The following is a 121896-nucleotide window of genomic DNA, read 5'->3' on the forward strand; positions in this document are numbered from 1 at the left end:
AAGATGAAACAGGAGTTAGGCTCACTCTACTCGTGTCCCTTCTTTATTATTTTATTACTTTACTCTAATTTCCCGTGGAAAATGCTTCTAATCTTAGTTTAGGAGTGCTAATAAGTATTCGACTTCACGTGCTCATTCTTTCATTATCATCATTTGATGAAATAACAAATAAAACATGAAGCATTACGTGTTTTTACTACCACATTAAAAAGTAAGTACTTGAAAATGAACACTTTAAAGTATGTATAACATTTCTCATCCTAGTTTGACTTAAAAAATTCAAAATGACTCTATTTATATATGTTATAATATATTTAGAATATATTCTAAATATATTTTGATATTACCATAATTGCTAATTTGATCTTTTTTCCTTGTATATATATTGATATTATTTTGCAATATTGTACATTAATTTCATAATTGTATTTCCTAGTTTATCTAGCCTTATTTAACTATAAATAGGCCCCATTTGTATACAGTTCAATACACATAGAAATACAATATTCAGTTTATCCCTATATTTTCTAGTATTCTTTAGTTATTTTAACATGGTATCAAAACCAAGTTTTAGTATTGTCTAGAGAATTAGGAAGTCAGTATGTTCTTCACACGATTCAAATGCATTTTCGATCTTGTTTTGGTATAACTATTATATCAACAGGCTCAAAAAGGTCTGATCTCTTCTTTGGTGTTCTCAGAACGTTGTTCCAAGGTTCAATGCGCTCTCACGCGCTATCGGAAGTTTCTGTATCCCTATTCACGTGCCACCGTCTTCAGCCGTTTGTAGAAACAAATCTCGGATTTTGAATCGAAGGCTGCCGAACTACCAGACTGTGTCAAGCACACGCACCCTGGAGCCACCATGCGCCGCCTCTCTTTGTAAGTTGTTTTGAGCTCACCTCTTTACACTATACTCGGTCACACCTGATTATTTTTGTATTTGAGCTCATAGCCCTATAGTGAACCTTGCTACACCGTATCTCAGCCCTTTAAACAAGCCTATATTCCTTACCATACACTTAACCTCACCAGATCCTAACCCTTAAAACCAAGCTCACAGCTCCTATAGTGCACTCTGCTACACCGTATCTCAGCCCTTTTAAACAAACCTATATTCCTTACCATACACTCGGCCTTACCAGATGCACACCTGCTAGGCTCACAGAACCTATTCTACACTCAACCACACCAGATTATACCCTGAAAAAAAAAATGGCCGTTTCTCCTACTACCACTCTTCTAAACACCAAAGATATTACCCAACCTATTCTCGTCATTCTCGATGGCTCCAATTACTCGGCTAGGTCTCAAAATATGAGTAGGTGGCTCAAAGGACATTGTCTTTGGGAGTATGTTTCTGGAAAAGAACATACACTTGTTGCTGGAAAAGAGGAACCCGCTGTAGCTTTCTCTACCCGCCTTCGAACATGGAGAAGCATCCATTACAAGATTATCTCTTGGTTCTCCAACACTTGTGTTGTCTCCATCAACATGACCTTTGGCAATCTTGACAATGCCAAAGACGTTTGGGACAAATTAGCTCAATGCTACAACACTACCAATCTTGCTCAGCAGTTTCAGATTGTGACCAAGCTTCATTGCGTGCGCTAGAAACCAGGTCAGAGTATTATTGATTTGGGAAAAATTCACTTTACCTCTCTGAAGTTACAGAGATTTTTCAATTTGAACCCCAAAGTTTAAAAATTGGCAATGTACCCTCCTAATGTTCCAAAAATTTTCAATTTAAACCTTCTGTTACTAATTTCTGTCAAATTAGACGGAAATCTCTAAAATTACATAATTACCCTCAGGGTTTTTTAAAAAAATTTCCGTCCAATTTAACGGGAATTAGTAATGAAAGGTTTAAATTGAAAATTTTTGAAACATTGGGGGGGTACATTGCCAATTTTTAAATTTTGGGGTTCAAATTAAAAAACCTTTAAAACTTCAGGGGGGGTAAAGTGGATTTTCCTCTATTGATTTTTATTCACAAATGACTCATTTTTGGAATCAATTGTCATTATGTGAGCCAGAGTGGAGGAATAAGAAAGATGCCTTTGATTACATCGCTTTTCACGATAGCATGCGCTTCGCCAAGTTTCTTGCGGCAATTCAAGATGAATTTGAGCATACTCGGGCTTCTTTTCTTCATCGCTCACTGCTGCCATCCTTGGAAAGTGCTCTTAGTGAACTCGTTTCAGAAGAGACCCGATTCTCCACTATGAAGTTGCACACCTCTAAGATGGTCATGGCCTCTGCATCACACAATACGCGTGCCCCTAATTCTATTCATGTCGAGTCTTCTTCGTTCAATCGGAATATCCAGTGCCACTATTGTCAAAAATATGGCCACAGGTACAGTGAATGCAGAAAAAAGCTTTCTCGTGGGAATCACCGAACTCCTAGTCATAAGGCTGCTGTGGTCACTCATACTGATACATCAGATATGTCTTACACCGATGTTTTACCCCAACCCAGTACTCTTTTTCCTGCAAAAATTGAAGCTCTTATTCATCAGGTTTTATCTAAGTCTAATCTTAATACTGCCACGTCCACAACACCAGGTAATTCCTCTTGGTATATTGATTATGCTTGCTGTAATCACATGACACCAAATTCTTCCATATTTTCTGCAAAATCTATGTTACATAGACCTACTACCATTTACACTGCTAATGGTTCCCATCTTGATGTTAGTCACGTCGGATCTATTTTTACTCATCAACTATCTATGTCTGATACATACTTAGTGCCTAATCTCTCGTTAAATCTTTTATCTATTGGTCAACTTTGTGAACTTGGCTTAGAACTGCACTTTTCTAACCGAGGTTGTAATGTGCAAGATCCACAGGCGGGATAGCTAATTGGGACTGCCCGTAAGATTGGATGTCTGTTCGAGCTTTCATCACTCCATCTTCCTCATGCTGTGTCTGCTACCACTCCCACTCGGTCTCCATCTATCACCCTCAGTTTATGGCACTCTCGTTTAGAACATGCATCTACTTCTCGTATTTGTTCTTTAGCTACAAGTGGCCAGTTAGGGTCTGATGTGGTATTTTTGTGACCAAAAATATCAATAATAAAAATAACCACTCGCAATAGGACGAATCTTTGTAGGATACGGCTATAGAGAGGGTATCGAACCTCAAGGACTGCAGGGGTTTTATTGTCAAAATTCGAAATATTAAAATTAACTTAATTAAAAAGATATTTGATTTGATTTTCTTTAAAACTAAAGTGTATGAAAATAAAAGAGATTTAAAATAAGAGAGAGAGAGTGTAGGGTATTGATTTGACCTCTATCCGCACAACAATGGCTAATCATAATTAATCCCAGAAATTCATTCTATTCATGTTATAAATAAACAAGAAACTACCTTATTAGAGAATAAGTATAATCTATCTTTGGTTGGCACGGATTGTCCACCGAACCACTAAGATGCGGTACGACTCGTCTTTCCTAAGTATAAATTATCAAATTCTTTTACAGGATACATACAACCAATGAATAAGTGTAACCCATCTTCGGTTGGCACGGACTGTCTACCTAAATTATACTAAACTAGGGTGTAGTACAATTCGTCTTCCCTAGGCATGGCCTATCAAATCATATTGATCATATGTCAATTAAACCCATTGTATAACCATCATCCTCATAATCACAGAAAAGAAGAATGATTTGATTTCAATAAAAGTAAAATACTTTCTAAGACAAGAGAAGAATTTCACAAATATTGATTTTGGAATTGAAGAACAATTGCATTTAATATGAAGAACAAAAATCAATTGTAGCAATCCTCATAGTTATTCAATCAACATGCATAAATTGAAAATCTAGAAATTAAATACAATCAAACCATTGTGCTTGGATAGGGTTACATCAACACCCCACGAAGGGATTTAGCCGCTCATGATCTTCTAAGCTCGAAAGACAATTTTATGATTTCTAGCTCTTGGAAGCGGTGTGTCCTTTTTTTTTTCAATGCTTAGAGGCCTATTTATAGGGCTTAGGATAGTCCTAGAAGCCCTAGGAATCCCAGAAAAATCGGCTTTCAATCTCCTAGTCGGATTGAGAGATCTAGAAAAACTTTCCTGCTCAATTTCGGATTCCTTTTTGTCTCTGTCGCGCGTGTGCGCTCGAGCGCACTGTAGCTACGCTCGAGCGTACTGTAGCTACAGTAACGTGCTACAGTAACTCCGCTACAGTAAAATTACTGCAATGAATCCGCTACAGTAAAACTGCATTTTGAGCCCAAAATCAATGATTTTCTTGTATCTTTATTAAACACCTGAAAACACAAAAAAAAAAAAAAAAAATCAAACAAATAACAATGCTAAGGAATTACCATATACAAATTAAGGGGCTTGAATGTGCAACATTCGGCGCTTATCAGGGTCTGTTGAGTTTGAGTTCTTTGATTGTGTTGTATGGCAACTTGGAAAACAAAGTGCTTTACATTTTAATAATAGTACCTTTATTTCTTTTGCTCCTTTTGATTTGGTGCATTATGATGTATGGGGCCCTGCGCCTATTCCGACCAAGGGGGGATCCCGTTATTTTGTTATTTTTGTGGATAATTATTCTCGATACACATGACTTTACATTTTACAAAATCGGTCTGAAATTCCAAAAATTTATTCTGAATTTCAACGGATAGTTCAAACCCAATTTTCCCGAAACATAAAATTTTTTCGTTATGATAATGCCATGGAATTTCTTGAATCTACCTTCCTTACTACCCTCAAACAAAATGGCACTCTTCCCCATCGTTCATGCACAATTACTTCTCAGCAAAATGGTCATGCTGAATGTAAACATAGGCACATCTTAGACACTGTTAGGGCTTTGCTCCTTTCTGCTTCTATCCTTAAACACTTATGGGGAGAAGCCACTCTTACCGCTGTTTATACCATTAATAGGGTCCCGTCACCCACTGCCTTAAATAGGTCCCCCTATGAACTTCTGTATGGTTCTCCTCCTGATTAACAATCCTTCCGCATCTTTGGTTGTGTCTGTTTCGTGCTTCTTCCACCCCATGAATGCACAAAATTAGAACCTCATTCTCGCCTATGTTGTTTTCTTAAGTATGACATTGAACACAAAGGATATTGTTGTTATAATCTTATTTCCAAACGGCTCTGCATCTTACGGCACATCACTTTTTGGGAACATAGGTTCTTTAGTGATATGGAGTTTTTTCCTCCTAGTCCCTCTAGTTCTTCTCCTATCTTCTCTAATGTCTCGTTTGATTTGCTTATCGACATTACTAATCTTGATGTAGGGATGACAAGCTCTTCAGACGACATTCCAACGGTCGACCACAATGACTCTGCCCCGTCTGTTGATCCATCTACTCTTGAGCCAGCTCCCTCTGTCCCTCATCGTTCCACTCGGGTAACAGCTCTTCCTTCTTATCTCCATGACTATCACTGTTATTTTGCTCTTGCTACTTTACATGAACCTCACTCCTTCCGGTAGGCTTATACTAACTCTTTTTGGCAGAATGCTATGTCTGAAGAACTTAATGCCCTTTTCAAAACCCATACCTGAGACTTAACTAATTTACCTCCAAGCAAAATTGTGGTAAGGTGCAGTTGGGTATACAAGATTAAGACAAAATCTGATGGGTCTGTTGAGCGATACAAGGCACGTCTTGTGGCAAAGGGGTTTAATCAGGAGTATGATATTGATATGATGAGACTTTTGCGCTGGTGGCTCACCTTACTTCTGTTTGATCCCTCATTGCTGTGGCTTCTGTGCGTCATTGGGATCTTTTACAAATAGATGTGAAAAACGCATTTCTCAATGGTGATATTAGTGAAGAAGTATATATGCAGCCTCCTCCTGGGTACGATCATCCACCCCACAAGGTTTGCCGTCTTCGCCGAGCATTGTATGGTCTGAAACAGGCAAGCTCCACGGGCTTGGTTTGCCAAATTCAGTTCCGCTATTGCGCAAATTGGGTTTGTTTCTAACCCCTATAACTCTGCTCTTTTTATCCGGCGATCTGATGCTGGTCTCATTCTACTCTTACTATATGTTGATGATATGATTATTACTAAAGATGATACTGTCGGTATTCGTAACCTTCAACAGTTTTTGAGTCAACAATTTGAGATGAAGGATTTGGGTTTTCTCAGCTACTTTCTTGGATTGGAAGTGTCTTTTGATCCAAATGGCTACTATCTCTCTCAAGCTAAATATGCTTCAGATTTCCTTTCACGAGCTAGCCTTACCGATTGCAAAATTGTTGATAGCCCTCTTGAGACCAATGTCAAACTTCGTCCCACTGATGGTGAGTTACTTTCTGATGCCACTCTTTATCAACAGTTAGTTGAAAGTCTCATCTATCATATTATGACACGACCGGATCTTGCCTATGTGGTTCATCTTGTTAACCAGTTTATGACCGCACCATGTTCAGTTCATTATGCGGCTGTTCTAAGCGTTCTTCACATCCTTCGCTACGTGAAGGGCACTTTGTTTCATGGTTTGCATTTCTCTTCTCACTCATCATTAGACATACATGTATATTCAGATGCTGATTGGGCAGGTAATCCCACTAATCGTCGTTCCACCACGGGTTATTGTTTCTTACTTGGTGATTCTCTCATTTCTTGGCGTACCAATAAACAATCTGTTGTTGCCCGCTTTAGCACTGAAGCTGAGTATCGTGCTCTTGCTGACACCACCGCTAAGCTCTTCTGGCTCCATTGGCTCCTACATGATATGAGTGTTTCTCAGACCTCCAGTTCTCCAATCTTTTGTGACAATTGAAGTGCGATTCAGATTGCACATAATGATGTATTTCATGAACGGACTAAGCAAATTGAGATCGACTGTCATTTTGTGCACCATCATCTTTTACAGGGAACTCTCCGTCTCTGTCTAATTGCTTTCGCTGATTAGTTGGCCGATGTGTTCACCAAAGCACATCCACCTGGACGGTTTCGTGATCTTGTTTCCAAACTCAAGTTGGCGTCTACATTACCACTTTGAGTTTGAGAGGGGATGTTAGCATATATTCTGAATATATTTTGATATCAGCATAATTGCTTATTTGATCTATTTTCCTTATATATATATATATTGATATTATTCAGCAATATTGTACATTAATTCAGTGATTGTATTTCCTATTTTATTTGGCCTTATTCAACTATAAATATATCCCCTTTGTATACAATTCAATACACACACAAATACAATATTCAGTTTATCCCTATATTCTCTAGTATTCTTTAGTTATTTTAACAATATATATTAAAAAAAAAAAAAAATCACGCTTGTTTGGATGAGATCTTGTCTCCTTCAAGCAAGACGTTGCAGTCAATAAAACCCATGTTTCCAACTCAGCTTTTTATTTTTTATTTTTTGTTCATTTAAATCTTTCAACATGTGTCTTGTTCGAAGGAGCCTTAATTTCATTCGAACATGATCATTTATGGGTCATTAACCAACGAGTGCCATGTGGCATTGGACATAGCTTTTGCCCCGACATGTGGCTCGTTCGGATGAGCCTCAATCTTGATCGAATAAGATTATCTTAATTATTAAGAAATCTTTTTGTGTGTAGCTTGTTTGAACCTCACTTTCTCGTTTGGACGACTTGCATCGCGTCCGAACGCCATTTCTCTCATCAGAACAAGATATGTAATTTTTTTTAGAATGTTTACATTTTTAATTACTTTGTGCATGTAGCCGTAAATTTAGCATAACTTTTGTTGCAAATATCAAAATAACGTACATGACCCAATCCGAAAAGCTCTCTTCGGTGTGTATGTCGTGGCCATTAAACTATGCTCGATACGAGTTGTTTTTGGGCCCAAAATACACTGCTTTGACCTTCAAATCCCTATTTTAGTATTTTAAGCTATTTTGTACCCCTCTTTATAAAATATTTGTTTTCTTTGGGGTAGTTAATTTTTTTTTTTCCCCTAATCGCAAATATTTTTCATTTCATAGACTTCGTTTGACCCTAAATCTTAAATTTCTACCCACTGTCATACGGTGTGAGAACATCCTTTAGTCCCGCACAATTGCAATATTAATCAATATTTTAAGTTATTATTTTCAAATTTTTTATTTCTTTTTAGCTTTTATTTTTTCTGGGTTTTACGCGGGTTCCTTGTCTGGTCTGTTAAAAAATATAACATTAGAGTTTGAAAGATATGCAACAATTAATAAAAAAACATCAATATGACTTTTTAAATCGATTTTCAACTGAACTTCTACAATACACTTAAAGTATCAATATAAGCCCTTTATATATATATATACACACATTTTTGTGTAGATGTGTAGATCGAACAAAAATCAAACCACTAGTAATTCATATAAAGAGTACAACAAAAATGCTGAAAAGTACTTGGCCATTATTTTTGAAAGCTGCCCTCGCCCCTGGGTGTTGGTTGGCTTGTGCAACAAAAAATATATATATATATATATATATATATATAGTTTTCTCTTATGATTGATAGACTGATATATATATATATATATATATATATATATATATATATATAGCAAGCTAGGTTGTAACTCTTCTGCTTTACAAGTTATTGATTACAATTTGCAATGTATCAGTCTATCAATCATTAGAGAAAACTATATATATATATATATATAGAAAACTATATATATATATAGTTTTCTCTTATGATTGATAGACTGATACATTGCAAATTGTAATCAATAACTTGTAAAGCAGAAGAGTTACAACCTAGCTTGCTAATGTCGTTTTAAGACATTATAAAAAGGTTTTTTTTTTGTTGAAAAAAATATGAACTTTGTTTGCTTCCATTGGCTTTACTCTCTCCCCCACACGAATCTGCACTGCTACACACGTGGTAACATTAGACAAAGTAAAAAAGAAGCACCAAAAACAAAGAAAGTCAAACATGCTAAGGAAAGAAAAAGTCAGTCACACATACACAAAGACCTGTATACACATATTATACAAGCATCTCCTTGCTACACAGTCAAATATTACTAACATTGATACAATAAAAACATGCACACATGCATACACAACAAGCTCTGAAAAGAAAAGAAAAATGGACACACATACATAAGACAAATATTATGTATACTTTTTTTGTGATTAAATATTATGTATACTTATACATATAAACAAACAAGCATACGTACGTAGGAATGATATCAATCGGTATTCAGTCACCCAAAAATCTGATTTAGATTGTCATGAACTTTTGAAAAGTATTTCAAATTTGTTTTTCAAAGGCAAGGACTAGGTATCTCTTATTCCTTTTAAAATTGAGGAACTTTTTTCTCTATCCGCTTGTTTGTTCAATAATTGTGGTGACTTTTATTTTATTTTATTTTAATCTTTTTCTTCTTCTACACCCTTTTTGTTTCTAATGGTTGTCTCTGCACTGGCCACCCTTTAGTCCATCTTTTTCTTGAGATTTGGGCGGAGCTTTACACCTAGGCAGTACAATAGGTGGCGTTTTTATTGGTTTTTTTGTAACACCCTGCTTTGGACACTTGGGAGAATTTTCTGTGTAAACAGTCGATGGTACTCTTGGAACGATGGAACGGGGCTGGTCAGTTCAGACCGATCAATCGTTTAACGCTCGATTGATAGAACCTTGAGCACAATGATTGATCATTACTTTTAACGATCGAACGGTGACAATTTACATGGGAATAAGAATTGGTTATTTCAGCATGAACTCATGGAAAGGAGTTTATTTAAAAGTCTATGTCAAAACCTAAACCCCATTTTGTCACTTTTCAGCCACTAAGCCCTTGAGAGAGAGAGAGAGAGAGAGAGAGAATGATCTTTGAAGGTTTTTTGGTCTCTACCTTCAAGACAGATAAGCCATGCATCCAATCTTGGTTCTTTTCATGCTATATACTTGTTTAAATCTAGTTTAGTTTCGGTTAGTGTAGGGTTTCATGTGGGTAGTTGTTGCTAAAGAATCTTAGACTGACTTTTAAAGGTTTGATTATGATTCTAAGGCTAGAAAGTTGGAGTATTTGGAGAGACTTGGACCATTTTGTTTACCTTATCTCATATGGTTCGATCAAGGTGTTATCATGTAAATCCTTGTGTTTTTTTTTTTTTTGGAAGAAAATGTTGGATTTTTTGTGAGAAATGTTTGAACTTTGGTGTTAGGTTCTTGTTTTGAGGTCTTGTTTGTGCTTAGTATGGTGTTAGTAAGTCTACATAGGCTTTGGAACGCGCTAAGTAGGTTAAAGGTGGGACTTTTTTGGAAGTTTAGAGTTTCTGCCCATATAACAATCGAAAGGCCCGAGAAACAATCAATTTTTGCCAGGAAAGCAGGAATGATCAAGTGTTCCCTACAACGATCAAATGTTCAACTAGCAGAATGTCTAAAAGTCCTATGTTAGAGTTTTTTGGTGTGTTTTAGCCTAAACGTATGACTAATAGTATAACCTTTTGTAGGAGACTATATTGGAGGGTTTGAGGACTTTTACGACTATTAAAAGAGCTATTAGGGTTAGTAAGTCATTAGAGTTTGTGTAATACCTTGACTTTTTAAATCGTTTTAAAAAGTGTTATAACTTTTTACTCAACAAGTTATTAGCCATCTAAATCAGCCCTAAACAAAAAACCCCAAGCCACCTCAGCAGAATCAAGCCCTAAGCAACTTTTAGAAGCAAAAAGCCCAAAACACCCTCACTAGACGAGCACTCGTCCAAGGGACCACACGAGCGCTCGTCTGAACCTCACGCCACCCTCGTGAAATCATACGCTTGAAAATTATTTTTGGCCTATTGTGAACAGTACACGAGCGCTCAACCGGGGACCACACCAGCACTCACACCTTTTTAGAAATCGCCTGACAAAAGCTATGAATAGTACACGAGCGCTCACCCCTTTTCAGAAATTTTTCCATTTTACCCCCAACTTCTTCCCCTATAAATACCCCATACCCCCATTCGGCCCTAACCCTCATTAAGCCTCTAAAGCCTTAGAAAAATCCCGTTGCCTTGATTCTTGCATGTGTGAGAGGTTGTGAGTATATATCCTTGGAGAAGGAGGAGGAATTCTTGAAAAGCTTGCTTGTTGAGGTAACCCCTACACCCTCTTTGTATGTTGTTACTAGCTTCTTGATTTTCAATAGCTTAGTTGTTGATATCTAGAAGTTTTAAGCTTTCCCAAGTGTTGTTTTTACTCTCTTAATGGTACGATTTTAAAGATGTTATTATACCCACTCTTTTAGAACGTTTTTGAAAAGCTTTCAATCCAACTTTGTTTTCTTTGAAGTTGTTTGACAATATATTTTGCACTTGAATGTGCCTATTTCTTAAAAAGAAAGAAAAATGCTCTCAAAGGCTTTTAAGCACGTCTTTGATTCTTTGTGTTGAGTTTTCTTGTGGTACTTGTGTTTATTTTGAGCCTAGGAAGAGAAGTACAAACCCATAGCCATAGATAGAAACCTAGCACACATTTTTGGGATTTTTGGGCTGAACCTTACTCCTTGGCCGAACGCTCACCCAGAGAGCGGGTCACATGCCCCCTTAGCCCAAAATGTGATCCAATGGTTTTTGCAACCCCTTTTTCATTAAATGGACCTCGTAGAGTTCTCTGGTACTGCCTTAATTATAGCAAGAATTCGTGATGTTAGAGGACTCAAGTAAGCATACAAGGTAAGTAACCACTCACGAACACTTTCTATTAAAATGTGGGATATGTTAATTGATTGACCACGCGTATGATATGAGCATGTCTATTTTTTGTAATAACTTGGTAGCTGCTTTAATAACTAGTTGATAAAATGCATCGTATGACATAGTACACCGGTACGTGCAGAATAATGGTCATGGCTTACTATATATTCATTCTATGGTCAAGTGTGTGTATGTGTGGGCATTGGATCTAATGGTTTTCGTGACCGGCGCAGCCATTGCCAAATGGTTGGTCATTAATCTACGTACATCACTAGTAGTGTAGGCCACCCGAGGTCGGACTCGGTCAAGCTGTTAGTGGTGGACGGTAGCGTATAATGGCCAGGGTACTGACTTTGTATTATGGGTCCCTTGGAACATTGCCAACCCTGCTGAGAATGGGTAATATCTCGGGTAACCATACATGAGAGTTATGACCTATAAAGCATTAGTTTTTATGCATCAAAATACTTAGGTGTTTGCCGCCGAGAGTACACCAGCCTTTATCAAACCAAACGATATTTTCAAGGTATATTAACGAAGACAACACCTCTTTTAAATGTTTATCAAAATTGCACGTTCATTTTTGCTTAGTAACAATGAGTTCATGTCATACCCAATTGTAAAGTTTACTTTCTAAGTCGTTAGACTTACACTGTTATTACCCTTATAGGAAGCTTGTTTCAAGAACTCAAGAGTGGTGTGGTTGCCACTATAGACTTTGCTGTAAGATATCCATATTGTTTTCAGATTTGCCTTTTCTTATTAATAGTTTCTTAGATTTAATTCACCGTCTTATGCATAAACTCTGATAGTGCGTAGAAGGGTGGTTCCCAGTTTAGTCACCGGTTGGTTAAAATCGGGTAACTTCCAGTAATTCTGCCATGCTAGCCAAGGTTAGTTTTGAGGGCATTACAGTTTGAGGGTAGCTTGGTCATTGTGATATTTCCCAAATCCTATATATTATAATGTTTGTATTAGGTTTAGAACAAGCTAAATAATATAAGAGCCTCCTCTTCTCCCTCTAATCCTCTTATTACAAACCTTTTAATATGGTATTAGAACCTTAAGGTTTAGATCATTGTTCCTTTGTTTGTAGTCTTAGTTTTCCACTGTTTTTTTGTTTGGTTTTGTTTTGTGTTTTGTGTTTTTTGTTTTTTGTGAGTGTTCTTCTGGTGGCAGCACTGCCCATTTGGGATTTTAGAGCCCACACGAGCAGTGCCTTGAAAGATGTTGTCCATGGTAGAGTTTGAAAGAAAAAAAAAAAAAAAAAGGTTTGTCTTGTGCTTTCACGTTGGTTTTTGTGGTACTTCCTACTAGTTTTCTAAGTTTTTGGTATTTTATGTGATGTTTGGTGCTGTATGTGCTGGCTAGCATGGTCTGCGGTGGTTGGTGTAAGGCGGCCAGCGTGTTGTAGTGATCATCAAAAAAAAAAAAAATCTGTTAGTGTCAGCGTGGACTGTTTTGTTGAAAAGTTGCTATGTGGTGGTCAATTGATTCTGTGGCTGCTATGTTTGGAGTCACCGGCGTGTTCTATCTGTCTCCGGCAAAGTTTCGGAAAGCTCCGGTGAATCTCCGACAAAGGTTCTTGTTTGATTTTTCAGCAGTATTTTGACTTGGTTTTGATGTCTTCAACATGTACTACCTGTATCCTGCCAGTTTTGGCGAGACTTGTTGTTTGATCACACGTGAAATGTGATTGTTGTTAGTTATCGAGATCTGATCGGCCTTGGTGTTTTGCATTGAGATCCCACCGGCCATGATGTTTTGCGGTGGTTTTCGACCGATTGTTGTCGTCCGGCGAGATTCTACTGGCCTTGGTGTTTTGCGGTGAGATCCGACCAGCCTTGGTGTCGTGTAATGAAATCTGATCTACCCTTGGTGTTTTGCAGCGAGATTCAACCGGCCTTGGTGTTTTGCGATGGGTTTTGACCGATCCTTGTTGTTTTCCTGCAAGATCCTATCGGCCTTGGTGTTTTTGGCGAGATCAGACTCCTGTTGCAATTTTCAATGAGTTTTTGACCAGAATTGAGAATTGAAGTTTTAGCAAATTTTTTTGTAATTTTTATGGGTTTTTGTATTGTGTGTTCTAAGCCATTCCAGATTGAGGGGGAGTGTTAGATTATGTTTTTATATTTGTTTTTCGTTCACTTGTTTCTTCCGAGTTGAGTTTATATGATTTAGATGACCCAGCTTGAGGGGAAGTTGTAACACCCCACCCCAATGACACAATATTGTCCGTTTTTTGCTCTCCCGGACTAGACTTCCTAGGAGGTCATCCATCCTGGTATTACTTTTGCAGAAGCACGCTTAACTGTAGAGTTCTGATGGGATCATGACCATCACAGCTTTAAAACGTGTTGTTGTCATTAAGGGTTGAAGTATACATTTAAGTACATTCCTATCTCCATACTCAGGCGATGTGAGACGCCACAATCATCCCTTTTTAGGACCTAGCGTCCTCGCTGGAGACCCTCATGAGATTAGCCCATTCTTGGTGTCCCAGCGATTGGCCGCTAGTTACCTTCATGAGCTTGTGCACACTCCTCCCATCTCAGGCTAGAAAATGACTTTGATACCATTTATAACACCTCACCCAATGACACGCAAAATTGTCCGCTTTTGGCTCCCTCGGACCATACTTCCCAAGAGATCACCCATCCTGGTATTACTCTTGCAGTAGCACACTTAATTGCAGAGTTCTGATTGGATCATGACCATCACAACTTTAAAACGCATTGTTGTCATTAAGGGTGGAAGTATATATTTAAATACATCAACATCTCCATACTCAGGCGATGTGGGATGCCATAGGAATGTTGAAAGAGTTATTAGGGTTAGTAAGTCATTAGGGTTTGAGGGTAGTTTGGTCATTGTGATAGTTTCTTAATCCTATATATATATTAGGATGTTTGCATTAGGTTAACAACAAGCTAAATAATATAGCAGCCTCCTCTTCTCCCTCTAATCTTTTTACTACAAACCTTTTAAAAACGACCAAGGTGAGGGAAAGCCATTTTAATTTTTTTTATCAAGCATGAGTACTTTATACTCACATAAAATATTTTGTATAATTACATGAGTAGAGGTGACATAGGTTAATTACTAGTTAACTAATTTGGAGGCACTATATATAGATGGCACTTTGAGTTAATTACTTGTTAATTTATTGTTGAGGGCATTAATTATAGTAAGACTTGGTTTTCAAGTTTTTCCTAGCTAGGGTTCACGTGTCTATTTAAAAGGGACTTGTGTATGAGAGCCCACATTCTTTAGTTACATAATCATTGAGAAGATAATCCAATACGTTCTGAGAGCAAACTCTACCTCTAAATAATCGAGAGAGCTAGAGAAGTAGTTACATACCTTTCACCTTCCTCAGAACTCATTGATTCTAGATATAAACATTTAAAGCTTCTCGATGTGCTCTTCATAGCAACCTAATAAACACGGAAGAATATGGATGCCTTCAAGTTTTGATTCCTCAAAACAAAAAATGTATGCAAATTTTCGTAATAGGGTAAAGTTTGCTTATAGGAATTTCAAGATGTTCAGGGTTTTTAAAAAGGCAATAAAAAAGATAATGAGTAATACAATCCTCGAAATCAGATTTTTCCTGCATTTTTTCACATTTTTCAAGTGTGCTTTCAAGGCATTGATGATTATAGCTCTTTTCAAATTCGAAGGCATGAAAGCTGGTAGGTATTAGAGTAGGATCAGTAGAGAAAAGGCTAGAGTCATCTCCATGCGCTTCGATTATTATGAGAATAATCCATCATCACCAACATAAGTTTTTTGATGCATTTCGAGGTCATCAAATTTTAACTCATGCTCTAGAAATTCTCTTATTTGGATGTCAAATACAAAAATTATTTACTAAGAATAAATACTTTATCAATATCGTAGTTGAATCGCTTGAATAGTTGGTACGTTGAATTATTCTAAACATACTTATTAAAAATTAATTATGTAAGAATTATAGCTTTTGAAAATATGATAATATTATTCCAGTTAAATAATTTTTCATTTAAGTAATGTCTTTGGCTAAGACCATAAGGTTTTACAAGAGTTTTTAACGCATTTAACATGCGACTCCTTGCAAATTCAACTATACTGGAAAAAGTAACTTAAAAGTATAAGTGAAGAGTTATCAATTATCATCCAATATTCATAACATATTAGATCGTAGCCACCATTAAAACAATATTTTGGAAAAAATTATTAGTTTAAAATAAGTTATAAGCATACAATATTGGAGTGTATAGACCGTAAATAATCACAATATTCATTTATGCCAAAGGGCTGTAAATGGTGAAAATTACATGTCCAAGTGACATGTAAAAACAACATCAATTGTAAAAGAGAACAAATAAAAAGAACAAACAAAATAATTCGTATATATTACGAATTAATAACATAAAAAATAAATAAATAAATAAAATAAAATGAAAAGGGGTTGAAGATAAAAGTTAGTAGTAATTTGCTAAAATAATTAGCAAATGTAATCAAAATTTTATTTACTCAAAATAAATTTAATCATTTTCACTTAAATTGTCAAAATGCCTTAATAGCCTCTCTTCATTTGAATTCCCCCATGATCACAATATATATATATATATATATATATATATATATATATATATAACCTTTTGTGAAAAAGTAGCAATTTTAGAACAGTTTTTGACACGGTGTAGACTGTGCGTCCTTCTAGAGATGTACATCATTAGTTGGAAGTGAAACTTTCTCTTGGAATCTTAAGAGAATGGATTTGTGGATTGTGAAGATTGATAAATATTTGTTTACGTAATTCGTTTTTCAGCTTGATATAGTGAATGCTGTTTTTTGTATGGAAATTTGGACTTTCATCTTCTACTGCAATCATCTTCGTAATTGAGGTGAACCGGTGTTCTAGGAATCATTACGTTTAGATGGAGTTGCAGGACTTGAGAGTGAGGTTGCTTCTTACGGATGATGGGTTGCAGGTGGCCCGTGGCGTCCGATGGTGAAGATGGTGGGCGGCGCTTTCATCTGTCAGTGGTTGAGTCGCTGGTGAGCCGGTCGAATGGTAGAACATTCCTATCAATCTCATCAAATTTTACTCACCACACTTTTAGTTATTCAAAAAAAAAAAAAAAATTGGATCTGTAGCATTTCTCTTATTATATATATATATATCAAATAGAGTTATTCTCTTTTCTCTTCAATTTTAGATTTTAGAAGTAGTTTTTTTTACAACGCCCAAGCCAAATCTCACTTTATATATCAATGTATTTGGCCAATTTACTTCTTAATTCTTATATTAATTTAAGTATTAGAGGTAGTTGCACCGTTATTCTCATTGTGTGAAGGCGGAGCCAAAATTTCAGCAAAATTTTTACTGCAAAAAAAAAAAAAAAAAACAAAAAAAGGCCAATGTCTTTGCTAATAAATGCCAGCATTTTTACTCTAAACACTGACATAATGTACGAATTGGAAATTAATTAATTAGGACAGACAAAAACGCATTAATAATACTGCAACTTCTGCCAATTGCCGTTAATTCTCAACCAGTCGTTTTTTTTCTCTCTCTCTGTTTTTTACCCGAAAAAATAAGAAAGAAGGACAAGGGGTTGTGATTGCTATCCATTATTGGGTGTCTTTGCCATCAGAACATGTCGTTACTGTAACTAAAATAGTACTGTTTTAGCTATAGTAAAGGTCAAAATAATAGTACCCTAAATTTGAAAAGTAATTTCCTTTTTTTTTTTTTTTGAAAAAAATCATATTTCACTTCTTTTCAATAACTATGTAGTAAAATAAATTCATTTAACCTAATCGCTCCCTAATTCCACTTATTTTTGAACAAAAAAATAATAATTTTAAGCTTCTTCTTCATGGCTTTTCCCATATGGGTTTGTGAAGTTAGGGGATGGTTAGTTTAGATGAGTTTGTTTTACTGCAGCGTTATTGGAAAAAGAGGGGAATGTAATTTTTGTCGAAAAGAGGGAAATTGCTTTTCATGTCTAGTGTACTATTTTCTAACCATTACTGTAGCTAGAATAACTACAGTAACGGCCTGTTCTGTTGGCAAATTAGAAGAAAAGACCCTCAATGCAAATTACGTTGCCAAAAATTACAAGAAATTAATTTTTTTATAGGCAAAATAATCCTTTCGTAAGGAAACTAGGATTTACTATAAAGAAATTAATTTATTTTGGCCTTTTTTTCTGCATAAATATCCATCTAGAATGGTAGATGGTCCATTTACATAATCTTCTATCTTTTATTACTATCCATTAGTTGCAAGCTCGAACCTGCCTGCACATGCGATGATGCTAAGCGGGTGGGTGGATCATGGCGAAGTTGTCATCATTGCAAGAAACTTGGATTTCAGTGACGACCACAGGTTGTCACTTATTTTTATTTTCATTTTTTTCTTTCTTTCTTTCTTTCTCTCTCTCTCAAAAAATAGAAACAAAAGGCAAAAGTTATACATGCCGGATCGTTTCCACTATTAATTCTAATAGAAGATAATATAGAAGAAGAATTAAGAATGTTTCCAGACACAAAGTTAATAGCTGCCCAAATAATAATTACAAGTTATTACTTAAAAGTATAAAAGATCGATTTGTCATTAATAGTTCGTTGTTGATTCGTCAACAAAGGTCATCGGCGGCACCTAATGCATGTTAAAGGTTGTCGTTGATAATGAGTTATTTGCTATGATGCATAGTGGCATTTTTCTTGCTTCTTTTTCGTTGATATTTTTCTTGCTTCTTTGTTGATATACAGTAAGCTATCAGCGATGTCCCAGAGAGCATAAGAAGTTGACGATGTTGGCAATCTTTCCCAAACTAAATTAAATTTTTGTCTTGATTCTTGATTCTTCTTTTTCTTTCTCGATATATTTTTTTTGTTCACGTTGCTGTGAATTCTAATAATGGTATCAAAGCTTAAGGTTGTATTGTCGCTTGTCACACAACAAAAATATCTTTTATCTTTAATTTGCATATATAGGAGGTACTTAATACTTTTGTTCAATGGTTTCAATTATACAATGTGGAAGTTGATGAACTTTTTTGTTCAGTTGTTCTTTAAACTAAGCATAAAATAATCATTAATAAAGATCTCATAAAGCTAATTCCCTCCTCCCTTCCCCAATTTTGGTCGAAAAATTAAAAAATAAACTCTTAAACGAACCGACACTCCCTCTCTTTTTTATGATGAACCTTATCTTGTAGGCTGCAATAAAAGAAAGGTTGTTTCTTAATTTATTTATTTTCTTTCTTTCTTTTTTATGTGAGCATGTGATGAGTCCCTCGCAAACAGTTAGTCTCACCATCTGCAACGATTTGTACGAGCGGCTGTCGTAGAGTTGGTTTGATAAACGATTTTGTTTTGATTTTAGTTTGATACTTTAATAAAAATTGATTGATGTGAAAAAAAAAAAAAAAAAAAGTAAGAATTTTTTTTAAAAAAAAAAAGTAAAAAAGTAAAAATGTTTGGTATGGAAAAATAAAAAAATAAAAAAAAATTATTTTGTAGTAATTTTTTTATTTGAATAATAATAAAAAAAAATGATTGATGTGATGTAAAAAATAAGAAAATGTTAAAAAAATTAAAAAGTGGGATGAATGATTGGTATTTTTAGGTGCTTCTGAAAAGTTGGTGTCATAAACATACAAGTCAGAGAATTCAATGTTACCGTTAGCACAATTTACAATTACAAATTTGTAATATATATAGTTGAATAACTATATATGCTTGTCTGCATACTGCACTCACCTGGTCAGCCATTAAAGCATTTTTTCAGCAGTTTTTTAAAGCCTCTTTCTCTCACTAAATATGGCGAAAAATGTAATTTTCTCAAAATTCAAAGTGTGATTTTAATTTTTACTAAGATCGACCTTCTAGTAGTAACTAGTAAGCTAGAGCTTATATATATTAATCATCATATTTATTGGAACCCTTCAAAGCTCTAAACATGACCGAAAATCAAAACCCAATTTGTACCAAAGGGAGGTGTAATTGATGCAAAAATTTCCCTAAACCCCTAAGAAAACAAAAGTAGAGATGTTGAATCCAGTTTGCCATAAAAAAAAAGGCAGGTAATATACATCAACTCCCACTCCGAAGTTACGAGAATCTGAATTGAGTGGCGGATGCAGATCTAGAATTTATCTTAATAGGGGGATAAATAAAATAATAAAATATAATGAAGTTACAGCCTGTGGAAGATGACTCATTGTTCAGACAAGAGAACTTTAATCACAAGCTTCACAGAATAGAATCTTATGGTATCGTAGCAGCGATGAACAAGCACAAAAGAAAAATTTTATGATAGCGTAGTAGATAAAAAAAGTAGTGTAAAATACTCTCTCTTTCAGTTTACTCTCGTTTTTTGGCTAAAATTTAGGCTAGGCTGAGTTTTATAGGGGCTAAAGTGTCAAGGACATAAAATTTGGGTTTATTTTATAGGGGCTAATAGAAAATTTGGACATAAAAATATATATATTTTTTTAAGTAAAAAAATAAAAATAAAAAAAAATTACCAGGGGCAGGCGGGGAATCTGCCACTGCTGGATTTTGTCCGGTTCCTTATATTTGTTATTTTATTGTTTGGAACAAAAATACTTTTTAAATATAAAAAATTGAATAGTTACGATGAAATTTATTTACTCATTTGAGCAAGATGAATGTTAGGCTTACAAACAAATTTTACAGAAAAATTCTTACAAACTGATGTGGCACAACATGATTGAATATAAAATAAGTTTAAATTTTGAAAAACATAATCATATTGTGCAACATCAGTTTGTAAACATTTTTCTTTAAAATTTGTTTATAACCTAATACTCTTCTTTGAGCAAATATATCATCCCCTAGAGCACTACTCCATATATTAATATATATACCCATTTTAAATTTTACGAGACAAATTTATGACGTGTCATGACGATTTTTTTTTTTTTTTCTTTCAAATAATTACCTTATCCATGTCACTCATGTGTGGAAGAATAATAAAATTGATTTGTCCGCCGCTCATTTAATGAACATTTGTTTACTCTTTTCTGGGATTTCCTTGGGATCTAAGATTTATATATGCGCTTTTTTTTTCTTTTTTTTTTTTTTTTGGGCCTTCAACCACATAGGTTTATTGATTTTACATGTTATACTATAATTAACTTATGAGTTCAGGAAGAGTTGTTACTTTTATCATTGAATTGCCTCCAATTCTTTGGTATGTAATAATTAGACCGGATTCTCCTTAAATGTTTTGTCCATATCGGATGAGGTTTTGTCTGAATTTTAAATAATTTAGATAGAAAATAAAAGAAAATTGTAGAAATCTTGTGGTGTTTGAACAAGTTACCAGGATATTATTACTTATTCGTATATCCCATATTTGCACTTTCCTCTCTGATTCACTGCCTAAATTCTTTGAAATTTGGTCACGAAATTCCAACAAATTTGAATCCACAATATTAATTTCACTCGAAATCTCTTATGCCGAAAACATATATATTAACCATGATACTTAAGAGACCTTAATTAATAGTCAGTAATAGTTTTCAAGGGATAGCGCAATCAGTTGTGAATCACGTCTCATGAAGTAAAGTTTACTAGTTCGAATCTCCACTCCCCCTTCTCTTGAGTGAACATATCAAAATAATAATAATAATAATAATAGTTAGTAATAGTTAATGATCTGGTATATCATAAGTAAAATCTATCATCTATGTTTGCATGTGAGAGACGTACGGACTTTGAATTTCCAACGTCTACAAATTGAAGGTTGGAGTTTTGAGAACAGAACAAAGCTTCCTTTTAAGCTGAGTTAAAAGAAATTTCAAATCCAATCTATTAAACTAAGTTGGCAACAACCTCATGCATGACGAATTATCAAATATCAACAGCCAACGGTTTTGGCTCGTGTTGTGCTTAATTTAAGAATATATATTTTTTATAGGGTTAAATACTTAATACCCCCCTGACGTTTGGAAACTTTATTTTTACCCCCCTGAGGTTTCATTTTCATCACTGGACCCCCTGGGGTTTAGATAAAGGACCAAGTTAGTCCATCCGTTAGTTGACCGTTAGAAGTGACACGTGGACCAATCAGATGTTGACACGTGGCACCTATTTAATTTTTTTAAATTTTGAGAACAGAACAAAGCTTTCTTTTAAGCTGAGTTAAAAGAAATTTCAAATCCAATCTATTAAACTGAGTTGGCAACAACCTCATGCATGATGAATTATCAAATATCAACGGCCAACGGTTTTGGCTCGTGTTGTGCTTAATTTAAGAATATATATTTTTTATAGGGTTAAATACTTAATACCCCCTGGCGTTTGGAAACTTTAGTTTTACCCCACTGAGGTTTCATTTTTATCACAGGACCCCCTGGGGTTTAGATAAATAACCAAGTTAGTCCATCCGTTAGTTGACCGTTAGAAGTAACACGTGGACCAATCAGATGTTGACACGTGACACATATTTAATTTTTAAAATTTTTTTTAAAAAAATGTATTTAAAAAAAAAAAAAAAAAAAAAATTTGGGGGTGGCCGAAACCACCCCCAATCACCATTGGGGGTGGTTTTGGCCACCCCCTGGTGCCAGGGGGTGGCTTGGCCACCCCCATCCAGCCAGATGGGGGTGACCAAGCCACCACCACAGCCAAAGGGGGTGGCTCCCAATTTTTTTCCTTTTCTTTTTTTTCTTTTTTTTTTTTTTTAATTTTAAAAAATTAAATAGGTGCCACATGTCAACATCTGATTGGTCCACGTGTCAGTCCTAACGGTCAACTAACGAATGGACTAACTTAGTCCTTTATCAAAACCCTAGGGGGGTCCTGTGATAAAAATGAAACTCCAAGGGGGGAGTAAAAATAAAGTTTTCAAACCCCAAGAAAGTATTAAGTATTTAACCATTTTTTATATATTTAAGATCGTTAAATATTCTTAAATTAAGCATATATAGATCAACCGTCTAATATATAAAAAATTTCAAACTAAAGCACAATCTACCTTTTTTTTTTATATATATATTTCTTTTTTCTCCTCCTTTCTTTCGTCACTTTCAATATTTTCCTTCTTGGTTCTCTCGTTCTTTCTTTCTTTATTTTATTGATATTTTAATTTAGGGTAAATATATCTAAAGTTCTTTGGTCAATATGTCAAAATTTTGATCTCCTTAAGTTTTTTTATTCAAAAATTTACTTACTGGGACAATCGAAATTTCAATAAAATCTCTACCATCAAATTTTTTTAATTGCGGTTATATTCTTTGAAAAGCATTGTTTTGCTACATCAGCATAATAATTTTTTATTAATTTAATTTAAAAAATTAAATAAGAACTAATAATTTTTTTTAAAAAAAAAATTGAAGGGGCGGCTGAAAGCCCCCCTAGCCACCCCAACAATTATGGGGTGGTTTGACCACCCTGGGGTGGCTTCCGGCCACCCCAAGGAACTGCATGTAGTCTGCGGGCCACCTCAAACCACCTAGGGGTGGCTCACAGTCACCCCTTGGGTTTAAGGTGGCCTACGAGCCACCCCCTGGGTGGTCTGGGCCACAACTAAACCCTAGGGGTGGCTCGCAGCCACCCCTTAACCCTAAACCTAAGGGGTGGTCGCGAGCCACCCCCGGGGTGGTTTTGGGTGGCTCACAAGCTACCCCTAGGTGGTTTTCGGTGGCCCGTAGGCCACCCTCAGGGTGGTTCGCCCAACCTTGGGGTGGCTTCTGGCCACCCAATAGTGGTTGGAGTGGCCAGGGGTGGCTTTTGACCACCCCTTCAATTTTTTTTTTTTTTTTTTTTTTTTTAAATTTTATTAAATTTTTTTAAATTAAATTAATAAAAAATTATTATATTGACGTGGCAAAATGGTGTGTTTCAACCAATTTAACTGCAGTTAAAAAAAAAAAAAATTGATGATAGGGATTTTCTTGGCATTTTGATTAACTCATGGAGTAAATTGTCGAAAAAAAAAAACTTAAAGGAGATAAAAATTTTTGCGTATTGACCCAATGACTTTAGATATATTTACCCTTTAATTTATATGTTACACTTACTATCAAATGAGTACATGTTAAATCTTACTTAAAATTGAATATCTTACAAGAAAATCTTGAACTTAAAATTAAAATTTTTAAATGCCACATTTTAACTGTTCATCTTTGACCTCAATTTTTATTGAGCCCTTTAAGGGAAAGTCCAGTATTTTGGGATAAATGCAATTTTTGTCGCAATGGTTTAAAGTTTTGACAAATAGTTCCATTAGTTTTAAAAAGTGTCTAATTATTTTTTAGGGCAAGTAAAAAATATAAAGTAGCCTATACAGTCAGAAAATTTGACAAAATCTGTTAATGTATTAAATTGTAGTGGCTAAACCACTCTCATATCCTTAGTTGTGGTTTGGCCACCCCCTCTAATAGGATGGCCAAACCACTCCCATGCTTAATGGATATGGTTTAACCATCCAAAAAATGGTAAAAAAAAAAAAAATGACGGAGTAGCATAACCTCCCCAATAGCCATGAGTGGTTTTGCCAATCCTTATGGCCAACCCGATTCTTGTAGAAACTCGAAAAGGTTGGGACCAAAAATATATTTATTACCAGTATTTTTACTTTGAGGTACGATAAAGGCATAACTTTTTGGCACAACTTTGGTCAAACTTTTTTCTTATGTGGTCATTTCTTAAAAAATTAAAAAAAAAATTTTTTTTTTAAAAATATATATGAAGCAACAATAACATCGTACATTGTCCTTTTATTATTTGGTACTTTTTGTTATAAAAAAAAAAAAAAAATGGTATTTTTCTTCATACAAATGATCATTTTTTTTTATAAAATAATGACCATTTTTATGAAGAAAAATACCATTTTTTTTTTTGTTTTTTAAAAAAATACCAAATAAAAAAGGACTACTGCTTCAAATTTTTATTTTATTTTAAAAATAAATAAAAAACAAGAGAAAAGAACTTTAACACATACTGTCAGAAATGGGACATAATTTAAGGACCACTTTTGGTTTTTTATATGCGTACCACAACACATTAATAATAATGACCCTACTTGTAATTAATTCAGTCGATTTTGAGATAATCCAATGTAGACACGATTTGTCAGGAAAAATGGGAGACGGAAAGCTTATTCAGATTCACACTGCGGCTACGTACGTTTGGCATCGAGTAGAATTAGATTTAGAATTTCTAATCTTGGGGAGTTCTTGGAAAAAAGGAAGCTCTTACAATATATATTTATTTTGTGACGGCTATGAAGTGTGAACTATAAATTAGCAGAAAATTACTTAATTCAAATTATGTTGGCAAAAATTACAAGAAATTAATATTAAAATTGCAATTTGCAAAGAAATTGAAACGAAATGAAGAAGATATGTTTGGTAATTTTGAGGGGATCAACAAAATGCATAAATGGCCCTAACCCTAATAAAGTGGTGTACTCGAGCTTGGACCCCTTAATTTTCAGACAATTAATTAATGTGTCGAAAAAACTACTCAGAAATGTCCTAAGATGTACATATGCCTATCACCTATTTCATATACCTAACAGTAAGTTGCAGGATGACAGGACAACACATAAACAAAAATGGCCCCATTTGCTATTAAGTGAGTAGTGATTTAGTGAACACCGATGTATATGAGCAACATGTACGCCAGTGTTATATATATATATATATATATATATATATATAATAAAGTGGTGAACTCGAGCTTGGACCCCTTAATTTTCAAATAATTAATTAATGTGTCAAAAAAGCTACTTAGAAATGTCCTAAGATGTACATATGCCTATCACCTATTTCATGTACCTAATAGCCGGTTGCAGGATGACAGGACAACACATCAACAAAAATGGCCCCATTTGCTATTAAGTGAATAGTGATTTAATGAACACCGATGTATATGAACAGTGTGTATGCCAGTGTTATATATATATCATTTAATTATAAATAAATAAATAAAAAGGCCAATGAAAAACTCTTTTTTGATTTTGTTTTTGGCCATCCTACAATTACTCCCTTAAAAACGAAATGATGGTAAATCCACAGCTGTACTCCCAAGTCATCAATTATACCCTTCAGAGTACGTAGGTGCCATTGATGATTATAGCTCTTTTCAAATTCGAAGGCATGAAAGCTGGTAGGAAGTAAAGTAGGATCAGGAGAGAAAAGGGTATAGTCATCTCCATGAGCTTCGATTATTATTACGAGAATAATCAATTCCATCATCACCAACATAACTTTTTTGATACATTTTGTAACCATCAAATCTTAACTCATACTCTAGAAATTCTCTTATTTGGATGTCAAATACAAAAATTATTTACTAAGAATAAATACTTTATCAATATCGTAGTTGAATAGCTTGAATAGTTGGTACGTTGAATTATTCTGAACATACTTATTAAAAATTAATTATGTAAGAATTGTAGTTTTTAAAAATATGATAATATTCCAGTTAAATAATTTTTCATTTGAGTAATGTCTTTGCCTATGACCATAAGGTTTTAGAAGAGTTTTTAACACATTTAATATGCGACTCCTTACCACTAAGGTGGTAGTTGAGTTGGTAAAGCAGTAAGGGAAAAGTCCCCCCCTTCCTTTCATCCTAACGGTCATATGTTCGAATCCGCTTACGGTAGTAGATACGTGAACCAGATGTTACTATGAAGGAGCTTTATTGGCTTACACCTTGGTAGGGTTGTGGTGACGGGCTCGCCTTCCCAAGCAGTAACTATGGCTCAAACTAGACATTCCACAGCGAGTGAGAACCCCGATTGTAACGCCCAAGGAGAAAAATTACATTGGTTGCCCATTCCCACCTTTTCAATTAGGAAAAAAAAAAAAATGTGAGTCCTTGCAAATATTGGAAAAAGTAATGTAAAAGTATAAGTGAAGATTATCATCCAATATTCGTAACATATTAGATCGTAGCCACCATTAAAACAATATTTTGGAAGAAATTATTAGTTTAAAATAAGTTATAAGCATACAATATTGGAGTGTATAGACCGTAAATAATCACAATATTCATTTATGCCAAAGGGCTGTAAATGGTGAAAATTACATGTCCAAGTGACATGTAAAAACAACATCAATTGTAAAAGAGAACAAATAAAAAGAACAAACAAAATAATTCGTATATATTACGAATTAATAACATAAAAAAGAAAAGTGGTTAAAGATAAAAGTTAGTAGTAATTTGCTAAAATAATTAGCAAAAGTAATCAAAATTTTATTTACTCAAAATAAATTTAATCACTTAAATTGTCAAAATGCCTTAATAGCCTCTCTTCATTTGAATTCTCCCATGGTCACAATATATGTATATATAATCTTTTATGAAAAAGTAGCAATGTTAGAACAGTTTTCAACACGGTGTGGGGTGCGCGCTCTTCAGGAGATGTACATCAATAGTTGGAAGTGAAACTTTCTCTTGGAATCTTAAGAGAATATGGTCTCACGGGAATGGATTTGTGGATTGTGAAGATTGATGAATATTTTTTACGTAATTCGTTTTTCGATCAGCTTGATATTGTGAATGCTGTTTTTTGTATGGAAATTTGGACTTTCATCTTCTACTGCAGTCATCATCGTAATTGAGGTGAACCGGTGTTCTAGGAATCATTACGTTTAGATGGAGTTGCAGGACTTGAGGGTGAGGTTGCTTCTTACAGATGATGGGTTGCAGGTGGCCGGTGGCGTCCGGTGGTGAAGATGGTGGTCAGCGCTCTCATCTGCCGGTGGTGGAGTCGCTGGTGGGCCGGTCGAATGCTAGAGCATTCCTATCAGCGGTTGATGAGTTATCAACGGCCCAAAGTTTTGGCTCGTGTTGTGCTTAATTTGAGAGTATATATATATTGAAGTCGTGGCCAGAAGCCACCTCTGGCCACTCCAACCACTATGGGGTGGCCGAAAGCCACCCCAAGGTTGGGCAAACCACCCTGGGGGTGGCAATATAAAAGATCGTTATATATTCTTAAATTAAGTATATATAGATCGACCGTTAAATATATAAAAAATTTCAAACTAAAGCACGATCTACCTTTTTTTTTTTTAATATTTCTTTTTTCTCTTCTTTTCTTTAGTCACTTTTAATATTGCCACCCCCAGGGTGGTTTGCCCAACCTTGGGGTGGCTTCCGGCCACCGCATAGTGGTTGGAGTGGCCAGGGGTGGGTTCCGGCCACCACTTCAATTTTTTTCTTTTTTAAAAAAAAACATTATTAAATTTTATTTAATTTTTTAAATTAAATTAATAAAAAATTATTATACTGGTGTGGCAAAACGGTGCGTTTCAACCAATCTAACTGCAGTTAAAAAAATTTGATTGTAAGAATTTTCTTGGCATTTCGATTGACCCATTGAGTAAATTGTCGGAAAAAAAAACTTAGGGAGATAAAAAATTTTGCATGTTGACCCAATGACGTTAGATATATTTACCCTTTAATTTATATGTTACACTTACTATCAAATGAGTACATGTTAAATCTTACTTATAATTGAATATCTTACAAGAAAATCCTGAACATAAAATTTAAAATTTAAAACAATGATTTTTAAATTAAATATTTAAAACTTAAAATGCCACATTTTAACTGTTCATCTTTGACCTCATTTTTTATTGAGCCCCTACGGGGAAAGTCCAGTATTTTGGGATAAATGCAATTTTTGTCGCAATGGTTTAAAGTTTTGACAAATAGTTCCATTAGTTTTAAAAAGTGTCTAATTATTTTTTAGGGCAAGTAAAAAATATAAAGTAGTCTATACAGGTAGAAAATTTGACAAAATCCGTTAATGTATTAAATTGTAGTGGCTAAACCACTCTCATACCCTTAGTCGTGGTTTGGCCACCCCTCTAATAGGATGGCCAAACCACTATCATGCTTAGGGGTGCAAACGAGCCGAGCTTGAGCGAGCTTTCTTTGTTTGAGTTCGGCTTGTTTAAATTTTACTCGAGCTCGAGCTCATAATAAATCGAGCCGAGCCGAACCAGTTCACGAGCTAGCTCTTATATTTAATTTAATTTATTAATTTATTTTTTTATTATAAATTTAAACTTCAAGTACTCTTAAACGGCTCAAGAAGCCAGCTTGCATATGAGCATTTGCTTAGTCTGGCTGGCGAAGTATGGAGCTTGAGTCAATACAACAAGGCACTTGGTTTCGAAGATAAAAATGATGATATTAGAAAAGAAAAAAAAATCATCAATTTTTAATATTAATATGATGAATTATGTGAATAACTACCAATTCAAGCCTTATATGAGCTGTTTACGAGCTTAGCCGAGTCGAGCCGAGCTAGTTTCATTTAATATTCGAGCTAGGATTCGTGTTCACGAAACGCTTTATTTAATATTCGAGTCGAGCACGAGCCGAGTCCGAGCTTACTCGCGAGACGCTTCGTTTACTTAACAGCCCTAATTCATGCTCAGTGGATATGGTTTAACCATCCAAAAAATGGTAAAAAAAATAAAAATAAAAATAAAAGAAAAAAATGACGGAGTAGTAGAACCACCCCAATAGCCATAAGTGGTTTGGCCAATCCTTATGGCCAACCCGGTTCTTGTGGAAACTCAAAAAGGTTGGGACCAAAAATATATTTATTACTAGTATTTTTACTTTGAGGCATGATAAAGGCATAACTTTTTAGCACAACTTTAGTCAAATTTTTCTCTTATGCGGTCATTTCTTAAAAAAAAAAAAAAAAAAAAAGGTTATGAAGCAACAATAACATTGTATGTAGTCCTTTTTTTATTTGGTATTTTAAAAAAAAAATGGTATTTTTCTTCATAAAAATGATCATTTTTTTATATAAAATAATGAGCATTTTTATGAAGAAAAATACCATTTTTTTTTTTTAAAAAAAATACCAAATAAAAAATGAACTACGTACAATGTTACTGCTTCAATTTTTTTGTTTTAAAAAAATAAAATAAAAAACAAGAGAAAAGAACTTTAACACATACTGTCAGAAATGGGACATAATTTAAGGTCCCACTTTTGTTTTTTATATCCGTACCACAACACATTTATAATAATGACCCTACTTGTAATTAATTCAGTCGATTTTGAGATAAACCACTGTAGTCACGATTTGTCAGGAAAAATGGCAGACAGAAAGCTGATTCAGATTCACACTGCGGCTACGTACGTTTGGCATTGACTAGAATTTGATTTGGAATTTCTAATCTTGGGGAGTTCTTGGAAAAAATGAAGTACTGTATTACGTCAATATTTACATTATTCAGCTTAACACGCTTATATCTATAAAAATAAATACAGAAATAACCACGAAAAATTTAAGATGAAAATGTGAAGCACAAAGAATAGTAACTAAGGAAAAAAAAAAAAAAAAAAAAATCACTCAAATACCAAAGTCCTGACACACCCAAATTTTACTCCCACCCAAAAGAGAATGAATGATAAAAGAGAAAATGATTTCTCTAATTCTCTACACCTTAGTGCATTACAAAACTTTTCAAAGCTAATAATTAAGAGTGTGTTTGGTATTGTAATTTTGCAGATTAAAAGTGTAATTTTAAATGTTTGGGAGGGTTTTTTTAAAAAATTGTAATTTGAAAATACAAAAAATATGTTTTTTCAAATCGCCTGTAAAAGTTAAACTGCAATTTTACTAAATACTTCAACTATGGTTTTTTAAATCATGTTTTCTTATCCCATATTTTTAATTCATACGTTTTAAAATCGCAATTCCTAATAAGTGATAAACCTTTTAGGAGAAAAAAAAAAAGGGGGGGAGGGGGGTAAGATTAATGAATACTAAAATTGTGATTTAACTTTTAAAATAGTTATTTAACCATAAAATCATGCATTTTTTAAAAATGTATTCTCTTGTCTAAGATCTTTTTATGTTTTGAAACTAGAATAAAAAATAAAAAAAATAAAAAAAGTACTTTTAAGCATTGCATTTTTTTACAATCATATTTAAAATGACACTTTTTACATGCTAAATCACAAGGTTGGAAAATGAGTTGGGGTGTAGGCTGAAATTTGAAAAGAGGACCAAGTAGAGATAGGGTTGGGCCCACGTGCGATTGACGTGAGGAAATAAAGTCATATTGGTCTTGGCTGATACTATCGGCTTTAAATTGCGTGAGTGACCGATTTATTTTATAATATAATTTTTTTAATATTATTGTTCATAAGTTTTTTTAATAATATTTTTTATTATAATAAGGGAAAACTTCACTAAGGACCCCCAAACTTTTATCCGTTTTGAAATACCCCATCTGAACTTCAAAATCTCTCAATTTAGTCTCCTGAACTTTCAATTGCTCTCAATTTGGACCCTTCCGTTAATTTTAGCCGTTAAAAATAAAAAAAAAAGACTAAAATATCCCTGATTTTTGTTTTTTTTAAAATAAAAAAAAAACGTTTTAGAAGTTGGAATTTTATACAAAAGTCAGGGGTATAAACGTCATGTGACGTTTAAAATCTGACGGAGGGGTCCAAATTGAAAGCAATTGAAAGTTCAAGAGACTAAATTGAGAAATTTTAAAGTTTAAAGGGGGTATTTCAAAACGAGTGGAAATTTGAAAGTTCTTAGTGAAGTTTCCCCTTATAATAAATCAGTGTGAGTGATTATTTACTCACGCTGACATTTCCATTATCACTACTTGGTTCAAGCTACTTTGAGGGGAGTACGATAACCATCATAAACTTAGGGCAGAAGTTAGGTCAACTACCATTTTTTGAATGCATGACATTCATTCAATCAATCGCAATGGCCCCAAAACCACATAATCGGCTATTCAAACGCCCGTAGAACTATAATATATATAGTCAATTTCATATTTTGACACAACAGGTCACATGAACTCTTAACGGTTTTATGAAACCGAAAAAAAAAAAAAAAAAAAAAAAAAAAAAAAAAAAAAAAATTTAAATGTGAAGACTATATATATGTGTGTGTGAGTGAGAAATGTTTTTATTTATTTATTTTTTATTTTGACGTATCTCCATTAAATTAAGATACTTCGTCTACTTTTAGGGTTTGTTTAGACCCTCGAGACTTCTTAAGTGGTCACTCATCCTAGTATTATTTTCGCAAAAGTACGCTTAACTGTGGAGTTCTGATAGGATCATGACCATCACGGCTTTAAAACGCATTATTGTCATTAAAGGTGGAAGTATACATTTAAGTACATCTCCATCTCCATACTCAAGCGATGTGGGACGCCTTAGGAGTGTTAAAAGACTTATTAGGGTTAGTAAGTCATTAGGGTTTGAGGGTAGTTTGGTCATTGTGATATTTTCCTAATCCTATATATTAGGAAGTTTGTATAATTGTATTAGGTTAAGAACAAGCTGAATAATATAGCAGCATCCTCTTCTCCCTCTAATCTTCTTACTACAAACCTTTCGACCAAGGTGAGTGAAAGCCATTTGAATTTTTTTATCAAGCTTTACAGCATGTCAATTTTACTATCAAGCATGAGTACTTTATACTCACATAAAATATTTTGTATGATTACATGAGTAGAGGCGACATAGGTGGCACTCTGAGTTAATTATTTGTTAATTTATTGTTGAGGGCATTAATTATAGTAAGACTTGGTTTCCAAGTTTTTCCTAGCTAGGGTTCATGTGTCTATTTAAAAGAGACTTGTGTATGAGACCCCACATTCTTTAGTTACAAAATCATTGAGAAGATTATCCAATATGTTTTGAGAGCAAACCCTACCTCTAAATAATAGAGAGAGAAGTACTTACATACCTTTCACCTTCCACATAACTCATAGATTCTAGATATAAACATAAAGCTTCTCGATGTGCTCTTCATAGCAACCTAATAAACACGGTAGGATATAGATGCCTTCAAGTTTTGATTCCTCAAAACAAAAATGTATGCAAATTTTCGTAATAGGGTAAAGTTTGGTTATAGGAATTTCAAGATGTTTATGGTTTTTAAAAAGGCAATAAAAAAGATAATGAGTAATACAATCCTAGAAATTAGATTTTTCTAGCATTTGTTTACATTTTTCAAGTTTGCTTTCAAGGCATTGATGATTATAGCTCTTTTCAAATTCGAAGGCATGAAAGCTGGTAGGAAGTAAAGTAGGATCAGGAGAGAAAAGGGTATAGTCATCTCCATGCGCTTCGATTATTATGAGAATAATCAACTCCATCATCACCAACATAAGTTTTTTGATACATTTTGTAACCATCAAATTTTAACTCATACTCTAGAAATTCTCTTATTTGGATGTCAAATACAAAAATTATTTGCTAAGAATAAATACTTTATCAATATCGTAGTTGAATAGCTTGAATAGTTGGTACGTTGAATTATTCTTAACATACTTATTAAAAACTAATTATGTAAGAATTGTAGCTTTTAAAAATATGATAATATTCCAGTTAAATAATTTTTCATTTAAGCAATGTCTTTGCCTATGACCATAAGGTTTTACAAGAGTTTTTAACACATTAATATGCGACTCCTTGCAAATATTGGAAAAAGTAATGTAAAAGTATAAGTGAAGAGTTATCATCCAATATTCATAACATATTAGATCGTAGCCACCATTAAAACAATATTTTGGAAGAAATTATTAGTTTAAAATAAGTTATAAGCATACAATATGTCAATATTGGAGTGTATAGACCGTAAATAATCACAATATTCATTTATGCGAAAGGGCTGTAAAAGGTGAAAAATTACATGTTCAAGTGACATGTAAAAACAACATCAATTGTAAAAGAGAACAAATAAAAAGAACAAACAAAGTAATTCGTATATATTACGAATTAATAACATAAAAAAAGAAAAGGGGTTGAAGATAAAAGTTAGTACTAATTTGTTAAAATAATTAGCAAATGTAATCAAAATTTTATTTACTCAAAATAAATTTAATCATTTTCACTTAAATTGTCAAAATGCCTCAATTAATAGCCGCCTCTCTTCATTTGAATTCCCCCATGATCACAATATATATATAAACTTTTATGAAAAATTATCAATCTTAGAACAGTTTTTGACAGATGTGGAATGTGCGTTCTTCGAGAGATGTACATCATTAGTTGGAAGTGAAACTTTCTTTTGGAATCTTAAGAGAATATGGTCTCACGAGAATGGATTTGTGGATTGTGAAGATTGAAAAATATTTTTTACGTAATTCGTTTTTCAGCTTGATATAGTAAATGCTGTTTTTTGTATGGAAATTTGGACTTTCATCTTCTACCGCAGTCATCTTCGTAATTGAGGTGAATCGGTGTTCTAGGAATCATTACGTTTAGATGGAGTTGCAGGACTTGAGGGTGAGGTTGCTTCTTACAGATGATGGGTTGCAGGTGGCCGGTGGCGTCCGGTGGTGAAGATGGTGGGCGGCGCTCTCATCTGCTAGTGGTTGAGTCGCTGGTGGGCCGGTCGAATGCTAAAACATTTTTATCAGTCTCATCAAATTTTACTCACCACACTTTTGATTATTTGGAAAAATCTGTCTGAATCTGTAGCATTTCTCTTGCTCATATATATATATATATATATATATATATATACATCTGCCCATACGTACAATGGCCACATCCAGGGACGGAGGAAGGGGGGACTAGCAGGGGCTAGGGCCCCCCAAATGACAAATTTTTTTTTTTTTTAAAGTAAAAATAATTTTTTTATGGTTAATTTTTTTTTTTTTTTTTTTATTAATGGGCCCCTGCCTATTAAATTTTTTCAGCCATGGCCCCTGCCCATTCTCAAGGCTGGCTCCGTCCCTAGCCACATCTACTCTCAACCATTCATAAAAGTGTAATTTCTTTTATTTTCTCCCAAATAGAGTTATTCTCTTTCCTCTTCAATTTTAGATTTTAGAAAGTAGGTTTTTTTAACAACGCCCAAGCCAAATCTCACTTTATATATCAATGTATTTGGCTAATTTACTTCTTAATTCTTATATTAACTTAAGTATTAGAGGTCGTTGCACCGCTATTCTCATTGTGCGAAGAGGAAGCCAAAATTTCAGCAAAATTTTTACCCAAAAAAAAAAAAAGGGAGTCAATGTCTTTGCTAAAAAATGCCTGCGTTTTTACTCTAAACACTGACATAATGTACGAATTGGAAATAAATTAATTAGGACAGACAAAAACGCATTAATAATACTGCAACTTCGGCCAATTTCCATTTGCCGTTAAGTCTCAATCAGTCTTTTTTTTTTTTTTCTTTCTCTCTCTGTTTTTTACCCAAAAAAAGTAAGAGAGAAGGACAAGGGGGCTGTGATGGCTATCCATAATAGGGTGTGTTTGCTATTAGAACAGGTTGTTACCGTACCTGAAATGGTAGTAACGGTTAAAAAATAGTATACTAAATTTAAAGACTAATCTCCTTCTCTTCGACAAAAATTACATTTTTCTCTCTTTCTAATAACTCTGCAGTAAAATAAACCCATTTAGCCTAACCACTTCCTAACTCCACTTATTTTCAACGAAAAAAAAAAAAATTTAAGCTTCTTCTTCTTGGCCTCTCCCAGATGGGTTTGTGGAGTTAAGGAGTTGTTAGGTTAGATGAGTTTGTTTTACTGCAGGGTTATTGGGAAGAGAGGGAATGTGATTTTTGTCGAAGAAAAAGGGATTACTTTTTAGATCTAGTGTACTATTTTCTAATCGTTACTGTAGCTGGAACAATACCGTTTTAGTTACAGTAACGGCCCGTTTTGTTGGCAAATTAAAAGAAAAGACCCTCAATGCAAATTACGTTGCCAAAAATTACAAGAAATTAATTTTTTTATAGGCAAACATAATCCTTTCCTAAGGAAACTAGGATTTACTATAAAGAAATTAATTTATTTTGGTCTTTTTTTCTGCATAAATATCCATCTAGAATGGTAGGTAGTCCATTTACATAATCCTCTATCTTTTATTACTATCCATTAGTTGCAAGCTCGAACCTGCCTGCACATGCGATGATGGGTGGATCATGGTGAAGTTGTCATCACTGCAAGAAACTTGGATTTCAGTGAGGATCACAAGTTGTCACTTATTTTTATTTTTATTTTCTCACACTCTCTCTCTCTCTCTCTCTCTCTCACTCAGAAAATAGAAACAAAAGGCAAGAGTTATACAGGAGATAAAAGGGAAGAAGAATCAAGAATGCTTTCAAACACAAAGTTAGTAGCTGCCCAAATGATAACTACAAGTTATCACTTAAAAGTATAAAAGATCGATTTGTCATTAATAGATCGTCGTTGTTGATTCGTCGACGAAGGTTATCGGCGGCAACTAATGCATGTTAAAGGTCGTAGTTGATAATGAGTTATTTGCTATGATGCATAGTGGTATTTTTCTTGCTGCTTTTTTGTTGATATTTTTCTTTCTTCTTTGTTGATATATTGTAAGCTATCAGCAATGTCCCAGAGAGCTAAGAAGTTGACGATGTTGGCAATCTTTCCCAAACTAAATTAAATTCTTGTGTCTTAATTTTTTATTCTTCTTTTTCTTTCTCGATATTTTTTTTTAGTTCACGTTGCTGTGAATTCTAATAATGGTAGCAAAGCTTGAGGTTGTATTGTCGATTGTCACACGAGAAAAATATAGGAGGTACTTAATACTTTTGTTCAATGGTTTCAATTATACAATGTACGTGTGGAAGTTGACGAACTTTTTTGTTCAATGGTTCTTTAAACTAAGCTTAAAATAATCATTAATAAAGATCTCATAAAGCTAATTCCCTCCTCCCTTCCCCAATCTTGGTCGAAAAAAAAAAAAAAAAAAAAAACTCGTAAACGAACCGACACTCCCTCTCTTTTTTATGATGAACCTTATCTTGTAGGCCGCAATAAAAGAAAGGTCGTTTATTATTATTTTTTTTTTCTTTCTTTCTTTTTTATGTGAGCATGTGATGAGTCCATAGCAAACAGTGAGTCTCATCATCTGTAACGATTTGTAGGAGCAGCTGTCATAGAGTTGGTTTGGTAAATGATTTTATTTCGATTTTAATTTGATACTGTAATAAAAATTGATTGATGTGAAAACAAAATAAAAATTTTTTATTTAAGAAAAAAATAAAAAAGTAAGAATTTTAGGTATGAAAAAATGAAAAAATTTTATTTTGTAGTAATTTTTTATTTAAATAATAATAAAAAAAATGATTGATGTGATTTAAAAAATAAGAAAAATGTTGAAAAAATAAAAAAGTGGAATGAATGATTGGTATTTTTAGGTGCTTCTGAAAAGTTGGTGTCATAATCATACAAGCCAGAGAATTCAATGTTACCGTTAGCACAATTTACAATTACAAATTTGTAATATATGCGGTTGAATATATGCTTGTCTGCATACTGCACTCACCTGGTCAGCGCTTAAAGCATTTTTTCAGCAGTTTTTTAAAGCCTCTTTCTCTCACTAAATATGGCGAAAAATGTAATTTTCTCAAAATTCAAAGTGTGATTTTAAGTTTTACTAAGATCGACCTTGTAGTAGTAACTAGTAAGCTAGAGCTTATATATATTAATCATCATATTTATTGGAACCCTTCAAAGCTCTAAACATGACCGAAAATCAAAACCCAATTTGTACCAAAGGAAGGTGTAATTGGTGCAAAAATTTCCCTAAACCCCTAAGAAAACAAAAGTAGAGATGTTGAATCCAGTTTGCCATAAAAAAAGGCAGGTAATATACATCAACTCCAACTCCGAAGTTTCGAGAATATGGATTGAGTGGCAGATCTAAGAATTTATCTTAATAGGAGCATAAATAAAATAACAAAATATAATGAAGTTACGGTCTGTGGAAGACGGCTCATTATTCAGACAAGAGAACTTTCATCACAAGCTTCACATAATAGAATCTTATAGTGTCGTAGCAGCCAGCAGCGATGAACAAGCACAAAAGAAAATTTTTGTGGTAGCCAAGTAGATAAAAAGTAGTGTAAAACACCCTCTCTTTCAGTTTAGTCTCGTTTTTTGGCTGAAATTTAGGCTAGGCTGAGTTTTATAGGGGCTAAAGTGTCAAGGATATGAAATTTGGGTTTATTTTATAGGGGCTAATAGAAAATTTGGGCATAAAAATATATATATTTTTTTAAGTAAAAAAAAAAAAAAAATTTACCAAGGGCAGGCGGGGAATCCGCCACTGCTGGATTCTCTCCGGTTCCTTATATTTGTTATTTTATTGTTTGGAACAAAAATACTTTTTAATAGAAAAAATTGAATAGTTAAGCTGAAATTTATTTACTCTTATTTGAGCAAGAGAAATGTTAGGCTTACAAACAAATTTTATAGAAAAACTTTTACAAACTGATGCGGCACAACATGATTGAATATAAGATAAGTTCAAATTTTAAAAAACCTAATCATATTGTGCCACATCAATTTATAAAAATTTTTCTGTAAAATTTGTTTGTAACCTATCACTCCTCTTTGAGCACATATGTCATCCCCTAGAGCACTACTCCATATACCCATTTTAAATTTTACGAGACAAATTTATGACGTGTCATGATGATTTTTATTTTTTTTATTTTTTTCAAATAATTACCTTATCCATGTTACTCATGTGAGTGCATGTGAGGAAGAATAATAAAATTGATTTGCCCTCCGCTCATTTAATGAACATTTGTTTACTCTTTTATGGGATTTCCTTGGGATCTAAAACTTCCTAAGATTTATATATGCTCTTTTTTTTCTTTTTTTATTTTTTATTTTTTGGGCCTTCAACCACATATGCTTATTGATTTTACAAGTTATACTATAATTAACTTATGAGTTCAGGAAGAGTTCGCTACTTTTATCATTTAATTGCCTCCAATTCTTTGGTATGTAATAATTGGACCGGATTCTCCTTAAATGTTTTGTCCATATCGGATGAGGTTTTGTCTGAATTTTAAATAATTTAGACAGAAAATAAAAGAAAAGTGTAGGAATCTTGTGGTGTTCGAACAAGTTACCAGGATATTATTACTTATTCGTATAGCCCATATTTGCACTTTCCTCTCCGATTCACTGCCTAAATTCTTTGAAATTTGGTCACGAAATTCCAACAAATTTGAATCCACAATATTAATTTCACTCGAAATCTCTTATGCCAATAACATATATATTAACCATGATACTTAAGAGATCTTAATTAATAGTTAGCAATAGTTTCCAAGGGGTAGCGCAATCAACTGTGAACCACGCCTCATAAAGTGGAAGTCACTAGTTCGAATCTTCTCATTTTCTTGAGTGGACATGTCAAAAAATAATAATAATAATAATAATAATAATAATAGTTAGTAATAGTTAATGATCTAGTGTATCATAAGTAAAATCTGCCATCTATGTTTGCATGCGAGAGACGTACGGACTTTGAATTTCCATCGTCTACAAATTGAAGGTTGGAGTTTTGTGAACAGAACAAAGCTTTCTTTTTAGCTGAGTTAAAAGAAATTTCAAACTTAATCTATTAAACTGAGTTGGCAACAACCTCATGCATGACGAGTTATCAACGGCCAACGGTTTTGGCTCGCGTCGTGCTTAATTTAAGAATATATATTTTTTATATATTTAAGATCGTTATATATTCTTAAATTAAGCATATATAGATCAACCGTTTAATATACAAAAAATTTTAAACTAAAGCACGATCTACCTTTTTTTTATATATATATTTCTTTTTTCTCCTCCTTTCTTTCGTCACTTTTAATATTTTCTTTCTTGGTTCTCTCTTTCTTTATTTATTTATTTTATTGATATTTTAATTTAGGGTAAATATATCTAAAGTACTTGGGTTAAGATGCCAAAATTTTTATCTCCATAAGTTTTTTTGATTCAAAAATTTACTCCTTGGTCAATCGAAATTTCAATAAAATTTGTACCATCAAATTTTTTTAACTGCGGTTATATTCTTTGAAACTGACTGTTTTGCCACGCCAGCATAATAAATTTTTATTAATTTAATTTTAAAAAAATTAAATAAAAACTAATAAATTTTTTTAAAAAAAAAATTGAAGAAGCGGCCGAAAGCCACCCTGGCCACCCCAACCACCCTGGGGTGGCTTCCGGCCACCCCAGGGGCTGGGGGTGACCTACGGGCCATCCCAAACCACCTAGGGGTGGCTGTGAGTCATCCCTTGGGTTTAGGGGTGGCCTGCGAGCCACCCCATGAGTGGTTAGGGGTGGCCCGAAGCCACCCCTTGGGTTTTGCCAAGGGGTGGTCGCGAGCCACCCCTAGGTGGTTTTCGGTGGCCTGCAGGCCACCCGCAAGGTGTTTTGCCCACCCTTAGGTGGCTTCCGGCCACCCCTTCAATTTTTTTTTTTTAAAAAAAAATTTATTAAATTTTTTTTAATTTTTTAAATTAAATTAATAAAAAATGATTATACTGAAGTAGCAAAACGATGCGTTTCAACCAATTTAACTGCAGTTAAAAAAATTTGATCGTAGGAATTTTTTTGGCATTTTGATTTACTCCGGGAGTATATTGTCGGAAAAAAAAAAAACTTAGGGAGATAAAAAATTTTGCGTGTTGACCCAATGACTTTAGCTATATTTACCCTTTAATTTATATGTTACACTTACTATCAAATGAGTACATGTTAAATCTTACTTAAAATTGAATATCTTACAAGAAAATCTTGAACATAAAATTTAAAACAATGATTTTTAAATTAAATATTTAAAATTTAAAATGCCACATTTTAACTGTTCATCTTTGACTTCAATTTTTATTGAGCCCTTGCAGGGAAAGTCCAGTATTTTGGGATAAATGCAATTTTTGTCGCAATGGTTTAAAGTTTTGACAAATAGTTCCATTAGTTTTAAAAAGTGTCGAATTATTTTTCAGAGCTAGTAAAAAATATAAAGTAGTCTATACAGTTAAAAAATTTGACAAAATCCGTTAATGCATTAAATTGTATTGGCTAAACCACTCTCATACCCTTGGTCGTGGTTTGGCCACCACCTCTATCCTCTAAGTGGATATGGTTTAACTGTCCAAAAAATGGTAAAAAAAAATAAAAAAATAAAAATTGACGGAGTAGAGGACCACCCCAATAATAGCCATAAGTGGTTTGGCCAATCTTTATGGCCAACCCCATTCTTGTAGAAACTCGAAAAGGTTGGGACCAAAAATATATTTATTACCAGTATTTTTACTTTGAGGCACGATAAAGGCACAACTTTGGTCAAACTTTTCTCTTATGTGGTCATGTCTTAAAAAAACAAAAGATAAAAAAAATTTATGAAGCAACAATAACATCGTACGTAGTCCTTTTTTTATTTGGTATATTTTTTTTTAAAAAAAAAAATGGTATTTTTTTCATAAAAATGATCATTTTTTTTTATAAAATAATTACCATTTTTATGAAGAAAAATACATTTTTTTTTTTTTTAAATACCAAGTAAAAAAAGGACTATGTACGATGTTACAGCTTCAATTTTTTTTTTTTAATTTAAAAATAAATAAAAAACAAGAGAAAAGAACTTTAACACATACTGTCAGAAATTGGACATAATTTAAGGACCACTTTTTTATCTCTTGGAAAAAAGGAAGCTCTTAATTACAATATATATTTATTTTGTGACGGCTATGAAGTATGAACTATAAATTAGCAGAAAATAATTTAATTCAAATTATGTTGGCAAAAATTACAAGAAATTAATATTAAAATTGTAATTTGCTAAGAAATTGAAACGAAATGTAGAAGATATGTTTGGTAATTTTGAGGGGATCAACAAAATGCATAAATGGCCCTAACCCTAATAAAGTGGTGTACTCGAGCTTGAACCCCTTAATTTTCAGAGAATTAATTAATGTGTCGAAAAAACTACTTAAAAATCTCCTAAGATGTATATATGCATATCTCCTATTTCATGTACCTAACAGCAGGATGACTGGATAGCACATCAATAAAAAAGGCCCCATTGCTATTAAGTGAGTAGCGATTTAGTAAACATGGGCGTGCATGAACAGTATGCACGCCAGTGTTATATATATATACTATTTAAATATTATTTTAATTATATTTTATAATATTATAACACCGGCGTGTACACTATTCATGCACGCTAGTGTTCACTAAATCACTACTCCTATTAAGTTTATCAATTTTGGGAAATACTGTTATATTCAAAATTTATGAGGTAGTAGAATGCATGATATCAACATCAAAACATTTTCATTTTTCTATCACATTATTCACTTTTTATATTATATCATTTACTTTTTACTATTATTCAAATAAAAAAAATTGTTTACAATTTTTTTTTTCATTTTTCAATATTACTTTTTTACTTTTCTATACTAATTATTATATTCATTTTTTTCTCACTAAACATAAACAATGCAGTGTTGATTGCCGAACACACTCTAATTATCACAGGTAGTAGTCGGCCAAGAAATGAGAGTTTTGATTATTTGTCGGAAATCATTATGTTAAGAAATGAAATGAGAGATGTATATATATTAGAATGATATCACCACTATAAATGATTAATATAATAATCTAATGTTATGTTTCTTTCGACGTAAAATATTTTTAGCCGAAATAATTTTCTTGAAAAATGATTTCTTAAAAACATTTTTCGACTTTAATGCGTAGTGAAAATCACAAATATATTTATTCATTCAATCATATTAAACTGTAAATTACGTTAATATCATGACCGGGTCCCAGCAGGGGCCTAATCAGGTCCTATATGCATCACAACGGAGTCACAATGGCGATGTCCCGACAGTTCCCCAACTAGGTCGTAACGGGGTCTATAGTGAGAGTAATAAGATTATCACACAAAGATTTTAGACCATAAACCTTGCAATCTATAAGTTAATGTTTACAGTAAGTAATGGAATTGGGCATTCCATTTGATAAGGTTATAACACATCAGTTATGATGATCTATCTTGATTATGTGAAGGGTGATTTCGAATCACCAAAGTGGTTATTCCTTAAAATGACAATTCGAAATCACTTAGGACACCTCCAGAACCTCACCGGGACTCGGTTAAGACATCGTCAGGACTCGATTAGGACACTGTCGAAACCTAGTCGGAATATTTTTGTAATTTAAAGTTTAATATATATATATATATATATATATATATATATATATATATATATATATATATATATATATATATATATATATATATTCAAGCTTATATAATTTGACTATGATAACATGCTTTTATTTATTTATTTGTGTCATATTTTATTTTAAAACATAGACAACGGTGGGATAGTGATATGAGCTTGTGTGAGACGGGTCATAATTTGGCACGTGACATGCATCATTTTTCCAATATCCATTTTAATGCCAACATTTAAAAAGGACCAAATCGTAATAAAATGATAGTACGAGCGAGGGAATAAATATCAATAGAAGCTTGAGGATGTTACGGAAAAAGAGAGTAATAATTTCTACCTATATTTATATTTGCAGACTTGCATCTGTGTTTTAGGATGAATCTGTCCTTTACAATTTACATTTACATGCATGAGAGGATTATTATTTGCTTCTCTCTTCTAATTAAGGTAGATAGAGGTTTTGAGTTCATGCATGCAGACTGCAGTTGTCTGTGTGTATATATATATATATATATATCATTTTATTAAAAATAAATAAATAAAAAGGCCAGTGGAAAACTCTTCTTTTTTTTTTGGCCATCCTACAATTACTCCCTTAAAAACGAAATGATGGTAAATCCACAGCTGTACTCCCAAGTCATCAATTATACCCTTCAGAGTACGTAGGTGCCATTGATGATTATAGCTCTTTTCAAATTCGAACGTATGAAAGCTGCTAGGAAGTAAAGTAGGACGAGGAGAGAAAAGGGTATAGTCATCTCCATGCGCTTCGATTATTATTATAAGAATAATCAACTCCATCATTACCAACATAAGTTTTTTGATACATTTCGTAACCATCAAATTTTAACTCATACTCTAGAAATTCTCTTATTTGGATGTCAAATACAAAAATTATTTACTAAGAATAAATACTTTATCAATATCGTGGTTGAATAGCTTGAATAGTTGGTACGTTGAATTATTCTTAACATACTTATTAAAAATTAATTATGTAAGAATTGTAGCTTTTAAAAATATAATAATACTCCAGTTAAATAATTTTTCATTTAAGTAATGTCTTTGCCTATGACCATAAGGTTTTACAAGAGTTTTTAACACATTTAATATGCGACTCATTGCAAATATTGGAAAAAGTAATGTAAAAGTGTAAGTGAAGATTATCATCCAATATTCATAACATATTAGATCGTAGCCACCATTAAAACAATATTTTGGAAGAAATTATTAGTTTAAAATAAGTTATAAGCATACAATATTGGAGTGTATATACCGTAAATAATCACAATATTCATTTATGCGAAAGGGCTGTAAATGGTGAAAAATTACATGTTCAAGTGACATGTAAAAACAACATTAATTGTAAAAGAGAACAAATAAAAAGAACAAACAAAATAATTCGTATATATTACGAATTAATAACATAAAAAAGAAAAGGGGTTTAAGATAAAAGTTAGTAGTAATTTGCTAAAATAATTAGCAAAATTAATCAAAATTTTATTTACTCAAAATAAATTTAATTACTTAATTAGTTGTCAAAATGCCGTAATAGCCTCTCTTCATTTGAATTCTCCCATGATCACAATATATATATAATCTTTTATGAAAAAGTATCAATGTTAGAAGAGTTTTCGACACGGTGTGGGGTGCGCGCTCTTCGGGAGATGTACATCATTAGTTGGAAGTGAAACTTTCTCTTGCAATCTTAAGAGAATATGGTCTCACGGGAATGGATTTGTGGATTGTGAAGATTGATGAATATTTTTTACGTAATTCGTTTTTCGATCAACAAGCCACCCCTTGGGTTTAGGGGTGTTTGGGTGGCTGCGAGCCACCCCTAACCACCCAAGGGGTGGCTGCAAGCCACCCCTAGGTGGTTTGGGGTGGCTTCCGACCACCCCATAATGGTTGGGGTGGCCATGGGTGGCTTCCAGCCGCCCATTCATCTTTTAAAATTTTTTTAAATTTTTTTTTTAAATTTTTGAAATTAAATTAATAAAAAATTATGATACTGACGTGAGTAAACGATGCGTTTCAACCAATCTAACGACAGTTAAAAATATTTGACGGTAAGAATTTTCTTGACATTTCGATTAACCTTAGGAGTAAATTGTCGGAAAAAAAAAACTTAGAGAAATAAAAATTTTGGCGTGTTGACCCAAGGACTTTAAATATATTTACCTTTTTATTTATATGTTACACTTACTATCAAATGAGTACATGTTAAATCTTACTTAAAATTGAATATCTTAAAAGAAAATCTTGAACTTAAAATTTAAAATTTAAAACAATGATTTTTAAACTAAATATTTAAAATTTAAAATGCCACATTTTAACTGTTCATCTTTGAACTCAATTTTTATTGAGCCCTTGCAGGGAAAGTCCAGTATTTTGGGATAAATGCAATTTTTGTCGCAATGGTTTAAAGTTTTGACAAATAGTTCAATTAGTTTTAAAAAGTGTCTAATTATTTTTTAGGGCAAGTAAAAAATATAAAGTAGTTTATATAGTTAGAAAATTTGACAAAATCCGTTAATGCATTAAATTGTAGTGGCTAAACCACTCTCATACCCTTGGTCGTGGTTTGGCAACCCCCTCTAATAGGATGGCCAAACCACTCCCATGCCCCGTGGATATGGTTTAACTATCCAAAAAATGGTAAAAAAAAATAAAATAAAATAAAATTGACGGAGTATCAGGACCACCCCACTAGCCATAAGTGGTTCGGCCACTCCTTATGGCCAACCCGATTCCTGTAGAAACTCGAAAAGGTTGGGACCAAAAATATATTTATTACCAATATTTTTACTTTGAGGCACGATAAAGTCACAACTTTAGCGAAACTTTTCTCTTATGTAGTCATTTAAAAAAAAAATAAAATAAAATTATGAAGCTACAATAACATTGTACGTAGTCCTTTTTTTATTTGGTATTCTTTTTTTTTTTTTTTAATATCAAATAAAAAAAGGACCATGTACAATGTTACTGCTTCAGAATTTTTTTTTATTTTTTATTTTATTTTTTAAAAACATAAAAATTAAAAAAAAAAAAAAAAAACTTTAACACATACGGTAAGAAATGGGACATAATTTAAGGACCCCTTCTGTTTTTTATATGCGGACTACAACACATTAATAATAATGGCACTACTTGTAATTATTTCAGTCGATTTTGAGATAATCCAGTGTAGTCACGACTTGTCAGGAAAAATGGCAGACGGAAAGTTGATTCAGATTCACACTGCGGCTACGTAGGTTTGGCATTGAATAGAATTAGATTTAGAATTTCTAATCTTGGGGAGTTCTTGGAAAAATGGAAGCTCTTGCAATATCTATTTATTTTGTGACGGCTATGAAGTACGAACTATAAATTAGCAGAAAATAACTTCATTCAAATTATGTTGGCAAAAATTACAAGAAATTAATATTAAAATTGCAATTTTCAAAGAAATTGAAACGAAATGAAGAAGATATGTTTAGTAATTTTGAGGGGATCAACAAAATGCATAAATGGCCCTAACCCCAATAAAGTGGTGCACTAGAGTTTGGACAACTTTTCAGAATATTATTGTCTCAGAAACTTGCCTATTTTGTACATACATATAACATATGCCTACTGTCACGTACCAAATGGCCCTAACCCCAATAAAGTGGTGCACTCAAGTTTGGACACCTTTTCAGAATATTATGTCTCAGAAATTTGCCTATTTTGTACATACATATAACATAAGCCTACTGTCACGTACCAAATAGGCAAACAGCAGGATAACAGGACAACACATCAACAAAAATGGCCTCATTTACTATTAAGTTTATCAATTTTGGAAAATACTGTTATATTCAAAATTTATGAGGGAGTAGAATGTTATCAAAGTCAAAACATTTTTATTTTTATATCACATTATTCATTTTTTATATTACATTATTTACTTTTTACTATTATTCAAATAAAAAAAATCACTACAAAACATTTTTTTTTTTTTTTCATTTTTCAATATTACCTTTTTACTTTTCTATACTAATTATTACACTCATTTTTTTCCTCACTAAACATAAACAATGCAGAATTGTTTGTTGAACACACTCTAATTATCACAGGTAACAGTCAGCCAAGAAATGAGAGTTTGGATTATTTGTCGGAAATCATTATGTTAAGAAATGAAATGAGAGCTGTATATATATTAGAATGATATCACCACTATAAATGATTAATATAATAATCTAATGCTATGTTTGTTTCAACATAAAATATTTTTAGCCGAAATATTTTTCTTGAAAAATGATTTTCTTAAAAATGTTTTTCGACTTTAATGCGTAGTGAAAATCACAAATATATTTCTTCATTCAATTATATTAAACTGTAAATTACGTTAATATCATGACCAGGTCCCAGCAGGGGCCCAATCGGGTCCTATATGTGTCACGACAAAGTCACAATCGGGTTGGTAATGTCCCGACAGTTCCCCAACTAGGTCGTAGCTGGGTCTATTGTGAGAGTAATAAGATTATCACACAAAGATTTTAGACCATAAACCTTGCAATCTATAAGTTAATGTTTACAATAAGTAATGGAATTGGGCATTCCATTTGATAAGGTTATAACACATTAGTCATGATGATCTATCTTGATTATGTGAAGGGTGATTTCGAATCACTATAATTGTTATTCCTTAAAATGACAATCCGAAACCACCCATGACACCTTCAGAACCCCACTGAGACTCGGTTAGGACATCGTCGGGACTCGATTAAGACACCTGATCGAGATATTTTCGTAATTTAAAGTTTTATATATATATATATATATATATATATATATATATTGTGATTTTTCGTACATTTAGGTCCCTCTTCGAGCTTATATAATTTGACTATGGTAACATGCTTTTATTTATTTATTTGTGTCATATTTTATTTTAAAACATAGACAACTGTGGGATAGTGATATGACCTTGTGTGAGACGGTCATAATTTGGCAGTACGTGCATGTCACATGCATCATTTTTTCCAATATCCATTTTAATGCCAACATTTAAAGAGGACCAAATCGTAATAAAATGATAGTACAAGGGAATAAATATCAATAAAAGCTTAAGGATGTTTTTGAAAAAGAGAGTAATAATTTCCACCTATATTTATATATATTTGCAGACTTGCAGCTGTGTTTTAGGATGAATCTGTCCTTTACAATTTACATTTACAAAAAGAACCCAATTATAGAGTACATCAATATTTATATTATTCAGCTTAACAAGTTTACATTCATAAAGAAAATGACCATGAAAAATTTAAGATCAAAATATGAATCGCACAAAGAGTAGTAACTAAGGAAAAAATAAAAAATAAAAAATTACTCAAACACCAAAGTCCTGATACACTCAAATCTTACTCTCACACAAAAGAGAAAGAATGATAAAAGAGAAAATGCTTTCTCTAATTCTCTACACCTTAGTGCATTACAAAACTTTTTAAAGCTAATAATTAAGAGTGTGTTGGCATTGTAATTTTCCAGATTAAAAGTGTAATTTAAAACGTTTGGGAGGATTTTTTTAAAAATTGTAATTTGAAAATTAAAATAAATATGCTTTTTCAAATCGCATGTAAAAGTTAAACTGCAATTTTACTATATACTTCAATTATGTTTTTTAAAATCACGTTTTCCTATCCCATATTTTTAAATCATACGTTTTAAAATCACAACTCTTAATAAGTGATAAACCTTTTAGGAGAAAAAAAAAATAAGGGGGCCAAGATTAATGAATACTAAATTAAATTGTGATTTAACTTTTAAAATTGTTGTTTAACCATAAAATCATGGCTTTTTCAAAAATATATTCTCTTGTTTAACCATAAGATCTTTTTATGTTTTGAGACTAGAATTTTTTAAAAAACAAAAGAAAAGAAAAAATGTACTTTTAAGCAATGCATTTTTTTACATGCAAAATCACAAGGTTGGAAAATGAGTTGGGGTGTAGGCTGAAATTTGAAAAGAGGACCAAGTAGAGGTAGGGTTGGGCCCACGTGTGATTGACGTGAGGAAATAAAGCATATTGGTCTTGGCTGATTCTATCGGCTTTAAGTTACATGTGGTTCAAGTTAATTTGAGGGGAGTACGTTAGTAGGAAGATAATCATCATAAACTTAGGGCAGAAGTTAGGTCAACCACCATTTTTTGAATGCATGACATTCATTCAATCAATCGCAGTGGCCCCAAAACCACATAATCGGCTATTCAAACGCCCGTAGAACGTACTATAATATATATAGTCAATATATATATATATATATATAATCGAACCTAATATCACTACTTCATATTTTGACACAACAGGTCACATGAACTCTTAACGGTTTTATGAAACCGGAGAAAAAGAAAAAAAAAACATGTCAAGGCTATATATATATATATATATATATATATATATGTGTGTGTGTAAGAAATGCTTTTTTATTCTATTTTAATTTTTTATTTTGACGTATCTCCATTAAATTAACATACTTCATCTACTATTAGGGTTCGTTTGGACCCTCGAGATGCTCCGGGAGTGGTGCGACCACCTTCGGTGGATTTGGGGGCCACCTTCGTTGCCATCGACGGTGGTGCGACCACCTCCAGGACCTACAACGGTTGGCCGGCCACCCCTGCAATTCTAAGTTTTTTAATTTGAGTTTTTTTTTTTTTTTTTTTTTTTGAAGGGTGGAGTTTTTGATAATTTAGTTCAGCTCTAGTTAGAATACATATTTTGTTTTTTGTTTTTTTTTTCATCTTAATTAATTATAATGAAGCATGCTAACTCAAAAAAATGAAGGCGAGATAGACCGAAAAATGCAAAAAAAAAAAAAAAAAAAAAAATTTCTTTATATATACATATATAAAGCTTAATTTAGCTTTTAAAAAATTATGTTTAAAAAAAAAAAGACCATTTTGTCTAGGATTTGAAATCCCAGATATTTTTACATTTTCAAATTGTACTTTTTTAAAAAATGCATTTCTAAATGATAAATGGGTTAACAACCTCTTGACGTCATGGCCACTAGAAGCATCTTTCTAGAAGTTGCACTACCCAGAATAATAAGAATACAAAGACTCAAAGAGCAAACAATATTCTTTCTTTAAATATAGGGAAGAAAATATAAGATTCTGTCTCGCTGCAGACAAGATGAGGAAATTAAAGAAAAATGAAAATTCACAATCTAGTTTTATATATGAAAACGTATATTAATTAATCCTACAAAGTTGTGCGAACCCAAAATCATTTCTTCTGTTTATTTCCTTCATCTGAAAGGCCACCAAAATTCCCAAAAGAACAACAACATTAGAGAGAGAGGGAGAGAGAGAGAGAGAGTGAAAAGAGGCTAGGCAAAGGCCAAATGATCAAGCAAGCTAGCATCGAGAATTAATTAAGCAGTTCCTCAATCCTCCATGAAGAACAAAGAGTAGTCCTCGATCAGTTCCTTGTCTTGTTGGTGTTTGTGTTTTCTTCTTTGAGGAAATCCAGCAGGACGGTGCTCTTGCATTTCGGGCATTTTGGATCTACGTGGGATAACATGACGTACATGAGGCATCGAGGACAACCTACGAGCATCATCGATTGGACTTCCAGGTGGTTTCTGGGGGAGTACACTGTCGACTCCTCAGGCTCCGATGAAACGCATGAGCCCTCAACCGACATATCCGATGAAGAAGAAGAAGTCGAAACATTTGGCGACTCAACCGGTGTGTTTACCCTTGGTGGTGACAAGTTGAGCTCCAATCCCAGTTTTGGACTATCCTCCCTCCGGCTCATGTTTGAAAAAAACACAACCTTAAATTTGCGTAATATTTTAACCTGTCTAGAGCAATCAAAGTGTTAGCAAATCTGCTTTGGGATACTTTGTTGTATTCTTAATTAATTTTTTTGTTAATATATAGTCTAAAAAAAAAAAAAGATTTACCTTGTATATAAGTTGAAGGAAATTAAACTGCCGTTCAAATGGAGAAACAGAGAGTCGGCGGGGCAACAGTAGGAAGATTTGCTAAGGACTCTGAGAACATATACCTATCCCACCGTCGACGAAGGTTTGGCATTCTCGTTGATGTTGGAGTACTTCTAATACCATTAAATAGTGAACTTGAGAGAGAGAGAGAGAGAGAGAGAGAGAAAAGAGATCTTTCAACTCTTTTAATTATGGGTAGGAATGGAAGGTGAGCAGAAACTAGTTGGAGAGAGAGAGAGAGAGAGAGAGAGAGAGAAAACATCAGGTAAGATCGAATTGGATTGACTTGGAAAAGAGAAGTCGTGGTACTGATGGATGATTGTAAATGTACTTATTAACTGAGGATGAAAAATGCCAAGTCCTTGTGAAAGAAACATGTTAAAGTGCCACTTGTTATATATTTCATCAATATATGACTCCCACTTGTTTTGTATATGTGCCCAACTGATCATTGATCAACAAGATAAATGAAAACATGTTTATCTTTTCTTTTCTTTTTTTCTTTTTCTTTTTCTCTTATTTTGGTTTTACATTTTCTTGTCAAAAAATAACTAAGCTCAAAATTGGTGAAGGTCCAGCACAGGTTTAGGGTTATTTTTTCAGAAGTGGGTACGCGAAATAGTCTTGTTTTACCAATTGATTTGGGCTTGGAAGGCTAAATAATCATTTATTATATAAATTTGAATATTGACTTTTATATTTATGACTAATTAATTAGCTATTTGAATAGAAAACTCAGCCAAGCTTGAAGTTATGTTTATGGTTGATGTGATCCAAACTTTAGGAAGCAATATTTGACTACATATTCTTCAAGCTGGAAACTAGTACAAGCAACAAACCAAGACCACATTTTTTTTTGTAAATATCTATCTTGTCATTAAGAAGTTCCGATTGTTTCCCTAATTTAGTATATAGGCATATATATGTATGTATATGCCCGACAAATGTTTTTTTTTTTAATTTATTTTTTATTTTTATGTATTTTTGTTTTAATACAAAAAATGTTAAGTGCTCTCTTGATGTTTTTTTAATGTCCTCTTAATAAGAGCAATTTTATTTTTAATAAAATAATATTCACGCAGGACTAAGAGAACACTATAAGAATACTAGAAGAGTACCTAGAATTGCCCTATATTTTGACCATTTTCAATTTTTATATTTTTCACCACTCGGGTTTTAGATTTTAAATGATTTTCTCTTCATAATATTTTTATGCTTAATATTTGATAATAAATTTCTTCACAATCCTCTCTACCAATAAACGAATCAGACAGTGAAAGATCATAGTCTACAAGAAAATTCAAGCTTTCAAGCCGCGCCGGCCATGCCATGTAGGAGCCGTCAAAGGCACAGTTTAATTAGCGTGCAACTTAATTAGGGCCGGCGCGGCTATTTACGTACGTGGCCAAATTGAACATGATAATGATCTCTATTTTTCCATTTAAAATTTTTTTTAAAAAAAATAATTAAATGTAGTTGCTGTAATTAAAGAAGATTTAATAGGGGAAGAGGAAATAGAGATTAATAGGTAACTGTAGCCAGATAGATTCTAAATGTGGGATGAATGGACGTGGTTGTGTGTGACCAGTATTACATTGATGAAATATTACTACGTAACACCCTCTTATTAATGCATTAGGAGATTTTCAGCCAACTTATTAATGCATTAGGAGATAGCTTTCATGCTTGTTTTATGGTAATCATGCCTCATCAACCTCAACTGCTGGCCTGAAGGCTGATAAATTATCAGTGATAATGTAGCAATAAGGTGCATATATGACATTATTTATGCTATATCCAACGCTGATGTTAATGTTTCATATTGGTGGCAATATGCTATCCTCAAGGAACACTAGATACCATGTTGCCGAAAAATTAGCTGATTTCCAAATTATAATATATAGCTGTTAGAAGTGAATGCAAACGAACGTTTGCATGTTGGGGAAGACTATATTGATTAACTATAATCTGACTACCAATTATATTAAACGGGTCAGATCCCGACTTTTAATTGGATTTGTGTCAGATTCACATTTTATTTGTTAGGTTCAAATTGTGTTGAGACATATAATATAAGATTGTATAGATCTATCCTGAGTTGATCAATTTAATTAAACATATTAAATCTCTTAATTTTAACTACTAATTTTATGTTAAATTCGTATAAAATATTTATAAATCATATAAAAAATATATTAACCTGGTGCCATGATATTTCTAATTTAATATAAACACATCTATGCTCTCTTGGCAATTGTGTGAAGAACACAACCCCCGAAGCTTGTTTCCGTACCGTACGTGCTGCTGTTTCCTTAAACCAGTTCTAATTTAATGTAAACTAATCAATGCTCTCTTGGTAATTGTGAGAAGAACACAACCCCCAGAGCTTGTTTCCGTACCGTATGTGCTGCCCTTTCCTTAAACCAGTTACAGTGATAAGGCCATCAAAGAGATCGATGAGCGATTTGGGGAAGGGAAAAGGGTTTGTTATTTTGAGGATTTTTTTTTAAAAAAAATTTATTAATAAAATTTTCATTCAAAGCACAAACAAAACTTCCATACATACCAACAAGAAAGCTAGAACTAGTTCTTTACATTAAACAATGAAACAACCCCACCCCGATCAAACAATTATAAATGGTCTCCTACAAAAAAGTCACAAGCTAAAAAAAAAATACCACTACCCATCAAAAAAAAAAAAAAGAGCTTCATTACTCATTTTGATCCAAGATACTTAAAGGAATGCTTCAATTTTCACAAATCTTGACATTTTTAACAGTATTCTTGAACTTTCCTTTGCTTTTTCCCATGATTCTTGTACTAATCTGCCAACAAATAAGATGTAATATTTGCTCCTTAGAATTCACTATATTGCAAAATTTAATACTATTTCGGTTCTTTCATATGTGATAACCAATTGCCCCAAGAATCATATATGACCCTAAAGTATTTTGAGGTTCATCTTGTCATCGAGGAGGAGAAGGTTGGCGTCGACAACAATGTCAGAGTTTCTGCTATCACCGATCAATGCTGAAAATTTGCAGCCTTCTTTCTGATAATGCGTGAAGGAGATCTTGTAAAGGCTTTGATGTGATTATAATTATGTGATATTATTTGATATTGTTTGGGGTCGTGTTAGAGTCCAATAAGGAGTGTATTTCCGTAGATTTTATAGTCCAAACAATAATTAAATTCCTTCTTTATTAGAGTCGTCCAATTAGGTTTATTATGTAATCAATAATATATTATTTTTTTATTTAAAGAGAAATTATCAATAACAAAGTATGAGTTGATTATTGTTTTAGAAACAATTGATTGTGTTTTTTAGGGCAAAGCTCTCTCGAAGTAGTTATTGAAGATCATGGCTCTCTCTAAGTAGCCGATTTATCATCACCTATGTTTTGTTATTGGTTGGTTCGCATCAGGCTTTTCCAATATGGATTTCACAAAGAACATTAACCCCTCCATAGTCTATTAATACAATTAAACATAGAAATTGGTTTGAAAATCCATTGAAAAATACTTAATACTTCAAATTTTTTTTTTTTTTTTGAGTAAAAAAATACTAATACTTTTCAATATAAAGCAAACAATATAGAAAATAGTTTCAGCATAATTTTCGGAGTGTCAACCAAATATATAGTTGAATATTAATAGTTTCTTTTCTTTCCAACTGACAAACTTTTCTTGTTGAAGTAGTACGTCATAAGTTCTAAAAGGACACGAACTTCATACGACCTACCAAGTTGGTTATTTAATTTGAAAGTCCCATTGCGCTTCAAACTAACAACCAAGCCACACTTAAATTGTTATATATTCGCTTAGAAAATAAAAATAAATAAATAAACTGGTTATATATATATTTGAAGGTATATGGTGTATAAAATTTAATAATAATCTTAAGGAGGTTGAGGAAAGAGTTGAAAATGAGAGATTAAGGCGATTCGGCCTATAGCCTACATCTACACATTAAAGTCTTATAAGTTACATATTTTTTTCATTGATAAATGATATTTAGTAAATTTTCATGACTGCTATATAACTATGATGATGTAGCAATGAAAATTAGCCAGCAGTGTCCTAATCGGGTTTCTGCGAGGTCCCAACCGGATCTTGGTGGTGTCCCAATCGGGTCTCTGTGGGGTCCCAATTGAGTCACAGCGGCGTTTCGATTTAGTCCCCATTACGTCATAATCGGGTCCCAGCGGTGTCCTAGTGAGGTCCCGATCAGGCCCCACGGTGCTCTAATCAGGTCCCGACGGTATCTTGGTCGAGTCTCAACAATCCCGGTCGGGCCTCGACAATGTTCTAACCGGGCCCTAATAGTGTTGTAACCGAGTTCCAACGGTGTCTTGATCAGGTCTCAGCGGGGTCCTGGTTAGAGCCCGACGGTATTCTAACCAAGTCCCAATGGTGTCTTGGTCAGGTCCCGGCGGGGTTCCGGGTTGGGTCCTAGCAGAATTCTAGGTTGGGTTCCGTTTGGGTCTCGATCGAGTTTCAGTGGGGTCTCGCCAGTGTCCCAGTTGGTCCTAGCGGGGTCCCGGCAACGTCTTGGCTAAGTTTATAGATTTGAGAATAAAATGTTCAAACTCAGAAAATGATTTAATGTTTTCAAAAATTGAAACTATTTTTCGAGAATTAAAAAGGCTTTTTCGATTAAACTGAAAATATTTTTTATTAACTATTATTTTCTATCGCACTAAACACCCAAAAATACAAAATCGTTTTACACTGAAACATACTAAACCTAATCTTACTCACTAAGAAATCAATATCCAAAAATACAAAATCATTTTACACTGAAACATACTAAACCTAATCTTACTCACTAAGAAATCAATATAAAGCAAAGAATTTTACCATCCACCAAGCTAATTAATATAGGACTTCTTTTTTCGGTGGTTCACGTGGAGTAGCGGATGATGAAATAAAAGTTGCATAAAAAAGGGCACGATTCCATCGATTGATCACCCTGGTTGCAGTTCTCTTTTCGTGCAACCATTAATTGCATAGGTTGAAGTTCGTTACCAATGCAAATGATTTTTTTTTTTTTTCCACTCCAGTAATTAATAGCAATAAAGTCTTGTTTGCATCCCTGCCATTCTCTTCAGAAAAATAGTTTTGAGAGGAAGAGGGAGCAGATCTGCTCTCCCCTTTCCCTCCCCGCACCTATTCTTCCCTTTTTTATTTTTTATTTTTATTTATTTTATTTTATTTTATTTTTTATTTCTTAATATTTGTAGGTGTTCTCCGATCAGATTAGGAACTTCAACATTTCCACTATGCGTCTGCCCATCTTCCATCAAATTGTGCTGTTCATTTCCTTCCCGGCTGCTGTCGCTGAATAAGAGGTTATTATTTCTTATGGCCTAAATAATTAGGTATGAGAGGTTATTTCTTACGGCCGGTTTAAATAAATTTTGTTAGGAAATTTAGTTACCCATGTCTTAAATACAGTCTGCTCGGAACAGATCTACTATTTAACTGTATTTGTACATAAGTTAGCGAAAGATTGATGTCATAAATAACACATGATTGTAAAAATTTTTGTTTGTATGTATGACTTTGTAACCTCACAACATGTTGCTATGATTTTTATAAAGCTTTATGCTTTGTGCTGTAAAAGCTTTTTGCTCTGCTCTATAAAAGTTTTATGCTCATAATCTTTACTAAATGAAATCCTCATATTTCCCTTTAAAAAAAAAGAAAAAAGTGTCGTTTGTATCCCCTATAGCTTGCTCCAATAAATGCACTTACATAATAGTTTAAGTTGCCATCTGGCTCAAATTTTCTACCCAATTTTATAATAATTACAAAGATACTAATCAGAGAGACACCAATGAAAGGTGAAGCTTAAATACAAACGCTCATGGAAGAAAGAGTGGGTTATACAATTGGGGCATATACTGTAAATGTCAACAGGAAGTTGGTTTGTCCCACAGCCTAGTTTTCCCGGATCTGGTGTCGTTCAAGCTCAATCACATGTTCAGTCAGAGGGCTTTCATTGCCGTTTGTAGTTTCATTATCTTGTCTGCACTGCTGCAATTGTTGTCGGAGACTCCGCACAAGTTCATTGAGTCTATGAATGTTCTTCTCTTGTGATAAAATGATCTGCACCAAGAAGCGAAAGACATACATCAGAAACGAATTTATCAAAGCTGAATAAAGATTTACATGAAATTGAAGCTCCATTTGTAAAGGAGTAAGAAAATGGTGACAGACAAATCAGGGAGTACATTGAAATGAGCAACAAGAATGTTTTTGCCAATCTTTTTTCTCTTTTCTTTTTCCTTTCTACCCAAAAAAAAAAAGGTTCAAACATTAACAAACAACTTTCCCCACAAAAAAACTCAATACTCATTTCACTTTTATGTTAAACAAAACATTTTTTCAACCAAAAAAAAAAAAAAAAAAACCCTCCTAAAAAGGGTATCAAGCACCAGTAGTATAATTATTGTAAAGTGCCCACCCCATCAGAACCTGTAACCCTACCTCCCCCATTGCACGCAAAAGAATACAAAGCTCTCCAGCTAAGGAAAACCCCAGAATGGACCACTCTTGCAAAGTAACTTGTACCTCCAAACAGAAAAAACTGCAAACTCTGCTGTACAAAACACAAACAACCAAAACAAAGAACCAAACTCCAAGGAGGAGCAGGAACCAACAGGAACCCAACAAGCTTAAAACCACACCTACTGCTGAATACTCAGGGAAATACCCCAATTATCACAAAGCTTAACATTTGCATATGTGAGTGCTAAACTCCGAAATATTTCCCGAGGTCTTTACCCATAAGCTGAGTGCTAAACTCCGAAACATATGTGATGTAAAAACTGTTCTTAAATCACAACTGATTGCCAAACTTGAGGTTGTTTCTGAGCTTCCAAAGAGCCAATCTACACAGGACGCTAAAAAGGCTTTTGCCTTTCCAATTCTTCACCCCTTCTAGAATAATATCACCCCAATCAACAACACAGGAGCTTAAGCCACATTTTTCCAAAACTTCTCTCCAGATCCTTTTGCTCAACCCACATTCAAAAAATAAATGGTCCCTACATTCAATAATGCACCTACAAAAGAAAATTTTCACAACATCTAGCACACCCGTTTCAAGGACCTATCACCTGTAGAAATGGTCCCTACATTCATTAATGCTCCTACAAAAGAAACATTTCACAACATCTAGCACACCCATTTCAAGGACCAATCACATGTAGAAAGACAATCCCTTATTGCCAACCATGAGAAGGAGGAATGCCGAGGAATAGCATAGGAGAACCAAATCAAATTCACCCAATCAACCTTAAGCATTTTTGCCTCAATAGCCTCCCTCCAAAGTATCTTTACAAGAAAACTTCAAATTCTGAGAAGGAATCAACAGAGGAAGAAAACCGAGGTTTGAGATGAGTCTATCAACAATAGTATGATAATTGGCCCAAAATTGTCAATAGTTGTCATTGTACTGGGATAAGCCACATTTCACATAAGCCTGGCCAATTTTCGTAAGTACCCTGAACTAAACAAGCCTCGCCAATGCATTCTTTTCTCCAAAACTATATGCATCGATAACTTCTTTAATGTACCTGTATGATAATTCCCAAGAACTACCTACCCAAACACAATGCTTGAAAATAAAACAAATTGACTGCCAAAATAAGGTTATTTGGAAAAAACTGGCTCATGACTTATCAAATATGGGACTATAAAAAACCTTTAAGTCCACATCCCATGGACCCCAAGAACTAACAACTAAAAAAAAAAAATTATAAAACAACAAATGTTATGATAATTATAAGAATTAATTAATAGATTTAATGAGAAGGCAATAAAGCTTCTTATACTTAATTCTTCTTTGAATGTTAGAAATGTTTACCAGTTATGCAAAATTGACAACATATGCAGTCTTGTAGAGAAATTTTATCCTCCAGATTTTACTGAATGAGAAAAAGTTTAATTAAAATTTCAAGTGCAACACTACAATATTGTAGGTTAATTAATTAAGTCCTCGAGATTTACAAAACTTTTTCACAATTTCTGAGTTATATCAAGCATTGGTGAAAACCTGCAAATCAAAAGTTTATTATTTGATTGATAAAATGATTCACCTAGTCTTGACTCTTCTGACTTCAACCACAATTATTGAGCAGGCGTTTTTAGCTAAACACATTGTCAATGCAAGACTTCAAAATAAAGTGGAGGATGACTTTCTTGGGAGATTATCTGGTTGTCTACATTGAGAAGGAAATTTGTTGAAAGGTTTACCAAGGATATGATAATTGGTGACTTTTATTTGTTAAAGGAGCATCGTGTTCAGTTAACATAAGTAATGTTACTATTATCTCTCTCTCTCTCTCTCTTTGTTTTTTAACATGTGAACTTAAAGTTTAAGAATATGTGTTTTTGAGATATATATTGATGAATAATAATAATATTATCGATAGAAAAGGGCAAAGCCCTTGTACACCAAGAGTATACAAGAGAGCTGAACACTCTAAAAACTACTACAATCTAAAAGACAAATCCAATCTACAAGATTCTCTAGGTCAATAATAGGAACATTTACAATAATCCAATCAAAAAGAGACTTCAAAAAGGAGGAAAAAAAAGCACATTGAACTCACTATCCTCAAAGAGACACGGATTCCCTTCTCTCCAAATGCTCCACATTAAGAGAGAAAGAATAACTTTTCAGATTGCCTCTTTAGGGTGTCCCCGCCCTTGAAATTTCAAACAATAAAGTATCTCTAGGATGTTACTAGGCATCAAATAAGGAACCCCAAATATGTTAAGAACCAAGTGCCAGAGATCAGTCGTATACTCGCGGTGGATTTTTGAGTCATATTATAATTTTTGGCCATGAATAGTACTACATAAAGCATGTTTTTTAATAACTTGAAGATTTAGTCATAAATCAATTGTTACAAAATGCATTTTTTTAGATTTTATTTTAGAATTATATTCGGCTCCCCTTGATAAACATCCCGATTTCGTCCCTGATGATGAACATTTAATAACATGCATATTCTATAGCCATAAGTGAAATATTGTATCATCACCACCTTAGCCTCGCCAAAACTATTTGGGGTGATTATGCAATTATCAAACAAAGCGCAATTTGAGTAAAACTCCCATCAAATCCTTCTGAGTGCAAAACTGAACCACTAGGGAAAGGATTATCTCCAGCAGCACATCCGAAATGATCCACCGGTTAATATCAATTAACCACTTCAACATCATAGGAGCCTCAGTACAGAGAGAATTGGACATAACAGTACTTACGATTTTTATATCCATTACTGTTTTCTAGGACACTCTTAGGCAATACTATAAGCAGGCTATCAAAGAATTGTTATGCAAAACTTTCATGCCCACGACACAAAATTTATCAAAATCAAGCCATCAAATAATTGGAGTTTTCCAAATTTCATGCAAATTTTAACCCCCTAAACAGGCAGGATTTCTTGCAGATTCACCACTAAAATGTTTCCCCCAAGCTAGGGTTACATTCCATTGGCTCCACCAACACTACTCAAACCCACACTGATTCTCTTGTGCTTCAAGTAACTCCAAAACTACTAAAATCCACTAGGCCAACTACTTTTACCAAGATTTAATTTCTCACTGAGAGAATAACAAAACTGCAATACTAGAACAAAATACAGAAAACGGGCATGGTGGCTGATAAGACTGAAATCACTGGTTAGGTTCTATAAATCACTGCAGGGCAAGCGCCACTGCATGAAAAAGGGGAAGACTCAGGGAACACTGAAAGGGAAAATATCAAAATAAAAATAAAGTCAAATAATGCTCAATTAAAATTTGATAAGTTCCCTACATTAATTTCTTACAATTCTTTATGCAGGTCACTCTTTAAACATGCTTCTGATATAGATAATTACCCAATATCCATTGAGCCAGCCTAGGTTGAGAATGCAGGCCTAGAAGCCTACGGTTTTGGCAGGGGTTGTCTAGCCCAAGTCACAAGCCCTAATTGGGCCATAAGAGCTAACATGCCAGTTGCTTAGATAATAACTGGGGATATAAAGAAAAGGGTAACTGCTCCACGATTTCATCCTAACTGTCCTATTATTCTTGGTGGGGAACCTGGTAACATTCTTAGCCTGCCAATAAGCATGTAATCTGGCATGACACCTACTAACGACCACAGCTTGCCAGCGAGCAAGGAATTTAGTGCCATGTTTGGCCAAAGTCGTACCCTATCAACAAGTGACACTTAGCCAAGGGCATACTTCACTAGAGGACACAGATTCCTGGCCAGGGTCTTACCCTATCAACAGATGACACTTGGCCAAGGTCATACCCATTTGCAGACACTCTACATAAGGGGAGGACATGCAACCAATTCAGGTACATTCACCGTACTATAGGCATGGCAATTCCTCTAGCTCTCAATCTTTGCGCAACTGACCTCGCTAACTTAAGCACCAAAGATTTCCCCCATTGGCACCCTTGGCAAGTTTATGACCGTCATTATCCTCTCTTGCAAGTGTCTGTTGTCCAAGATTGATTGTGCAATCAACTGCATCACCAAATGATTTTAAATCTACCTTTCCATGAACCTCGCAATAGCCATAAGTAATTGATGCAGGGATTTAAACCTCTACTTTGTGCAGGATAAAGGGCATCAACTATTTAGTCATCTCTCTCTCTCTCTCTCTCTCTCTCTATATATATATATATATATAGAAAGGGCCTCTCACTAGACGACAAAAGAAAAAAGCTCTCTTCTCTCTCTTCTTTTCCTTATCGGAGGAGGTGTTGAGGAGTGGTTTTCTAGTCCAAGGTGGGCGGCCGGTGGTGGCTAGATGGGTTTATCAAGGAAATGGTCGATAGAATCCAAGGATTTTGAGATGTTGGTGAGGGATAGGGAAGCTGGCTTAGTGATTCAGGAGAGAAGCAAAGGGTTTGTGAGGTCAGTGAAGTTGGGTAGCAATGAAGCAGTGTGGCTTTTACATATCTTTGAGGAACTGATTGCAGTGAAGGACTCACGGGTCTTTCATGATCATTCTAAACCGGGCTATCCTCAATTATTAGCCCAAAAGTGTTTCAATAGGTATGGAAGCTTTTTGGTGACCGAGGAATGTGATGGGAGGAAGAGACGCAGGTTAGTTATGGTGCCGAAAGGGAAGAATCAGAAAGGTTGGAGTAAGCTTGAGTCCGAACTTCAGATTGCCATTAGATTTCTCCAACCTTTTTTGGTAGCTTCAGAAAAGGGTGACGTGAAGAAGAGGAGTTTTTCTGAGGTACTACAGGCCACAGTCCGGCCATTTGAGGACCTCTTCCTACCGTCGACAGAACCCATTGCAAGGGTTCCTAAGTGGCTGTCGGGGGGAAAAGCTGAGCAACGTTGAGCCACAGATGATGAAGAACACCGTGATTTCAGCCCCTGTTTCAGGTCCAACAGCAATACTCAAACGTCCGGTGGTTTTACCTCCGGCGAATGCTAAGGCAAAGGAGTCGATTGAGGGGGGGCTGCATGGAAGACTCAGAGAAGCAGCAATATGTCAAAAACTTTCCGGCAATTGCATCGCCGATGCAATCTGTCCCTCCGGTAAACATTTTTCGGTGACCTCTAGTTTGTTGGGTAGTGGCCCTTTGTCTCATGCAACGATGGCTGCGCAAGGACGTGAGGTACCTGGTGGGAAGAATATTTCTAACAATGGACACGTGGAACTTGGAGGTCTCAAATGCGCCAATTTAAGGAATTCTCTGGAAAAGCTACAGTTGGAGATTAGTGTTTGCCTGCAACGTTTGTCCATGGGTAAATGTGGGTTTTGTGCTAACGGGCTTACGGGCTTTAGGCCAAAGCCAGGCAACCATACTCAATTGGAGCAAGGCAATGCTTAGCCCAATCTATCACTGGGCAAGACCCAGCTGGTGGGAGATAGGATTAAGAGAAAGTCCAAACATAAGAAGAACAAAAGGCCAGTAAAGGTGAGAAATTTCCAAGTGGGTTGGATGACTAACAAGAAGGGCGATCCAGGAGTGTCGTCTTCCACCGTTGGGCATCAAGGCACGATGGGTCAGTTGCCGGTAAGTCTGTCGGCGAGGTCTGAGCGGGGAGTTCTGGGAAAGGCACCATCTAATGTCTCTTTGGGGCTGACCGGCATGGTGGATGGTGTTTTACACCGGGGTCTGCGGCAGATGGCGCCGACGAGGAGGGACATAGACGCAGAGGGGGAGTTGGGTGACGGCAGAGGCGCCGATTCTCCAGAGGTGATGAGTACAGGAGCTCCGGCAGGCCAGGATCATCGGGTATTGGCGGCGAAGGATGGCTCTGGAATTCCTGTAGTCCAGGCTGGTTGGATTTTGGCAGCGGGGACTGGATCTGAACTTCCGGCAGTCTTCGTTTCCTGGGAGTTGTTGCCTAGGCCGGGGCTTCTATCCAATTCTAAGTCACTGGGAGTCTGCGAGCTAGGAACAGAAAAAGGGGAATTATTTTCTTCTGGGGCAGGGCTAGTAATTGGGTTGTTAGGAGGAATGGTAGGTTTGGAGGAGGAATGTTTGGAGGCTCCTTTGGAAGCCCGGAATGATGCGGAAGGGAAAATACTCATAATAGCTTGGAGACATATAATTCTCCACGCTTCGAGGAGAAATTTGCTCCACTCAAAGAGAGCACTGTGGTAGGATTGGAATTGGAAATATTTGAAGGAGAGGATCACATTCCGCTGATGAGCTGTCCAACTGCGGGGCTTAGGAAGAAAAAGGGGACTCAGGCCATCGACAGGGTCTTGAAACTTGTCGAGGAATTTAGTCACTTCGTGGGTATTTCGTGTGATGAGTATGAAGGAAAGCTTTTAGAGCTGTTTGCGACCATCATCGCAGAGAATGAAGGGAAGGGAGAGGGTGTGGTTTCAAATGTGGGAAAGAAAGGCTCAAGGGAACTCAATAATCTTGTAAGTTCTATTAATTACGATGGCATTAAATGTCGGGCTAGGGCTAAAGGAAGGGCACATAAAGATCATCCATGAAGCCAAGGATTATTTCTTGGAACATGAGAGGGTTAAATGAGGGTAATAAGTGTTTGAGGGTGAGAAATATGCATAGACAATGGAAGGCGGACATTGTGTGCCTTCAAGAGACGAAAATTGAGTATATTTCTAATAGTTTTGTGAGAAACTTGTGGGGATGTGTTTATGCAGATTGGTGCTCCATTGCAGCAAGAGGAGCTTCGGGTGGTATTTTGTTGATGTGGGATAGAAGGGTGGTCACAAAGATTGAGGTTTGTGTGGGAGAGTTTGTCGCATCCTGTTCTTTTAAGAATGTGGAGGATGATTTTGTTTGGGATTTCGCGAGGGTCTATGGTCCGAATTTTGACTACATCAGACATCTTCTATGGGAGGAACTGGCTGGTCTCATCAGTTGGTGGGATGTGCCATGGTGTATCAGTGGTGACTTCAATGTTACGCACTTTCCTAGTGAAAGGGCAGGGGAGCACGTCTCACTCGTGCAATGACAGATTTTTCGGATTTCATATCTGAACAAGGGCTTATGGATCTCCCCTTGGCTGGAGGGACGTTTTTTTGGTCTAATTCCTACTCGCGGTCTAGGATCGATCGCTTCTTAGTCTCTCCAGAATGGGAAATCAAATATCCGGGCATAATACAGAAGAGATGGCTTAGATTGTGTTCAGATCATTTTCCCATCTTGCTTGATTGTGACGGAATGGTTCGGGGTAAGAGGCCTTTTAAATTTGAGAATATGTTGTTGAAAGCGGAAGGGTTTGTGGATAGGGTACGGGCTTGGTGGTCGTCTTATAACTTTTCTGGCTCCTCGAGTTTTATCTTGGCCAAAAAGCTTAAGGCGTTAAAGGAGGACATTAAACGATGGAATGAGCTTGAATTTGGCCATGTGAGTGCGAGGTGCATAGAGAAAGCGGAAGAGCTGAAGGCCATGAATAGATTGGAGGAAGAAAGAGATCTAGATGAACAAGAGAAGGAACGGAAAAGGGTGATTATTAGGGAGTTGGAGATTACTCTTTTACAAAAGGAAATCAATTGGAGACAAAAATCCAGAATTCGGTGGATCATGGAGGGTGACAAGTGCACTAAGTTCTTTCATCAGATTGCCAACTCAAATCACAGATGCAATTTCATTGATTCCATACCCATTAATGGATCTCTTTTTTCTAACCAAGACATCATCAAGGACCATGCGGTTAAATATTATGAGTCTTTGTTCTCTGAACATTGCAATTGGAGACCTAGGGTGGATAATCTTGCGTTTGATGTGTTGGATGACGAGGCTAATCAGCTAGAAGTTCCTTTCGAGGAAAGGGAGGTTTTGGAGGTGGTTAAAGGTATGGAAAGAGATAAGGCTCCAGGCCCCGATGGTTTCTCTATGGCTTTCTTCCAAGATTGTTGGGAGGTGATTAAGGAAGACATTATGGAGGTCTTTTCAGACTTTTACACGCATGGTAAGTTTGAAAAAAGCCTTAATGCTACTTTCATTTCTCTTATTCCAATGGTGCCGGGGGCCTCAGATTCAAGGAGTTTCGTCCTATTAGCCTCATAAGCGGAACTTACAAGATCATTGCTAAAGTTCTTGCTAATAGGATGAGGAGGGTCGTGGATAGGGTGATATCAGAGCCTCAGAATGCATTCGTTAAGGGTAGACAAATTACGGATTCGGTTCTTATAGCAAGTGAATGTTTGGATAGCCGGATCAACTCTGGGGAACCGGGGCTGCTTTGTAAAGTGGATATGGAAAAGGCTTATGATCATATAGATTGGAAGTTTCTATTATATCTTCTCAGGAGGTGTGGGTTCAGCGAGAAATGGTGCTCTTGGATTGAGCGTTGTATCTCGACTGCTCGCTTTTCTGTGTTGATCAATGGTACTCCATCCGGTTTCTTCCAAAGCTCTCGAGGGGTGAGGCAAGGGGAATCCCTTGTCTCCATTCCTGTTTGTCATAATTATGGAGGCGTTTAATAGGATGATTGTTGCTGCCATCGAGAATGGTTTTATCTCGGGCTTCTCAGTGGGAGCTAATTTGTCTAAGAGGGTCACCATTTCGCATCTCTTATTTGCAGATGATACATTGGTTTTTTGTGGGGCAAATCTTGATCAAATTCGCTCCATTAAAGCATTACTTATTTGTTTTGAAGCTGTTTCTGGTCTGAAGGTGAACATGGCTAAATCAGCTTTGGTCCCGGTAGGTGAGGTGGTTAACGTGGGAGAATTGGCTGGGGTTTTGGGCTGCAGTATAGATTCCCTGCCTTTGAAGTATTTGGGGCTCCCTTTGGGTGCTAGTTTCAAGGCCAAAACCATTTGGATGATACTTTGGAAAAGGTTGAACGTAGGTTGGCTAGTTGGAAAAGATTGTATCTCTCCAAGGGCGGAAGGGTCACTCTAATCAAAAGCACGCTCTCTAATCTCCCTACTTATTTATTGTCCTTATTTCCTTTACCTGCTTCTATGGCCAAGCGGATAGAGAAGTTCCAGCGTGATTTTCTTTGGGGTGGTCTAAACGAAGAGTTCAAGTTTCACTTGGTTAATTGGGACAAGGTATGCTCTCCTATCTCGAAAGGTGGTTTAGGGATCAGGAAGTTGAAAGTATTCAACCAAGCCTTACTAGGGAAGTGGTTGTGGCGTTACGCGCATGAGAGAGAGGCGTGGTTGAGAGTTGTTGTGGATGCCAAGTTTGGCTCCAAGTGGGGTGGATGGTATTCTGTTGACACTCCCGAGCCTCATGGGATGGGTCTTTGGAGGCATATTAGTAGAGGGTGGTGATAGTTTTCTGAACATATTAAGTTCGATCCAGGAGATGGGTCTAAAATCAGATTTTGGGATGATGTTTGGTGCGGAGAAATGATTCTTAAGGAAGCTTTCCCAGGCCTATACAACATAGCCAATGCAAAAGAAGCATCCATTGCTGACAACTTGTAGCTTATGGGTGGAACTCTTCAATGGAATGTTAGTTTCTTTCGGTCGATCCAGGATTGGGAATTGGAAGTGCTAGCCTCATTCTATACTAATATTCTCACAGAATGAGTAGGGGAGGGGAGGACAAAATTTGGTGGATTCCGTCCAGAGAAGGGAAGTTTGATGTTAGATTCTTCTACAATACCCTGGTATGCAAAGAGGAGAGCCCTTTTCCTTGGAAGAGTATTTGGCGCACCAACGCACCTTCGAGAGTGGCTTTCTTCACTTGGACGGCAGTGTTAGGGAAGATCCTTACCATTGATAATCTCAGGAAAATGAATCTTATCGTGATCAATAGATGTTGCTTGTGCAAAATTGATGAGGAGACTATTGATCATCTTTTCTTTCATTGTGAGATTGCTCGTTCCTTATGGCATGCCATCTTCAGCAGATTTGGTTTGTTTTGGGTTATGCCTAGCAAGGTGGCTGGTTTGTTTGCTTGTTGGTGGTCGGGAGGTCACTCTAGGAGTGCCGTTGTTTGGAAAATGGTTCCTTTATGCATTGTGTGGTGTTTATGGTTAGAAAGGAACGAGAGATGCTTTGAGGATTCTGAAAGATCTTTGGAGGAACTCACGGCTTTCTTTTTCTATACGCTTTACACTTGGACAGCTGCTTGGCTCGCTCCCGTAGTGATTAGCTATCTTGATTTCGTTCTTTTCTCTTCTTCTAGTTAGACGTTTCCCTTGTATACTCCATGTGTACTAGGATTGCGCTTATCTGCGCTTTTTGATATATAAATATTACATATCAAAAAATATATATATAACTGATATTATACAACAATGCATATGGTGATACCTCTAGAAGTTACTAATTCATTCTAATTGCAGTCAATGAGAAGTGTCAAGTTGAAGGACTACTTCCGTCTAACAACATCCAAAAATGGAAATAACACGAGCAGACTTAATTCTATCAATAGAAAGCTCTTGTTGCTCAAAAGTCCATCTATTTCTCTCCGCCTTATATTCAACAAGACACAAAAGGGCACCACATTCCAAAATCAATTCCAGAATGAAATGGGTTTCCTTCACCGCCATCAAAGCAAAGCAAGCATTAACTTCGGGATAATCCGTCTCCAACCAAAAACGACATAGTTAAAAGCCCATAACTCCAAAACAATTGAGAAGTTAAGAAAGAAACGATCTACAGTCTCTCCATTTCACTTACACATACAACACCTATCAGCAAGTTATTACAATTTTTAGGAAAATACAGGCCACAATATAGAAGATTCTATTTTTAGGGAAGGGGACTGTAAATCCTTTTTCCTTTATTTTTTTAGTCTTGGAAATTAACAAGTCAAAAAGCTGAGGATTCTGTAGAGGCAATTGTTCAGAAATATTGTTAAGTTTATATACTGTTAACACTGTCAGTATTATCATGATGTGTGTGTGTGTGTGTGTGTGTGTGTATATATATATATATATATAGAGAGAGAGAGAGAGTGAGAGAGAGAGAGAGAGAAAGAGAGAGAGAGAGAGGAAAGAACCAAAAAAGCAACAATAAGGTTTTCTGTTTTAGGTCCTAACCCCCTTTTCCCGCTTGATGTGATACTAAACATTTTTTTTCCTTCATTCAAATCCACTGTACTTTCTAGTCTTAAAGAAAGGCTAGTTCTGTAAGTTTTAAATGGATTTGTTAATTGAATAAAGAATTACATTTAAAGAGCAAAAGGCCACTTGCATCCAGCTATGCAAACACATTGTACCCATTACACAGTTGCATTATGTTCCTTAAAACCATATAAACCACCCCAAGTATCTTCAGGACATTATTTATTTACGTTCTTGAGGTCCAACTGCATCAATATGTCATTGACAAAGAAACTTACAATGTCAAACTTGTAACTTCATTTTGAATGATTGCATACAAGCAAAAGCCCTTTTTTCTGGGGGGGGTGGTGTTTAGTTTTGGGTACACAAAATAGGGCTGTCTCAAATATATGCGAATTTAAAAAAATAAAAGAATTTATTTCTTTACTGTCTCATAGTACCCTTAAATTTGAAACCAACCTTTCAAGGCCCAACTACGGACATTTCAGAAAATAAACTCTCCTTTGGGGCAGTGAAAGTACTGATTAAAAGCCAAATCAAAAGCTTAATTACTCAAATAGGAGATGCAGACTTTGCAACTTTGACGAAGTAACCAAATTCAAAAAAGAAGTATGCTGCAGTTCTAAGATATAGCAACCAGCACACTAATGATCATGTAGCACATATGCAGGCATACGTTTGAAAGCATTGCAACTGACTACTAATCCACATTTGAGATACAGAAGTTCACAAGACCAACATCTTCACTCACTAACCAAATCAGCAAAAAGTTCACGAGGCATGTATAACAGAAAATGAGAAAGGCTTTTTACCTTCTCTTTTACAGCTTCTTCCCTCTTTGAAATTTGGTGCTGCTTCTGTGAGATGCTCGGAGTTGGGTCAAGGTCAATCACAAGTTGTTGTTTCCACTCAAACTGAGAAGTGATTATGAGCATAATTAACAGAAAAACGAGCAGCATGGGTCTTGACATCATTACAAGCAGCTCTCACAAAACCTGTTCAACATTTATAAAGTACAATAAAAAAATCAATGTATCACACTCGCCATTCAATCACATCTTGCATAACAAAAATCTCAATTTGGAAACAAAGAAAGCCATCCTATATTGTTCTAATTCCATAAGCTCAATTAAACCTCATAGCCACATGGAGAACCCTTTAGAAGTTGTGAATGTCCAACAATGAACTCCTCAAGATTAGAAATTCTAAATCTAATTCTAGTCCTTCAGTTTCTTAGCAAAAAAGGTTAAACGTTAACATGAAATGCAGCCAAAAAAGAGAACAATAAAATTCAAATTTTCATAAGACATAGGTGCAGCGAAATTCGAAATAGTTAAATTCAACGAATTTAGTTCCATGACCTAAAGTATCTCTCACAATATATTGCACGGAGATTGAACTACACTCAAGAAACAAACACACAACCAAACCAAACAAATAAGTAATAAGTAATTAGAATGAAAGCAAAGCAATTCAACCCTAAAACCCATAAAAGAAAAAACAGAATTTCCATCCCGCTTTGGGTTGTAAGCTCAACTACATCGAAATAGTTAAAATTAAGCTCAACAAAATTGATTGCCTTTTTTCTTTTCCCTTTTTGGATTAGAGGAAAACCCATAAAATTAGCTCAGCGAAGATTCAAAAACTAATTTCATTTCTCTTCCAGAATGCTCTGAGCGACCAAACAGAACACAAACTCATGATCAACGAGCAACAAAAATGTAAAATCAAAACCACGCTAGAAACTCACAGATCGGTGTTGGCAAGAAAATCCTAAACACATGATCGGCTTTCTCTTCGAACTTGTTCTCCGAGTTGTAGATGTCGCAGGTTTTTTTCCGTCTTTTTCCGCCTCAAGGAAAGCATTGAGATGTAAGAAGTAGACTCCCAAGGAGTTAAAAGATGTTGGGTTCCTTGAAGGTTTACTTAGGGGGTTTTAATTTTGTGCGCTAATTTGGAAATTGGAAGCTTAAGTTAATGTTGAACTTGAAGGCAGTGCATATTATTCTTCGATCATGTTTGGAGTTCATAAAGTAACTGAAAAGTTAAAACAAAAAGTAAAAAAATAGTCGATTTGATAAAAAAGAAGTTTTAATATATTAAACTAAAATTAAGAGTCTTATCTTTTAATTCATTTCAATGTTTTATGGGTTTTTTATTTTTTGTTAATTTGTGTGATTTACCTGAATTTTCAGGCATTTTTTGAAAGTGTTTTTATCATGTTATTGCTCTCTATGAAATGAAAAGTGAAAAGTGAAAAGTGAAAATAATAATAATAATAATAAAAGCTTTGAGCTATATTTTCATCAAGTTATTGCTTTCTATATTGTAAAATAACTTTGAGCTAAAAATTATCTTTTAATTTTATGAAAAATAAGCATATAAACAAAAGTGAATAAAAAGGCATTTGGGAGCAAAATTCTCTGTGATTACTGCTATTCCAATTTCCGGTATGGTGAACTCAAGGGCAAATCGAAGATTCTCTCTTATTTGCTTTCCTTTGATCCTGTAAACAAGAACACACGTCAAGAGGATGCACTGGGTGATGGCCGGCGATTCCTCCTCTGATGCTTAAGTTAGTGTTTGTGTAAACTTAGCATAAAGCTTAGTATGACATTCGGTGTGTGTGTCTGTCTCTTCAAAAATGAGGTTTTTTATAGTTGATCATGTTGGTGCAGCTATGATGACCGGGCGAAGAATCTGAGATATGGGCGTAACGGCTAGAGGAGATAATATTCGTATTCCCTATCCATTATAGTTTATATGAAACTGTTATTGCAATTAATAAGATTTTGAGAATGGCGCATAATCGTTGAGAGTTCTTCAAGGGCAAAGTGTAATCGTTTTGAGGATCTTGACACATGTGAGCTGTCCATATAGTCGGAGCGCGGTTTGACTGTAATGGACATATCTGGTCATTAAGTATAGAAGATTCGGTCCAGTGTATTCTCGGATTTGAGCAAGTGGCCCAGGCATTCAGGAGACGACGCCATATCTATGGACTTCCTATTGGACCGCACCCCCAAAGTCCACATGAGCGTATTGGGTTTCCAGGGGACGCCGAATCCTTGGCCCATGGGTCTTAGTGGTGTATTTATGTGTAACAATTACCATGATAACATGTCACACTTTTAATAGGTAGCATTTTTCAAGTGTTTTAATGCCTAAAATTGACTCAAATTACATGATTTGAGAATTTACAATTTTAAAGAAAATGTAAAAGATTCTTATCCTCAAACAATTATTTTCATTACAAACAACAATAACTAAAATAAAGAGATGTTGGAGCACACCTAAAAATTAAAATCGCATTAATTTGCAATTGTTTAAATTGACTCAATTGAAATATGACAAGTTAAACCTACACTTTTTTAAAAAAAAAAAATTAATTTTTTTTTATCATTAATGCAGTATAAGAAAAATCAAACACAGTATGTCATGTTATATTAAAAGCTTAAAATGTTTGTTTTATACAAAATTTGTGCATATATTGGTACTTTCATGATTTTTGAAATATTAATTAGCCTATGGTATTCTATAAAGCTAAGGTAACCAATGATAGGATACATCGATTGATCGATACAGTTAGCTATTAGCCGCTTGTCGAGACACCAATCAAGAATTCTTGCAGAAGAAAGGAGAAAGACAGCTAAAGAGTTTGTTGGAGCCTACCAGCAAGGCATCCGAAGTTGGAAATAAATTGGATATTTGAGATGTTCGTTTGCAGGAACATTCACTACTTGTCCAAACGAGTGAGAACCAAAAGCGCTTGTTCGCTAGCTCTAACGAAGCTCGTTTGAATGAGGTTCGATTTTAGGGTTTCCATTAGTTTTATTGCATTCTCGTCCGAACGAGTAAGTAAGACAGTCTAGATGAAAATTGTGTTAGTTAGATCAACAGACTTTATTTCCGTCTTTTAATGGATTTAAGAATCTAGTTATTATAAATACTTGTTAGGGAAAACTTTACTTGCTAGTTACTACCAATGATTAATTTTCATTATTTTTGCAATTATACCTTTAAACTTTAAAATGTGTCAATTAAAGATTACATTATTTTAAAAGTTTGCAATATCAACCCTCGCATCAAAATTCAGCGATGACGCAATTCATTGAGATCATTAATTCAAATTTTAGGTTTCTAGCTAGTTGGGAGTATAACAAGCTGGTTGCTAGCAAGTTTGGAACGGTGGAAATCATTGAGATGTTCAATTCAAATGCATATATACCGGTTGAGGCTACCAAGCGACATCAAGACATCTGATGTATTCAAAGTCAAGTATCTTGTTCCATTCACGAGAGATACTTCTGATGAGGATATGACTTTAAGGGCGAATTCTCTCCAACGCGTAGGAGGATGATGCAGACCAAGTTGTGTTTGAGTTCATTAAGAAAACGGGTACTAACACTAGTGTCTGAACGAGGTTTCAAACTCATTTGAACGAGCTTGTTAGGAAGGCTTTAGGAAGTGATCCAGACTCCTAGAAAAGCCTCGTTTGGAGTGGCGTTTGGTTGATGTCTGGACAAGCTTATCGAGGAAACCATTGCTGAAGTGGCGAGGCAGAGGGGAAAGGAATTCGTGTGGTGGAAGAAAAATTGCAATGGTCCACCATTATATAAAGCAGCAATCATTGTACTTTACTCACAGTATTGCCATAATCAGAGCATTTGAGATCGAGTGAGTAATTTGAATATTAATTCTATGGATTAAAATTTCAACCAAGCTAGAACCTTTTATTTAATTGTTAAAGGAATCGAAAATTTCATCATCTAAAATCTTATTTAATTTATTAGGATTAAGCATACATAAAAAAGCCTGGATTTACAATGGAGAAGCCCCCATAAATCTTATTTAATTTATTAGGATTAAGCATACATAAAAAAGCCTGGATTTACAATGGAGAAGCCCCCATCTACCAAAAGATTATGTCCACTCACATACTTCGACTCATCACTTCCAAGATAAAGGGCAGCCTCAGCTACGTCCTTTGCCTTGAGAACCCGGCCTTTAAGGTTGGAATAAACACTATGAACTCCATCATCGTCCAATTTGAAGAAATCTTTTGCCATTGGGGTGGCCACCAAATGCGGTGACACGCAATTCACACGAATGCCAAACCTCCCGAGCTCCACAGCGGTGTTCCTCATCAATCCCACCATGCCATGCTTCGAGCTTGTGTAGCCATGCAGTGCAGAACCTGTTAGAATATAAATTAAATGATTAAATATATTATTTTTTATAAGCTTAAACTTTTGAAATAAGTAGTGATTTACGGAACTTCCGATAACGGAGCACGCGCTAGCGGTTGAAATGATACTGCCCTGGCGAGCGGGGATCATCGCACGTGCAGCATGTTTGGTGCCAAGGAAGACGCCTACAAGGTTTACACCAATGACCTGCTCAAATTCAAGCTTGGTTATTTCGTGGATGTCGGTTTTGGCTACTCCAGAAACACCGGCGTTGTTGAACATGATGTCTAGTTTTCCGAACTTGGAAACGGCAAGGTTTACAGCATTTTCCACGTCTGTTTCCTTGGTGACATCGCAATGGACAAAAGAAGTGGATTGAGGAGATAGATCTTTGTATATAGAGTGACCCAACTCGTCTTGGATGTCTGCAATTACAACTTTAGCCCCATGCTTAGAGAAGAGTCTTGCTGTGGACTCACCAATGCCGCTTGCTCCACCAGTGATTAGTGCCACTTTTCCTTCTAGCCTGTGAAATTTACAGCACATGCACAAAGTAATGCATAAAATGTCCCAAAAAAGCAAAAAAGAAGAATAAAACCAAAAAAGAGAATCTAATTACATTTCCTTTACTTTTCTCCCTTAACATGTTGTTTACCTATTGGAAAAATTACCTTTTAATAATGTTTTTTAAGATTGTTTTTTAGCAAAAAAGAAAAAATATTGTCACACAACACATAAAACACTTAAAATTATTTTACTTTTAATAAAATCTTAATATTTCACTTATTTCCATATAATAAACAGATAAATCCACCGTGAGGCGTGAGACCATTGATTAAGGTGGAACAAATTCAAGAGCCAAAAATGAATTAGTAATTTGATAAAGATCCAAAATTCAGAGATCAGAGCTGATTCAATAATTTTTCCTTAACTTCTTAACATGCTATTTGATTTTGTCCATTTATTTACTTAATATATATAATTCTTATCTCGGCATTTGGTGCCATGAAATGTGAGGAAGATGTCAAAACTTTTCTCATACCTTCTTGCAGCAGCCGAGAGTAATGAGAAACTTCCCATGGCGGACTGATTTCCAAAGCTCTACTTGAAAAAATGAAGAAGAACCCTAAAGGAAGTTATATAGACGCATGCAATGTCACACCTTTGTTTCCATTCTGTCATTATATCAAGCACCTGCTACGCAGAAGAGAGAGAGGAAAAAAGAAAAGAAAAGGCTAATGCTTTCCAAATGGAGGGCACCAGGGAAGATCACGGGAAGTCTAATGCCGTGGGCCATATACTTGACCAATTTCATCCTCGTACTGTTCATAACATGCAATCTCTTCACAAAACAATGAAAACATGCCAGAAATACGGTGTGTCACGTTTTTATCAAGTTTAATTAGTTGCTGTCTGTGCTACGTTTCTTTGAGGGAAAATGATTGAGGAGGGTAAGACTAAATGTTTTAGCATTTCTTTTTTCATATATATATATATATAAACAAAAAAAAAAAAAATGGTAGTCACCCCTTTTGGTCAAATTAGAAAACTAGAGAGGATCTAGTTACTTATATTTGAAGGGCATTTGTGTCTACAAAAAATGTGAAATGACAAATATACCATTTAAATATAAGGAACTAGATGCCCTCCAGTTTCTTTTTGGCCGGCCTAGGGGTGGCCTTTTGGGAATGATCAACTACCCCTATATTTTTAGTAATTGATGTAATAAGTACCACATAAACTATCATGTCAATTTATAAAATATCTAGTTTAAATACTTGGTGTATCACAAGAATTTTACATGTTGAAAAACAAATGACATAGAAATGAAGAGTTGGCTAGCACTGTAATTCCATGCTAAATAGATATTGAAGCATATAATTACAGCCCCAAAACTTTACACATTCGAACTTTCTCATACCATGCATTCGCTTTCCTTGTCAATAGAAAAGTAGAGCATCCAAAATTTGGTGCTTCCTCCACTATATAGTCTATATTAATATTCTCTTTCAATTAACATCATATATATATATATATATATATATATATATATATATATATATATGTTCCACCATGACATAAACGTTTGTCCCCTCTTTTTGTTAGCATGAACAAGAGAAAAATTTGTCTGAACTCGCTCTTAGAAGGGTACATGAAGAAAATGTGTGGACTAATTACTACTTCCGCATTTTTGGATTAAAGAATGGCATCGTTTCATTGGAATTTAAGGTTATTATTATGCCTACATATTGTTCTCTTTACGAGGAATGTTTCGGTTCCTCCTGGTGTTCTCTTCATCCTACGTGAATATTGTTTTCTAAAAATAAAATAAAATGAAGGACCGGTGGAGTAAGAGATTTTTTTTTTTTTTTTTTTCAAAAAACAATATCCAAGTAGGATGAAAAGAACACCATGAAGAACCGTAACATGTCTCTTTCTTAAAAAAAAAAAAAAAAAAAAAAAAAAAAAAACTCACCCCACCAGTTCCTCAAAAAAATGCAGAAAATAATATCCACGTATGTAGGACCAAAAGAACCGTAGAATTCTTCTTATCGAAGGGAGGGTGGTTGTAAGCAAAAATAGTTCCCCAATCTTAACTCGTCATTTCAATTCTCCATAGCATAAGAACTTTGGTACGTTTCCATATTATTATTTGCATAATCTCGTAACTCATGTATCTTCATAGGTCACGATACTATCTTCTGATTACCAAATTGAAATGAATAGATATATTAGTAAAACCATCATACATTATTATACAACCACGATCACCCCCAACAAAATATAACAAGCTTTCATAGCAATAATATCGCACGATATGGATTAATCCTTGAGGAAAATTAAATTTATCAACAAGCTCTTTGAGGCGACACATTCATGCCACTCGGAGGGTACGTTGCGTTCGTTGCGGGACTTAATCCAACACCTTATATATGGCATGAGCTGACGACAGACATGCATCACCTGTGTCTGTATTCCAGAAAGCACCCCTCTTTTTCAAGAGGATTCGCAGCACGTCAAACGCTGGTAAAAGTTCTTTGCTAACCTTTAATTTGATTATTATGGATTTCTGTCAAAATAGAGGGGGGTTATTGATCAGGGGTTTGTTTCTAGCCTTGGAAGTTTGAAATTGGTTCTAGTAACTAAGAGATGAGGTACATTTTTGGAAATAGATAATAAGGAGGCGGTAAAGGACTTTGATACATCGATGGAACGAGCCATGTGGTGTGGCAGGTGATAAAAGTTATTTTCTAACACAATTTCAAATGGGGTCTAAAAGAAAAAGGGTAACTTTTTCTACTTTAAAATATTGATGATATGTAAAGTTCTTAATTAAATTGCAAGTATTAGTAGTTTGCTAACAAAATTTCGGATTAGAATCTCTTACAATTTTAAAGAAATAGTAAATTTTAAAATTACGCAATTTTGACCCTTTTTAGGCATCGAAACACTTAGAAAATGCAACTTATTAAAAATGTGGTATGTTACCATCCATAATTGAATATATTTTTGTCAGGTTAATTATTGCTCTCTATGTTGTAAAAACCACTTTGAGCCAAAAATTGTCTTTTGATTTTATAAAGAAGAAACGTCTTTATGAAAGTGAAGAAGAATTCTTTTGGAAGCAAAATTAGTTTTGATTACCACGATAACATGTTACATTTTTAATTGGTAGCATTTTTTAAGTGTTTTGATGCCTAAAAATGGCCTAAATTACGTAATTTGAGAATCATCATCGAGCCAACCTAGCGGATCCTCTACCGAACAATGCCTGACGCCAGCGATTCCTCACCGCTAGTCCACCAATAGGTCGGTCTTCAAGTCCCACACCCACCACCACAAGGGCAGCGGTTGTTCAATATTTTCACCGACGACTAGAGTGGAAAAAAGTAAAAAATTAATCTTTTTATTAAAAATATTCAAACAAAACCTGCTTGGGATTCGCTTTGTAGGCGAAGTAAGGGTAGGCGTTAATCAAGAATGGCGAACATTTCTGTCTTCGAGTGGAAGTTTAAGATGGGAGCTATGCAGTTTACCAGATCTCGGCAAAAGGCTCCAGCAAAAGGTGGGTACGAGGTCTCTAGAACAGACCAGGATCCACGGCAATACTGCCAAAATTGCCCATCTATTTTTTCCCAAATTCTGGCCATCCAATGTCATCCAACAACCACCAATTCACCACGTGTCCCACTAAAGATAAATAATAACATATTATTTATTTTTTAAAAAGAAAATATTAAAATATTAAAATTAAAAATTAAAAAAATTGGGCTAGGTGGCCGCCCCAGTTTTTTTAATTTTTAATTTTAATATTTTCTTTTATTTTATTTAAAAATAAATAAATAATATTTTATTATTTATCTTTAGTGGAACACGTGGCGAATTAATGGTTGTTGAATGACATTAGATGGCCAGGATTTGATAAAAAACTGATGGGCAGTTTTGACAGTATTGTCGTGGATCCTGGTCCTCCCATGAGGGAGCTGTCGTTGAAAGTGAGGATTTCATTGCCGACAAAAACGGTTGTGATGTTTGTCGCAAGGAGGAGTGAGAAGAATTAAGCGAAAATAGTTTTTTTTTTTTTTCTTTATTTTTTTTTATAAATAAGACTACTAGATCGATCTTATTTAATCTATTAGGATTAAGCATACATAAAAAAACCTGGATTTACAATGGAGAAGCCCCCATCTACCAAAAGATTATGTCCACTCACGTACTTCGACTCATCACTTCCAAGATAAAGGGCAGCATCAGCCACATCCTCTGCCTTTTGAACATGACCTTTAAGGTTAGAATAAACACTATGAACTCCATCATCGTCTAGCTTTAAAAAATCTTTTGCCAACGGCGTGGCCACCGCATACGGTGACACACAATTCACACGAATGCCAAACCGCCCGAGGTCAACAGCGGTATTTCTCATCAATCCCACCACACCATGCTTCGAGCTCGTGTAGCCATGTGTTGCAGACCCTGTTAGAATATAAATTAAATAATTAAATATATTATTTTTTTTATAAGCTTAAGCTTTTAATATAAGTAGTTGTTTAACATAACCTCCTAAAACGGAGCAGATGCTAGCAGTTGAAATTATACTGCCCTTGCGAGCAGGGATCATCACACGGGCTGCATGTTTGGTGCCAAGGAAGACACCAACGAGGTTTACACCAACGACTTGCTCAAATTCATGCTTGGTTATTTCAAGGATGTTGGTTTTGGCTACTCCGGTGACACCAGCGTTATTGAACATGATGTCTAGTTTACCAAACTTGGAAATAGCAAGGTTTACAGCGTTTTCCACGTCTGTTTCCTTGGTGACATCGCAATGGACGAAGGAAGTGGATTGATGAGATAGATTTTTGCATAAAGAGTGACCCAACTCGTCTTGGATGTCTGCAATTACAACTTTAGCTCCATGCTTAGAGAAGAGTTTTGCTGTGCCCTCACCGATGCCGCTTGCCCCACCGGTGATTAGTGCCACTTTTCCTTCTAGCCTGTGAAATTAAAAGCACACAAAGTAATACATATATAAAATGTCCCGAAAAAAGCAAATAATAATAATAATAATAATAATAATAATAATTTTCAAACAATAAAAGAGAATCCAATTACATTTCCTTTACTTTTCTCCCTTGATATGTTGTTTACCTTTTGGAAAAAAATGACCTTATAGGAATTTTTTTAAGATTGTTTTTTTAGCAAAAAAGAGCAAATATTGTCACACAACTCAACACATAAAACACTTAAAATTATTTTACTTCTAATAAAATCTTAATCTTTCACTTATTTCCTTATAATAAACAGATAAATCCACCGTGAGATCATTGATTAATTAAGGTAGAAACAAATTCAAGAAGCAAAAAAGATAAAAATAAAAATGAATTAGTAATTTGATAAAGCTCCAAAATTCTGAGATTAGTCCTGATTCAATAATTTTTCCTTAACTTTTTAACATACTGTTTGATTTTGTCCATTTATTTACTTATATAATTCTTATCCCAGAAATTTGCTGCATGAAATTAAAGATGTCAAAACTTTTCTCATACCTTCTTGCAGCAGCCGAGAGTAATGAGAAACTTCCCATGGCGGACTGATCGCCAAAGCTCTACTTGAAAAATTAAATGAACAAGAACCCTAAAGGAAGTTATATAGACGCATGCAATGTCATCACACCTTTGTTTCTACTCTGTCATTATATCAAGCACCTGCTACGCAGAAGAGAAAAATAAAATAAAATAAAATAATAGGCTAATGCTTTCCAAATGGAGGGCACCAGGGAAGATCACGGGAAGTATAATGACGTGGGCCATATACTTGACCAATTTCATCCTCGTACTGTTCATAACATGCAATCTCTTTACAAAACAATGAAAACATGCCCGAAATACGGTGTGTCACGTTTTTATCAAGTTTAATTGGTTGCTTTCTGTGCTACGTTTCTTTGAGGGAAAATGATTGAGGTATTAGTTTTTCATATGAGAATTTAAAAAATAAAAAAATGGAGAAAGATGGGATGAGAAGGGTAAGACTAAATGTTTTAGCATTTCTTTTTTCATATATATATATATATATATATATGCAAATCGCTCCTTGTGGTTTGAAAAATGACTAAACACTATACGAGGTAAGTCAAAAAAAATTAAAAAAAATGGTTCATATTGTTATAAAAGTTAATAAAATCCATTAACGTTTCATATCAACCATTAATCATATCGTGACACATTTCACATACTTACAATAAAAAAATATATACACAAATAAAAAAAAAAAAAAAAAAAAGGAAATGGAAGCCACCCCTTCTGGCTAGCCTAAGGACGACTGTTTGGAAATATCCGAGTCACTTACATTAATATATATATATATATAAACAAAAAAAATGGTAGTCACCCCTTTTGGTCAAATTAGGAAACTAGAGAGGATTTAGTTAGTTATATTTGAAGGGTATTTTTGTCTACAAAAAATGTAAAATGACAAATGCCCTTCAAATATAAGGAACTCGATGCCCTCCACTTCCTTTTTGGCCAGCCTAGGGGTGGCCGTTTGGGAAAAATCGACTACCCTTATATTTTTAGTAATTGATGTAATAAGTACCATCGATCACGTCAATTTATAAAATATCTAGTTTAAATACTTAGTGTATCACAAGAATTTTACATGTTGAAAAACAAATGAAATTGAAATAAAGAGTTGGCTAGCACTGTAATTCCATGCTAAACAGATATTGAAGCATATAATTACAGCCCCAAAACTTTAAACATTCGAACTTTCTCAGACCATTCGCTTTCCTTGACAATAGAAAAGTTGAGCATCCAAAATTTGGTGCTTCCTCCACTATATATGATACTATTATTAATAAATTTCTCTTTCAATTAACATCATAATAATAATATTAAAGGTGATAAACAGTGATAATTATAATCAATATATATATTCCACCATGACATAAACGTTTGTCCCCTCTTTTTGTTAGCATGAACAAGAGAAAATTTGTCTGAACTCGCTCTTAGAAGGGTACATGAAGAAAATGTGTGGACTAATTAATACTTCTGCATTACTGGATTAAAGAATGGCATCTTTTCATTGGAATTTAAGGTTATTAATTATTATGGCCCTGAAAGTAGAAATGGTCCCTACATTCAATAATGCTCCTACAAAAGAAACATTTCACAACATCTAGCACACCCATTTCAAGGACCTATCACCTGTAGAAAGACAATCCCTTATTGCCAACCATGAGAAGGAGGAATGCCAGAGGAATATTGTTGTAATTGGTAGCTCATATTAACACCAGTGGAAGGCCAAGTAGACGGGAGCGGAGTGAACGTCGAGATACACTACAAGCAATATGGTCATTAGCGACTAAACAAAAAGCGGCGACTTTATTGAGGGGTCATTAGCGGCGACTTTTTTAAGTCGCCGCTAATGACCCCCTAAGGAGCCAATCTTAAAAGTTATTCTTGCTGTCTTAATGTAGAGCATTTGGAGAGAAAAGAATCCACCTCTCTTTGAGGATCAATGTGCTTTATTTCAAACAATAAAGTATCTATAGGATGTTACTAGGCATCACCCAAGGAACCCCGAATATGTTAAGAACCAACCGCCACTAGGGAAAGGATTATTTCCCCAGCAGCACATTCGAAATGATCCATTGGTTAATATCAATTAACCACTTCGACATCATAGGAGCTAGCCTCAGTACAGAGAGAATTGCACATAACAGTAATTTTCTCTTAAAGTTCTCACAATTAACTAAAGTACTTAGGTTTTTATTTTATTTTGAGAGGAGGGGGTGTTTTATTTCACATTTTCATTGAGATTGCTCATTTCAGACCAAACAACAAAAGGATGCAAGAGAAAAAATTACAGTGCTATAATGAATTACACCTCAAAATGTATCCATGACTTTTTTAAGGACACTCTTAGGCAGACTCGGGCAATACTATAAGCAGACTGTCGAAGAATTTTTATGCATTTAAGTAAATTGTGTTAGTTAGAGCAACTGACTTTATTTCAATCTTTTAATGGATTTCGGAATCTAGTTATGATAAATACTTGTTAGGGAAAACTTTACGTACTACCTATGATTTTTCATCAACTTTTGCAATTAATATACCTTTAAACTTTAAAATATGTCAATTAACGGTCATAATCTTATAAAAGTTTGCAATGTCAACCCTCACATCAAAATTCAGCGTTAAATCAAATGATGCAATTCATTGAGATCATCAATTCAAATGTTAGGTTTCTAGTTGGGAGTATAACGAGCTGGCTGGCTGCTAGCAAGATTGGATCGGTGGAAATCATTGAGATGTTCAATTCAAATGCATATATACCGGTTGAAGCTACTGAGTAACATCAAGACGTATGATGTGTATTCAAAGTCAAGTATCTTGTTCCATTCATGAGAGATACTTTTGATGAGGATATGACTTTAAGGGCATATTCTCTCCAACGCATGGGACGATGATGCAATTATTGTACTCACAATATTGCCATAATCGAAGCATTTGGCTTTGAGTAATTTGAATCTTTACTCTATGGATTAAAATTTCAACCTAGCTACTACCTTTTATTTGTTAAAGGAACCGAGAATTTCATCATCTAAACTAGACTTCTATTAAGAGAGATGTAGTGTACCCTTTAAGATATTAAAAGATTTAATTGAAAATTAATTTACTAAAATCATTTCAAATCAAGTAAACTGCTAGATCGATCTTATTTAATTTATTAGGATTAAGCATACACAAAAAAAAAAAAAAGCCTGAATTTACAATGGAGAAGGCCCCATCTACCAAAAGATTATGGCCACTCACGTACTTCAACTCATATAAAGGGTAGCCTCAGCCACGTTCTCTGCCTTGAGAACCCGACCTTTAAGGCTGGAATAAACACTATGAACTCCATCACCGTCCAGCTTGAAGAAATTTTTTGCCAACAGGGTGGCCACCACATAAGGTGACACACGATTCACACGAATGCCCAACCGCCCGAGCTTCACAGCAGTGTTTTTCATTAATCCCACCACGCCATTCTTCGAGCTCGTGTAGCCATGTGATGCAGAACCTGTTAGAATATATATTAAATGATCAAATATATTAGTTTTTTTTTATAAGCTTAAGCTTTTGATATAAGTAGTGGTTTAACGGAACCTCCTAAAACGAAGCAGATGCTAGCAGTTGAAATTATACTGCCCTTGCGAGTGGGGATCATCACACGGGCTGCATGTTTGGTGCCAAGGAAGACACCTACAAGGTTTACACCAATGACTTGCTCAAATTCAAGCTTGGTTATTTCGAAGATGTTGGTTTTGGCTACTTCAGTGATGCCGGCGTTGTTGAACATTATGTCTAGTTTACCAAACTTGGAAACAGCAAGGTATACAGCATTTTTCACGTCTGTTTCCTTGGTGACATCACAATGGACAAATGAAGTGGATTGAGGAGATAGATCTTTGCATACAGAGTGACCCAACTCGTCTTGGATGTCTGCAATTATAACTTTAGCCCCATGCTTAGAGAAGAGTTTTGATGTGGCCTCGCCGATGCCGCTTGCCCCATTGGTAATTAGTGCCACTTTTCCTTCTAGCATGTGAAATTTACAGCACACAAAGTAATGCATAAAATGTCCCAAAAAAAAGAAAAATAATTTTCAAACAAAATGAGAATCCAATTCCATTTCCTTAACTTTTCCCTTAACATATTGTTTAACTTTTAGAAAACTGACCTTTTGCTAATGTATTTAAAATTTTTTAGCCAAAAATAAAAAAGCAAAAAATTATTATAACATAACTCAACTCATAGAATACTTAAAAATATTTTGGAAAAAATGCATTTTACCTCCTGAAGTTTTAAGGGTTTTTCAATTTGAACCCCAAAGTTTAAAAATTGGCAATGTACCCCCTAAAGTTTTAAAAAATTTCAATTTAAACTTTCCGTTAAATTTTTCTGTCTAAATAGATTGAGCTCGCCCCATGTACTTCTCACATGACATATTAACCCATTTTCTTCCAATTTTACCCTCAATTACAGACTCCAAAACCCATTTTGCCATTTTCTTCCTTTAAGCCCATTTTGCCCTTTTATTATTAAAAAAACCTCTCTTCTCTCTCCACTGTCGGCATAACACTCTCAAAATGAAAAAATTTGAAAATTATCCCTCTCGCAAAGCTCTCTCTCTCTCAAAGCTCCCTTTCTCCCTCTCTAGTCTCTCCCTCTCAGAAATCTCTCTCTCCATCGCTGAGTCTCTCTCATGGCTGACCCTCTCTCTCTCATTACTCTGCCTGTTCAGATTGCCCAATCACCCATTTGAACAAAGAAAACCTAAACAAAGTCTAATATGAAACTACCCATTCCAACAAGTAAAAGATAAACAAACTCTTGTGTGGAATTTTTCTCTCAACTACCCTGTTTTTAGGAGAGTACCCATCTATACGAGGATGGACCTCACTTGCGAGAAAGTGGAAGATTTTTAAATTTCAAAAATAACGTAAAATATAAACTAAAAAAGAAATACTCTGATCGAGTATTTTTAGAGCTTTTGAACCAAAAATAATATATATATAAAATTATAAAAAAAAAAAAAATTGACAAATATCTTCGCATAAGACAGACGCTTAAACCTAAACATATTATCTTTCCGGATCTGAGTCCATCTAATTAATTCTGCACTCTCCTCATCAAGTTATATATATAACTAACAAGAAAAAGAAAAAAAAAATAGAAATGTACAAAAAGTCAGCATATATAAGAACATTATGAAATTAATTTCAAGTAATTTCTTTGATTAATTCCCTAACTAGGTGCCCATCAATTGACGACAGCAAACGATATGTGGGTTTTGCCGCATAGGGAGAGAGAGACAAGAGAGGGAGAAAGGGAGCTTTGAGAGAGAGAGCGCTTTGAGACACAGAGAGAATTTGGTCCGTCCGATTTGGCAAATGGCACACAGACCATTTAGAAAAGGGCAAAATGGGCTTAAAGGAAGAAAAGGGCAAAATGAGTTTTGGAGTCTGTAATTGTAATTGAGGGTAAAATTGGAAGAAAATGGGTTAATATATCATGTGAGAAGCACGTGCGGCGAGTTCCATCCATTTAGACGGAAAAATTTAACGGAAGGTTTAAATTAAAAATTTTTGAAACTTCAGGGTAATACATTGCCAATTTTTAAATTCTGGGGTTCAAATTGAAAAACTCTTAAAACTTCAGGAGGTAAAATGCATTTTTCCCAAATATTTTATTTTTAATAAAATCTTAATCTTTCACTTATTTCCATATAATAAATGGATAAATCCACCTTGAGACCAATGATTAAGGTGGAACAAATTCAAGAAGCAAAAAAGATAAAAATAAATATGAATTAGTAATTTGATAAAGATCCAAAATTCAGAGATCCGTGCTGATTCAATAATTTTTCCTTGACTTTTTAACATACCGTTTGATTTTGTCCATTTATTTACTTAATTTATATAATTCTTATCTCAGAAACTTGGTGCCATGAAATGTGGGGAAGATACTAGAACTTTTCAGCTCATACCTTCTTGCAGCAGCCGAGGGTAATGAGAAACTTCCCATGGCGAACTGATCTCCAAAGCTCTACTGGAAAAAAAATGAAGAAGAACCCCAAAGGAAGTTATATAGGCCCATGAAATGTCACACCATTGTTTCCATTTTGTCATTATATCAAGCACCTGCTAGGCTGCTACGCAGAGAACAGAAAAATAAAGGCTAATAATGCTTTCCACATGGAGGGTACCAGCGAAGATCACAAAAAGTCAAATGACGTGGGCCATATAGTACTGGAATACTTAAATCAGTATTGAAAGGATGAGGCTAAGAAAAGAGAAAACAGGTGAAATAAATAATAAAAAAATAAATTAGTTTTTTTTTAGGGAATACTTTAGAAAGTTTTTCCTGAACTTTCAGCCATTTTGGCATACTCTTTGAATTTTCAAAACTCTTACTTAAGTCTCCTGAACTTTAATTTTCTCTCACTTTGGACCATTTTAACGTTAAAGTCAAACAATTTGACTTTTTATACCCATTTTACCCTCCCTCAAAACTACATCGTTTAGTGTCCTAAAACTATAACACCTACTCAGCCCAAAACAACGTCGTTTTAGGCATTAATTTTTTTTTTAAAATAAAAAAATAAAAAAACGAAATCGGGGGTGGCTCCAACCACCCTTGGCCGATCTGGGGGTGGTCCGGCCACCCCCTTGGCCAAAAAAAAAAAAAAGAAAAAAAAAAGGGGACCGGTATGGGGTGGCCGAAACCACCCCAGCCCCTTGGGGGTGGTCCGGCCACTCCATTTTGACCAAGAAGCCAACCCCAATTTCCTTTTTTTTTTTTTTTTAATATTATGCTCAAAACGACGTCGTTTTGGGTTGGGTGGTGATGTAGTTTTGAAATGCAAAACGGTGTAGTATTAGAGTCCAAAATGACATAGTTTTGGTTGAGAGTAAAATGGGTATAAAAAATTAAAATGGTCCAAAGTGAGATAAAACTAAAGTTTAGGGGGCCTAAGTGAGAGTTTTGAAAATTCAAGGGGGGTATGTCAAAACGCCTGGAAGTTCATGGGGACTTTCTGAAGTTTTCCCATTTTTTTAAAAGTGCTGCTACATTTAGTTTTTTTTTTTTTTTTTTGCTCTTCCAATCAAATATTTATTTTTACTTTTTTTTTTTTGACTAATCCAATATAAGGTTTTTTACAAATCTGATTAGCCATTTTATATAAAAGTAACATTTGGCTCTTCTATTGTGAATGCTCTCTGGTACTTGTAGCTCTCTTTTATAATGATTTATCATCTATCCACTAACCACGTGTCATTTTCTTATTGGCATAATCAGTTTTTTTTAAAAAAAAAAAAATCATAAAGGTTATAGGTAGAGACTAATTGTAACTATTCTATCTGAGCGTAACCATGACAGCACTAACCTGTGAGAAACCGCTCAAGAGGGACCTAAATAGCAGAAACCGCAAGCGTACCCTCAAGACCAACTGAGCTATAACTTAACTGTCTGCCCTATCAAGCATCGATGAAACCCAAGAAGATAATACAAATAAGTATGAGGATTTCCATTTTCGGGAGTCGAACCCATTTGAGAGTGAGTAACTTGAATATTAACACTATGGATTAAAATTTCAACCTAGCTAGTACCTTTTATTTGTTGAAGGAATCAAAAATTTCATCATCTAAACTAGTCTTCTATCAAGAGTGATGCAGTGTAACCTTTAAAATATTAAAAGATTTAACTGAAAATTCAGTTACTAAAATCTTATTTAATTTATTAGGATTAAGCATACATAAAAAAGCCTGGATTTACAATGGAAAAGCCTCCATCTACCAAAAGATTATGTCCACTCACGTACTTCGACTCATCACTTCCAAGATAAAGGGCAGCTTCAGCCACATCCTCTGCCTTGAGAACCCGACCTTTAAGGTTGGAATAAATACTATGAACTTCATCATCGTCAAGTTTGAAGAAATCTTTTGCTAGCGGGGTGGCCACCGCATACGGTGACACGCAATTAACACGAATGCCAAACCGCCCGAGCTCCACAGCGGTGTTTTTCATCAATCCCACCACACCATGCTTCGAGCTCGTGTAGCCATGAGATGCAGAACCTGTTAAAATATAAATTAAACGATTAAATATATATATATATAAGCTTAAAATTTTGAAACAAATAGTGATTTAACAGAACCTCCTATAACGGAGCACACGCTAGCGGTTGAAATGATACTGCCCTGGCGAGCGGGGATCATCGCACGGGCAGCATGTTTGGTGCCAAGGAAGACACCTACAAGGTTTACACCAATGACCTGCTCAAATTCAGGCTTGGTTATTTCGAGGATGTCGGTTTTGGCTACTCCAGCGATGCCAGCGTTGTTGAACATTATGTCTAGTTTTCCAAACTTGGAAACGGCAAGGTTTACAGCATTTTCCACGTCTGTTTCCTTGGTGACATCACAATGGACGAATGAAGTGGATTGAGGAGGTAGATCTTTGCATACAGAGTGACCCAATTCATCTTGGATGTCTGCAATTACAACTTTAGCCCCATGCTTAGAGAAGAGTTTTGTTGTGGCCTCGCCGATGCCGCTTGCCCCACCGGTGATTAGTGCCACTTTTCCTTCTAGCCTGTGAAATTTACAGCACACAAAGTAATGCATAAAATATCCCAAAAAAGAAAAATAATTTTCAAACAAAATGAGAATCCAATTCCATTTCCTTAAGTTTTCCCTTTGACATATTGTTTAACTTTTAGAAAACTGACCTTTTGCTAATGTATTTAAAATTTTTTCACCAAAAATAAAAAAGAAAAAAATTACTGTCACATAACTTAATACATAAAATACTTAAAATTATTTTATTTTTAATAAAATCTTAATCTTTCACTTATTTCCATATAATAAACAGATAAATCCACCGCTAGACCAATGATTAAGGTGGAACAAATTCAAGAAGCAGAAAAGATAAAAATAAAAATAAATTAGTAATTTGATAAAGATCCAAAATTCAGAGATCAGTGCTGCTTCAATAATTTTTCCTTCGACTTTTTAACATACTGTTTGATTTTGTCCATTTATTTACCTAATATAATTCTTATCTCAGAAACTTGGTGCCATGAAATGTGGGGAAGATATTAGAACTTTTCGGCTCATACCTTCTTGCAGCAGCTGAGAGTAATGAGAAACTTCCCATGGCGAACTGATCTCCAAAGCTCTACCGGAAAATAATGAAGAACAACCGTACCCTAAAGGAAGTTATAATATAGACGCATGAAATGTCACACCTTTGTTTCCATTTGTGTCATTATATCAAGCACCTGCTACGCAGAAGAGAAAAAATAAAGGCTAGCTAAATAGCTAATACTTAATTTCCACGTAGAGGGCGCCAGCAAAGATCACGGAAAATCAAATGACGTGGGCGGTCGGCCATATACTGGCCAATTATTTCATCTGCCAGAAATTGGGTGTGTGTCACGTTTTTATCAAGTTGGTTGCATTCTGTACGTTTCTTTTCGGGAAAATGATTGAGGACCGTATCAGTTTTTCATATGAGAATTTAAAAAAGAAAAAATGTAAAAAGATGGGAGAAGGATAAGATTAAATGTTTGACAATTTCTATTTTCTCTCTCTATATATTAATTGCTAGCTCCTTGTGGTTTGAAAAATGACTAAAAACTTTTTGAGATAAGCCAAAAAAATAAAAAAGTTTATAGGTTAGAAAAGTGAATGAAATCAATTAATGTATCACATCAGCCATCAATCATATCATGACACATTTTACTTTAAATAAAAAAAAATAAAAAAAAAAATAAAAAAATAAAAAGAAAACCCACCCCCTTGTGGTTGCTGTTTGGAAATTATCGAGTCACTTACATTAAAAAAGAAAAAGAAAAATGGTAGTCACCTCTTCAGCCAGATTAAGAAATTATAGAGATCCAATTATTTATATTTGATGGGTAATTTTATCTTAAAAAAAAGTAAAATGAGAGAAATGTACTTCAAATATAAGGAACTAGATGCTCTCCGATTCCTTTTTGGCCGGCCTAGGGGTAGCTGTTTGGGAATGATCGACTACTCGAATTTTTTTCGTAATTAATGTAATAAGTACTACATAAACTATTACGTCAATTTATAAAATATCTAGTTTAAGTGCTTTGTGTATAACAAGAATTTCACATGTTAAAAAAACAAATGACCTTGAAATAAAGAGTTGGCTAGCACTGTAATTCCATGCTAAGCAGATACTGAAGCATATAATTACAGCCCCAAAGCCTTAAACATTCGAACTTTCTCGGACCTTTCGTTTTCCTTGACAATAGAAAAGTAGAGCATCCAAAATATGGTGCTTCCTCCACTATATGTGATAATATTATTAATAAATTTCTCTTTCAATTAACATCATAATAATAATATTAAAGGTGATAAACAGTGATAATTATAATCAATATATATATATATATATATATATATATATATATATATATATATATATATTCCACCATTGATTCAAAAAAAAAATATATATATATATATTCCACCATGCTGAACTCGCTCTTAGAAGGGTACATGAAGAAAATGTGTGCACTAATTAATACTTCTGCATTATTGGATTAAATAATGGCATCTTTTCATTGAAATTTAAGGCTATTATTAATTATGGCCCTCACATTTTATTTTTTTATTTTTTTAGAAAAAGGTCGAATTTTTATTGAAATTCCTTATGCTAGAGCTATTTGCTCAAGCAAAATGGTATCACGAATACATTTAGGAGGCTCAGCCCAAACATTATCGATTCTATGTTTCACAGCAAATCTTGACAGAAGATGTGCCACCATGTTCCCTGCTCTCTTCACAAAACACATATTCCATTGGGTAAACAGTTGGAGCTTCACCTTCATATCAGCCACCAAATGCCCCAGACGACTCCCATCAGTCTCCTCGCAATTGACAGCGTCAATGATGCACTTTGCATCCCCTTCCAATTGGACATGTGTAAGTCCCAGCACATAGCATGTATCGATGGCCAACAAAGCAGCCATAGATTCAGCTGCAGCCGGTGAGAGATTCCCCTGACGCGATATACATCTGGCTTCAAGTAGACGACCCCGATAATCACGGATCACTACGCCACAGCCCAGGCAGCCAGAAGCACTGTCAATGGAAGCGTCCCAATTTGCTTTCGCCCATCCCTGGCACGGAGCCATCCAGCGGTTCATGCCTCCAGCGTCATTCTCCTGTGGAGATGCAAGCCTGCAATCCTAAGCGCCCCTGAAATCCTCTATTGCCCGAAAAGCCAATTGTATTAGAGTTGTGGGGTGAGAGAACATGCCTCCATGCAAAACATCGTTGCGCCGCATCCAAATTCGTTGAGCTAGGCCCACAAAAAGTGCCATCTCCTCGGCTGTGCATTTTCTGAACATGTCTTCCACCACTTCCAAAAAACTTGGACCTGCATAGTGACTCTTTTGAAATTTAACTGGACCCATGCCCCATACATCCAGAGCCGCAGGACACTGCCATAGGACATGAAATCTAGTCTCCACCATAAAACCACGCAGAGGACATACTGGGTCCTGAAGTATCTTTCGTTTGAGTAGATTTTCCCGGTTGGGTAAAATGTCGTGACAAGCCCGCCAAAGAAAATTTTTCTCTGCATTCGGAATTGCCAAAGCCCATATTTTTTTCCATACATCGGTGGTGCCCCTGCTAGATGAATTCTCGGCCAAATCCTTAGCTTCAATTTCTAGTTGCATATGGTAAGCACTTTTGATGGAGAACATGTCATTGGCCGTCCCTCGCCAAATCATGGTATCTGGCTGATTTGTACTACTAATGGGCATGGAAAGAATGACGTGGACCTCCTCCTTTGAGAAAATTCTCTCCAACTTTTGCAAATTCCACCCATGCAACTCCTCATCAATAAGTTCTCGCATTGTCGCATCCAGATTAAGTTCACGTATTGGAGAGACCACACGGAACGTAGATGGGTTTGGAAACCACCTATCCTTCCAAATACGAACAGTGGATCCATTCCCAATGCGCCATAATAAGCCCTCCTTGAGTACTTCACAAGAACTATGAATGCTCTCCCACGCATAAGACGGCCTATCACCCAATCTAGCCTCCAAAATAGAACCATTCGGATAATACTTTGCTTGCATAATTTTCGCCACAAGACTATTCGGAGATTTCCACAATCGCCATCATTGTTTGGCCAATAATGCCTTATTGAAATAAGTGAAATCCCTGAATCACATTTCACCAGCTGCTTTGGCCTTCCCCATCGTTTCCCAACTCATCCAATTAATACGGTTCCCGTTGTCCTGATTACCCCACCAGAATTTTTTCATTTGAGAATTGATATCCGAACAAAGGCCTTTTGGTAAGAGGAATATACTCATACAATAAGATGATATCGCCTGAATGACCGCCTTAAGCAAAATTTCCTTACCCGCTTGGGATAGGAATTTCAGCTTCCAGTCTTGCAATCTCCTCCATACCCTGTCAATGATACCTTTGAAAGATGCTCTTCGGGATTTTCTAACCAAAGCTGGAAGACCCAAATAGGTATCGTACCTCTAAGTGGCTGGAATTCCTGCATTCGCCAAGATTGCTTGCTGTTCTTCTACAGGCGTATTTTTAATAAAGAATAGAGAGGTTTTATTGCTGTTTAGTCGTTGGCTCGACGCAGCTTCATATAATCGGAGAATATTCATTAGACTTTCCCACTATGCAATATTGGCTCGACAAAAAGGATACTGTCGTCCGCAAAGAAAAGGTGGCTTATTCGAGGGCCCCTTCAGGAAGTAGGAACCCTCGTCAAGACACCCATCCCATTGGCATTATCGAGCATGGAGCTCAGGGACTCTGCACATAAAAGAAACAAATATGGAAAGATAGGATCTCCCTGTCGTAGTCCCCTCTTCAAAATAATTTGCCCACATGGAATCCCATTCACCAACATTGCATATTCGGCCGTTGTAACTCACATCATAATAAGTTGGATCCATCTCGGAGCAAAGCCCAAACGACACATAACAGCCTCCAAAAATCTCCATTCAACCCGGTTGTAGGCTTTGCTCATATCCAATTTTACCGCCATGTAACCCTTCTTTCCTTGCATTCGAGAATGCATCGTATGTAGCGTCTCATACGCCACCAAGACATTATTAGTAATTAATCTCCCTGGTATGAAGGCACTTTGAATAGGAGATATAACATGGGGCACATATTGTCCTATTTCTGAGGAATGTTACAGTTATTTCTGGTGTTCTCTTCATCCTATGTGGATATTATTTTATATATATATATGATGGACCAGTGAGATAAGTTTTCTTCATTTTTTTTTTCTTCAGAAAATAATATTCACATAGGATCAGGAGGAACTGTAGCATTCCTCTTATTGAGAAATGATTGGTGTCAAACTGTCAATATTTTGCCTATATTTTTCTCATATCATCTTACCAATTAACCATTAGATTTATGAATTTATGTGGACCCCATTTAAGTTAGTAGTGGATCCTATTGAACCTACATGTGGTCAACAAGAAACCACTCTCTCTAAGGAAACTACAGCAACGGCTAAAACCCAAATCAAGGCAACCACATATCAAGCAACGGCTACCATCAACAAGGAAACCCAAATCAATCAAAAATAAATGCAGCAACGGCTACTTCTAAAATGGAAATCATTTATTTGATTTGTATTTTCTTCCTATTATGTAAATGTAATCTCATGTATATAAACCCATCGTATCAATGAAAATATGCAAGGCAAAATTATTTCAATCATCTACTTCTATATGGTATCAGAGCACTAACGAGCAACCCACGTTGTCTCTTTTTTTTTTCTGCTTCTTCTTCCTCTCTCTGAAGTGTTTTATCAAACACTTAAACTGCACACCCAATGGCCTCTTCCACCTCCTCTGAAACCAGCCCACAACCCTCTGCCGAGAATGTCACCCACCCCATTTCACCTACCCACAATGAAAACAACCCAAACCCCTCTACCCAGAATGTCACCAATCTCATTCCCCCTACCCAAAATGAAAACAACCCAAACAACTCAAACCCATCACCCGCATCTCTCTCAAATTTTGCCCAATCCATTTCTAAACTCACCCAAAACAATTACCTGGTTTGGCACCATCAACTTAAAACCTTTCTTCAAGGTCACGATCTCTATGTTTTTGTGGATGGAACCAACAAGCCTCCCCATCCTCACACCTCCAACGCCATTGATGGCTCTCTCCACATCTCCAACGATCCAGAGTCACTTCGGTGGTTTCGTCAGGACCAGCTTATTTTAAGCATGCTTATGTCCACCATCTCTGAAGAATTGCTGCCCCAAGTCCTTGGGTGCCGCACTGCCCGAGAACTCTGGACTGCTCTAGCACGCACCTTCTCTTCAGCTTCACGAGCTCGTACCATGACGCTTCACTACGAAATTGCTACTGCAAAGAAGGGCAATTCCTCCATCACAGCATATTTTCAACGGCTCAAGCAAACCGCCGCCACCCTTGCTGCCGCCGGTCACAAACTCAGCGATTACGAATTCACCACGTCGCTCCTTACCGGACTGGGTCCCGAATACGACCCCCTCGTCACGTCCTTGACTACCCGGATTGAACCTCTCACCATGGACGATCTGCTCGGCCATCTGCTAGCTCACGAAACCAGACTCGAACAACACCACCGGAACGACACTTTCCTTGTCGCCGCCAACCTTGCTTCACGGGGCCGGAATCCACATCGTGGAAGAGGACGGCATCTCAATTCCATGAGAACCCATTCCTCACATGGGCAGCACCGTTCTGCCCCAAACTCATTTGGGCAATACAGAACAAGGGGGCGTGGAAATATTCCGCCTCCCTCTCACAATTCCTCATCTTCACATGGGTCCCCCTCTCTTTTAGGCCCAGGCCCTCGGCCCACCTGCCAAGTATGTGGCAAATTGGGCCACACTGCTATGACTTGTTATCACAGATTTGACCAAGCATTTCAAACTACAGGGCCCAATCTCACTGCCTACACTGCTGCTCAGGCCCAAACCCGGGATCTCAACTGGTATCCGGACACCGGCGCCACTCACCATGTCACTTCCGACCTCAACAATTTGAATCTCCACTCGGAAGCGTATGATGGACCCGATGAAATCCAAGTGGGCAATGGTACCCACCTTGCCATCCAACATACGGGCAACTCTAAACTTTCTCCTAATTTTCTTTTACGTCATGTCTTACATGTTCCTAAAATAACCAAAAATTTACTTTCAGTCCAAAAATTCACTTCTGATAATAATGTTTATATGGAATTTCACCCTTCTTGTTTTTTTTGTCAAGGATCGTACGTCCGGGAAAATTCTGCACCGCGGCTCGAGTAGACACGGCCTCTACCATTGGTTTTCACCTACAGCTGCACCCCCTAGTATTTTATCTAGTGAACGTGCTAACTTCGTGGATTGGCACGCTCGCCTCGGCCACCCTGCTGATTGCATTGTTCGTCATGTCGTCACTAGATTTCAACTTCCAGTTACCAAAAATAAGCAGCCTCCTATTTGCCCGGCCTGTCAGCGAGGCAAAAGTCATCAGCTTCCTTTTAATATTTCTGAAAATAAATCAAGTGTCCCACTTGAACTTGTCTTTTCTGATGTTTGGGGACCTTCCCCTATTTTATCAAATAATGGTGCACGCTTTTATGTTATTTTTGTCGACCATTTTAGTAAATTCACGTGGTTTTACCTCATTGCATGCAAATCTGATGTTTTCTCTATTTTTCCTAAGTTTCAGGCTTATGTTGAACGCCAATTTGATCGTAAAATTAAATCCATCCAAACAGATGGAGGTGGTGAATATCAAAAATTGCGTCACCACTTTGCATCCTATGGCATCCATCATCGACTCACGTGCCCACATACCCATCAACAAAATGGGTCTGTGGAACGCAAACACCGACATATTGTCGAAATGGGCCTCACCCTTTTGGCCCATTGCTCCGCCCCTCTCAAATATTGGGCTGAGGCTTTTCAAACCGCTTGCTATCTCATCAACCGCTTACCCACACCCATCCTCAATAATACATCACCCTTTCAAAAACTTTTCTCTCTCCGACCAAATTACAGTTTTTTACGCGTCTTCGGATGTGCCTGTTGGCCCTATCTTCGCCCTTACAACAAACACAAGCTCGATTTCCACTCCGACACATGCATCTTCATTGGGTATAGTCCCTCTCACCGTGGCTACAAATGCCTTCATCCATCAACCGGTCGCATCTACATCTCCCGACACGTCAACTTCGATGAATCACTTTTTCCATTCACCTCCCCTCCTAAACTCCCCCAAATTCCATCCCCCATTTCCCAGACCACTATTTTTCCCCCCTTCCCAAACCCTCCTACCCCAACCCTATCATCTACTTCACCCTGCGATGCACCAAGAACAACTGCCATTCCATCCCCTGACCCGCCATCCCCTCCTACATCTCACACACCTGCCCTTACTAATACTAGTTCTTCTTTTGACTCTTTGCAGGTTCCTGTCACCTCTCCAGCCTCTGCACCTCCCATGCCTCAACCAGGACATGCAATGCAAACTCGGTCCAAGAACAACATTTTCAAGCCCAAGTCTCTTCCAGATGGTCTAATTCGCTACCCGCTTCCAAAAGCGCTCCTTGCCACTGCCAACCTCGACGAGATCGAACCCAGCTGCTACTCCCAAGCAGCGAAGCACCCCGCCTGGCGTGATGCTATGAACATCGAGTTTGATGCCCTCCTCCGCAATGACACCTGGACTCTCATTCCTCCCACCTGCACAATGAATATAGTTGGCTGCAAATGGGTTTTTCGTCTCAAACGGAAAGCCGATGGATCCATTGATCGTCACAAAGCTCGCCTAGTTGCTAAAGGATTCCACCAACAACCTGGCATTGACTTTGGAGATACTTATAGCCCTGTGATCAGACCAACAACCATTCGACTTGTTCTGTCCCTCGCCATCTCCTCAGGTTGGCTCATTCGACAAATTGATGTACAAAACGCCTTCCTCCATGGTTGGCTTTCCGAAGATGTCTACATGGCCCAGCCCCCTGGCTTCATCCATCCTCAGTTTCCTCAGCATGTCTGCAAATTACACAAGGCCCTCTATGGCCTCAAACAAGCCCCTCGTGCCTGGTTCTCCCGCCTTAGTGATCGCCTCTTGGAACTTGGTTTTGTCGGATCTCGTTCTAACTCCTCCTTGTTCATCCTCCACACACCTCAATGCACTACGTACGTCCTTATTTATGTTGACGACATTCTCATCACTAGCTCCCGACCTCATGGCACAACTGACCTCATAAACTCTCTACGTGCTGAATTCGCCATCAAAGACTTAGGGCCTCTCCATTTCTTTCTTGGTATGGAAGCTATAACCACTCCTGATGGTCTCCTTTTATCTCAACAACGCTACATCCTTGATCTCCTCAAAAAGAGCAACATGTCCGAAGCCAAGCCTATCAAGACCCCAATGTCCACCGCACATTCTCTCTCACTCTTCACTGGGGATCCCCTCCCCGACCCTTCCACTTACCGCAGTCTCGTCGGTACCTTACAGTACCTCTCCCTCACTCGACCTGACATTTCCTTTGCCGTCAACAAAGTCTCCCAGTTTATGCACCGGCCTACCTCTCTTCATCTTCAAGCTGTTAAACGGATCTTGCGCTACCTTAAATCTACACTCACCTTTGGTCTCCTTCTTCGCAAGTCACCCTCTCGCACCCTCCAAGCTTATTCTGACGCTGACTGGGCTGGCTGCCCCGATGATAGGAAATCCACCGGTGGATTTTGTGTTTTCCTTGGCCCTAATCTTATCTCATGGTCCTCACGCAAACAACGGACTGTTGCTCGATCCAGCACCGAATCCGAATATCGTACTCTCGCAACCACCGCTGCCGAGCTCATATGGCTCCAATCCATGCTCCGCGAACTTGGCATTTTTCTTCCCACACCTCCCACCCTTTGGTGTGATAACATTGGCGCCACATACCTCACTGCCAACCCTGCCTTTCATGCCCGCACCAAGCACATTGAAATCGACTTTCACTTTGTTCGTGACAAAGTCGCCTCCAAGACTCTTGACGTCCGATTCATCTCTAGCAAAGATAATATCGCTGACATTTTCACCAAACCCACTGCCTCACCTCATTTTTTCACCATGCGGTCCAAGCTCCACATCGTGTGTACCATGTCTCGCTTGCGGGGGCGTATTGAACCTACATGTGGTCAACAAGAAACCACTCTCTCTAAGGAAACTACAGCAACGGCTAAAACCCAAATCAAGGCAACCACATATCAAGCAACGGCTACCATCAACAAGGAAACCCAAATCAATCAAAAATAAATGCAGCAACGGCTACTTCTAAAATGGAAATCATTTATTTGATTTGTATTTTCTTCCTATTATGTAAATGTAATCTCATGTATATAAACCCATCGTATCAATGAAAATATGCAAGGCAAAATTATTTCAATCATCTACTTCTATAGATCCCACAAATCTAATGATTGATCTATTAAATTTATATATATATATATATATATATATATATATATGGGCAAATTATTGACACCAATCATTTTTCTTTAAGAATAAATAATGAGGCAAAGGGCTTTGATACATGGATGGATCGAGCCATGTGATGTGGCAGGTGAGTGAGTCCGACCTAGTCATCCTCGATCTATTGAAGCTTGAGTTTGTTAGAAGCGGAACCTCCATGTGGCAAAATTGCATGTGTGGTAGATGGAATAATGCTATGCTTACTTCCACCCTTCTTTACACAATTTTTTAACACCCATAGGTGACATTTAAAACCACCATTAAATATAAGATGAATATTTATTAGCTTTTAATCCAATGGTGGTTTTAAAAGCCACTTATGAATATAAAAAAATTATGTAAAGAAATGAGAAAGAAATGAGAATAAGTTCAGCATTACTCGGTGGGAGATGAGATCAAATGACAGTAAAATCTGTCAGTCTCATTCGATCAATCAAAACCACAACAACCAGAGTAATATGACGTCGGTAGATGAGATTCAACATGGATTTAATGCATGCGCGACCGTGACGTTTCGACTGATTAGCCTTTAAAACATATCGAAGTCAACAACCCACTGGCTGTTTCAAATAGACCAAAACTTATAAAACACCATGCTCTTTTTGGCTATTTAAGCATTCAATTACTATGAGATTGGGTGTGGAAACGACCCAATCTGATTAGTCTGACATTTTTACATCCGCTGCCAAAAGTGCTCATAAACAGTGGAATATGTTATCCTTCTGGCTTGCCGGCAACCTCCCAACAAAGACAGAAACAAAGCTAGCAAAGTCAAAATAACAAAAACTATAGATGCTCGCCAACTATTGCTTGTTCTGGGAAAGGGTATACCCAACACACATTTTTGTGACTCCTCTTGGTTTGATGGATGTTTACCTTTCTCTACAAAGCAGTTGTCATTACCAGTTTCCAAAGATTCCGATGACTCTGCGGGAAACGTCCCAGATCCTTGCTTTCGTAATTTGATTCTTCGATTCGCCGTGCCTTGTAAAGGAATCACCCGTGAAACAATCGCTTGCAGTGGTTCTTGAGCTTTACTCTCAGCCTCAGACATATTAGTCACCATTGGTAGGAATCCAGGAGAAGCAGATAGAGAAGATTCGTCTAGCTTAATGATGTCATCTTTCAGTATCTCAGCAAATAAATCATCTTCGATGGGAGTTTCCTACAATGTAAAAACAGGATGGTTTAGATGTCTTTTAGTTAAGGAAATGACTACCAACCAACCATGTAGTGTTCAACAACGTATTTGGCCAAAAGGAAACCTACAATTTGTTGACTGGAAGTTTCCGCCAGAGTAGAATCATTTGTTCGTTTCCGATCAGATTCAGATGTGGAATCAATCTGCTCAATGGAATAAGAATCATTACTGCTACCAACTGCCCTGTCCCCCTCGGACAATCCCGAGACTGCGTTATTACTGTTTGGCAAATGCCTTTGACTAGAAAAAGCTGGGGTTGAAGAATCACTTGGGCGGAACTCAGTGTTCTTCCGGAGGCGACAAACAACCAAAGAATCCTGCATCTACACAAGGGACGCTTCAACAAATACTCTTATAAGCTTTCTCAAGAAAGAACATAACAAAGTTTAAATACAAACATCTTACAATTAGCTAATGCTAGTTAACTGAAAGTGCACATTTCCTTCTATACAAGCAAAAATTACACTGCAGCAAGGAAACTAAAAACTAAACTGAGCAAAAATTAAAGCCCTGCTGCTGATAATTTTCAGGGAGGATATAAATTAGAAAAATTTATAAAGTGAAATCTCATTCCCATTGGTTGGGAAATAAATCAGCAGATAGTATGATTTACACTATCTCCACAATGTCCAGACAGCATAAAATAGCAAATTAAAACTATGGATTGAAGGTTGTAAGCAGGAAGAGAAAAATATATCAAACAGGGTTGAGAACAAACCCTAGTCACCCAAGGAAATAGATAATAACTCCGAAAATATTTAAATATTATTCAAATTTCGAAGTGTTGGACTAAGCCCACAAGGTGGGCTTAAATAGCTAAGGAAAACTGAATCTTGCCAAAAATGAAAAAAAGAAAAACAATTCTAATTATTACATAAAATCAAACTGCAAATTAAAATAAAGATTCTACCAAAAATCTGACGAAATATTGTAATCAAATCCCTACTAAAGTGTAAACTGAAATATTTCCTAAAATAGCAAAAACTAACTTAAAACATAGATTCGAAGGGGAAAACAGTGGATTTGAGCCTAAATAGATTAGAAGGGGAAAACAGTGGATTTTGAGCCTAAAACGATGCGCACCGAGCATAACTGGGTGGCCACAGCATGCGCGCCGAAAAGAGCTTTCGGATTGGGGTCTTATGCGTGATTCTGATACTTATAGCAAAAGTAATGCTTGTTTAATGCACACTGCGGTGTTGCCCCAATTACACGTAATTATGCCGATTCTTGCCATTCTTATGTTGATTTTCTCTGTCAAGAAACTCCAGCACTATCAATTCAGTATTTGATAACTCAGCATCTGCGGATTCTCCTGCATCAAGTAACTACAAAATTTCCATTCTTTCACATGATTGATATCTAATGAAGGTTTAAGGTTGATGGGGCTGGAAATAAAATCAGACATTGTGCACTAATCCATGCACTGAAAAACCACAGAACATGCTGACATCCAGAGGACCCCATCCAAGTGATCTTGGTGCTAGAGATTGAGCATTCATTGACTCTCCTAGGCTAAAATGGGTTAAATAAGATCTAAAATTAGAAGGCAAGAAACTAAGACAATTATTAAGATTTTTTTTCCCCTTCTTTTTTGAGAAAAAAAAGAAAAAAAGAAAAAAAAAAGAAAGGGTCCAATTATTTAAAGTTCTGGTTGTAGTATATCATGGAGAAACTATTGCTACTGCTTCACTGAAACCTAATGACAGTTGGAGGACACTCTAGAAGCCAGATTTGCAAGGCTATCCCTCAAGTGTGCTACGTGGTGCATTTGGAAGGAGCAAAATGCTCCACTTTTAAGAGATGCTTGAAATCAGTTTTGAAGCCAAAACTTCCATTTCGGAGAGCAGTTTTTGATTGGATGGCTTCTACAAATGCTTTTTCTTTTTCAAACTTGTTGAAGTTCCTTGAGCACCTACACTTTAGGAGATAGTCCGAGTGTTCCACCTTGTAAGAGAGAGACTGAGACTGAGACAAAGAGACAGAGACTGACAACTATCGCAGGGTAAAACATGGCAATGCTGCCTCAAATTCAATGATATTTTCCATGCTAAATCTTTTACGTTAATAGCCTAACAGAAAAGGTTGCAACATTAATTACTACTACAACAATGAAAGAGTAGCAAAAATTGTTATCCTGTAGAAGCAACATATGAAGCCCTGCTATTGAGGGATAAGATCATTTTTGGCTCATCAGACCGAGTGTTTGTGTAAATTAGGAGCAGAGTTGGACATACATTGATGCTTGGAAACCCATGCCCCCACACAATGAAAATGCTATCATCCTCCGACAAATCCATATATAACAACCCCTTCCTTTTTCCCACCAGTTCAGACTTCAGGTAGTGATGGCAATGGGGTGAGAAAGACTCAGAGACCACAGTTCCCATTCCCATCAAGTTACTCTATCCCTAGCCATTCTCCACCCCCATTTTGTGGATGAGTGGTATCCCCATCCTTACCTCACTGCACCCCATCTTATGTAATTTTTTTTTTTTTTTTTTTAAATCAATTTTCATTGAGTAATGCTAAATGTCTTCTTTGTGTCCTCCAAAAATGATATGAATTTTAAAATCACCATTAGATCAAACTCCAATAGTGATCTATCATGAATCCGATGGTGATTTTAAAAGCCGCATCAATTTTGAGAGATACAAGAAGGACATGTAGCATTACTCTATATTGTGCAAAGCATATGAACATATGTAATACTAAGCATAAGGACTACATACAGGGTGAGCCAAGCAGGGGAGAGACTATTCCCCATCCCCACTTTGGGTATGAACATCCATCCCCATTTCTGTCCCCATTTTATGCAGCAAATATCAGTTGAATGAGGCAGGATGGGACGTAGTTTCCATATAAAATATTTTGAAATAACAATTCCAATCAAATACTTAGCAGAAGAAAATATTCTCAATAATAACAAGTCACCTGGAGACTCTCGGGCATGCAGTATTCATGCATAATCCATTCTGTCCTTTCCCCTCTTGGTGCACGACCTATGTGGAACACTAGAGTCCTCTTCGTACCTATTACGTTGGGACCTGACTTCACATTTCGTTCTTTCCCAGTGGCTTTCCAATAACCCAATTCAGTTGCCCTCTTACTTTGTGAGCCATTTGGATACTTTCTTCCACGAGGAGAAAAGAAGAACCATTCAGTATCTGATTGAATGACCGCTTTGGCTGATTACAAATAAACCAGCACTAATAAGTAACCAAGCCCAAGTAAAACACAGTTGTTCACTTAAAAGAATTACAGTAGCATACACAACTGTTTAAACATGTTTCTGCACTGCATATATATACAACAGACAACCGATGTTGCCCCTCATATTTAAAAAACACAAAATCATTTGAATATGTTTAGGCAATCAAGACTTTAATGAAAATTTGTGTCTCTCAAGTTCTGTAAATTCTTTTCAAGATTCCAAAGTTGCACAATATCTAGCAAATTCATAGTGAAATTTTGAGTATGAGCCCTTGAATAAAGGCCCCCATTTTTTCTTTTTTCTTTCCTAGCAAATCCTTGAATAATTGTTCATCCCAGCAAAGTGTTAGATATCACATGGTGAACATCAACAGCTATGTTTGATATGCTTAATTAAATCCCACTATTTATCTATAAATCAGCCTAAATTTACATAACTTCGAATGAAATATCTATTTTTTTTAGAAAAATTAAAGGTTTTTAAGCTAAAAGCAAATTGTCTATGACTTTTAAAGGAAAAAACAAAATACCAACACCAACTTGCATACTTTGTTCGTACAACACTTCAAAGAAATCTTCCCAAAAAACTAAAACAGTTTGTATCTCACGTACCACATATGTTTGAGGGCAAACAAAACAAAACGCTTGTATCTCCTTCCTTGGGTCTCATGAATAAATAATTTCAAAAATTAGAAACTCCCCCCCACCCCCAAAACCAAAAAAAAAAAAAAAAAACTCATGTTTTTCTGCTTCCTTTTATTTTCTCAGCGACCAAACGCATACAGCATACTAATTAAAATACGAAAGGTCAGTTCCAGAAATCCCACGTAGTTTCCAATTCTCACCAATCGAACACAAAGGGTGGTTCTGTAACAAACTATAAACAGAGGAGTAACATATGATATCTGTTCTTATAGCTTTCTCGACGAAATTAGTAAGTAAAGTAACAAACCAACCTGGTAAGTCCCAAGGCTCGTGTCTACAAATTTCAATCTCGGAAATCACTTCCACGCTCTTCTCAGACCCCTCTATCTTCTTCTTCAGGTAGTAGGAAATCAATTCCTCGTCCGTCGGCGAGAACCGAAACCCCGGGAACATCATCGACGCCGCTATTGATATCTGCGCCTCCTTCGAAATCCCCTCCACCTCCACCTCCCCCTCTCTCTCTCTCTCTCTCGAAGACCCCTCCATCTCTCTCTCTCACTCTCGAAGCCCCCTCTCTCTTTCTGGGATGCTAACAGAGTTTAAGCAACTTCATTAGAGGAAAACGGAATCCGCGGAAACTGAAATACCGGGAATTCGAAACCCCCTCCACCGTCGCTGGGTTATTCGTTTCTCTTTCTCTGGCGCCTTCTTTTCTTTAGTTCGTCCTTTCGGTTGCTTTGGGTTGGGAAGGTCGTGAGCGAAGGCCACGTTGTACTGTTTGTACGGACCATGATGTTCCTTTTTGAGTCCACGTGGTCTTGTTTGTAATGAGGAATGGCCATGCGTGGGATCACTCAATTGGTCCGTTCTTCTGTTTCCCTTCGCCGCACGTGAAACACTAAGATAAAGACTTTTACTTATTGAGACGTGATTGGGAGTACGCGGCGTGCATAGCATGCCGTGAAGCAAAAAAAAATTTTTTAATATTTTAATACAAAAAAAAAAAAAAAAAAAAATTGCACCGGCGTGCATTTTTTTTTTTTTTTTTTTGTATTAAAATATTAAAAAAAAAATTTTTGCTTCACGGAGTGCTATGCACGCCGCGTACTCCCAATCACATCTCTTAGTTATTTGTTTCAGTTTGTTTGTAGGGGAAATCTAGAGTGTGCACAAGAACATCGAACTCATAAAATATGTGAGAAAAAAAAAAACACAAAAGATATATACTTATTAAAAATGTTGATGACAATTTTCCGATAAGTGACTTTACACGGAATCTGAGGAGTCGTTGATCTGCAAAAGAAGGAAATTTAAGATAAGAGTTGCCGAGGTGTGTCAGCGGAAATAGCTCTGATGCTTAAGTTAATATTTAATTTGAGAAAGTGAGAACGAGTAAGCAATAAGAGCTTGAAAGAGATTTGTGATTATCAAATAATGAACTGGAGCTTCTCTTTTATAGGCATCAGGTAGCAGTTGTTGTTCCCTGATTCTCAGCCCCACGTTTTTGAGAATCCACTATGCGCAATGTGTAGCGAAGTGGACTGTGGGTTGTAGGCTACTCCACGAAGTGTGTTATTAGGTGGCCACGCTTGCCTTAGACGTGGGTTCCCAACTTGTTCTCGGGCACACGTGGCTCAGCTTGGCGCTGACAACTGAACCGGGGCTTTGTTTGGACAGTGGGGTATCCCACGATTCATTAGTGAACGCGGGTTTCCTTCTGTTGCCGAAGGACTATTGGACCCTTGGTGGAAGGACTATTATACCCTTGTTGGGTTGGCCATGTCTCGGTTTGGGCCGACTATTTCTCAGACTGAACTTGTCTTTAGTGGGCTTTCATATTAGACCGGGCCTAGATGTCTGTTAGGCTTAAAGTGGCCTATCCATTACCCAACCAAAAAAAAAAAAACGCTCGATTTAGTGAAGAAAATCACTCAAAAGCTTTCTCTAAAATCTCTAAGAAATGTATGCGAGTTGTGAGGGAAGGGTTCTTGAGTAGCGAAGCCCTGCGGAAGTAGGCTCTCAACGCGAAAGTACTGAAGTGCTCAGGAAAGTCGAGGTTTTAAGAGGTATAAGTGTAAATCTTGCCTTTTCCATTAAGTAAGATTGTCGTAGTGCTGTTGTAATGCTCGTATAAAGTTATATGTGGCTCAACAATGTAAGTATAAAACTGTTGTAATTCTCGTTATACGTGATAAGATTATATCATTACTGTGTCGATCGTAGCAATGCTCATATAAATTCATATGTGGATACGCTACCATCATTAAAGCGTTGTTATGATGCTCGTGAAACATTGTATATTAGGTATGCATAGTTATAGAGAGTCTACCTCCGAGGAGTAGCTCAATCGGCTGTGAACCACATCTCATAAAGTGAAGGTTACTAGTTCGAATATTTCCTCCTCCTTCCCTTGTATGAACATGTCAAAAAAGAAGAATTTATAGAGAGCCCCTACTATCACGTCCGATGTAAACCAACCCTTTTACAGCATTCAGTTACTATGTGACACATCATCAATTTAAGAAAAATGCAAAAAATAAAAGTGAAAACAACCATAACAAATCAAAAGTGAGAAAGAAAAAAAAAAAAAAAATCCTAGTCGGTGAGACCCAAGCCGAACCCACGTCGTGGGTCTGGCGACATCCACGACCGGTCACTCTCTCCAGCCACTTTTTTGCCAAATCTAGCCTCAAAATCCGTTTCTAATGCCTTAAAACTCGTTTTTTAATTCAAAACTAAAACCTAAAAGGGGAAGAGTTAACCCTTTAGAGATTCTATCACCCTAAAGGGATCGCTAAAGAGGGTTGCCGCCTGCTGTGACCCAGCTATAAATGTTGCTACTATGGCTACAATGGATGTAGTGGGTGAATGGCAGGAGAGAAAGAGAATAAGAGAAAATAAAATTTTCAGTGAAGATGAACTAGAGGAAAAGAGAAAGTGGGAGAGAAATAAAAAATCTAATGTTTTTGTTCCTATTCTATCAGGAGTAACTAGCTGATGTGTACATCTTTTATTGGATGCTGCAAAATATCACTTTTGCAGATAGACCTAATAGAAAGTTTATCCATAGGTATAATATTGTCCGAGATGCATTACTAATATTGTGATAACTATGAAAATGGTTATACTATTACCTGAGTTGTTGTATGATAAAGTTTTATGGTTATTGTCATAAAACTATGTAAAAGGGAATTCCATGCACTTTGGTAACGCTCATAGATGCGTTGTTGTGCTGTCCAAACCATGTTAGGATAAAATTAAAGCATAACAATGACAATTTTACGAAACTAGGGATTTTTGTAATAGATCTAAAGGTTAGACATTTTTTAACATTTTCAATTGCTAGTTTTCAATGTTATACATTTGACATTATATTATGAGCATGTTTTAATTGTGATATATGCATTTGAAATATGTCATATGTGCAATGTATGTTATAATTGCGTTTTACACTCTTCAAAGGAAAATGGATTTCATGGAAAAATGAGATTTGAGTGAAAATGGGTTTGAATATATATATAATTTTATTTTATTTTTCAAAGGTACGAGGTTTGAAGAGTGTGGCTATTACAAAAGACTTGTAAAAGTTTGATTTCACAAAAGAATTTGTGAAAGTATTTTTGATTCTTGTATCCATTGATGAATGGGAGTTAAAACTCTTATCATCAAATGCATCAACAGATCAAGAATTTCTACAATTTCAAAGAAATTATAAATTTTCAAATTACGAAATTTAAACTGTTTCTTTACATAGAAACACTTAAAAAAAATATCACCTAATAAAAAAAAGGTGATATATTATAATTGAGAATTGAATACATTTTCGTCCATTTTTTGTTCTCAAACTCTTATTATCTCCATCCAAAAATGAAAGAGAGTTGAGCTCTAATGAGATTATGTGACACGAGGCAAATTTGCATGAAGTTATATGGGTCAAGTTTACATGTTATTATTAAAATAATAGCATGTATACTGTAGTTTAATCGACGGTAAAGATTAAATTTTAAAATTAACTTAGTTTTAGAAGCTTTAATAGGTGAAAGAAAATAAAGAGATATTGAAAAATTTAAGAGCAGCCGAATCCAAGTTATATATCTAAAAGATCGCCTACCCGGCATGAAAATTTCTAGATACACTCCCCCACACAAGCCCAACCTCCCAAACGGCCAAGTTCAACGAACAATCCAAGCACTTGCAGTGACACGCTGACTGAACCAATCTCAGACAGCAGCGCCAAAAACGACCAATCTACATGGCGATTGTACCCTCGCCCCCCATGTTCGCGGAGGTCAACATGGGCGCCGACTCCTCGGCACCCACGGTCCGAGCCACCGTGGTCCAGGCCTCCACTGTCTTCTACGACACCCCCGCCACTCTAGGTCATCACTTGTTTTTTTTGTTTTTGTTTTTGTTTTTTTTTTTTTCTCCATACTGAATGTTACTATATTTTTGGACCTGAAATTTTGTTGGATTTCTATTGTGTTGCTTGTTTTACATGATCGTTTACCCATTTGTTAGAATTCAATTAAATTGATGAGTATAACTTTCGGTGATTGATTTCTGCTCTATTACTATTTTTTCTCTGTGTATTGATTTCATGCTGCTAATTGATTCTATATTCTTTGTCATGTGTGTTTAAGAGAAGTTTATTGTTCTAATCTGTTTTTATGTGAGGTAGAATAATGTTTCTAGTTGAGGTGAAGATGTTGGTTTTTTGATTTCTGATTGAACGTCTAGATAAGGCTGAAAGGTTGCTGGCAGAAGCCGCCGGGTACGGATCCCAGCTGGTAGTGTTTCCAGAAGCATTTGTGGGTGGCTATCCGCGTGGTTCCAATTTCGGTGTTACCATTGGGAACCGAACAGCAAAGGGCAAAGAGGATTTTCGCAAGTATCATGCTTCGGCCATCGATGTACCTGGTAAGACTTTGAGACTGTGTTCGATTTCGTGTTCATTTTGTGCTCATTGGATGGATTTATTGTTTTAGAACCTGGATTTGATGGAATGTTCTAGGCCACCTGATTTTTTGGCCTGTAATTGACCTAATGGAAGTTCGACTATAGATAATCAGATAACTTCTTAAACAATCTAACCATTGGTTGTAATTAATTGTATAGTTAGATGAAAATTAAGAGAATTACTTTCTGTTCTTCTTTTGTCTCTGTGAAAATGATATTCTGGTCTTATAAAAAAGCAATAATAAAACATTCTGGTACATTTCTGTGAGTACTTGGGTGCAACAGAAAAGGTTTCTGATTGTGTTCCTTCTTCTTGTAATTATAATACGACAATTTTTGACTCTTTATTTTTTTAAATGGGAATTTTTCTGTCTTGAGGAAATTTTGATCTCCATTTATTGCTGACCTGATGAGATGTTAGTGCTTAGGATGACAGATGACGAGGTATTTTAATTGTGGCTATTTAGGTACTTTCCAATGAATTGATGGCATTTGATGACTGATTTTGTAACACCCCACCTCAATGACACACAATATTGTCTGCTTTTGGCTCCCCCAAATCAAACTTCTTAGGAGGTCACCTATCTTGGTACTACTCCAGCAAAAGCACACTTAACTGCGGAGTTCTGATGGGATCATGACCATTACGGCTTTAAAACGCGTTGTTGTCATTAAGGGTGTAGTATACATTTAAGCACATCCTCATCTCTATACCCAGGCGATATGGGATGTCACAGATTTGATTCTGGGAAAGAAAAGCTTTTTATTTGTTCTGTCAAAAGCTTTATCATTCTCTTCCATGGAAGGTGTATGCCAGATTGTTTGGTCTGTGCCTGCAAGTAATATGTGAAAGATCCTGAAACAACTTGGATCCTTTGGTTTTTTGCCTAGAACTGCATCAAGAGTGCAGTTTCTGAATTGGTTGGTTTCAAACTAGTTTAAGTAAGAGACAGATATGAATGTATTTAAACAATCATATCAGAGTTGAAATGAAATCCTATGTATGATATAGTTTAACCAAGTTTCAAAATTTTGGAGATTCAAGTTACAGCATCTTTTCAACTAGGAGAACAACGTCTGGTGTTTTTGGCTTTCTTTCTGGCTGGGCCTTACATCCACAGTATTTTATGCAATATGAAATCATACTCGTGTTGATGTAAATAGTATATTACTTAAGAACAATGTAATATGCAGTATGGTTGACGAAAATAGCATTATATATGTTATTACCTGAAAAAAAAAAATGCAAATACGTGGAACTTTTCGTCCTTTTTTGAGAATCTTTTTGTTGAAGTGTTGCAATTTTTTTTTTTTTTTTTTTGTTATGTCATGTCAATATGCAACCTAAGATTAACCCATTTTGACATAATGATAATTTGGAACTCAGTTCTTTTATGGAATGGGCAAGTATTGAGTAGTTCAAATGGACATTATCAAGTTGCAGCAGATCTATTGACTGAAAATAATAATGATTACTATACATTTTATGGAATTATGTGCACTTTCATTGTTAATGCGATTTGGAGGCCTAATTGAATTCATATTGAATCTGTATAGGTTTAGTTATGGTCAGTTTTAACTGATTTATTTGATACAATGCAGGTCCTGAAGTTGACCGGTTAGCAGCAATGGCTGGAAAGTATAAGGTGTATTTGGTGATGGGTGTGATAGAGAGAGATGGATATACACTTTACTGTACCGTTCTGTTTTTTAATTCTCAAGGTCATTACCTGGGAAAGCACCGGAAAGTCATGCCAACAGCATTGGAGCGTATCATCTGGGGGTTTGGAGATGGATCAACAATTCCAGTTTTTGAAACTCAAATTGGAAAAATAGGTGCTGCCATTTGTTGGGAAAACAGAATGCCTTTGCTAAGGACTGCGATGTATGCTAAAGGTTAGTAATCTTTGATCCTTACCACAATTCATATTAATACGAATATGTATAACATTTTTTCAAGCTTTTTATTTTTTTTATTTTTTTTCATTTCTTTACCTCTTATTGGTTCGGAAGTAATATCATATTTTGATTATTTATTTATATATTTTGGTTTTGTGGAATCTCGCAGATCTAAATTGTTATCAGTCCAGGACCAATTGAAGAATTTTAAGAAAGTAGTAGCCCACCTTGGTGGCCCAGTTAGTGTTTATTCCCCCACTCCTCCCTCTCTTCCTCTCTGTGCGTGCAATCATTTGTTGGATTCTAACTAGGTCCTAGGTGTTCAGGCTCTTTAGCTAATGAAATTGACAAATAAATCATTATAGGGCCTGACTGTGCTGGCTCAAATTGGCACCATACTGGGATGTGCAACTCTGGAAACCAGCATCAGTCTGCCAGAGTGCTAAATAGCTCAGGTCGTTTGCGATAATTGGTGCTAAGAAACCATTCGTCTCCTCTGTGAGAGCCTTCCATCTCCCAAGTGAGATCCTCTTGCCTTCTCTGTGTGTGCTCGGGGAGGAGGGCAAAGCTTCGCCTCTTCTCTCCTCCCCAACCACCACCCCCCCCTCCTTTTCCTTGTGTTTTGTAACCCATCTCCTTTACCAAACATTATAGTGGAGTTCCTATGTAACAACTCTAGCTTAGTTGATTTTAGTGCAATCCTCCCAGCTGTGGCAACCAAGACTCCTTGTTGCCGCAGGTGTGCCTACCAACAACCAATCTTCTGGTCTTCTACAAAAATTGCCTGTTTTAGCGGCCCATTCTTGGTCCTTGGGTCTAGAAGTTACTGGACCAAGTCATTTACTTGGCCCATTTTCATTTTTTTAATGTTTAATTTGGTATTGTATCATTTGTACTAGGGAGCTTGTTGGGGTCCCCTACCCCCTTCATGTGTATTGTGCTTTTATTTTGTTAATTAATTTTAATCTTACACAAAAATAAAAAAAAATAAAAAAATCATTCAGCCAGGCCCTTGCTAGCAATATACCTGTGTCATGGTTATTTTTGGTTTTTCAAAGTGCAACCTTCATTTCTTTTTTCCAATATCGTCATACTTTTTTTGTTTTTCTGTCAAATACTAATAGTTTTTATGTTAAAACTAAAAAATTCGTTACGCGCCCCAAGTTGTTACAAACCAGATTATCAAACAGAATAACATCTAAGCCAATTACCACAATTAAAGTCACCATAATCCAACAAAGCATAAAATAAAATCAATGCAAGGATTTGGTGACAAAATGAAAACTTTTTGAAGAACTCTTCAAAAGTAAAACCACTATGAGGTCAGTCAACCCCAAAGATATCCACTATAGAAGATTTATGTTACAAATAAGTCAGCTCACAAACTTTTATAATCCTAGACTTAATTTGCAACTCCGACAAAAGACCTATTCACCTTCTAACGTAGTGGCTTCAGAACTTCTAGTCTTCTTGTACAAGGATCACATTCATACACAAACCTTGTCCATTGCAAACCCAAAAATCTGGTGAGTGAAAGTTTTTCTATGGTTTAATTGATGAAGAACAAGGAGAGGATGTATATTGGTTTAGGCTCAAATTTGTTTAAGTTTCTCTCCGAAACAATAAACAAAATCATGTGGGTTTTATGAAAATCGTAGGTCATTATATAGGTAGGGAGAATACAAAGGTTTTTATGTCAAGTCGGTTTAGAATTAAAACACTCTGTGGTTGCTTCATTTGAATGAGACTTAAGTCTGTTTGAACGAACTCTAGGGTTTTTCAAAGATCACATCATCTTATTCAAACAAGCTCCGAACAAAACTACGACCAAGGCTCTCAGTAGTCTTGATGCAACACTTCGTTCAAACGTAAGTATGAACGTGGCTCTCAGGTTTTTGAATGAAACTTGATGTGCACCTTTGTTTGACGGGCTTTGAACAAACTTGTGAATGAAAGCTTTCAAATCTTCAATTTCAGCACCAAATTAACACCGATTCATCTCTAAACCAAAACCTAAAATGTTACAACCCAGAAACCATGTTTTGACCCAAAAAATTGCCAACATACTAAAACCTAACAAAGACTTTGTTTAAATGATCAGTTTTCTGTTGGCAAAGTCTTTCCTATATTAATAGTATTATCCAATATCTGTTCTTAAATTGTGTGCCTCAGCTGATGTAGGACGATATTTATCTTTATTTTCGGTAAAAACGAAAATAAAGAAAATATCAAAAATAATATTGGAGCAGAGCCGCTTGATCAGAATTTTAGCTATTCTCAAACAATGGAAGTACAAAAGGAAAGATTGCCACGATTCCCGCTGATTGTCAATTTTATATTAGGATTTTATTTTATTAGGACTTTATTTCCTTTCCTTATTAGGATTAGGTTTACTACTACTATAGGATTATGTTTACTTTCCTACTAGGATTAGATTTACTTTCTCTACTAGGATTAGATTTACTTTATCTACTAGAAGTAGGTTTACTTTCTCTACAAGTATTTCTCTTCTATAAATAGGCTTGCCTATTATGTAAAACTCAATCAATTGAATTATAATCAAATCAGAGAATTCTCTCTCAAATACTCTGCGGAGTTTTATTTTTTTCTTAGCCTGCGGGCTTGTTTTATCTTTTGGGTAGAAGACGAAGACGCTTCTCCTTGCAGAATCAAAGACGCTGCTCTTTGATTAGTTACCTTAGTCTTCCGCTACGTCAGTTGGTATCAGAGCAGGCTTTATCCTGATCATGGCCAATCAGCGCAACGGTGACAAACTTCTCCAACAACGCCGCTTGTAGGGGAGGGGCTCTTTCGAAAGCCAAATTCATGTGGTATCCGAGCCGGCATTATCCGGATTCGATGGCCAACTTATACTACAACAACAACTTCTATAACGACGCCGTTCGTGAGAGGGATGTTGTTTCGAGATCCGACTACCAGCGATACATCAAGCGATCAGAGGCTCCTTGGAGAACCGAATTTCAAGAGCTCAAGCAAACAGCGCAAATGATGCAACAGGAGGTGCGCCAATTGTGGGAGTCGTTTGAACGCAGGCAGATGCGTGCCCATTGGAATCACAGAGACACTCAGGAGTACCGGATGAATATCGATCTCCCTTCATTCGATGGTTATCTTCACATTGAAGATTACCTTGACTGGATAATGGAGGTAGAAAGATTCTTTGAGTACATGTGTATTCCGGAAGAAAAGAAGGTGAAGTTGGTGGCTTATAAGCTCAAAGGTAGAGCATCCGCTTGGTGGGAATGGTTGAAGCTCTCTCGATCCAGGGAAGGAAAAAGACCCGTGACATCTTGGCCTAAGATGAAGCGGTTACTCAATGCCCGGTTCCTACCACCAGATGACTATGGGATCCGAAGGGAACCCGTTCAGTATCCCTATGTTGACCGATTCCGTGAGGATGATGTAAGCCACTTTCGTCATGTCCATAATCATCTTCATAACTCTCCAAATAGGCCATTCACCTATGAAGAGAATTTCAATTATAGTGAAGAAGTTGTGGAAGATGTTAAGTTGGTTGAAGAAGTGGAGTTGTCGTCAGAGAAAACATTTGTGCAGCCACCATCATTGATTCCAACGACTACATCAATGGAGGAACAGCTACCGCCTCCTCCACCACAAGTGCAACTTCCTCTACCACAGTTACAACCTCCTCCACCACAAGTGCAACCTTCTCTACCACAGATGCAACCCACACCACAGGTGCAACTCATCACAATCATCACAAAAATTGACGATTCTTTTGAAGAAAACAATGAAGTTGAAGATGATACCCAAGTAGAAATCGTTGGAGGAATTTTGGTGGAAGTAGACGAAAAGGAAAAATCATGTCTTGATTCTATCTATATAGATTTCTCCAAGTACTTTTCTTCAGAGGAGCCACATGTGCCATGTCCCAAAGAAAACTCGAGGACGAGTTTTTTTCAAGTGGGGGTGTCTGATGTAGGACGATATTTATCTTTATTTTCGGTAAAAACGAAAATAAAGAAAATATCAAAAATAATATTGGAGCAGCGCCGCTTGATCAGAATTTTAGCTATTCTCAAACAATGGAAGTACAAAAGGAAAGATTGCCACGATTCCCGCTGACTGTCAATTTTATATTAGGATTTTATTTTATTTTATTAGGACTTTATTTCCTTTCCTTATTAGGATTAGGTTTACTACTACTACTAGGATTATGTTTACTTTCCTACTATGATTAGATTTACTTTCTCTACTAGAAGTAGGTTTGCTTTCTCTACAAGTATTTATCTTCTATAAATAGGCTTGCTTATTATGTAAAACGGAATCAATGGAATTATAATCAAATCAGAGAATTCTCTCTCAAATACTCTGCGGAGTTTTATTTTTTCTTAGCCTGCGGGCTTGTTTTATCTTTTGGGTAGAAGACGAAGACGCTTCTACTTGCAGAATCAAAGACGCTGCTTTTTGATTAGTTACCTTAGTCTTCCGCTACGTCATCAGCTCCTTGAATTTCCTTCTTATTGATTGAATGCCATCTAAAGCAATTTTGGTTGAGAATTCTAAATGTGATTATCTATAATGATTATGATACATGGGATGTTTCTGCTTGGAAATTATAGCATTTTGTTCGTGTTGCATGATGTTTAGTTTTAGATCATCTTATATATTTAGGTTTGATTTATGACAGTATTTGTTTTTAGGTGTTGAAATATATTGTGCACCTACGGCTGATTCCAGGGAGGTATGGCAAGCATCAATGACTCACATTGCTCTTGAGGGTGGATGTTTTGTTTTGTCAGCCAACCAATTCTGTCGAAGGAAAGATTACCCACCTCCGCCAGAGTATTTATTTTCAGGCACAGAACAGGACCTCACACCAGATTCTGTTGTCTGTGCTGGAGGCAGTGTCATTATATCACCCTCAGGGACTGTTCTGGCAGGACCCAACTATGATGGGGAGGCACTCATCTCAGCAGATCTAGGTATGTCACTCTTGTCTACTATATGTAATTTCCTGAACTTTCAAGGTCTCTCTTAATTTCTCTTTATAGTGTTATTCATGAGGAATCAATATGGTTGAGCAATTTGATGGGTTCCTGAGATAGAATTGTTTATTTGGTTTCAAGGGACAACAAAAATAAAGAGAACAATTTGAATCACAAATGAAAGCAACTGTGAGAGACCAAAAGTAACCATCTAGAATGTGTGCCATCCAGACAGTGTGTTAGAAATCAAATGGAAAGACCTAAAGAAGCTATCTATAATGTATGTTATGCTTTTGTTTGTTCTTTTCATTTTCTTTTTGCATACTCTTGCATTCATTGGGATCATGGCCTCTGCTATAAATTTCAAGCCCTTTTCCTTTTGTCTTTTTCATTGCTTAGCATCTACATGACTTAATTGTCCCATTTTAAAAAGTACTTTGTAAAAAAACACATTTTAAGGTGAAATACTGTTAATATGTGTGCGTATATTTTAGTTGAAATATGATTTAACATGAAATATAAATGCAGAGGCATGAAAAGAAGACAATTATTTTGCAAATCTCTGCCAAACTTTCTTAGCTTTTTTTAAGTGAGCAGGGGCAACCTGCTTTTTTAAAATCCTCATTGTTGGACGGTGCAGTGACCAATGTCAACATTATTGTTCTCTATGGACCACAACTTGTGCATCGCATAGGAAATTCACATGGTTCAGATTCTTTTCACCATCTGATTTACCCTCACTTTTGTGGTAAAACTAGGCTGTCATTATGGCTGTTGAGAAAATTACATCTGAAGTTGAGCAGTAGGAATTATTAAATGGCCCTCTCTCTAGCTGTGTCCCCCCTCCCCTTCCTCCTTCTGATATGGCCTTGTTTGCTAACACCTTTTTTTCTTTCTACCCAAAAAAGTTAAAAACATTAACAAACAACTTTCCTCGTAAAACACTTACAAAAAACTCAAAACTACTGTCACCTTTTATGTCATATCAAAACACTTTCAACCAAAACGCAAAAAACCTCCTGAAAAACATTATCAAACACCACCATGGTCCTTGAATGTTTTCTCCCAAATGTAAAGACACAGTGTCTCACATAAGCTGTGGTTTTTTTTTTTTTTTTTGGGGGGGGGGGGGGGGGGGGGGGGTTGGTACATTTATTTGTGTTTTTGGTTTGATACTTGACCTCTGATTCTGGTAATGCATAAATGTTGCAGATCTGGGTGAAATAGCAAGGGCAAAATTTGATTTTGATGTTGTTGGACACTACTCAAGGCCTGAAGTCCTAAGCTTGATAGTGAGGGACCATCCTGCAAAGCCGGTTACTTTCACATCAGCATCAGAGAAACCAGAAGACTACTAAGTAATTGTGACTTTCACCAGCCAGCAATTAGTGCACTTCTGCAAATTCTAGGCCTTGTCATCAATCGTCGGATGGACACTGGTTTTGACACCATCTTCTTTACTGTTGTCAGACGTGTGGTCCTTCCTGTATTGCTGTATCTTCCTTCGTGAACAACCTTTTTCTTGCATACCATATGTTGTTGTGGTGTTTCATGTTAATATTGTTGTTGTTGATTAATTACCAAAACACACGGTTATACTTCCTTCAGTTCTGTACATGTCCTACTTACTAAAGGATTTGGCTTACATCCTCAAAAAATTCTGTCTTTACATTTGGGAGAGAACATTCAAGGACCATGGTGGTGTTTGATAACGTTTTTAGGAGGTTTTTGGTGTTTTGGTTGAGAGTGTTTTGATGTGATATATAAAAGGTGACAATAGTTTTGAGTTTTTTATAGGTGTTATATGACGAAAGTTGTTTGGTAATGTTTGAACTTTTTTGGGTAGAAAATGTAGGAATATTATTGCAGTTACTAGAAAATGTAGAGAAGTCCTTGATGAATCAGGCGGACACGACTGTTACAGAGGTAGTAGGGAAGTTTGAAGATGTTTTTGAAGAACCACCTAGCAGGTCCCATGATCATGCCATTATCCTCAAACAACATGCAGAATGTTGCCCATATTTTCATTTAGAATTAAAATCGCACGTCTTTAAAATGCATTCATTTGTCAACAATTTGAAAAGAAAAAAAAACAAATTTTGTTACGCTTTTAAATCACAATTTTATAAAATGCAATTCTAAATGATACATTTTTTGCGATTTGATTTAAAATTGTATTTTTAATCTGTGAAATCGCAAAATCAGACACATTCTTTATATCTCATTGGGGTTTATTGTAATCGCATAGATTTAAAAAAGAACTAAAATTCAAATAAAATAAAGGATTAAATACTTTTTTGCTCAAGTATTTTAACAACTTTATTTTTTTGCCCCCTTCCTAAGTTAAGTTTTTATCACATGAAGTACTTTGGGTTTACATAAAAATGGAGATGGTACTTTTGTTTAAATTTCGTCCAAAATTTGACAGAAAACCACGTCAACACCATTAAAAAATCGACATGTGTCAATATATTAATTAAAAATACAAAATTAAAATTTTAAGATTAAAAATAAAAATAAACAAAAATACAATTGCCCCAGCTTCAAACATGATATATATATATATATATATATATATATATATATATATATTCCACCCCAACCTCAACCCCAAGGTGTAGTGGTGCACCACCATAAACTGAGGGGAAATTACATACGTAGCCTTAAGAAACTTTATAGTCTGGAAAATGGAAATTACATCTTGGCCTAAAAAAATAAAAATAAAAAACTTAGATCAATAATACACATGGACATGGTAGCGGCGTCAGCATTTTGACGCCAAAAACTAGTCATCTCCAAGGAAGAAGATGGTGGGCTTTCGTGGCTCTGTGATCTCCACCGTTCCTTCCAGCATCTTAGCCACCTTCCCCATGGATGGCCTCATCTCCGGTCGATCTTGGAGGCACCACATCGCCGTCTTGACCATCCGATCCACCAAACCAAAGTGGGCCCGACTATCATAACTATGCTTGATCCGACGGTCCAAAATGTCCTCCACCTTTATCTCCTTGAACACCTTCTCAAACGCCCATCCCGGAAAGTACCACTCCTCGCTGTTCTTCGACCCCTGCATCTCGAAGTTCCTTGTTCCGGTCACAATCTCCAACAACACCATCCCAAAGCTGTACACATCCGCCTTCGAGGTTATCGGCTCCATCTTGACCCATTCGGGCGCCATGTACCCACGGGTGCCCCGCATCCGAGACATGCTTACCATATCCTCCTTCTTCCTTAGCTTCGCCAATCCGAAATCCGATATCTTGGGGCAGAAGTCATCCCCCAATAGTATATTCTCCGGCTTAATATCGCAGTGCAGAACCCACTCCAAGCACTCCTCGTGCAAATATGCAATCGCTCTAGCCACTCCCAGGGCAATCCGGTACCGGACGTTCCAGTCCAGAATCGGGTTCTGGCCGTTCTCCGAAACAGGGTCCATTTCCATCTCGTCACTCTCGGTGAAATTGCCACGTCCCCGATTAAAGATGTACTTGTCAAGGGAGCCATTGGGGACGTACTCGTAGACCAGGATTCTCTTTCCTTTCTCAGCGCAGAACCCCCATAGCCTGACCAAGTTGAGGTGGTGCATCCGGGCGATGATGGTGACTTCCGCCCAGAACTCGGGGTCGCCGCCGGTGACATTCTTCAAACACTTGACCGCCACGACGCGGTGATCGCTCAGCTCGCCTTTGTAAACATCGCCGAACCCGCCTTTACCGATCAAGTTTGAGAAGTCATTGGTGGCGGCTTTGAGCTCGGCGAAGGTGAATCGCTTGGGTCCGCCTGCCGGAAGAAACTCGAGGCCCAGAGTCTGAGCCATATCCCTGTACTTGATGTACTTCTTGACGAAGCCCCAGAAGAAACCCACCCCGGAGATTAGCTCCAAGGCAAAGAGAACGCACACTATCGCTATGTTTCTCCTCGTGGTCTTGGATTCTTCCGGCGGCAGAGGAAGGCTTATCTTGACAGGGCATGTCGTTTCGAGCAAATTGGTCATGCCGGTGAAGTTTGTCTCGTCTGTCTCCGATTTGTCTACGCGCAAAAACATGGCGGCCTCCGTGCCCGGCGACCAATACCCGTATATAAGTCGTTCCAACTGTAGAGCGCACTTGCCTTGCCCATCATACTTGAACCCAAACCCAAGACATTTGGTATTTTTATGGCAGCTAGCTTCACAACTCTTCAAATTCTTAGCATTGAACCCAATCGTATTGTTGCCCCCGCTGGTATAATTGACATAATCGAGCCGAATAAACTTGGTATTTTCCGGGATATTGATCGGAATTTTGATTTCACATCCTTTTTCTTTTGCTCCTCTGAGCGTTTCCCTAAACCCAGGCGGGCATACACATGAGGTAGAAGAGTTTTGGCCATCACTAATGCAGATGGCATTGGGCCCACATGTCCCATAAACTCTGCAAATTTCTTGGATTGCTTTCCAAACAACGACCCACTGACGCTGGTCTGGATCGTAACTGTAAATTCTGAGATTACCGTCGTCATCAAGCGTCAATCTACGCCACCGGCTATCACCGAGATCTGCGGTAACGAAAGAACCCCCATTCGCCTGGACCAGTGTTCCGCTATCATTGAGCTTTTGGAAAGCGTTACCCTTATAGGCAGTCCAATAACTGTCGGTGGAATTAAAAAGCAGGTCCATGGCTTTGGAGAAGCTGTATTTACCGTTCTTGGAAGTGATTCCGGACCCATTTATATTCTGGTTCGGCAAGATAGTATCTGTCGGAACATTGAAACTCTGCCAGTTTGAGTAAATAAGATTGCCGTCTCTGCTTAGGTGGAGGCTGGTGGAGTTTGGGTTTCCGGAGGCATTCTGCGGCCACAAGTTCCGGCCTGAGGAGTCGTTGAGACGGAGCTGGCCGGAGGCGGTGATGACAAGGGCGGCCGAGCCGTTGACCGAAGGGTTACCAGTGATTGACCAAACGATGGTTTGTTCTGAGACGTTGTGGTACCAAACTGAGAAGGTGTAGTGCTCTGGGGAACTGGGTTGGGACCGAAATCCGGCGGCGAAGACGGAGTTGGGAGAGAGAAGGATTTGTTTCTGGGTTGGGCGCCATGGGGAGTTTGAGAAATTGAAGGATGAGAGTTTGAGTGGTTGTTGTTGGGCTGAGGATGGTGGAGGGTTGGAGAGTAGGAAGGCGAAGATGAGGGAGAGGAGTAGTACTCCTGTAGCCATGGCTGTTGATCGGGGACGCTGGCTGTGTGGAATTGAATTGAATCAGAGGTGATTTATGGCCGCCTAGGAAGACTTTTCTGGTGAAAGCTGTCGCAGTCATGGGGTTTGTCTTACTCGCTTGACTGACTTGGAGGCTCTTTGCTCGCTTCCTATTCGCTCTCCATTTTCCACCCGCACCCATTCTACTCCCCTGCCATTGACGGCTGTATTTTGGTCCACAAAAGATCACTTGCCTAAAAACAAAGACTTTCCTTCTCCTCTCTTTCCATCCAACTCTATCCGAAACCCCCACTCCTACGGCTATGTGGGTCTTCCACCATTTGGTCCATTTCGAAGGTCTTTGTCAAAAATCAGGATCCGGCCACCACGTCTTTATTATTATTTTTTTTTTTCTCCGGTTAATGCTTCTCGCCGGCCGGACTGATAACTGTGGGAAACCTGTAAACTCCCCAAGGAGAAGCCGGATCTGATCATCCACCTGACCTGGGATTTATTCATATGAGTATCCAAATTTCTTTCTTTTTCTTTTTTTACAAAAAATATCATGAGTTTTAGTTTTCGTTTTCACCAACCATAAGGCCATCTGATACGCATAATTAGTGGATTAGCTCTTTGATTGTATGGAATATGGATGGCCGGTGGCCCTCGATTATCAGGCCCAGCTACAAGTATTAGAGCATTCTCCTCAAGCTGTTTAAAATTTCTCTAAATTTAATTAGGGTAAAGTCCACATACCCCCCTCAAACTACCACCCAATTGACAATGTCCCCCCCAAACTTTCAATTGTGACAATGTCCCCTCCAAACTACCAAAACATTGTCAATGTCCCCCCAAGACTAGCAATAAGACAAAAATACCCCTATAGATTTCTCAATAAGACAAAAATACCCCTATAAATTCAAAAAAAAAAAAATTGATTTAAAAAAAAAAACGAAAAATTTTAATTTAAAAAAAATATTTTTTAGAAAAAAAAATATTTTAAACAAAAAATTTTAATATTTAAAAAAAAAACGGAAATTTTTATTTTTTTTTAAAAAAGTATTTTTTATTTACTTTTAAAAAAACAAAAAATTTCATTTTATTAAACGAAAATTTTATTATTTTTTTAAACGTAAATTTTTATTTAAATAAAATTATAAAACAAAAATAAAAATAAAAAAAATGGAAATTTTCAATTTTTATAAAAAAAATCGAAATTTTTTAAAAAAATTTCTTATAAAATTGATTTTAAAAAAAAAATCCAACATTTGGATTTTTTTTTTTTTTTGTTAGTTTTAGGTTTTTTCTAGAAGTTTTAGTTTTTTTTTTTTTTGTTTGTAATTTTACTAAGGGTAATTTCGTCATTGTGGGGAACATTGACAACTTTTGGTAGTTTAGGGGGGGACATTGTCACAATTGAAAGTTTGGGGGGGACATTGTCAATTGAGTGGTAGTTTGAGGGGGTTATGTGGACTTTCCCCATTTAATTATGAAAATGTACTTTTTTATTATTATTTATTTATTTAACTAGTTACTTTTTAAAACTACCAAATATCAAACTCTCTAAATATTATTGTTTTATTAATAAATATAATTGTCATGAAACTCACTCACTTTAATTCAATGCGAGAGATTTACCAAAAGCAAAATGTTACAATGCAATCAAAAGACCATATTTTTCCCATCAAAATTTACGTGGCAAGATTTTTAAAATAATAAAAAAAAAAAAGATGCAATTCTCTCTCCTTATTGGTCTCCTATGAAAGAAACTCAAGATTGGGTTAACCAACCTGAAGGAGAAGCCACTTGGGGGCCGGTGAGCCGCCACTCCCGCCTATTGGGGGTGGCTATGGTGGCCGCACGGCCACTCCCATGGCCATGGGGTGGTCGTGCT

The 121896-nt window shown here is 36.0% G+C and overlaps 8 protein-coding genes and 2 pseudogenes across 12 annotated transcripts; 1 reads left to right on the forward strand and 9 right to left on the reverse strand.

Moving 5' to 3' along the window:
* Positions 1 to 49858: 49858 nt before the first annotated feature.
* Positions 49859 to 50829, reverse strand: LOC132164346 (protein GL2-INTERACTING REPRESSOR 1 pseudogene; annotated as a pseudogene). 2 transcript variants are annotated; one of them, XR_015913008.1, is made up of 2 exons: positions 50618 to 50829; positions 49859 to 50511 (listed from the first exon to the last, which is right to left on the reverse strand). The product of XR_015913008.1 is annotated as a protein GL2-INTERACTING REPRESSOR 1 pseudogene, transcript variant X2 (transcript). The 2 variants fall into 2 exon arrangements; XR_009438369.2 differs by having other exon boundaries at positions 49859 to 50515.
* A 5530-nt stretch (positions 50830 to 56359) lies between these two features.
* On the reverse strand, positions 56360 to 70127 carry LOC132163289 (peptidyl-prolyl cis-trans isomerase G). Of its 2 annotated transcripts, none has more exons than XM_059573517.2 (3): positions 69907 to 70127; positions 68969 to 69070; positions 56360 to 56770 (listed from the first exon to the last, which is right to left on the reverse strand). In XM_059573517.2, exons 1-3 carry the CDS (start codon positions 69937 to 69939, stop codon positions 56603 to 56605), a joined length of 303 nt encoding a protein of 100 aa, XP_059429500.1. In that variant the 5' UTR covers positions 69940 to 70127; the 3' UTR covers positions 56360 to 56602. The 2 variants fall into 2 exon arrangements, with proteins under 2 accessions (XP_059429500.1, XP_088375156.1); XM_088519030.1 differs by having other exon boundaries at positions 68969 to 69151; positions 69907 to 70124.
* A 2852-nt stretch (positions 70128 to 72979) lies between these two features.
* LOC132163286 (borneol dehydrogenase, mitochondrial-like) lies at positions 72980 to 74571 on the reverse strand. Its single transcript, XM_059573515.2, has 3 exons — positions 74388 to 74571; positions 73435 to 73871; positions 72980 to 73353 (listed from the first exon to the last, which is right to left on the reverse strand). The coding sequence occupies exons 1-3, from the start codon at positions 74423 to 74425 to the stop codon at positions 73022 to 73024; spliced, it is 807 nt and encodes a 268-aa protein (XP_059429498.2). The 5' UTR covers positions 74426 to 74571; the 3' UTR covers positions 72980 to 73021.
* A 3416-nt stretch (positions 74572 to 77987) lies between these two features.
* Positions 77988 to 79464, reverse strand: LOC132163287 (borneol dehydrogenase, mitochondrial-like). The gene is made up of 3 exons (XM_059573516.2): positions 79393 to 79464; positions 78404 to 78840; positions 77988 to 78319 (listed from the first exon to the last, which is right to left on the reverse strand). The coding sequence occupies exons 1-3, from the start codon at positions 79428 to 79430 to the stop codon at positions 77988 to 77990; spliced, it is 807 nt and encodes a 268-aa protein (XP_059429499.2). The 5' UTR covers positions 79431 to 79464.
* Positions 79465 to 82533: 3069 nt separating this feature from the next.
* LOC132163914 (borneol dehydrogenase, mitochondrial pseudogene) lies at positions 82534 to 83434 on the reverse strand (annotated as a pseudogene).
* A 3610-nt stretch (positions 83435 to 87044) lies between these two features.
* On the reverse strand, positions 87045 to 88671 carry LOC132163285 (borneol dehydrogenase, mitochondrial-like). The gene is made up of 3 exons (XM_059573514.2): positions 88514 to 88671; positions 87551 to 87987; positions 87045 to 87470 (listed from the first exon to the last, which is right to left on the reverse strand). Exons 1-3 carry the CDS (start codon positions 88549 to 88551, stop codon positions 87139 to 87141), a joined length of 807 nt encoding a protein of 268 aa, XP_059429497.1. The 5' UTR covers positions 88552 to 88671; the 3' UTR covers positions 87045 to 87138.
* Positions 88672 to 90076: 1405 nt separating this feature from the next.
* LOC148583993 (uncharacterized) lies at positions 90077 to 90574 on the reverse strand. Its single transcript, XM_088519094.1, has one exon. It carries the CDS (start codon positions 90572 to 90574, stop codon positions 90077 to 90079), a length of 498 nt encoding a protein of 165 aa, XP_088375220.1.
* Positions 90575 to 98529: 7955 nt separating this feature from the next.
* Positions 98530 to 103776, reverse strand: LOC132163284 (NAC domain-containing protein 40). Of its 2 annotated transcripts, none has more exons than XM_059573513.2 (4): positions 103319 to 103776; positions 102084 to 102337; positions 99218 to 99466; positions 98530 to 99113 (listed from the first exon to the last, which is right to left on the reverse strand). In XM_059573513.2, the coding sequence occupies exons 1-4, from the start codon at positions 103551 to 103553 to the stop codon at positions 98622 to 98624; spliced, it is 1230 nt and encodes a 409-aa protein (XP_059429496.2). In that variant the 5' UTR covers positions 103554 to 103776; the 3' UTR covers positions 98530 to 98621. The 2 variants fall into 2 exon arrangements, with proteins under 2 accessions (XP_059429496.2, XP_059429495.2); XM_059573512.2 differs by having other exon boundaries at positions 99218 to 99472.
* A 3367-nt stretch (positions 103777 to 107143) lies between these two features.
* LOC132164519 (bifunctional nitrilase/nitrile hydratase NIT4A) lies at positions 107144 to 116624 on the forward strand. The gene is made up of 5 exons (XM_059575037.2): positions 107144 to 107386; positions 107745 to 107924; positions 109566 to 109859; positions 114548 to 114829; positions 116045 to 116624. Exons 1-5 carry the CDS (start codon positions 107260 to 107262, stop codon positions 116188 to 116190), a joined length of 1029 nt encoding a protein of 342 aa, XP_059431020.1. The 5' UTR covers positions 107144 to 107259; the 3' UTR covers positions 116191 to 116624.
* A 684-nt stretch (positions 116625 to 117308) lies between these two features.
* Positions 117309 to 120343, reverse strand: LOC132164101 (G-type lectin S-receptor-like serine/threonine-protein kinase At5g24080). Its single transcript, XM_059574520.2, has one exon. The coding sequence runs from the start codon at positions 120021 to 120023 to the stop codon at positions 117618 to 117620; it is 2406 nt and encodes an 801-aa protein (XP_059430503.2). The 5' UTR covers positions 120024 to 120343; the 3' UTR covers positions 117309 to 117617.
* Positions 120344 to 121896: the final 1553 nt, after the last annotated feature.

The sequence above is a fragment of the Corylus avellana genome, chromosome 8 (genome assembly GCF_965113065.1).
Source record: "Corylus avellana chromosome 8, dhCorAvel1.hap1.2, whole genome shotgun sequence".
NCBI lineage: Eukaryota > Viridiplantae > Streptophyta > Magnoliopsida > Fagales > Betulaceae > Corylus > Corylus avellana.

Bases quoted from the DNA above. Each gene is read 5' to 3' on its own strand.
- LOC132163284 (XM_059573512.2), bottom strand. From the start codon at position 103,553: ATGGAGGGGTCTTCGAGAGAGAGAGAGAGAGAGGGGGAGGTGGAGGTG. The intron at 99,473-102,083 runs GTGACTTGTTAT...TCCCTTGTGTAG, and splicing joins GCATGCCCGAGAGTCTCCAG to ATGCAGGATTCTTTGGTTGT. The intron at 99,114-99,217 runs GTAGGTTTCCTT...TTTACATTGTAG, and splicing joins AAACTTCCAGTCAACAAATT to GAAACTCCCATCGAAGATGA.
- LOC132164519 (XM_059575037.2), top strand. From the start codon at position 107,260: ATGGCGATTGTACCCTCGCCCCCCATGTTCGCGGAGGTCAACATGGGC. The intron at 107,925-109,565 runs GTAAGACTTTGA...GATACAATGCAG, and splicing joins TTCGGCCATCGATGTACCTG to GTCCTGAAGTTGACCGGTTA. The intron at 109,860-114,547 runs GTTAGTAATCTT...ATTTGTTTTTAG, and splicing joins GACTGCGATGTATGCTAAAG to GTGTTGAAATATATTGTGCA.
- LOC132163286 (XM_059573515.2), bottom strand. From the start codon at position 74,425: ATGGGAAGTTTCTCATTACTCTCGGCTGCTGCAAGAAG. The intron at 73,872-74,387 runs GTATGAGAAAAG...TAAATTTCACAG, and splicing joins CTCTCGGCTGCTGCAAGAAG to GCTAGAAGGAAAAGTGGCAC. The intron at 73,354-73,434 runs GTTCCGTAAATC...ATATTCTAACAG, and splicing joins CGCGTGCTCCGTTATCGGAA to GTTCTGCACTGCATGGCTAC.
- LOC132163289 (XM_088519030.1), bottom strand. From the start codon at position 69,130: ATGATGTCAAGACCCATGCTGCTCGTTTTTCTGTTAATTATGCTCATA. The intron at 56,771-68,968 runs GTAAAAAGCCTT...TTCTTGGTGCAG, and splicing joins AAGAAGCTGTAAAAGAGAAG to ATCATTTTATCACAAGAGAA.
- LOC132163285 (XM_059573514.2), bottom strand. From the start codon at position 88,551: ATGGGAAGTTTCTCATTACTCTCAGCTGCTGCAAGAAG. The intron at 87,988-88,513 runs GTATGAGCCGAA...TAAATTTCACAG, and splicing joins CTCTCAGCTGCTGCAAGAAG to GCTAGAAGGAAAAGTGGCAC. The intron at 87,471-87,550 runs GTTCTGTTAAAT...ATATTTTAACAG, and splicing joins CGTGTGCTCCGTTATAGGAG to GTTCTGCATCTCATGGCTAC.
- LOC132164101 (XM_059574520.2), bottom strand. From the start codon at position 120,023: ATGGCTACAGGAGTACTACTCCTCTCCCTCATCTTCGCCTTCCTACTC.
- LOC148583993 (XM_088519094.1), bottom strand. From the start codon at position 90,574: ATGAACCGCTGGATGGCTCCGTGCCAGGGATGGGCGAAAGCAAATTGG.
- LOC132163287 (XM_059573516.2), bottom strand. From the start codon at position 79,430: ATGGGAAGTTTCTCATTACTCTCGGCTGCTGCAAGAAG. The intron at 78,841-79,392 runs GTATGAGAAAAG...TTAATTTCACAG, and splicing joins CTCTCGGCTGCTGCAAGAAG to GCTAGAAGGAAAAGTGGCAC. The intron at 78,320-78,403 runs GTTATGTTAAAC...ATATTCTAACAG, and splicing joins CATCTGCTCCGTTTTAGGAG to GGTCTGCAACACATGGCTAC.